The 112,500-nt window shown below is 38.3% G+C and overlaps 7 protein-coding genes and 1 long non-coding RNA gene across 18 annotated transcripts in view; 5 read left to right on the plus strand and 3 right to left on the minus strand.

Annotated features, from left to right (window-relative positions):
* SEMA4A (semaphorin 4A) overlaps nucleotides 1-1,646 on the plus strand; it is a 46,318-nt gene extending 44,672 nt beyond the window's left edge. For all 3 annotated transcript variants that reach the window (XM_067472600.1, XM_067472601.1, XM_067472602.1), the window contains one exon: nucleotides 1-1,646. This exon is cut by the window's left edge and continues 925 nt beyond it. The gene's annotated coding sequence lies outside the window, so the exon portion shown is untranslated.
* A 4,586-nt stretch (nucleotides 1,647-6,232) lies between these two features.
* On the plus strand, nucleotides 6,233-23,582 carry UBQLN4 (ubiquilin 4). Its single transcript, XM_067472603.1, has 11 exons — nucleotides 6,233-6,424; nucleotides 9,566-9,717; nucleotides 11,458-11,714; nucleotides 13,926-14,188; nucleotides 16,299-16,457; nucleotides 17,747-17,975; nucleotides 18,166-18,305; nucleotides 19,893-19,976; nucleotides 20,070-20,185; nucleotides 21,848-22,001; nucleotides 23,296-23,582. The coding sequence occupies exons 1-11, from the start codon at nucleotides 6,272-6,274 to the stop codon at nucleotides 23,518-23,520; spliced, it is 1,932 nt and encodes a 643-aa protein (XP_067328704.1). The 5' UTR covers nucleotides 6,233-6,271; the 3' UTR covers nucleotides 23,521-23,582.
* Nucleotides 23,583-24,478: 896 nt separating this feature from the next.
* On the plus strand, nucleotides 24,479-33,619 carry LOC132764537 (G patch domain-containing protein 4). Its single transcript, XM_060758565.2, has 7 exons — nucleotides 24,479-24,585; nucleotides 28,857-28,930; nucleotides 29,077-29,169; nucleotides 29,310-29,423; nucleotides 31,633-31,739; nucleotides 31,827-31,877; nucleotides 33,205-33,619. Exons 1-7 carry the CDS (start codon nucleotides 24,513-24,515, stop codon nucleotides 33,548-33,550), a joined length of 858 nt encoding a protein of 285 aa, XP_060614548.2. The 5' UTR covers nucleotides 24,479-24,512; the 3' UTR covers nucleotides 33,551-33,619.
* Nucleotides 33,620-35,643: 2,024 nt separating this feature from the next.
* On the minus strand, nucleotides 35,644-42,558 carry NAXE (NAD(P)HX epimerase). Its single transcript, XM_060757809.2, has 6 exons — nucleotides 42,305-42,558; nucleotides 40,214-40,322; nucleotides 39,971-40,081; nucleotides 38,087-38,200; nucleotides 37,806-37,953; nucleotides 35,644-35,982 (listed from the first exon to the last, which is right to left on the minus strand). The coding sequence occupies exons 1-6, from the start codon at nucleotides 42,541-42,543 to the stop codon at nucleotides 35,780-35,782; spliced, it is 924 nt and encodes a 307-aa protein (XP_060613792.2). The 5' UTR covers nucleotides 42,544-42,558; the 3' UTR covers nucleotides 35,644-35,779.
* Nucleotides 42,559-46,011: 3,453 nt separating this feature from the next.
* On the plus strand, nucleotides 46,012-90,093 carry LOC132764444 (T-lymphocyte surface antigen Ly-9-like). Of its 6 annotated transcripts, none has more exons than XM_067472606.1 (14): nucleotides 46,012-46,087; nucleotides 50,512-50,741; nucleotides 61,514-61,852; nucleotides 62,312-62,566; nucleotides 64,120-64,233; nucleotides 71,805-72,059; nucleotides 75,324-75,662; nucleotides 76,397-76,651; nucleotides 77,905-78,018; nucleotides 80,945-81,283; nucleotides 84,219-84,557; nucleotides 87,420-87,674; nucleotides 88,662-88,775; nucleotides 89,897-90,093. In XM_067472606.1, the coding sequence occupies exons 2-14, from the start codon at nucleotides 50,579-50,581 to the stop codon at nucleotides 89,899-89,901; spliced, it is 2,886 nt and encodes a 961-aa protein (XP_067328707.1). In that variant the 5' UTR covers nucleotides 46,012-46,087; nucleotides 50,512-50,578; the 3' UTR covers nucleotides 89,902-90,093. The 6 variants fall into 6 exon arrangements, with proteins under 6 accessions (XP_067328707.1, XP_067328705.1, XP_067328708.1 ...); XM_067472604.1 differs by lacking the exon at nucleotides 64,120-64,233 and adding an exon at nucleotides 67,107-67,445; XM_067472607.1 differs by lacking the exons at nucleotides 64,120-64,233; nucleotides 84,219-84,557 and adding an exon at nucleotides 67,107-67,445.
* Nucleotides 50,562-51,087, minus strand: LOC137097729 (uncharacterized). Its single transcript, XR_010910405.1, has 3 exons — nucleotides 50,962-51,087; nucleotides 50,760-50,867; nucleotides 50,562-50,673 (listed from the first exon to the last, which is right to left on the minus strand). It is a non-coding gene; the product is annotated as an uncharacterized lncRNA (long non-coding RNA).
* TTC24 (tetratricopeptide repeat domain 24) lies at nucleotides 51,475-56,286 on the minus strand. The gene is made up of 3 exons (XM_067472650.1): nucleotides 55,401-56,286; nucleotides 52,252-52,482; nucleotides 51,475-51,653 (listed from the first exon to the last, which is right to left on the minus strand). The coding sequence occupies exons 1-3, from the start codon at nucleotides 56,245-56,247 to the stop codon at nucleotides 51,475-51,477; spliced, it is 1,257 nt and encodes a 418-aa protein (XP_067328751.1). The 5' UTR covers nucleotides 56,248-56,286.
* Nucleotides 90,094-105,446: 15,353 nt separating the features above from the next.
* Nucleotides 105,447-112,500, plus strand: part of MEF2D (myocyte enhancer factor 2D) — a 55,112-nt gene continuing 48,058 nt past the window's right edge. For all 4 annotated transcript variants that reach the window (XM_067472610.1, XM_067472612.1, XM_067472613.1 and 1 more), the window contains exons 1-2: nucleotides 105,447-105,700; nucleotides 110,345-110,466. The gene's annotated coding sequence lies outside the window, so the exon portion shown is untranslated. The remainder of the gene's footprint in view (nucleotides 105,701-110,344; nucleotides 110,467-112,500) is intronic.

The raw sequence follows: 112,500 nt of genomic DNA on the forward strand, positions 1-112,500 counted from the left end.
GCCAGGAGAGATCAAATGGGGTTGCTTAGCAGAACAGGGTGGGTTTGGATGACCTTCAAGGGTCCCAAGCCAATTAGGTTTCCGTCCCATTGATACCGAATCGCCGTCTTTTTTAGCAGATGGTCATCTGCCAGGAGGGATCGGGTGGGGTCGCTTAGCAGAACAGGGTGGGTTTGGATGACCTTCAAGGGTCCCAAGCCAATTAGGTTTCCGTCCCATTGATACTGAATTGCCGTCTTTTTCAGCAGATGGTCATCCGCCAGGAGGGATCGGATTGTGCCCAGCATAATGGGGTTGGTTTGGATGACCTTTTGGGGGTCCCCTTCCAAGCCTCGGAAGAAAGAGAGGGGTGGGTTTCTGAGCCAATGTCCCACCCCATTGGTCTGGAGTTGCCTTCTTCGTCACTAGATGGCCATCTGCCGGGAGGGATCGAATTGTGTTGTATATGATATTGGTTTGGGCAACCTTTAGGGGCCCCTTCCAAGCCAATTAGGGTTAAATAAGGAAAGAAAAGAATGGTTTATTTAGTGTGAGATTGGGATAATTTCATCCCTTTTGGCTGGATGGCCATCTGCTAGGAGAGATTGAATTGTGTTGTATCTTGTATTGAGTTGGATCGTTTTAGGGGTCCCTTCCAAGCCAATTCGGGTTAAATAAGGAAAGAAAATAATGGGCTTTTTATGATAAGAGACTGAGCCAATTTCCCATCTCTTTTGACTGAATGGCCATCTGCTGGGAGGGATCGGATTGTGTTCAATATTGTATTGGTTTGGATGACCTTTGGGGGTCCCTTCCAAGCCAATTAGGATTAAATAAGGAAAGAAAAGAATGAGTTTTCATGGGCGAGATTGAGCTACATTTAATTCCTTTTGGCTGGATGGCCATCTGCTAGGAGAGATCCAATTATGTTGTATCTCGTATCGGGTTGGATGACCTTTGGGGGTCCCTTCCAAGCCAATTAGGGTTAAATAAGGAAGGACAATAATGGGCTTTTATGATAGAGACTGAGCCAATTTCCCACCACCTTTGGCAGGATGGCCATCTGCTGGGAGAGATCGGATTGTCTAGTAGTGTAGTGAGTTGGATGACCTTTAGGAGTCCCTTCCAAGCCAATTAGGGTTAAAGAAGGAAAGAAAAGAATGGGTTTTCATGGGCGAGATTGAGCTACATTTAATTCCTTTTGGCGGGATGGCCATCTGCTAGGAGAGATCGAATTGTGTTGTATATCTTATTGGATTGGATGACCTTTGCGGCCCCCTCAATGGGTTGTCAATGGGAGGAAGAGCCCTTGGTGTGTCCGAGAAAAGGATGTCCGGTGCGTCGATTGCCCTTGACCCTTCCGAGTGACCCTCAGGACTGACCGGCCTTACATAACACAATATATTCTAGAGTATTTTTTGCTATTTTCTTCCATTTTGCTGCAGAAATCAATACGTTTTTCTATGCAAAGAGCCCTTAAACAAGCACATTGGAACCCCAAAACAGGCCTTGGCTTCGCTGCCCCACATTCAACCCTCTTGCGTCCGCACCGTAGAGTTAACCCACTTTAACCACTCAATGCTCTGACTGCCTGGGAAAGTTAAGTTTGTTCTCCTTTGAGCAGAGAAAGCTTCCGAGGATCGCAGCCCACTGCCTTTGCTCTGGCTTTAAAGTGGTTTCAAACTGGGTTAATTCCACCGTGTGGACGCAAATTGCGTCCACACGGTGGAATTAACCCAGTTTGAAACCACTTTAAAGCCAGAGCAAAGGCAGTGGGCCGCGATCCTCGGAAGCCTATGAACAAACTCAGTGCCTGCATGGATTTCTAATTATTTTTCCCCCCAAAATAATCTTGTTTCTTATGTCTATTAATATGAAAAATAATGTTAATGAATGTTAATTAATGTTAAATGTGTGTTTGGGTTGGAGAGAAGGTTTCGGGATTTGCATGCGTGTTTTGCAAAAGACATTCCATTGAAAAAGCCCCCCCAAAAAATAATAATAATTAAAAATAAAAACAAAGGTATTAAATTAATAAAAATAACAAGAAAGGTATTACATTAAAAGCCTATTGTTTGGAAAGGAAATAATAATAATATAATATTATTATTAATAATGATATATTATTATATATAATATAATATAATTAATATAATTAATAATACAATATATAATCTAAAGCCTATTGTTTGGCTAAGAAATAATAATAATATATCATTATTATTATTATTATCAATATTATATTATATATAATATATAACAATATATAATAATATAATATAATAATTATATTATTGATAATATATAATCTAAAGCCTATTGTTTGGTTAGGAAGTAATAATAATATAATATTATTATTAATAATAATATAATATTATTATTAATAATAATATATTATATATTATATAATATATAATTATGTAATATAATTATTATATTATTAATAATATATTATATAATCTAAAGCCTATTTGGATAGGAAATAATAATATAATTTATTATTAATAATAATTTATTATATATAATATAATATATTATAAAATTAAATATAATTATAATTATTATATTATTAATAATATATGATCTAAAGCCTATTGTTCGGATAGGAAATAATAATATAATATAACAATTATTATTAATAATATATTGTTATATATAATATAATATGTAATATAATTATATAATATAATATAATAATTATATTATCAAGAACATATATAATCTAAAGCCTATTGTTTGGATAGGAAATAATAATATAACAATTATTAATAATATATTATGATTATATATTATATAATATATTATATAATTATATATAATTATATAATATAATAACTATATTATTAATAATATATAATCTAAAGCTTATTGTTCGGATAGGAAATAATAATAATAATATATTATTATTATTATTAATAATAATAATATATTATTATTAATAATAATAATATATTATTATTATTATTATTATTATATAATATATTATATAATTATATATAATTATGTAATATAATATAATTACTATATTATTTATAATATATTATTATTATATATTATATAATCATATATATATATATATATATAAATATTAAATCTCCTTTCCACACTGGACAGTTATACCACTTTGATTCCGGTTTAACTCCCAATTGGGATGGGTTGTCTTTGGAGTAGCGATTGTGCTGATGATGCTTCAAAATGGTGATTGTTGGCTGTTTGGTTGTTGATAGCACGGTTGTTTCGTTTTGTTTTGATATTCAGAAGGTGTAAATCCATTGTGTTGTTTATACAGACTATTTTTATTTAAAAGTGTCATGTCTCTTTAAATAATTGCGCCATTTCCATTTTTGCTCCTGGCACTGCGCCTGCGCAGTCGGGCTCCAAGAAGTCCTGGCTGCCTTATGCCGGGCATAGGCTTTCCCTCCATCTTGGTCCCTGGCGTTGCGCATGCGCAGTTGGGCAGTAGGGAGGCGATGAAGCCAGGCGCAGAATGGGATGCTGTGCTTGGGCTTTCTCTCCATCTTTGTTCCTGGCACTGCGCACGCGTAGTTCGATACCAAGAAGCCGGGACGTGTGCCTTCCATCTTTGTCACTGGCATTTCGCACAGGAAGCCCTGGCTGGGTTATAGGCTCCATCTTTGTCTCTGGCTCCACGCAGGCGCAGTTAGGCACCAGGAAGTGCTCCTTCCATCTTTGTCCCTGGCATTAGAAGATGCCGGTTTCATCCTATATAAATATATACAGACTGTTTTGATTTATTATTTTCTTTATTGAGAACATGTCTGCATAACATAAAGTACAATTAGCATACATTAGAACAGGAATATACATTAAAACAGTTTAGTTTAAAGTTTTAATTGGATTTAATTATATATCAGAACTTTTATAGAACTTTTACACATTGGACATACAGATACAGATTTTCTGCAACTACATTGGATTCACAACTACTTACAGTTACATCGGCTAACAAACAGACAAAGAAAGGGAAATTACATCTTGACCAATATGCCGATGATAACGTAGTCTGTGCGCATTCAGAAGAAGACCTACAAAGTCTGTTATGGAACTCCAATATGCTGATGATAACGTATTATATTATACGATAATATAATATAATACAATATTATGATATGATATGATATGTAATTCTATTATATATATTTATTATAATCCAATATAATAATAATAGAATCCTAATAATAGGATCCATCTAGTCCACAGCGCCATATTGCACTGTATTATATTATAATATAATATGATACAATATGATAATATATTTATATGATATGATATATAATTCTATTATAATTCTATTATATATAATTCTATTATAATTCTATTATATATATTTATTATTATCTGAAGGGGCCATTCTAGTCCACGGTGCCATATTGTATTGTATTGTATTATATTATATTATACGATAATATAATATAATACAATATTATAATATATGATATATAATTATATTATATATATTTATTATAATAATAATAGAATCCTAATAATAGGATCCATCTAGTCCACAGCACCATATTGCACTGTATTATATTATAATATAATATGATACAATATGATAATATATTTATATGATATGATATATAATTATATTATAATTATATTATATTTAATTCTATTATATATATTTATTATTATCTGAAGGGGCCATTCTAGTCCATGGTGCCATATTGTATTGTATTATATTATATTATACTATAATATAATATAATACAATATTATAATATGATATATAATATGATATAATATGATATATTATTATAATATGATATATTATTATCTGAAGGGGCCATATGTAGTCCATTGTGCCATATTGTACTGTATTCTATTCTATTATACTATACTATAATACAATACAATATTATAATATATGACATATAATTATAATTATATTATATATCTATTATAATCTAATAAAATTTATTATAAAAATGACATCTCTACACAAACACACAAATATATATACAGACACACAAATAGACAGATATATCTCTACACACCAAGCAGATATACCTTATTATTATTATTATTATAATCCACAACCTGTTCTATCTTGTGTGCCATTATTATTATTATTATTATTATTATTGATATGTATCCATTATTATCATTCTCTACAATAAATAATAATAATAATAATAATAATAATAATACAACCTATTATGACCTCTTCTTATCATAATCTATATTCATTATTCGACAATACATATATACCTTATTATTATTATTAATTATTATTATAATCCACAACCTGTTCTATCTTGTGTGCCATTATTATTATTATTATTATTGATATGTATCCATTATTATCATTCTCTACAATAAATAATAATAATACAACCTATTCTGACCTCTTCTTATCATAATCTGTGCTCATTCTTACCTATTTATAATGATACTAATAATACAGCATATAATGGCCAGACAGTGCTTGGAGCAAACAATCAGGCACATCTAATCACCTCTCAACAAAAGATTCCCCCAGGCACTGCCAGGCCATCCAATGCTAATCAAGGTGGTCAGTGGAAACATTCCCACCAAGCTCCAGCAGACAAGAGTCCTTAGTCCCACCCTGGTCATTATTCCACAGATATATCAACCCATTTTCCTACTTCCAACAGACCTCACTACCTCTGAGGATGCTTGCCACAGATGCAGGCGAAATGTCAGGAAAGAATGCCTCTAGAAGATGGCCATATAGCCCGAAAAAACCTACAACAACTCAGACATCTAATCACCTCTCAAGAGAAGATTGCCCCAGGCACTGCCAGGCCATGCAATGCTAATCAAGGTGGTCAGTTGAAACATTCCCACCCAGCTCCAGCAGACAAGAGTCCTTAGTCCCACCCTGGTCATTATTCCACAGATATATAAACCGTTTTTCCTATTTCCAACAGACCTCACTCCCTCTGAGGATGCTTGCCACAGATGCAGGCAAAACGTCAGAAGAGAATGCCTATAGAACATGGCCATATGGCCCGACAAAAACCTACAACAAGGACACCTAATCACCTCTCAACAAAAGATTGCCCCAGGCACTGCCAGGCCATCCAATGCTAATCAAGTTGGTCAGTTGAAACATTCCCCCCTAGCTCCAGCAGGCAAGAGTCCTTTGCCCCACCCTGGTCATCATTCCACAGAGATATTCCCTCTTCTTCTTCTTTTGGGGGAAGCGGAGGGGAGGGGCGTGGCTTCGGCGTGGCCCCGCCCCCTCTGCGCCTCTCTCCGCCGGAAGTGTGCCTGGGGGCGGCCGGAAGTGGGCCAGTGCGCGGGGATGGCGGAGCTGAGGGGCGTCGCGGGGGCTGCCGGGGAGGGAGGGGCGCCGGAGGGGGCGCAGGAGGGTCGCCCCGCGCTGATCCGGGTGACGGTGAAGACCCCCAAGGACAAGGAGGAGCTCCTCGCCCCGGAGACACTCTCCGTCAGGGAGGTGAGACCGGGGGCGGGGCATCGAGCACAAGGATTTGCATTCGGGGGCGGGGCTTAGAGCCAGCCTATTACTATGCAGGGAGGAGGCGTGGCCTGGAAAGGGGCGGGGCCCGGAGAAGAATAACCCTTGAGAAGGATTTGAATTGGGGGGCGGGGTTTGAAGAGAGTGGGCGGGGCCATTTACTAGACTCAACTTATTAGCATTCAGTGAAGGGGCGGGGCCTGGAAAGGGGCGGGGCCAGGAGAAGAATAACCCTTGAGAAGGAGTTGTATTCGGGGGCGGGGCTAGGAAGAGGGGCGGGGCCATTTCCTATTACTATTAAGGGAGGAGGAGGGGCCTGTAAAGGGGCGGGGATTTGTAGAGAGGGGGCGGGGCCATTTCCTAGTATTCAGTGAAGGGGCGGGGCCAGGAGAAGGATTTGCATGCAGGGGCGGGGCTTAAGGCCACCCTATTAGTATTCAGGGGGCGGGGCCTGTAAAGGGGCGGGACAAAAAGTTTTAAAATGCCTTTCCTACTATTCAGGGGGCGGGGTTTAAAGAAAAGGGGCGGTGCCAGGAAGGGGGCGGGGCCATTCCCTAGAATCAACTTATTAGTATTCAGTGAGGGGCGGGGCCATGTCCTAGACTCAACCTATTACTTATTCAGGGAGGTGAGCAGGGGGCGGGGCGGAGCCACGAGCAGATTTGCGTTTAGGGGGCGGGGCTTAGAGCCAGCCTATTAGTATTCAGGGAGGAAGCGGGGCCTGGAAAGGGGCGGGGCCAGGAGAAGAATAAGCCTTTCCTGGAGAAGGATTTGCATTCAGAGGGCGGGGTTTGTAGAAAGGGGTGGGGCTAGCAAGTGGGCGGGGCCATTCCCTAGAATCAACCTATTATTATTCAGGGAGGGGCGGGGCCTGGAAAGGGGCGGGGCCAGGAGAAGAATAAGCCTTTCCTGGAGAAGGATTTGCATTCAGGGGGCGGGGTTTGTAGAGAGGGGCGGGGCCATTTCCAAGAGTCCACTTATTAGTATTCAGGAGGCGGGGCCTGGAGAGGGGCGTGGCTAGAAGTCTGAAAAAACCTTTCCTTGAGAAGGATTTGGATTCGGGGGGCGGGGCTTAGAGCCAACCTATTAGGGAGGGGCAGAGTCTGGAAAGGGGCGGGGCCAGGAGAAGAATAAGCCTTTCTTTGAGAGGGATTTGCTTACAGGGCGGGGTTTGAAGAGAGGGGCGGGGCCATTTCCTAGAGTCAACCTATTACAATTCAGGGAGGAGGCGGGGTCTGGAAAGGGGCGGGGCTAGAGGTTTTGAAAAACCTTTCCTGGAGAAGGATTTGTACTCAGGGGGCGGGGCTAGGAAGAGGGGCGGGGCCATTTCCTAGAGTCAGCCTATTACTATTTAGTGAGGAGGAGGAGGGGTCTGTTAAGGGGCGGGGATTTGTATACAGGGGGTGGGGTTTTAGAGAGGGGGCGGGGACATTTCCTAGTTTCTTAGTATTCACGAAGGGGGCGGGGCTGTAAGTTTTTAGAAGCCTTTCCTGGAGAAGGATTTGCATTCAGGGGGCGGGGCCAGGAAGGGGCAGGGCCATTTCATAGAGTCAACCTATTAGTATTCAGGGAGGGGGCGGGGCCTGGAAAGGGGTGGGGCCAGAAGCAGAATAAGCCTTTCCTTGAGAACTATTTGTATTCAGGAGGCGGGGTTTCTAGGGAGGGGGCGGGGCCATTTCCTAGAGTGACCTTATTAATATTCAAGTAGTGGGTGGAGCCTGTAAAGGGGTGGGGCCAGAAGTTTTAAAAAGCCTTTCCTCAAGAAGGATTTGCATCCAGGGGGCGGGGTTTGTAGAGAGGGTGGGGCCATTTCCAAGTGTCAACCTATTAGAATTCAGGGAAGGGCGGGGCCAGAGGTTTTTAAAAGCCTTTCCTTGAGAAGGATTTATATTGAGGGGATGGGGCCAAGAGGGAAGGGCGGGGCTAGGAAGAGGGGCGGGGCCAGAAGCAGAATAAGCCTCTTCTTGAGAAGGATTTGTATCCAGGGGGCGGGGTTTGTAGAGAGGGGGCGGGGCCTTTTCCTAAACTTATTAGTATTCCGGTTGGGGGAGGGGCCAGAAGGAGAATAAGCCTTTCCTTGAGAAGGATTTGTATTCATGGGCGGGGCTAGGAAGAGGGGCGGGGCTCAGAGCCAACCTATGAGTATTCAAGGGGGTGGGGCTTAGGAAGGGGCAGGGCCAGGAGTAGAAAGCTTTATTCTATTCGTCTCCAGGGGCCGGGCTTGGAGTGATCTAGAACCTCACGGCCCCAAGTTTGGGCAGAAGAAGGGGGCTTGGGTGTTCTAGAACCTCACAGTCCTACGTTTGGGCAGAAGAAGGGGGCTTGGGGTGATCTAGAACCTCACAGCCCTAAGTTTGGGCAGAAGAAGGGGGCTTGGGGTGATCTAGAACCTCACAGTCCCAAGTTTGGGCATAAGAAGGGGGCTTGGTGTGATCTAGAACCTCATGGTCCTAAGTTTGGGCGGGGGAAGGGGGTCTTGGTGTGATCTAGAACCTCATGGTCCTACGTTTGGGCAGAAGAAGGGGCTTGGGGTGATCTAGAACCTCATGGCCCCAAGTTTGGGCAGAAGAAGGGGGCTTGGGGTGATCTAGAACCTCGTGGTCGTAAGTTTGGGCAGAAGAAGGGAGCTTGGTGTGATCTAGAACCTCATGGTCCTAAGTTTGAGTGGAGGAAGGGGCTTGGGTGATCCTAAGTTTGGGTGATCCTCATGGTCCTAAGTTTGAGTGGAGGAAGGGGCTTGGGTGATCTAGAACCTCATGGCCCCAAGTTTGGGCAGAAGAAGGGGGCTTGGGGTGATCTAGAACCCCATGCCCCCAAGTTTGGGCAGAAGAAGGGGCTTTGGGGTGATCTAGAACCTCGCAGCCCTACGTTTGGGTGGAGGAAGGGGCTTTGGGGTGATCTATAACCTCGTGGGCCTACGTTTGGGCATGGGAAGGGGGGGCCTTGGGGTGATCTAGAACCTCACGGTGCTAGGGTTGGGCAGGGGGAAGGAGGCCTCTAAGCACCCACCAGCCCAGCCGCCTCCTTCCGGCCAGGCACCCCCGAAGCCCTCCTGACAGACGGCCCCCCCCCCCCCCTAACGGTATCCCCTCTTCCTTCTTTCCTTCCTTCCTTCCTCAGTTCAAGGAGGAGATCTCTGGGCGGTTCAAGGCGCGCCAGGAGCAGCTGGTGCTGATCTTTGCCGGGAAGATCCTGAAGGACGGGGACTCCCTCCAGCAGCACGGCATCAAGGACGGGCTCACCGTCCACCTCGTCATCAAGACCCCCCAAAAGTAAGGGGGCAGAATCATCACAATAATAATAATAATAGATATGGCTGCAGCATCGCCAGCACTATATAGGATAATAGAGATTCCACCTGAACATGAGGAAGAACTTCCTGACTGGGAGAGCCGTTCAACAGTGGAACTCTCTGCCTCAGAGTGTGGTGGAGGCTCCTTCTATGGAAGCTTTTAAACAGAGGCTGAATGGCCATCTGTCAGGGGTGCTTTGGATGCAATGTTCCTGCTTCTTGGCAGCACTGGATGGATTCTAGGATTCTAGGATTGTATAAAGAAGAGTATAATAAAGTAATAAAATAAAATATATTGTATATACAGATAATATTTATAATATTATAATATTTATATTGTATAATATTTATAATATTATAATGTAATGCAATATAATACTAATAATAAGATATTATAATAATATATTTTATGTTACATGTAATATTACTAATAATAATACAATATAATGGTATTGTACAATATCTAAATCTATAATACTGATATTGTGCTAGGCTAATAATATAATACATTGTATATACATATATTTATAATATTATAAGGTAATGCAATACTACTAATAATATGATATTATAATTATGTATTTTATGTTACATGTAATATTACTCATAATATTACAATATAATTGTATTGCACAATATAGTAATATATAATGCTGATATTGTACTATGCTATTAATCTAATATATTGTATATAAATACAATATTTATAATACTATAATGTAATACAATATAATACTACAACTAATAATATGATGTTGTAATTATATATTTTATATTATTACAATATAAAAGTATAGTACAATATCATAATATATAATATTGTTATTATGCTATGCTATTAATATTATATATAGTATATACATATAATATTTATAATGTAATGTCATGCAATATAATACTAATAATATGATATTTTATATTACATGTAATATTACTAATAATGTTACAATATAATAGTATTGTACAATATAGTAATTTATAATGCTGATATTGTACTATGCTAATAATATAATATATTGTAAATACATATAATATTTATAATACTATAACATAATACAATATAATACTACTACTAATAATAATATGATATTATAATTATCTATTTTATATTACATGTAATATTACTAATAATATTACAATATATATAATACTGATATTGTACTATGCTAATAATATATTGTATATACATATAATATTATAATGTAATGCAATATAATACTAATAATATAATTATATATTTTATATTACATGTAATATTACTAATATTACAATAAAACGGTATATTGCAATATAATAATATATAATACTGATATTGTACTATGCTATTAATATAATATATTGTAAATACATATAATATTTATAATATTATGTAATACAATATAATACTAATAATAAGATATTATAATTATATATTTTATGTTACATGTAATATTGCTAATAATAATACAATATAATGGTATTGTACACTATGGTAATATATAATACTGATATTGTACCATGCTATTAATATAATATATACAGATAATATTTATAATAATAGATATAATAATAGATATCTATAGCAGAGTGAAGCATAATTAAATATGAGATGATAATAATAATAATAATAATAATAGATACCTATCGCAGAGTAGAGTGCTGCATAACCATTGCGATAATGGTAAGTGTGATGTGCCATTGTTGACGTGTCTCAAAGCCTGCCTGCCTTTCCTCCTCCCAGGTCTCAGGACCCCGCTTTGGCCTCTGTTGGCCCCTCCCCCTCTGTGGCCCCTCCTCCCACTGCTGACTCCGCCCCCGCAGCCCCGCCTCCCGCCCACCCCTCCCCTCCCGGCCCCCAGCCCCCCCAAGAGGCCCCCGGGAGCCAAGGGAGGAGGGGCAGCGGAGGAGGAGGAGGAGGAGGAGGATCGGGCCCCGCCCCAGGAGGCCACGCCCCTGCAGAGGAAGCAGTGCCCGGAAGTTCCACCCCCTCCATTTTGGGTAAGTAAAGGGGGGGGGGAGGCCAGAGCGGTTCCAGAAGGATTCTTCTTAACACTATATGTTCTTTAGAGGCCTCTTCCAACTGTAGGATGCTATGGTTCTATTATTATTATTATTATTATTATATTATCATTATTATGATTACTATTCTTAAGAGCTGGGGTGGATGGCCTTTGGTGATCCCTTCCGGCTCTAGCATCCTATAGATCTCATTATTATTATTATTTAACTATCATTATGATTACTATTCTTTAGAGTTGGGCTGGATGGCCTTTGGTGATCCCTTCCAGCTCTAGCATTCTATGGTTCTGTTGTTGTTGTTGTTATTACTGTTTTAAAGAGTTGGACTAGATGTCCTTTCAAGGCCTCTTCCAGCTCTAGGAGCCTATGGTTCTATTATTATTATTATTATTACTATTCTTAAGAGTTGGGCTGGATGGCCTTTGGTTCTATTATTATTGTTGTTATTATTATTATTATTATTATTATTATTATTATTACTATTATTAAGAGTTGGTCTGAATGGCCTTTGGGGGTCCTTTCCAGCTCTAGCATCCTATGGTTCTATTATTATTATTATTATTATTATTATTATTATTATTATTATTGTTTTTAAAACAACAACAACAACAATAATAATAATATTTGAACTAGATGTCCTTTCAAGGCCTCTTCCAGCTCTAAGATCCTATTGTTCTCTTATAATTATAATTATATATTATTATTATTATTATTAATATTATTGCTATTCTTAAGAGTTGGGCTGGATGGCTTTTGTGGGTCCCTTCCAGCTCTAGCATCCTATGGTTCTTCTTCTTCTTCTTCTTCTTCTTCTTATTATTATTATTATTACTGTTTTAAAGAGTTGGACTGGATGACCTTTAGAGGCCTCTTCCAGCTTCAGGATCCTATGTTTTATTATTAATATTCTTAAGAGTTGGGCTGGATGGCCTTTGGGGGTCCCTTCCAGCTCTAGAATCCTATGGTTCTGTTGTTGTTCTTGTTGTTGTTGTTACTACTGTTTAAAGACTTGGACTAGATGTCCTTTCGAGGCCTCTTCCAGCTCTAGCATCCTATAATTCTATTATTATTATTATTATTATTATTATTATTATTATTATTATCATCATCATCATTATTATGATTGCTGTTCTTAAGAACTGGGCTGGATGGCTTTTGGGGGTCCCTTCCATCTCTAACATCCTATGGTTCTATTATTACTATTATTATTATTATTATTATTACTGTTTTAAAGAGTTGGACTAGATGTCCTTTCGAGGCCTCTTCCAGCTCTAGCATCCTATAATTCTATTATTATTATTATTATTATTATTATTATACATTATTATAATTATTATTATTGTTATTCTTAAGAGTTGGGCTGGATGGCCTTTGGTGATCCCTTCCAACTCTGCATCCTATGGTTCTTCTTCTTCTTCTTCCCGTTTTAAAGAATTGGATTAGATGTCCTTTCGAGGCCTCTTCCAGCTCTAGGAGCCTATGGTTCTATTATTATTATTATTATTATTACTATTATTATTATTATTATTATTATTATTGTTTTAAAGAGTTGGACTAAATGTCCTTTTGAGGCCTCTTCCAGCTCTAGGAGCCTATGGTTCTCTTATTAGTATTACTCTTGGTATTATTATGTATTATTATCATTATTATGATTACTATTTGTAAGAGTTGGGCTGGATGGCCTTTGGGGGTCCCTTCCTGCTCTAGCATCCTATAATTCTATTAATATTATTATTATTATTATATATTATTCTTATCATTATTATGATTGCTATTCTTAAGAGCTGGGCTGGGTGGCCTTTGGTGATCCCTTCCAGCTCTAGCATACTATATATAATAATAATAATAATAATATAATATATATAATATATAATATATAATAATATTATACTTATATAATAATAATAATAATAATAATAATAATAATAATAATTGGACTAGATGTCCTTTCGAGGCCTCTTCCAGCTCTAGGAGCCTATGGTTCTCTTATTAGTATTACTATTGGTAGTATTATGTATTATTATTATCATTATTATTACTGTTCTAAAGAGTTGGGCTGGATGGCCTTTGGGGGTCCCTTCTAGCTCTAGGGTCCTATGATTCTCTCATTGTTGTTGTTGTTGTTGTTAGTTCTCCCATTGTTGTTGTTGTTGTTGTGATATGTCAATGCCTCCTTTCCTTGCTTGCCAGCGGGCTTTGGGGGCCTCCCGGGTCTGGGCCGGCTGGGCCTGGGCTCGGCCAACTTCCTGGAGCTGCAGCAGACGATGCAGCGTCAGCTGATGTCGAGCCCGGAGCTGCTCTCGCAGATAGTGGAGAACCCGCTGGTGCAGAGCCTGATGGCGCAGCCCGAGGCCATGCGCACCCTCATCCTGGCCAACCCCCAGATGCAGGCCCTCATGCAGCGCAACCCCGAGATCAGCCACATGCTCAACAACCCCGAGCTCATGCGACAGGTGCGGCGGTGGCGTCGGCGGGAGTGGCCGGGAGGGGGTCGTGGGTTGGGCTGGGTGGCCTTGAGGGGCCCCTTCCCACTCTGGGATTCTATCTCTCTGCTTGTTCATTCACCCCGAAGTTCTATCTCAACTCTGAGCAATAATTCAATGCCACAACAAACGTAAACACACCCATACAGTACGCATTATGCATGAAAATCAATTAAAAATAGTAAAAACCATAACATATCAAATACAAACATGGCACAAAGACCCGAAATCATAATCCAGGAGACATTCCAGTCTTATGACCATCACTTCATCGCTGCCTCTTGGGCTGGACTGCTCTCTAAATGTTCTCCAAACACTCTCTATCTATTAATCAGATAGATTGAAAGGACACCCAGCAATAGATAGATAGAAAGATAGACAGCCTGTCTATCTATCTTTCTACCTTTCTATCCATCCATCTATCAATCCATCCATCTATCCATTTATTTATCCATCCATCCATCTACTCATCCATCCATCTATCTATTTATCCATCTATCCATCCATCCATCTATCTGTCTATCCATCCATCCATCCATCCATCTATCTGTCTGTCCGTCCGTCCATCCATCCACTTATCCATCTATCCATCTGTCTGTCTGTCCGTCTGTCTATCTATCTACCCACCCATTCATCCCTCCATCCATCTATCAATCCATGTATGTATCTATTTGTCCATCTATCCATCCATCCCTCCCTCCCTCCATCCATTTATCTATCCATCCATCCATCCATCCATCCATTTCTCCATCCATTTCTCTATCTATCTATTTATCCATCTGTCTGTCTGTCTATCTATCTATCTATCTATCTATCTATCTACCCATCCATTCATCCCTCCATCCATCTATCCATGTATGTATCTATTTGTCCATCTATCCATCCATCCCTCCCTCCCTCCCTCCATTTATCTATCCATCCATTCATCCATCCATCCATCCATCCATTTCTCTATCTATCTATCTATCTATCTATCTATCTATCTATCTATCTATCCGTTCATCTATCCATCCATCTATCCATCTATTTATCTATCTATCCATCTATCCACCGATCCATCCATTCATCTATCCATCCATTCCTCTATCTATCCATCTATCTGTCCATCTATTTATCTATCCATCCATCCATCCATCCATCCATCCATCCATGCATCTATGCATCTGTCCATCCATCCATCTGTTTGTTCATCCATCCATCCATGCATCTGTCCATTCATCCATTGATCCATCCATCTATCTATCTATCTATCTATCTATCTATCTATCTATCTATCTATCCATCTATCCATCCATCCATCCAGTGATCCATCTGTCTGTCTATCCATCCATCAATCCATCCATCGATCCATCCACCCATCCATCCATCCATCCATCCATCCATCCATCCATCCATCCATCGATCCATCCACCCATCCACCCATCCATCCATCCATCCATCCATTCCTCTATCTATCCATCTATCTGTCCATCTATTTATCTATCTATCCATCCATCTATCCACCCCCCCCACCCACCCAGTTACCCATCGTTCTATCCCTCCCTCCCTCTATCGATCCATCTCTCTGTGTCTCTCGACCTTCCAAATGCCTCCAACCCCTCAATGCAGTTCCTCCTGTGGTGCTGACCCCCAACCACAACATCATTTCCGTTGCCACTTCCATCACTCTAGTTTTGCTCCTCTTATGAATCGGAATGTAAATATCGGATGTGGAGGACGCATTTTCATTCACTGGACCACATTGGGCACAAATACACTTGGGAGTTGGAGTTGCTGGGATTTATAGTTCACCTACAATTAAGGAGCAATCTGAATCCCACCAAGGATAGAATTGGGCCAAACTCCCCACACAGAACCTCCATGACCAACAGAAAATACGGTGTTTCCTGATGGTCTTTGGTGACCCCCTCGCAACCCCCACAAGGGTCCTGACCCCCGTGTTGCACTAAATGACCCTCTTTGGGGCCCCCTTCTGACTCTATGATCTGTCTATCCCTGCCTGTGCCTTGTCTTGATGTCTGGGTGGCCATCTGTGGGGAGGGATCGGGTTGTGCTGACGCTCCCTCCCTGCCTCGCGCAGACCATGGAGCTGGCCCGGAACCCGGCCATGATGCAGGAGATGATGCGCCACCAGGACCGGGCCCTGAGCAACCTGGAGAGCGTCCCCGGCGGGTACAGCGCCCTGCGCCGCATGTACACCGACATCCAGGAGCCCCTCTTCAGCGCTGCCAGAGAACAGGTGGGCACCGCGCAAGGACACGCAACACACAACAATCGCGTGCTTGAGTATGAATAATAATAATAATAATAATAGTAGATACATAGCCACTAGCGGATGCAAAGCTGAGAAGAAATCCTTTCCTGGCCGCTTGGGATATAGAGTAGAGTAGGGGATCAAAGTGTCAAGTACAGAATCTGTAGCCAGACGAAGCAATGTTGGAATTGAGTCAAGAGAGTCGTCTCAGGTCCCTGGAAGTCTGAGTCTCCTTTGGAAGAGAGAAAGTGGAATATAAGTAAATAATAGTAATAATAATAATAATAATAATAATAGATACATAGCCACTAGCGGATTCAAGGCTGAGAAGAAATTATTTCCTGGCTGCTTGGGATATAGAGTTGACAAGGGGATCAAAGTGTCAAGTACAGAATCTGTAGCCAGACGAAGCAATGTTGGAATTGAGCCAAGACAGTCGTCTCAGGTCCCTGGAAGTCTGAGTCTCCTTTGGAAGAGAGAAAGTGGAATATAAATAAATAAAAGTAGTAGTAATAATAATAATAATAATAATAATAGAGACATAGCCACTGAGTGTCCTTTGGGAGAGAGAAAGTGGAATATAAATAAATAAAAGTAATAATAATAATAATAATAATAATAATAATAATTGATACAAGAATCTGTCCAAGCCAAGACTTCCAGGGACCTGAGACGACTGTCTTGACTCAATTCCAACATTGCTTCGTCTGGCTTCAAATTCTGTACTTGACACTTTGATCCCCTAGTCTACTCTATATCCCAAGTGGCCAGGAAAGGATTTCTTCTCAGCCTTGGATCCGCTACCAGTCTCTCCTGCAATCTGGCAGAGCACCTGAGAGCCTGGTTTGTTTTCCTTTGCTGACTGAAAGCGCTTCTGCTGTCTACTGGCTCATTAATTTCTGGAAGTCTGAGTCTCCTTTGGAAGAGAGAAAGTGGAATATAAATAAATAAAAGTAATAATAATAATAATAATAATAATAATAATAATTGATACAAGAATCTGTCCAAGCCAAGACTTCCAGGGACCTGAGACAACTATCTTGACTTAATTCCAACATTGCTTCGTCTGGCTACAGATTCTGTACTTGACACTTTTATCCCCTAGGAAAGGATTTCTTCCCAGCCTTGGATCCGCTATCAGTCTCTCCTGCAATCTGGCAGAGCGCCTGAGAGCCTGGTTTGTTTTCCTTTGCTGACTGAAAGCGCTTCTGCTATCTCTTGGCTCATTAATTTCCGCAGCTGGCCCAACAATATCTTCTTCTTTTCTTTCCCAGTTTGCGGGGACCCCTTTCCCGGGGTCGGCGGGCCCCAACACAGAGACCCCGAACGCCCAGCCGATGCAGACGGAGAACCGGGACCCGCTGCCCAACCCTTGGAGCCCCCCTTCTTCCTCTTCTACTTCCTCTTCCACTTCCTCTTCGCAGGCTCAAGGGGCCCCTCCTGGCCACGCCACGCCCACCGTCTCCAACCCCCTGGGGCTCAACACGGCCACCCTGGGGTCAGGTACGTCTCACGCAACACACCTTTCCTCAATAGCCGGGGAAAGTTGCACCTGCAGGCATCTTGCCTCCCTCCATGCTCACAGGAGAGAGAGAGAGGGCATGGAGAGACTCAACAGAGGCATTTGAATAAAAAGGGGTGTGTCCCTGGGGGGATTTGCATAAAAGGGGCGTGTGCTTTGTGTCCTCCGCAGGTGTGTTCAGCAGTGGGGAGATGCAGGGGCTGCTGGGCCAGATCTCGGGGCGCCCGCAGCTGATGCAGAGCCTGGTCTCGGCCCCCTACCTGCGCCCCATGCTGCAGGCCCTCGCCCAGGACCCACACCTGGCCGCACAGGTGAGCGGCACCTCTTCGCGGTTGTGGCGGAGGTTGTGGTTGTGGTTATTTTGGCTGTGGTTTGAGGTGCTGTGGTTGTGACTATCGTTTTGGTGGTGGTGGTAGTTGTCATTGTTATTATGGCTGTAGTTGTGTTGGTTGCGGTTGTTATTGTTATGGCTGTGATTGTGATTGTTATGGCTGTGATTGTGGCTGTTGTGGTTATAATTGCTGTGGTTGTGGCTGTGGTTGTTGTGATTGGTGTTGTGGTTGTTTACGTATTTATATTTATTTATACGTCACTTTCTCCCTTATACTCCACTTTCTCTCTCCTGAAGAAGACTCAAAGTGGCTATGCATTATTATTATTATTATTATTATTATTATTATTTATACTCCACTTTCTCTCTCCTGAAGGAGACTCAAAGTTGCTATGTATTATTATTATTATTATTATTATTATTATTACTACTATTATTTATTTATACACTTTCTCTCTCCCCAAGGAGACTCGAGCAGCTATTTATTATTACTATTACTATTATTATTATTTTATTTACAACCCACTTTCTCTCTCCCAAAGGAGAATCAAAGCAGCTATGTATCTATTATTATTATTATTATTACTATTATTATTTATTTGTACCCCACTTTCTCACTCCCAAAGGAGACTCAAAGCAGCTATGTATCTATTATTATTATTATTATTATTATTATTATTATTACTATTACTACTACATTATTCGTTATTTATACTCCATGTTCTATGCATTATGTGGCTATGCATTATTATTATTATTATTATTATTATTATTATTATTATTTATACCCCACTTTAACTCTCCCAAAGGAGACTCAAAACAGCTATGTATTATAATTACTATTATTATTATTATTATTATTATTATTATTATTTATACCCCACTTTCACTCTCCCAAAGCAGATTCAAAGCAGCTATGTATTATTATTATTACTATTACTACTACATTATTAGTTATTTATACTCCACGTTCTGTCTGCTGAAGGAGACTCAAAAGTGGCTATGTATTATTATTATTATTATTATTATTATTTATATTCCACTATCTCTCTCCTGAAGGAGACTCAAAGTAGCTATGTATTATTATTATTATTATTATTATTATTATTATTATTATTTATATTCCACTATCTCTCTCCCGAAGGAGACTCAAAGCAGCTATGTATTATTATTATTATTATTATTATTATTATTTATATTCCACTATCTCTCTCCCGAAGGAGACTCAAAGCAGCTATGTATTACTATTATTATTACTATTAGTACTACATTATTAGTTATTTATACTCCACGTTCTGTCTCCTGAAGGAGACTCACAGTAGCTATGTATTATTATTGTTGTTATTATTATTATTACTATTATTATTATTTATACTCCACTTTCTCTCTCCCGAAGGAGACTCAAAGCAGCTATGTATCTATGATGATGATGACAATAATAATAATAATAATAATAATTAGATCCAGGATCTGGATCTCTCCTTGTGCCACTCAGTTGAGAGTATCGCCTTGTTTGTTGTTGTTGTTGTTGTTGTTGTTGTGACAATGCCCTTCCTTCCCTGCGCAGATGATGGTGAATGCGCCCGTCCTCGCGGGCAACGCCTCCCTCCAGGAGCAGCTCCGCCTCCAGCTCCCGGCCTTCCTGCAGCAGGTGAGGGGGCGGGGCGAGGGGCGGGGCTTGGCACTTCCTGTCCCTGCAGGCCACGCCCCCTTGTTGACTTCCTTCCTTCCTTCCTTCCCGCAGATGCAGAACCCGGAGTCTCTCTCGGTGCTGACCAACCCGCGGGCCTTGCAGGCTTTGCTCCAGATCCAGCAAGGGATACACACCCTCCAGGCAGAGGCACCCGGGCTCGTGCCCAGGTAAGTTCAGGCAACACACACGCACACACACACACACGCCATCGTCATATGAATTAATTAATCCATATAAATAAAAAGGGCATGTCCGTTTGTGGGATTAACAGAACTCAAAAATCTTGGTAGGAATTGACACCAAATTTGGACACAAGGCCAACGAGTGACCATCACATTATTATTATTATTATTATTATTATTACAAATCCATAATAATGGTGTATTTTGATTATTATTACACATATGCAATAATACATTCATCATTATCATTATCATTATTATAAATATATATGATTATCATTGTTATATGAGAATATATTCCTTATTACAAATGTATAATCATAATATTCATTACTATTATTACAAATACATAAGAATATATTTATTGATATCATTGTTACGTGATAATATATTCCTTATTATTACAAATGTATAATAATAATATATCTTTACTATTATTACAAATATATAAGAATATATTTATTATTGTCATTATTACATGATAATATATTCCTTATTATTACAAATTTATTATTATTATTATTATTAATAATATATTTATTGTTACATGATAATAAATTATTTATTATTATTACATTATTTATTATTATTACAAATGTATGATAATAATATATTCATTACTATTATTGCAAATACATAAGAATATATTTATTGTTATCATTGTTACATGATAATATATTCCTTATTATTATTACATATGTATAATAATAATAATATATTCATTATAATAATTACAAATACATACGAATATATTTATTGTTATTGTTACATGATAATATATTCCTTATTATTATTACAAGTGTATAATAATAATATATTCATTACTATTATTACAAATATATATTTATTATTATTGCATGATAATATATTCCTTATTATTATTACAAATGATAATAATAATCATTACAATTATTATGAATACATAAAAATATATTTATTGTTCATTGTTGCATGATCATATATTTCTTATTATTACAAATGTATAATAATAATATATTCATTACTTTTATTACAAATACATAATAATATATTTATTATTATCATTGTTACATGATAATATATTCCTTATTATTATTATTACAAAAGTATAATAATATATTCATTACTATTATTGCAAATACATAATAATATATTTATTGTTATCATTGCTACATGATAATATATTCCTTATTATTACAAATGTATAATAATAATAATAATATATTCATCATCATTATTATAATAAATATTTATTATTATCATTGTTATATGATAATATATTCCTTATTATTATTACAAATGTATAATAATGATAATAATCATCATTACAATTATTACGAATACATAAAATTATTATGTAATTATTATGTAATATTATTATATAATATTATTACAATTGTATACTATATTCATTACTATTATTGCAAATATATAAGAATATATTTATTATTACCATTATTATTATTATTACCATTATTATTATTATTATAAATAGATAATAATATATTTGTAGTATTCATGACTATTATTACAAATACAAAAGAATATATTTATTATTATTATTATTATTATTATTATTATTATAAATAGGTAATAACAATATATTTGTTATTATTGTTAGTAAAAAATTATAATGATACTAATTATGTTCGTTACTGTGTCTTGCAGCCTGGGCTCGTTTGGGGCCCCGCCCCCTCCTCCCGCTTCCTCTTCCTCGGGAAGCAGCGCTGCCCCTGAAGCCCCGCCCACTCCCGCCATGGCCACGCCCACTCCGCAGCTCATGCAGCAGATGCTCCAGATGCTCTCTGGCCCCAACGCACAGGTGAGTGGACGGAGAGGAAGGCACAGTCCGATCCCTCCCGACAGAGGGCCAGCCAGCCATAAAGACAGTGGGCAGATAGAGACTTAGATATGTCATAGAGTCCGAAAGAAGGCCATCCAGTCCAACCCTCTTCTGCCATAGAGGAAGGCACAATTCGATCCGTCCCAACAGAGGGCCACCCAGCCTTGAATGCAATGGAATGACAGATATAATATATATATAGTTATATTATAGAATATAGAGCTGGAAGTTGGCCATACAGTCCAACCCTATTCTGTCATAGAGGCACAATTCGATCCCTCCCAACAGAGGGCCACCCAGCCATGAATGCAATGGAATGATAGATATAATATATATATAGGTATATTATAGAATATAGAGCTGGAAGTTGGGTCACCCAAAGAGGGCCACCCAGTCCAAACCTATTCTGCCACCCCCCCCCGGCACAATCCGATCCCTCCCGACAGAGGGCCACCCAGCCATGAATGCAATGGAATGACAGATATAATATATATATAGGTATATTATAGAATATAGAGCTGGAACTTGGGTCACCCAAAGAGGGCCACCTAGTCCAACCCTCTTCTGCCGTTCCCCGACACAATCCGATCCCTCCCGACAGAGGGCCACCCAGCCATGAATGCAATGGAATGACAGATGTAGATGTAGATTGATCATCAATTCCTAGAAGGGACCCCAAAGAGGGTCCTCCAGTCCAACCTTATTCTTTTCCTTCTCTTCCTTCCTTTCCATCCATCCTTTCTTTCTTTCTTCCTCCCTTCCCAATTTCTTCCTTCTTTCCTTCTCTCCCTCCCTCCCTTCTCTTCCTTCTTTCCTTTCCATCCATCCCTTCCTTCCTCCCTTTCCCTCTTTCTTTCCTTCTCTCTTTTCTTTCTTTTCCTGACACTTCCCTTTCCATCCTTTCTTCTTCCTTCCTTCCTCTCTCTGTCTCTCTTCTCTTTCTCATCCTTTATTGTATTCCTCCCCTTCTCTTTCTTTCTCTCCCTCTTTTTCTTTTCTTCCCTTCCTCCCCTCCTTCTGTCTTCCTTTCTCTCCTTCCCTTCCCTTCTGTCCTCTTTTCCTTCCTTCTCTCTCCCATCCATCCCTTCCTTCCTTTCCTTCTTCCTTCCTTTCCTTTTTCCCTTTCTTTCCTCAACCTCTTTCTTCCCCTTCTCTATTCCTTCCTTTTCCCTTTCCATCCTTCCTTTTCTTATTTTATCTCCTCTCCTCCCTTCTTTCTTCCTCTCTTCTCCTCCTTTCTCTCCTCCTCTTCCTCCTTGGTTTCTTGTTTCAGGCGCAGACCCCCCCATCCGCGGCCCCTTCCTCCTCTTCTCCGTCTCCTTCGTCTTCTCCTCCTTCGGGGGAGTCCTCCTCCCGCCTGGTGGTGCAGTTGGAGCAGCTGAGGGGCATGGGCTTCATTGACGGGGAGGCCAACCTTCAGGCCCTGCTGGCCGCCGGCGGGGACCTCAACGCCGCCATCGAGGCCCTCCTCCTCCTCCCCACGCGCACCTCCGCATGACACCCCCCCACCCCCAACACCCCCCCTCCCCCCCCCAGGAAATAAAAGGCGTGCAATGCTCACTCTCGGCCTCCCCGCCTTATTTATTTGTTTACTGCATTTGTATGTTTACAGTTGGCAGCGATTCGATGCCATAAGAAATATCAAAATACACTTAAAGCATTTCTCAAAACCATTCAATATTTAAGTCGTAACATAAAAAAGCAGATATATCTGTCGAAACAAGATCCTCAACATCTCATTACTAAACTCATTGTCCAGTTGCATCGTCCGTCATTTCAGACATTCCTTTCCATTTGAGGATGATGGGATATGCAGTTGGCGCTCTCCCAAAAGAGGAACGGAACATGATTTCATTCCAACAGAAATGAGAGGAAGAGCAAGCATTTCACATAATAATAATAATAATATATAATAATAATAATAATAACTTTATTTATATCTCTTCCCTATTAATAATATACATAGCTGATTTGAGTGTCCTTCAGGAGAGAGAAAGCGGGGGAAAAATAAATATAATACTAATCTATCAATGATATAATATGTAATAATAATAATAATAATAATAATAATAGAAGATACATAGCTGCTTAGATACATACACACAAACCCAAAATGAACACATAAAGCATAATCCTCAATCTCAAAACCTAACAGACATCACACAGCCAGTTTTCTCCTTTGGGACTACATCTCCCAGGCTCCTCCTCTATGCCTTTCTTCCCGAGGGCATGCCGGGAGATGTAGTCCGCACAGAAGGGGATTCCTATTGGCGGGTGAGGAGAGGGGGCATGCCTCTTGTGGCTCCTCCCCTAAACCAGGCGGGGCTTTGTCAACAGAGTCGTTCCTATTGGCGGGTGAGGAGAGGGGGCGTGCCTCCTGGTGGCTCCGCCCCCAAAGCAGGCATGGCTTTGTCAACAGTAGCGGCTCCGCCCCGGAAGTAGGCGGGGCTTCCGAGGGGGAGGCTTCATTTCCGGCGCGGCCTTTTCAAGATGGCGGCGGAAGTGAGGAGCCGTGGTTTGTCCTTCGCCGAGAAAGAGATGCGGCGCCTCGGGTGGGAGAAAGGTTAGGGTTTTATTCCTTTAATCATCATCATAATAATATTTATTTACTTAATTACTATCTTTATGCCCCGCCCTCTCATTAAAAATGCTCTGGGGAACAATCCCCATGAGGAGCGGCTTAAAGAGCTGGGCGTGTTTACTTCATTATTATCCTAAGGCAGAGGAGCGTCCTGTTCAAAGCACTCCCAACAGATGGCCAGCCAGCCTCTGCTTCAAAGCCTCCATAGGAGGAGCCTCCACCATACTCTCTCCGGGGCAGGGAGTTCCACTGCTGAACAGTTCTCCCTCACAGTCAGGTTCTTCCTCATGTTTAGGTGGAATCTCCTTTGTTGTTGTTTGAAGTCAAGAAGCAGGAAAATCACCTTCAAAGCCCCCTCGACACATGGCCACCCAGCCCCTGCTTCAAAGCCTCCATAGAGGGAGCCTCCACCACACTCCCGAGGCAGAGAGTTCCACTGTTGAACAGCTCTCACAGTCATAGAATCCTAGAGTTGGGAAAGACCTGGAGGGCCATTATCCAGTCCAACCCCGTTCTGCCAAGAAGCAGGAATATTGCATTCAAAGCACCCCTGACAGATGGCCATCCAGCCTCTGTTTCAAAGCTTCCAAAGAAGGAGCCTCCACCACACTCCCGAGGCAGAGAGTTCCACTGTTGAACAACTCACATAGAATCCTGGAGTTGGCAGAGATCTCATGGGCCATCATCCAGTCCAACCCCATTCTGACAAGAAGCAGGAAAACTGCATTCAAAGCACTCCCAAGAGATGGCCACCCAGCCTCTGTTTAAAGGCCTCCACCACACTCCGGGGCAGGGAGTTCCACTGCTGAACAGCTCTCACATTGAATCCTGGAGTTGGAAGAGACCTGGTAGTCCATCTAGTCCAACCCCATTGCATTCAAAGCACTCCTGAGAGATGGCCACCCAGCCTCTGCTTAAAGGCCTCCACCACACTCAGGGGCAGGGAGTTCCACTGCTGAACAGTTCTCTCTCACACGCGGGAAGTTCTTCCTCGGGTTCAGGTGGAATCTCCTTTCCTGCTATGGACGAACACAGGATCCAAGCCCTCCTGAGAGATGGCCATCCAGCCTCTGCTTCAAAGCCTCCAAAGAAGGAGCCTCCACCACACTCCTGAGGCAGGGAGTTCCACTGTTGAACAGCTCTCGCATAGAATCCTGGAGTTGGAAGAGACCTGGTGGGCCATCATCCAGTCCAACCCCATTCTGCCAAGAAGCAGGAAAACTGCATTCAAAGCACTCCCGAGAGATGGCCACCCAGCCTCTGTTTAAAGGCCTCCACCACACTCCGGGGCAGGGAGTTCCACTGCTGAACAGCTCTCACATTGAATCCTGGAGTTGGAAGAGACCTGGTAGTCCATCTAGTCCAACCCCATTGCATTCAAAGCACTCCTGAGAGATGGCCACCCAGCCTCTGCTTAAAGGCCTCCACCACACTCAGGGGCAGGGAGTTCCACTGCTGAACAGTTCTCTCTCACACGTGGGAAGTTCTTCCTCGGGTTCAGGTGGAATCTCCTTTCCTGCTATGGACGAACACAGGATCCAAGCCCTCCTGAGTGATGGCCATCCAGCCTCTGCTTCAAAGCCTCCAAAGAAGGAGCCTCCACCACACTCCTGAGGCAGGGAGTTCCACTGTTGAACAGCTCTCGCATAGAATCCTGGAGTTGGAAGAGACCTGGTGGGCCATCATCCAGTCCAACCCCATTCTGCCAAGAAGCAGGAAAACTGCATTCAAAGCACTCCCGAGAGAAGGCCACCCAGCCTCTGTTTAAAGGCCTCCACCACACTCCGGGGCAGGGAGTTCCACTGTTTAACAGCTCTCTCTCACAGTCAGGAAGTTCTTCCTCGGGTTCAGGTGGAATCTCCTTTCCTGCTATGGAGGGACACAGGGTCCAAGCCCTCCTGAGAGATGGCCACCCAGCCTCTGTTTAAAGGCCTCCACCACACTCCCGAGGCAGGGAGTTCCACTGTTGGAACAGCTCTCACATAGAATCCAAGAGTTGGAAGAGACCTCCTGGGCCATTATCCAGTCCAACTCCATTCTGCCAAGAAGCAGGAACATTGCATTCAAAGCACCCCTGACAGATGGCCACCCAGCCTCTGTTTAAAGGCATCCACCGCACTTTGAGGCAGGGAGTTCCACTGCTGAACAGCTCTCTCTCACAGTCAAGAAGTTCTTCCTCATGTTCAGGTGGAATCTCCTTTCCTGCTATGGAGGGACACAGGATCCGAGCCCTCCTGAGAGATGGCCATCCAGCTTTTGTTTCAAAGCTCCCAAAGAAAGAGCCTCTACCACATTCAGGGGCAGAGAGTTCCACTGCTGAACGGCTCTCACAGTCAGGAGGTTCTTCCTCATGTCCAGGTGCTTTCCTGTAATTTGAAGCCATTGTCCCATTGCATCCTATTCTCCAGGGCCCAGCTCTTTAAGCCACTCCTCATAGGGCTTGTTCTCCAGACCTTTTATCATTTGAGTCGCCCTCGTTCTCTGGACACAGCATCCCAGCTTAGAGTCAGCCTCTCCCTTCAGTTGTGCTGCCCAGAACTGGACACAGCGTGGTTCCAGATAATGTGGTCTGACGAAGGCAGGAGAGAGCTAATCAAGCTGGCCAATTGCAATATTCACACTTGCCTCCAACAGACAAGAGTTCTTTCTCCCACCCTGGACATTATTCCACAGATATAGAAACCTCACCTGCCTAGTTTCCAACTGACCTCAGAACCTCTGAGGATGCCTGGCATAGATGTGGGAGAAACGTCAGAAGAGAATGCTTCTGAAACATGGCCAGATAGCCCAGAAAACTCAGCAACCCAACAATAAATCTTTGTTTATATTCCACTTTTCTCCCACGAAGGAAGCTACCAAAACAGCTTGCATGTTTTCAAACTTCTAGGTTGGCAGAAGCTGGGGCTAACAGCGGGAGCTCGCACCGTTCCCCAGATTCTTATATGGCTGATAATAATGTTCAAATGGATTTTAACCGAATGTTTTCATCCCTCTCCTCCTTCCTTCCTTCCTTCCTCTTTCCTTCTCTTCCTCACCTACTTCCTTTCTCCTTTCCTCCCTGTCTTTTCTTTCTTCCTTCCTGTCTCCTTTCTCTTCTCTCTCCTTCCTTCCTTCCTTCCTTCCTTCCTTCCTTCCTTCCTTCCTTCCTTCCTTCCTCTCTTTCCTTCTCTTTTTTCCCTACTTCCTTCCTTTCTCCTTTCCTCCCTGTCTTTTTCCTTGCTTCCTTCCTTCTTCCTCTCTCTCTCCTTTCTCTTCCCTCCCTCCTTCTCTCCATTTCTTCCTCTTTCCTTTCTCTTCTTTCCTTTCTTTCCTTCTCTTCCTCCCCTACTTCCTTCCTTTCCCATTTATTTATTTATTTATTTATTTATTTAAAATAAATAACTCCTTTCCTCCCTTTCTTTTCCTTGCTTCCTTCTTCCTTTCTCTCTCTCTTTCCTCTTCCCTTCCTTCCTTCCTTCCTTCCTTCCTTCCTTCCTTCTCTTCCCTACTTCCTTTCTCCTTTCCTCCCTATTTTTTCTTGCTTCCTTCCTTCTTCCTTCCTTCCTCTCCTTTCACTTCCCTCCCTCCCTTCCTTCCTTCCTTCTTTCCTTTCTCCTTCCTTCGCTTCCTCCCCTACTTCCTTTCTCCTTTCCTCCCTATTTTTCCTTGCTTCCTTCCTTCTTCCTTTCTCTCTCTCCTTTCTCCTTCCTTCCTTCCTTCCTTCCTTCCTTCCTTCCTTTCTCTTTCCTTCTCTTCCTACCCTACTTCCTTCTTTCCTCTTTTCCTCCTTGTCTTTTCCTTCCTTCCTTCCTTCCTTCCTTCCTTCCTTCCTCCCTCTCTCTCTCTTCCCTCCCTTCCTTCCTCTCTCCTTTCTCTTCCTTCTTTCCTTTCTCTTTCCTTCTCTTCCTCCCCTACTTCCTTCCTCCCTCCTTTCTCTCCTGTCTTTTTCTTTCCTTCCATCCTTCTTTCCTCTCTTTCTCTTCCCTTCCTCCCTCCCTCCCTCCCTCCCCTGTCTTTTTCCTTCCTACTTTCCTCTCCTTTCTTTCCTTTCCTTCCCTTCCTCTCCTTCCTTCCTTTCTCCTTTCTTCCTTGTCTTTTTCCTTCCTTCTTTCCTCTCCTTTCTCTTCCCTTCCTCTCTTCTTCTTTCCTCCCTCCCTCCTTTCTCTCCTGTCTTTTTCTTTCCTTCCTTCCTTCCTTCTTTCCTCTCCTTTCTCTTCCCCTCCTTCCTTCCTTCCTTCCTTCCTTCCTTCTCTTCCTTCTCTTCCTTCCTTCAGGGAAAGGGCTGGGGAAGCGTGAGACGGGCATCTCGGAGGCCATCCGGGTCAAGGTCAAGTGCGACTCGGCCGGGGTGAGCACACTCTGCCTTTCTCTCTCTCTGTAGTAGTAGTAATAATAATAATAATAATAATAATAATAATAATAACTGTAATAATAATAATGTGATAATAGTAAGAAAATACTTCCTCCTTTACTTCCGTCTCTCTTTCCCGGCAGGTGGGCCACGATCCGGGGGAGGCCTTCTCCTTCCACTGGTGGGACCACCTCTTCAACGCTTCCGCTGCCAAGATCTCCGTCCAGCCAGGACAGGTGAGGGAGACCCACCAAAGGGAGGGAGGGAGCAAGGGAGGGGCCCCCAGAGGCCATCTAGTCCAACCTGGCTTTCTCTGGGCCTCCATGCAGGGAAAGCCAGCTCCAGGTTGAGTTTGCAAACGAATGCTTCCCCCCAGAATGGCGTCCAAGTGGGAAAGGTCTCCGAGGACGAGGAAGAGCCCCCTGCCCGCAATAAAAAGCCCCGGAAAGCCCTCAAGCGCAAGGACATGCTCTACGGGCGCTTCGTCAAGGTCAGTGTCATGATGATTCCCCAGATTATTATTATTATTATTATTATTATTATTATTATGTGTCATAATTATAGTTATTTTTATTATTGTATTTATAGTTCAATATTATGTGTCATATTGTATTATTATATTTATTGTATTATTATTGTCACATTTATGATCATTGTTATATTTATCATATTATTATAAGTATCATATTTAATATTATAGTTACCTTATTTTTATTATCATATTTATATTCATTATTATATGTATCCTATTGTATTATATTGTATTATTATAACCATATTTATGATCATTGTTATATTTATCATATTGTATTATTATATTTATTATATTACAATTGTATATTTATGATCATTATATTTATCACATTATTAAAGGTATCATATTTAATATTATAGTTATCTTATTTTAATTATATTTATATTTACATTCATTATTATATTTATCATATTATAGGTATCATATATATTATAGTTATTTTATTTTTATTATCATATTTATATTTATATTCATTATTGTATTTATCATTATATTTATTATATTATGATTGCCATATTTATGATCATTATTTTTACCATATTTATATTCATTATTGTATTTATCATATTGTATTATTATATTTATTATATTATAATTGCCATATTTATATTATATTAAAATATATTATTATAGATATATTTAGTATTATACTTATTTTTATTATCATATTTATATTTATTATTATATTTATCATATTGTATTGTTATATTTATCATATTATAATTGCCACATTTATGATCGTTATATTTATCATATTAATATAGATACCATGTTTAATATTATACTTATTTTTATTATCATATTTATATTTAGATTCATTATTATATTTATCATATTGTATTAGTATATTTATTATATTATAATTGCCATACTTATGATCATTATTATATTTATCACATTATTATAGGTATATTTAATATTATAGTTATCTTATTATTATATGTATATTTATATTCATTATTATATTTATCATATTGTATTATGTATTATATTATAATTGCCATATTTATTATCGTTATATTTATATTATAGATATCATATTTAATATTCTTATTTTATTATCATATTTTATATTCTTTATTGTATTCATCATATAGTATATTTATTATATTATAATTGCCGTATTTATCATTTTGATATTGATTATCATATTTATATTTATATTCATTATTATATTTATCATATTGCATTGTTATATTTATTATTATTGCCATATTTATTATCATTGTTATATCTAGATTCATTATTGTATTTATCATATTTAATATTATTTTTTATATTTATATTCATTATTGTAGTTATCATATCGTGTTAGTTATTTATTATATTATAATTGACATATTTATGATCATTGTTATATTTATATTATTATAGATATATTTAATATTATATTTATTATCATATTTATATTCATTATTGTATGTAGCATATAGTATTGTTATACTTATTATATTATAATTGCCGTATTTATTATCATGATTATATTATCATATTTATATTTATATTCATTATTATATTTATCATATTGCATTGTTATATTTATTATATTATAATTGCCATATTTATGATCATTCTTGTATTTATCATATTATTATAGGTATCATATTTAATATTAGTTACCTTATTTTTATTACATTTATAATCATTATTATATGTATCATTGTATTATATTTATTATAGTTACCATATTTATGATCATTGTTATATTTATATTATTATAGATATCATATTTAATAGTATACTTAATTTTATTATTTATATTTATGTTCATTATTATATTTATCATATTGTATTGTTATATTTATTATGTTTATTATAATTGCCATATTTATTATTGTTATAGTTATCTTATTAATATTATTATTATTATTATTATTATTATTATTATTATTATTATTCTAGGTAACCGATTATTATATTATTATATTTATTATCGCAATCAATGGGTTAACGTCGTCCCTCCCGGTGTTTTGGACTTCAACTCCCACAATTCCTGACAGCCTACCAATATCTATTGTTAATATTAGAATGTATTATTATTAATAATAATATTAATATTATCATTATTCATGTTTTCTTACCCCCGTTTTTTCTCTCCCCCGAGTTGACCCCTATCTTTCCGCATGTGTTTAACCTTGATGATCTTTGGGGGGTCTTTTCCCAGGCGTCCACCTTGACGTCCAGAGGGGAGGAGCCCTTGAACCCGGCCCACCCTTCGGACAGCAGCAGCGAGGAAGAAGAGGCCAAACTGGACCTGTCCTCCGCCAAAAGGTCAGTCTGCCCAGCAGTGCCTGCTTGACCCTTTGGGGGCCTTCTGTGCCGAGGCCAAGCCCACCTTTGCGCCCTTTCTCTCCGCAGACTGACCGACGAGGAGCTGGTCAAGGCCTGCGGGGGACGCACTGCCCACAAGTGAGTGAGGGAGTGGGGAAGATGCATTTGGGGGTGATCGTAGTAATCATAATAATAATAAGTAAAAGTAAATAAAAATAATAGTAATGATTGTCATAATAATAAAATTAACAGTAAAACTAATGATAATTAAAAGTAATTTTAAATAAAAATAATAGTAATAATAAAAATAATAGCAATGATTGTCTTAATGATAGTTGATACTGTAATAATAAAAGATAACAAAACTAATAATTTTAATAATGATAATAAATAATAATAGTAAAAATAAGGATCACTGATTGCAGTAACAAATAAAAATATTCATTAAAATAATAAATGATCGTAATAATAATAGAAAAAATAAGGATCAGTGATTGTAATAATACATAGAAATATTCATTAAAATAATAAATTATCATAATGATAATAAATAATAGTAAAAATAATATAGTAAAAAAATAGTAAAAATAATAAGTGATTGTAATAATAAATAAAAATATTCATGGAAATAAATGAATGTAATAATGATAATAAACAACAGTAAAAATAATATTTCAATAATAAATAAAAATATTCATGGAAATAATAAATGATCATAATAATGATAATAAATAATAATAGTAAAAATAATTATAAGTGGTTGTAATAATAAATAAAAATATTCATGGAAATAACAAATGAATGTAATAATGATAATAAATAATAGTAAAAATAATATTTTAATAATAAATAAAAATATTCATGGAAATAATAAATGATTTTAATAATGATAATAAATAATAATAGCCAAAAAATGATCAGTAATTGTAATAAATAAAAATATTCTTGGAAATAAGTGAACGCAATAATGATAATAAATAATAATAGTAAAAATAAGGATCAGTGATTGCAGTAATAAATAAAAATATTCCTTAAAATAATAAATGATCGTAATAATAATAGAAAAAAATTGGATCAGTGATTGTAATAATACATAGAAATATTCATTAAAATAATAAATTATCATAATGATAATAAATAATAGTAAAAATAATAAGTGATTGTAATAATAAATAAAAAATATTCATGGAAATAAATGATTGAAATAATGATAATAAATAATAGTAAAAATAATATTTTAATAATAAATAAAAATATTCATGGAAATAATAAATGATCGTAATTATGATAATAAATAATAGTAAAAATAATGATCAGTGATTGTAATAATAAATTTGCCTAGAAGTATTGACTCCTATTGTGTGCAGTGGAGTTTTGCCCAATGCATGGCAATGCGGTGTTTGGTCTAGATGACCTCTGGGGCCCCCCTCCACCTCTCTCTCTCTCTGTTCCTTCCTCTTCCTAGAGGGGCGAGGCACGGCTGCACCATGAGTGCCAAACTGGCCCGGCTGGAGGAGCAGGAGGCGGCCTTCCTGGCCAAATCCCTCCTCCAGAAAGACCCCCATTCGGAGCAGAAGGGGGAGAGAAAGGCGAAAAGGCGGAAGGAAGGCGCCCTCGAGAACACGGAAGAAGAAGAACGAGAAGGAGGAGGAGAAGAAAGGCCCAAAAAGAAGAAGAAAAAGAAAAGGAAAAGGAAGGAGGAGGAAGAAGAGGAGGAGGAAAACGTGGTCGAGGAGCCAAGCCAAGGGCGGAAGAAGAAGGCCAAGAGGAAAAGGAAAGGACATCATGCCAATCATTCGGGGTCCAAATAACTCTTTGGGGGGCTGGTCATAATTCGCCGTCTTTGAGATCGGAATAATAAACGGAGGCTGGAATCAGAAGGCGGGTCTGCTTCTCCTTCGGAATTGATCCGAATGTTTACATTGGTTAGAAAGGAGGGTCAAGGCCTCGTAGAGGAGAGCGGTGAGTATTTAATAACTATTATATCATTATTTATTTCATTATTTAAAAATATAGGGGCCTCAGAGGGGGGAGCGGGGGGTCATAGAGACAATTAATACATTATTAATAATAATGAATAATAATATATTGTATATTAATCAATATATTATTAGTATCAGAGATACAATTAATATATTATTAATAATTAATAATATATTGTATGTTAATCAATATATTATTAGTATCAGAGATACAATTTATTTTATTTATTTATTTGTCGTGTCAGGACAACCAGTCAGATACAATTAATGCATTATTAATAATAATAACATTAATATATTGTATATTAATATATTATTAGTATCATAGATACAATTTATTTATTTATTTATTTATTTAATTAATTTATTTGTCATGTCAGGACAACCAGTCAGATACAATTCATTATTATTATTAATAATTAATAACATTAATATATTGTATGTTAATCAATATATTATTAGTATCATAGATACAATTAAACATTATTAATCATAACATTAATATATTGTATATTAATATATTATTAGTATCATAGATACAATTAATATATTATTAGTATTATTAAAAGGAATATAGGGGCCACATGGATGGAAGCGGTGGGTAATCAATAACATTTATTATCTTATTATTTATTTACGATATTTGTATGCCACCCTTCTCATTCCAAAGGGAACTCAGAGAGGCTTACAAGGTATATATACATACAATATATTATATTATTAGCATAGTAAAATATCAGTATTAAATATTATTATATTGTACTATATACCATTATATTGTAATATAAAATATATAATTATAATATCATGTTATTATTAGTATTATATTGTAATAAACTATATTATAAATATATTATTAGCATAGAACAATATCAGTATTAAATATTACTATATTGTACTATACCATTATATTGTAATATTATTTGTAATATTACATGTAACATAAAATATATAATTATGTTATTATTAGTAGTGTATTATGTTATAATATTATAAATATATGTATATACAATGTATTATATTAATAGCATAGTACAATATCAGCATTATATATTTTTATATCATTATATACCATTATATACTATACCATTATATTGTAATATTATTAGTAATATTACATATAATATAAAATATATAATTATAATTATTAGTAGTAATATTACATGTAATATAAATATATAATATATTATTATTATTAGTAGTAGTATTATATTGCATTACATTATAATATTATAAATAATACATGTATATACATTATATTAATACATTATATTATATTATAGATTCAGGTTGAATATACCTTATTCAAAATGCTGCGATAAGAAGTATCTTAATAGTATTAGTCATATTTATTATTTAGTTACTAAACATGAAGGTGGCAGGTGATTAAACAATGCATGATTAATTTCATTATTGAAAAGGGAGCCTATGAGAGAGAAGTGGTGGGAAATAAAATAATTCAATTAATAATTAATATTAATAATGTATTGTTTATTTATAATTTAATTATTAATTATTATTTTTCCCATTGTTCTTGATATAATTAATAATTAATGATAATTATTTAATTATTATTTATTAATAGTTTAATTATTTATTAATTATTTTTCTATTATTATTATTATTGAGAGGCAATCTATACACGAGATTGACTGTGATATTTCTCTTATGTTGTGTAAGTCGCAAAAGCAGGTATGGTTCATTGACTGGCGCAATAATAGTGCGACTGGGAATGGATGAGTTCGATCGGGAACTAAATGCCTGCGATACGTCTTGTATTGGGGGTCTGTTTTGAGAACCGGGTCCAAGGGAAGAGTCACCCGTGGGGAGGTCTAGATGGCCTCTGGTGCCCCTCAGGACATAATATATACTATTCTCCCGTGGTCCGGCAATAAGGAGGAACGCTCCATGGAAACCAAATAATTGCAAAATCTCTTTTATTGAGCACCTGAGTTTCCATCTCTTTGGGACATTGTGAAGACCAAACCTGGAGAAACCAATCTTGTGACCCATCTGCGGGGAGGTCGAGGTGTCCCCTGCCCCCCCCCCCCCCGCCCCTCAGGAAAGGCGCAGGACGCAGTCGGTCTCCGGGTAGGGGGGCAGTCGGAGGCCGTACTTCTCCTCCAGGGCCTTGGGCACAAAGCGGCCCCCCAGGAAGTGGTAGCGGCCCCCAAAGTGCTTGGCCGCCATCTTGGGGGCCGTCAGCGAGATCAGGAGGTCCGGCTGGATGCCCTCCGGGTGCCCCTTCTCCACGTCCCAGCCTGAAAAACACAGGGCGCATCGTTAGTACTGGTATGAGTCCTGCATCTCCCAATGACAGTCTACATTATTATTATTATTGTTATTATTTATTTATTTATTTATTTATTTATTTATTTACAGCGCTTATATGCCACCCTTCTCACCCCGAAGGGGACTCAGAGCGGCTTACAAAATATATTTTCATACAATATATTATATTATTAGCATAGTACAATATCAGTATATATTACTATATTGCACTATACAATTATATTGTAATATTATTAGTAATATTACATGTAATTAAATATATAATTATAATTATAATATTGAATTATTATTACTAGTATTATTGTAGTCATAGAGATGAGGAGGTCTGGCTGAATGACCTCCGGAGGCCCTTTCTCCATGTTCCTGCCTGCAAACCACAGGATAAATTAGTATTATTAGTATTGCTATTATTGTCATTTTTATTATTGTTATGGAGTTTACATTATAACTATAATTGAGTCCACATTATTATTATTATTATTATTATTATTACTATTACTATTATTATTATTATTATTATTATTATTATTATGGAGTTTACATTATAACTATAATTGGGTCTACATTACTATTATTATTATTATTATTATTATTATGGAGTTTACATTATAACTATAATTTCATCTACATTATTGTTGTTGTTCTGCTATCTTTTCAATGCCAATGGGAACCATGGGTATATTAAGAAATTATTATTATTATTGCCTGCATTATTATTATTATTCCTGCATCTCTCAAGCCCAATTACTAATATTATTATTATTATTGTAATCAGCAAGATGAGGTCTGGCTGGATGCTCTTTCTCCAGGTCCCAGCCTGCAAAGCACTATTATTAGCATTGTTATTATTATTGTCATTATTACTATTATGGAGTTACAAGTATAACTATAATTGAGTCTACATTATTATTGTTGTTATTATTATTATTATTATTAATCTGCTATCTCCCAATCCCAATGGGAACCATGTGTTTACTAAGGGTCTATATTATTATTATTATTATTATTATTATTATTATTATTATTATTCCAATCCCAATGGGGGCCATAGGTTCACTCAGCTTCTATATTATTATTATTATTATTATTATTATTACAAAAGCTGAGTGCACCTGTGTCCCTCTTTGGGATTGGAAGACTGTAGACTCAATAATAGTAGTAGTAGTAGTAGTAGTAGTAATAATAATAATAATAATAATCTCCTTAGTAAACCCAAAATAATAATAAAGTAATCTTTAGTAAACCCATAATAATGATAATATAACAGACCCTTAGTAAATACATAATAATAATAATAATAATAATATATGGCTACCATTGGGAATGGAAGACTGTAGACTCAATAATAATAATACCCTCAGTAAACCCATAATAATAATAGTAATAATAATAAAGTAATAAATCTTTAGTAAACCCATAATAATGATAATAATATAATAGACCCTTAGTAAATGCATAATAATAATAATAATAATAATAATAATAATAATGATGATAATATCATACAGAACACTCCCATGGATATACTATAGTAAACCCAAAATAATAACATAATAGACCCTTAGTAAACCCATTATTATTATTATTATTATTACTACTACTATTACTATTAAGCCTCCCTCTCCCAATCCCATTGGGCACCCTAGGTTCACTGAGTGTCCTTATTATTACTAGTACTACTACTACTACTGTTATTATTATTCCTGCCCCTCCCCACCCAAGGGGGGCCTCGGGTTGACCGAGCGCCTACTGTGCGTGACCCGTATGCGAATGACACAGGAGACGGGCTGACCGGAGGGGATGTCGATGCTGGCGATGGGGAGGGTGACCTTCTCCAGGACGCCGAGGATGCCCGCAAAGGGCTCTCGGACGGCCCCCTGGAAGCTGAAGCCAAAGATGGCGTCCACCACCAGCCCGTACAGCTCGTCTATGAGCCCCGCCTGCAAAGGGAGAGAGAGAGGGAGAGGGAGACAGATAGGGGGTCCCCCAAATCCCAACCCAACCCAACCCCTTCCCCTCTGCTCCATTCGATCCCCCCCAGCAGAGGGCCAGCCGGCCGCCTTCCTTCCTCACCTCGGGGGGGAACTCGGGCAGGAAGGGGATGTCCATCTTCTGGCACTGAGTGACCAGCCCTTCGAAAAGGGCCTTGGAGGGACGCTTCGGGTAATGCACCGTCGGCTCATAGCCCTGCAAAGCGAGACAACAACAACAACAACAATAACAATAATAATATAAGGACCCCACCGTGGCCCAGCATTTCCTACCAGAAACATCCCAGTGTTCCTTCCTCTCTCCCCATGGGTGTGGAATTTGCATGATCCCGCCCACTGCCTCCCCCATAACCCTTTGGGAGGAGGGTGGACCATGGATGATGGGACTTGCAGTACCTTGACTCACTTCACTTCCTGAGGCAGTGATATTAAAATAACACTAAAAATAATGATTGTAACGATAATAGTAATAACTAATAATAAATAGCAAAAATAATAGTGATAATGATCGTAATAAAGACAATACATAAAAATAATGACTGCAATAATGCCATTAAAATAATACTAAAATAATACTAAAATAAAATAATACTAAAATAATAAATACTAAATAAAATAAATAAATAAATACTAAAATAAATAAATAAATACTAAAATAAAATAATACTAAATAATAGTAAACATAATAGTAAATATAATAGTAAATATAATGAATTATAAATAAGAGCAAAAATAATAGTAATAATTATAAATAGGAGCAAAAATAATAGTGATAATGAACATAATGATAATACATAAAAATAATGACTACATTAATGATATAAAAATAATACTAAAATAATAGTAAAAACAATGATCTTAACGATAAATAAGAGCAAAAATAGTGATAATGAATGTAATAAAGGTAATACATAAAAATAATGACTGCAATAATGATATTAAAATAATCCTAAAATAATAGTAAATATAATGATCGTAACGATAATAGTAATAATTATAAATAATAGCAAAAAATAATAGTGATAATGATTGTAGTGATAATGAACGTAATAATGATAATACATAAAAATAATAATGACTACAATAATGATATTAAAATAATACTAAAATAATGATCTTAATAGTAATAATAATTGTAATAATGATAAATAAGAGCAAAAATAATAATAGTGATAATGATCGTAATAATAATATATAGAAATAATAATGACTGCAGTAATGATATTAAGTTAAAATAATAGTAAATATAATAATTGTAATGATAATAGTAATAATTGTAATAATGATAAATAAGAGCAAAAATAATAATAGTGATAATGATCGTAATAATAATAGTACACAAAAATAATAATGACTGCAATAATGATATTAAATAAAAATAATAATAAAAATAATAATTGTAATGATAATAGTAATAATAATTGTAATAATGATAAATAAGAGGAAAAATAATAGTGATAATGAACATAATAAAGATAAAACAAAATAATGACTGCAATGATATTAAAATAATAGTAAAAATAATGATCATAACGATAATAGTAATAACTGTATTAATAATAGCAAAAATAAGTAATGAATGTAATAATACATAAAAATAATGACTACAATAATGATATTAAAATAATCCTAAAATAACAGTAAATATAATGATCATAATAATAGTAATAATTGTAGTAATTATAAATAATAGCAAAAATAATAGTGATAATGATTGTAATAAAAACAATACATAAAAATAATAATGACTACAATAATGATATTAAAATAATACTAAAATAATTGTAATAATAATTGTAATAATGATAAATAATCGCAAAAATAATAATAATGATAATTTAAAATAAAATAATAGTAAAAATAATTATCATAATAATAATAGTAATAATGATAAATAATAGTGATAATGATCATAATAATGATAATATTGATGATAATAGTAATAGTACTAATAAGGGGGACTCACAAACATCTTGAGGTGTCGTGCGCAGACCAGCCCGTCTCCTCCGTTGTTTCCGGGGCCGCAGACGACCAGAACGGCCGGAGGGCTGGACGCAAAGGAGCCCACCGGGTAGGCCTGCAAGGAAGGGGAGGAAAGGAAAGGGGCTCAGTGGGCATGGAGGTCATATAAGGACCGCCCCTTCCTTCCTCCCTCCCTCCTTTCCTGCAGCAGGGAGTTCCGCAGGTAGCCCCCCCCCTCCAGCCTGACCATGGCGATGGCGGTGGCGCAGCTGAGTCCGGCCAGCTCCATCAACTGGTCCACGCTGAACTTGTAGGACTCAAAGAGCTCCTGGTCCAGCGCCTGCGCCTCCTTCTGCCTGCCGTCCAACAACAACAACAACAACAACACAACCGTCAGCATCCTCGGAAATAATCACAACGTAAAGGTAAAGGTTTCCCCCCCACATTACCTCCAGTCGTGCCCAAGCATTTCGAGAAATAGAGGATATAATTTACATTAAAATAAAAAGACACAGCAATGAGTTATTAATAAAAATGAAATAAATAATATAAAATAATAATCTATAAAGAATAAAATAAATAACAAAATTAATAATCTATAATGAATAATAAGTAATAATCTATAAGAAATTATAAAATAAATATAATCTACACTGAACAATGCAAATAAATAATATATAATCTATAATGAAAATAAAATAAATAAATGATATAAAAATAATAATAATCTACAATGAATAATAAAATATACGTAATCTACAATGGATAACAAAATAAATAAATGTAAAATAAATAGTAATCTGTAATTAATAACTAAATAAATAAATAATATGGAATAAATATAATAATCTACAGTGAATAATAGAATAAATAATACAAAATTAATGTATCATGAACAATAATATAAAATAATAATTAAATAATATATAGTCTATAATGATTCAAAAATATAAAATAAATATAATTATAATTAATAATAATAATAAATAAATAATGTAAAATAAATAGTAATCTTTAACTAATAATAAAATAAATGATATGAAATAACAATGAATAATGAAATAAATAATATAAAACAATAATTATAATGAACAATAAAATTAATATAAATAAAATAAGTAATATAAAGTAATGAATAATAAATAATGTGAAATAAAAAGTAATTTTTAAGATAAAATAAATAATATGAAATAAATATATTCTACGGTGAATAATGAAATAAATAATATAAAACAATAAAAGCAATACAAATTAAATAAATAATATACAAACTGCAATTAATAATTAAATAATATAAAATAAATAATCTACAATGAATAATAACATAAATAATATGAAATAGATAGAAAATATTAGAAATAATATAAAATTAATAATCTATCATGAATAAAATAAATGATATAAAACAAATAATTATAATGAACAATAAAATTAATACAAATGAAACAATATAAAATAATCTATAATGAATAATAAAAGAAATAAATAATATGGAATAAATACAATATTCTACACTGAATAATGAAATAAATAATATAAAAAATAATTAGAATGAAAAATAAAATAAATAATATAAAATAATCTATGATGAGTAATAAATTAATATGAAGTAAATATAATATTCTACACTGAATAATGAAATACATAATATAAAATGAATAATTATAATGAACAATAAAATTAATATAAATAAAATAAATAATATAAAATAGTCTTTAATGAAAATAAATAAATAATGTAAAATAATAAATAATAAAATAAATAACATGAAGTAAATATAATATTTTATAGTGAATCATGAAATAAATAATATAAGACAAATACCGGTAATTATAATGAACAATAAAATTAATACAAATAAATAATATAAAATAAATAATAATCTATAACGAATAATAAAATAAATAATGTAAAATAATCACCTACAATGAATAATAAATAAAATGAAATAAATATAGAAAATATTAGAAATAATAGAAATTAATAATGAAATAAATAATATAAAACAAACAATAAAATTAATACAAATAAAATAAATAATATAAAATAATCTGTAATTAATAATTTAATAAATAATGTAAAATAAATAATCTACAGTGAATAATAAAATAAATAAATAATATGAAATATAGAAAATATTAGAAATAATAGAAAATTAATAATCTATCATGAACAATAAAGTAAATAATATAAAATAAATATAGTTATAATGAGTCATAAAATAAATAAAACGAATAATAATCTAAACGAACGACAAATCAGTAAAAAGCAGGAGATTGATGCTAGGCCTGCCTGCCTAGTCTGCGCATGCGCAGTGCCCTCTCCCTCGCTCGCTCACCCGAGCAACTTGGGCCCGGCCATAGAGGAGACGGTGGCGGCGGCGGGAGCGGCCCGGCAGGAGGGTGCCGGAAGTGTCTTGGCCCAGGGGCCCCTCTTTCCGGAGCAGCGCTGCGCCCAGCCAGGCCCCCTGTGGGCGAGGAGGAGGCCCAGGCCCAGCAGCCGCGCCCCGCCGCCCAACCACATCCGGGGATCCTCCTCTTTGCTTCCGCCTTCCGGACTTCCCTCGGAGGGGCGCATGCGCAAGCAGGAGCGAGGCTTCGTCCACACCCAAGGCATCCTGGGAGATGTAGTCTTTCCGCCTTCCCCACGGAGGAACGCATGCGCAAACTAGAACGAGGCGTAGGCCACACACAGGCGCCTCCCAAAGCATCCTGGGAGGTGTAGTCTGCGGCAGGCGCCGGCCCGCTTTGCGCACAGCGGGAGGGAGGCCTCGCGGGACTACAACTCCCAGGGCGCTCAGGAAAAGGAAAAAGGAACTCCTGCAACCAGAAGGAAGCCAACCCGCCTCAGTTTAAAAACCTCCATTCTAGTATTACAACTATTATCCCAGGTCATTAAGACTAATTAATGTTATTATACTTTATACTGTCACATTTCCTATGTTTTATTATTCTATATTATTTTACATAAGTATTTTACGTCATTTTATATTATTATATTATTTTATATTAATTTTATTATGTTTCAATAATTTTATTCTGTTTTATTCTAATTTATACCATTTTATGAATACAATATATTATGTTTATATTATTATCTTTTATATCATTCTATATTTTATTTTATTATATTAATTGCATTTTATATTATTATATTATTTTATATTTATTAAATTATGTTCCATTATATTATATAATTTTATTAATTTTATTTTGTTTTATTCTGTTATACCGTTTTATTATTATGTTTATATTACTCTTTATATTATCCATTTTATATTATTTTATTATTTTATTATATTATGTTTCACTATTTTATATTAATTGTATTCTGCTTTTTTCTATTTTATACCATTTTATTATTACAATATATTTATATTACTCTTATTTTATATTATCTTTTATATCATTTTATTATTTTATTTTATTAAATTAATTGTAGTTTATTTTATCTTATTATTTTATCATATTATTTTATATTTATTTTGTTTTATTATATTTCATTATATTATATTAATTTTATTCTGCTTTATTCTATATTATATTATTTTATTTTATACCATTTTATTATTACAATATATGTTTATATTACTCTTATTTTATATTTATATTATCTTTTACCTGATTTTATATAATTTGTATTAATTTTATTTTATTATATTTTACTATATTAATTTTATTCTGTTTTATTCTATATTATATTATTATAATATTTCCTATTCTATGTTATTATTTTATATCATTTAATTTATATTATATATTTTATGTTAATATAATATTATATCTTATAATAATATGATTATTATTAATATAATAATATTGTTATATTTACTATTCTATATTCTTATTTTAAATAAATTTAGTATTTTATATTATGTGAAAATTTTATATTGATTTATGCAATCCTTTTGATACGTAATCAATCAATCAATAAATATCAATATTATTTTATATTAATATAATAATAATAATAATAATAATAATAATAATAATAGTAAAACTTTATATGTTACCCAGGGAAACTCAGGGCAGTTTCCAACAAAGGATGGCAAACATTCAATGCCATAATAAACAAGAGAAGCAAAACAAGCTAAATCAAAACAGTAAACAAACACATCAATACAAACGTACAGTCACTTGCCAAAAAAGTAAATAATTAAATAGATGTCGTAGATCTAAATCAATCATGCTTACAGCAAAATAAAAATCTAATCCACTAAAATGCATTAAAATGAATGATTTACAGCCGTCAACAGAGTCAGGTTGAGTCGCCTGTTTCCATATTATTCTATATTTTATATTATATTTTATTACTATATCGTTTGCAGGCCGTCTTCAAGGGCCGCCCCACGTCGAGTGCATTGCAGTAATCCAATCTGGATGTAACCAAGGTGTGGACCATCATGGTCAAGTCAGGCTTTGCGAGGCACGGTTGCAGCTGGCACACCAGTTTGAACTGGGCAGAGAAGGCCCTCCTGGTCACCGACCACACCTGAGCATGGATGTCCACTGCTGAGTCCCGGAGGAGCCCAGGCCGCGGAGGGGGACCCCTTCCGTCCAGCACAGGCTGTCACCCGAGGCCCCCGATCGGCCTCCCAATTGACCAGGAGGACCTCTGTCCTGTCTGGACTGACCCTCAGCTTGTTGGCCCTCCAGGACATCCCAGTGGCCAGGTGAGATTCTGGAGACCAGTTCCCAACTCTGGTCTTTTGGCGCTTAATTGGTAATAGGGTTTCCAACACACACACACACACACAACCCCAGTGGAACAGACTTAAAAAAAACCCAAAACACACAATATATATATATATATACACACACTCATATACATATACACATGCACACATTCATACACACACACACATATACATATAGAAAAGCACACACATATACACAATATGCATGTACACATATAAACATGCAAATATATACACACTTCTATATATACATACATACACATGCACAGACATATACACATACATACACACAAACATGCATATAGACAAGTACACACATATACACAATATGCATGTACAAACATAAACACACAAATACACAAATATATACACACACATATACATACATACACATGCACAGACATATACATATACACAATATGCATGTACACATATAAACACACAAATACACGCATACATATATACACACACACATATATACACACACACATATATACACCCCCCACATACATTTATACACAAATATATATATATATACACAAACACACATATATGCACAAATATATACACACACAAAACACATATATACAGACTGGGCCACAGCAACGCGTGGCAGGGGACGGCTAGTGTATATGTATATATGTTCATGTCAAGAGCGACTTGAGAAACTGCCAAGTTGCTTCTGGTGTGAGAGAATTGGCCGTCTGCAAGGATATTGCCCGGATGTTTTGATGTTTTTCCCATCCTTGTGGGAGGCTTCTCTCACGTCCCCTTTGCATGGGAAGCTGGAGCTGACAGAGGGAGCTCATCCGCACTCTCCCCAGATTCGAACCTCCAACCTGTCGGTCTTCAGTCTTGCCGGCACAGGGGTTGGACCACTGGAGGCACTTTATTTTAGATCAAAATTCATATTTTATATTATTATAAAATATATTATATGTTATATAAAATACTATAAAATATATATTTTTATATTATTGTTATATATTATTATATTTGGATTACTGTTGTTTTATTTTATTATTTTACATATATTTAGAGGTGGGAGCCCATTAGAGACCATCCAGTCCAATGCATTCATCCTGCCAGGCAGGAGGATCACCACTTGATCCCTCCCAACAGATGGCCATCCAGCCTCAGCTACCATAATGATGATAATTATTAGAAACTTTTTCCGGAAGATACAGGGTTTTATTGATTCCGCATCCCTGTTTTTGTCCTCCAGCATCCGGTGCCTCGGATCCGCTCCGGGTTTTAATCCGAACAGGATTGGCTAGGATCCGTAAGGGAGGCCGATCTGATGGACAGCTGACTGCAAGGCCCGCCTCCTTCCTTCTCGAGAAGGTCATGACCTTTCTTTGGGTCACATGACAGCGCAGACGGCGGATCTCAGCCCCTCTCGCCAGTTCCTTGGGGTCAAAACAGGTAATAATAATAATAGTAATAATAATAATAATGGAATAACAATGTAATAATAATAACAACAACAATAACAATAATAATGTAATAATAATGTAATAACAATGTAATAATAATCATAATGTAAAAGCAATGTAATAATAATAATAACAATAATAATGTAATAATCTAATAGTAATAATAATAACAATAATAATAATGTAGTAATAATAATATCACTATATTATTATAATAATGTAATAATGTATATTAATAATAATGTAGCTAATAACAATGTAATAATAATAATTATAATGCCAATGATAATAATAATAATAATGTAATGATACCAATAATAGTTATAATGTAATAATAGTAATATCAGTACATTATTATAATAATGTAATAATGTATATTAATAATAATGTAGCTAATAACAATGTAATAGTAATAACAATTATAATGCCAATGATAATAATAATAATAATAACGTAATGATACCAATAATAGTAATAATGTAATAATAATAATAATAATATCACTATATTATAATAATAATAATGTAATAATGTATATTAATAATAATGTAATAACAATGTAATAATAATAACAATTATAATGCCAATGATAATAATAATAATATCATAATGATACCAATAATAGTAATAATGTAATTATAATAATATCAGTACATTATTATAATAATGTAACAATGTATATTAATAATAATGTAGCTAATAACAATGTAATAGTAATAACAATTATAATGCCAATGATGATAATAATAATAATAACGTAATGATACCAATAATAGTAATAATGTAATAATAATAATATCAGTACATTTTTATAATAATGTCATAATGTATATTAATAATAATGTAGCAATAATATAATAATTACAATGTAATGATACCAACAATAGTAATAATGTAATAATAACATCATTGTATTATTATGTAATAAAGTATAATTATAATGTAACAATATAATAATAATGATGTAATATACCAATAATAATGTAATAATAATAATGTAATAGTAATAATGTAATAATAGCAATACCAATAATAATGTAAATACAAATGCTAATAACAGAATAATAATATTAATAATATAATAAAATAATAATTACAATATAATAATACCATTAATAATAATAATAATAATAATGCAATGAACCAATCGTTTTACCAATAATAATACTGTAATGATACCAACAATAGTAATAATGTAATAATAACATCATTGTGTCATTATGTAATAAAGTATAATTATAATGTAACAATATAATAATAATAATAATGTACCAATAATGTATTAATAATGTAATAGTAATAATGTAATAATAACATCATTGTGTCATTATGTAATAAAGTATAATTATAATGTAACAATATAATAATAATAATAATAATAATGTACCAATAATGTATTAATAATGTAATAGTAATAATGTAATAATAACATCATTGTGTCATTATGTAATAAAGTATAATTATAATGTAACAATATAATAATAATAATAATAATAATAATAATAATGTACCAATAATGTATTAATAATGTAATAGTAATAATGTAATAATAACATCATTGTATCATTATGTAATAAAGTATAATGTAACAATATAATAATAATGTAATATGTCAATTTATTTATTTTTATTTTATTTAAATAAAATAAAATAAATGCCAATAATAATGTAATAGTAATAATGTAATAATAGCAATACCAATGGTAATAATGTAAATACAAATGCTAATAATTGAATAATAGTATTAATAATATAATAAAGCAGGAAAGGCCTGCAAGGTTCCCCCTCCCTGGGGCCCGGACTAGATGACCTCAGGGAGCCCCTTTCCCATTTGTGGGCAGCAAATGACCCTCTCTTTCCCTCCTCTTCCCATCGTCCACAGGGCTCCTCACCTGCCCCACCTTGGGCTCCGTCCGAGGGTCTCGTCTCTGGCCGGAATGGCCTCTCCGTTGGGGACCCCATTTGGCCCTTGACCTGAAGGGAAACGAGGGAAGGGAGGGGCCATGAACCATCACCACCTTCCCAGGTCCCCTTCAACCTCTTAGGGTCCCCCCTGCCAAGTTCGGACTAGAACCCAAAGCGGATCGTCTCACCTGAGGCTCTGTGTCCGCACTGGTGGGGCCTCAGGCCCACGCCATCCTTCCGGGCTGCTCCCCTCCATTGTGGGGCCCAGTGGGGCATCCCGGAGCACCTAGACCCAAGAAACAGCATCCCCATTACTATTGTTTATTTGTTTGTTTGTTTGTTTATTTTTCTCCCGCTTTTCTCCCACGGGTCGGATGCAAAGCAGGGGGGGCATGGCTGAAAGCAAAAATAAAAATATAATATATTCTTATGGTTATTATTATTATTGTTTTACATATTTTGTTATTTTATATCATTATTTTCTATTATATTTATATTATTAATATATCATACATTACTAGTCGGATTGTGTTTTACATTATTTTACATATTCTGTTATTTTATATCGTTATTTTTTTATTATATTTATCTTATTAATATATCAATATAATATATATTACTAGTTGGATCATGTTTTACGTTATTTTACATATTTTGTTATTTTATATCGTTATTTTCTATTATATTTATCTTATTAATATATCAATATAATATATATTACTCGCCGAATCATGTTTACATTATTTTACATATTTTCTATTACATTTATATTATTACTATATCAATATAATATATATTACTAGCCGGATCGTGTTTTACATTATTTTACATATTTTACAATATTAATTCTTAAAATTTCTTTTTCCTGTAGGAGAGAATAAATTAATAATATAATAATAATAATTTCTTACCATTTTTCTTTTGGAAGTAAATGATATTAATAACAATAGTAATTCTTACAATTTCTCTTTCTTTTAGGAGAGAATAAATTCATATAATAAATATAGCATTTAATTAAGTGCTATAACAATGTGGTAAAGATGACTGGAATGGAACAAGGAATATGAGATTGGTTATGATTCCACTATGAGACGAAGCGGATTATTTAGTGTAACTTTATAATTGTTGTATTGTTAATATATTGTTCTGTAATTCCCTTTTGTAAATTGCCTTTTTATGTATGTTGTACACCGCCATGAGTCGCCCTAAAGGGCTGAGAATGGCGGTTAACAAATGCACCAAATAAATAAATAAATAAATATAATAATAATAATAATAATTTCTTACCATTTTTCTTTTAGAAGTAAATAATACATAAATGATATCTAATATTTTATTAATAACAATAGTAATTCATAACATTTTCCTTTTAAGAGAGAGAATATATTATTATTATTATTATTATTATAATATAATAATAATAATAATAATAATAATAATAATAATAATAATAATAATGGTGTTGGCAGAAAGGCCATTCTAATTTGGTTTTTGGATTATGTGAATCCCAGAAACGAACATTACATTTTTATTTCTATAGATATATAGATTATACATTAATATACGATATATATTATTTATTTATTTATTATATTATTATGTTATATTATGTTATATTTATTTATTATATTATTATGTTTTATTATCTATCCTGTTATATTCATTTTTTTCAAATATATTTTTATTGGTTTTCTTAGAATACATCAATACTTTCAATACTCTTATATTTCATTCTTAATTCATTACATCAACTATAAGTGTATATATATCTTATATAAATATAATATATATGTGAAAAATAAAAAATATGAAATATCCTGTTCTATTCATTATCATTATTTTATATTATGTTCATTATTATTCTTATCTTTATATTTTTTTATTTATTGTGTGTATAAATATAATAGTTATAATAATAATGCTAGTAATTCTTCCCCTTTCTTTTAAGAGAGAATAAATTAATAATAATATTATAATAATAATTTCTTACCATTTTTCTTTTCGAAGTAAATAATACATAAATGATATCTAGTATTTTATAAATAATAATAGTAATTCCTAAAATTTTCCTTTTAAGAGAGAGAATATATTATTATTATTATTATATAATAATAATAATAATGAATATAAAATAATGATAACAAACATTACATTTTTATTTCTATAGATATATAGATTATACATTAATATATCATACGATATATATTATATTATTATGTTGTACTATCTATTCTGTTCTATTCTTTTTTTTCAAATATATTTTTATTGGTTTTCTTAGAATACATCAATACTTTCAATACTCTTATATTTCATCCTTAATTCATTACATCAACTATAAGTGTATATATATCTTATATAAATAAAAAATAAAAAATATTAAATATCCTGTTATATTCATCATTATTATTTTATATTGTTCATTATTATTATTATTATTATTATTATTATTATTATTATCTGTATCATTATTTTATATTATGTTCATTATTATTATTCTTATCTGGGCAGAGACCGCTCGGTTCCTCTTCCGAGGTGACCCTTCCCTGGAACTGACCCTTGGCTCGCATGGGGTGCGATGGGCAGGAAGCCCTTCTTGTTCCGCTGCGGCGACGAAGGCGATGCTGATGAGGCGTCTAAGCGGGCCAGGCTGGCGGTCATTGGGGAGCGATGCTGGAAAGAAGAGATGAACGAAAGCACGAATCGGTGGGAGACAAGACAGAAAGGTCACAGAAACAAAGGTACGGTCCATCACTCACTTGGGGGTCAGTGGGCAGGGTGTGATTGGGAGTGGTCATCGAAAGCTTGGCTTGGAGGGCCTCCGTCAACCGGCCCACGATCCGCTCCTGCTCCGCCCCCGAAGCGTCCTGAAAGGTAAACGACGACAACAACAACAGACATGTTTGTGGTGGAAGCTCTCTTTCTTGTGTGTCCTGCGCCCCGTTATCTTGTGCTGCTGACCTGGGTCTTGGCAAGCAGGGCTAGGGCTTGTTGGTAGGCAGCGGTAGCTCGTTGGGGGTCCCCCAGGAGGAGGCGCGTGGACCCCAGACCCTCGCAGGAGCGGACCTGGCCACGCAGGTCGCCTAGTGGAGGTGGGGGGGGGGGTAGAGAGAGAGGTTGGGAGAGAGGGGGGCATCATCCGGAGGGGCTCTCAGGGCCGGACCCCCCCCCCTCACATACCTCCCTTCTCCAGGGAGGCCCCTCACCTGCATCCCGGAAGGCCTGCAGGGCGTGCAGGTAGGCCTCCCCGGTCTCCTCGTGGGGGAGAGAGAGAAGTTGGGAGAGAGGGGGGGCATCATCCGGAGGGGCTCCTAGGGCCCGATCCCCCTCCACATACCTCCCCCCCCCCCAGGGAGGCCCCATACCTGCGCCCCGGAAGGCCTGCAGGGTGTGCAGGTAGGCCTTCCCGGTCTCCTCGTGGGGGGGGGAGATAGAGAGGTTGGGAGAGAGGAGGGGCATCATCTGGAGGGGCTTTCAGGGCCCGACCCCCCCCCACATCCCCCCCCCCCCGGGAGGCCCCTCACCTGCATCCCGGAAGGCCTGCAGGGCGTGCAGGTAGGCCTCCCCGGCTTCCTCGTGGGCCCCCAAGGCCGACAGCGCCTGGCCCAGGTTGGCAAAGCACTGGCCCTGACCACCACGCTCCCCCAGCGCACCTGCACAAAGGGGTTCCCACACCATTATTTTCCCACCAATGTTTTGCAAACAACTAGATCACATTTCCCACCAATATTTTCAAATTATCCCCCGCCCCTAATATTTTGTACATAATTATTCCCCCCCAATATTTTGCAAATATTTTCCCCAAAATACTGCAAGTCATCAAATTATATTATTTTGCAAATAATTCCAATGATGGGACTATGCCCCCCCCCCCCCAATATTTTGCAAATAATCAAATAATATTTCCCATCAATATTTTCAAATTATTCCCCCTCCTCGCCAATATCCCCCCCAATTATTTGACAAACAATTCCAATGATAGGACCATGTTTCTCACCAATATTTTGCAAACAACCAGATCATATTTCCTATCAATATTTTCAAATAATTTCCCTCACCCAATATTTTGCAAATAATTATTTTCCACCAATATTTTGCAAATAATATTTCTACCAATATTTTGCAAATATTTCCCCCCAATATTTTGCAAATAATCCTCTTTTTCACCAATATCCCCCCCCCCCGATATTTTGCAAGTGATCCAATCCCGCATTTCTCCCCGCGGGGGGGGGGGGGGGTGTCCCTACTGACTGTGGAGGTCGGCAGCCTTGCGGTGGAGCCCGAGGGCGGAGTGGTATCTCTGGAGGGCGTTGTGGGCGGCCCCCAGGTTCTGCAGGGCGGAGGCCTCCAAGGCCCGGGCCCCTCCGCCGGCCCCATCTCCCTCCGCTTGCAGGAAGGAGAGCGCCTTCGCAAAGCTCTCGGCCGCCAAGGAGAAGATGCGCAGCTGGGAGAAGCCCAGGCCGATCTCCAGGTGGAGCTTCCCTGCAAAAGGGGAAACACAACAGATACACGTCAACATCGGACCCGGTCGGTTTGGACCTCTCGATTGCGGCGGAATGAAATTCACGCGCAGTTCACATTTTACCAGTCTTGCCGGAGAAAGAAAATATGCCACACAGACGATCAATAAAGAACAAGCAACATATATACAATCATGTCAACAGTTGCATTGACTCAAAGTGGTCTTCATGTGTCCACGTGGAAGATCTCTTTCCTGCAACTCATGAAGCAAGAACTCAAGCTCGGTCTCTCTTCTAGATCCTGCGAAATTCACGGTTTGCCAGTCTTGCCGGAGAAAGAAAATATGCCACACAGACGATCAATAAAGAACAAGCAACATATATACAATCATGTCAACAGTTGCATTGACTCAAAATGGTCTTCATGTGTCCACGTGGAAGATCTCTTTCCTGCAACTCATGAAGAAGAACTCAAGCTCGTTCTCTCTTCTAGATCCTGCACAGCTCAAACCTAAAAATGTAACTGTTCCCAAAACTCCCAGGCTCGGCTAGCTCCCCAGGCTTAGCCCAACCAAGCAGCTTTGTGCTTTGCATTTTTCGGTTAACACACTCACCAACTGATTTTTTACATGCCCTAACATAGATTAGCCCGGTGTTCCTGCCTTCCTCTTATTTATTTATTTATTTATTTGTTTGTTTGTTTGTTTGTTTACTTCACTTGTATACTGCTTTTCCGCCAGTGACGAGGGACTCAGAGCGGTTTCCATATTATATTGTATTATATTATTATTATTAGGTTTATCATATTGCTATAATATAATATAACATTATATTATAATATTATAATAGTATATCCATGGGAGACTTCTGTATAATGTTATATTATTGAATTTATTATTTTATTGCTATATTATATTATAATATTATATTATATTATAATAGTATATCCATGAGAGACTTCTGTATAATATAATATTATATTATTAGATTTATTATTATATCGCTATAATATTGTATAATAATAATATAATAGTATATCCATGGGAGACTTCTGTATAATATTATATTATTAGATTTATTATTATATCGCTATAATGTAATATTATATAATAATGTTATAATAGTATATCCATGGGAGACTTCTGTATAATATAATATTATATTATTAGATTTATTATTATATCGTTATAATATAATATTGTATAATAATATTATAATAGTATATCCATGGTAGACTTCTATATAATATAATATAATTAGATTTATTATAATATCACTATAATATAATATTATATAATATTGTAATAGTATATCCATGGGAGTCTTCTGTATTATATTATATTATATTATTAGATTTATTATTATATCGCTATAATATAATATTATATAATAATATTGTAATAGTATGTCCATGGGAGACTTCTGTATAATGTTCTATTATTAGATTTATCATTATATCGCTATAACATAATATAATAATATTATAATAGTATATCCATGGGAGACTAATATTATATTATTATATTTATTGATATATTGCTATATTATAATATAATATAATATTATAATAGTATATTCATGGGAGTCATCTGTATAATATTATATTATATTATTAGATTTATTATTATATTGCTATAATATAATATTATATAATAATATTATAATAGTATATCCATGGGAGACTAATATTATATTATTAGATTTATTATTATATCGCTGTAATATAATATTATATAATATTCTAATAGTATATCCATGGGAGTCTTCTGTATAATATTATATTATATGATTAGATTTATTATTATATCGCTATAATATAATATTGTATAATAATATTGTAATAGTATATCCAAAGGGAGACTTCTGTATAATATTATATTATTAGATTTATTATTATATCACTATAACATAATATTATATAATAATATTATAATAGTATATCCATGGGAGTCTTCTGTATAATATAATATAATATAATATAATATAATATAATATAATATAATATAATATATTTAGGTTTATTATTAAATCGCTATAATATAATATTGTATAATAATATTATAATAATACATCCATGGGAGACTAATATAATATTACTAGATTTATTATTATATCGCTATAAAATAATATTATATAATAATATTCTAATAGTATACCCATGGGAGACTTCTGTATAATATTATATTATATTATTAGATTTATTATTATATCACTATACTATAATATTATATAATATTCTAATAGTATATCCATGGGAGATTAATATTATATTATTAGATTTATTATTATATTGCTATAATATAAAATTATAGAATAATATTAGAATAGTATATCCATGGGAGTCTTCTGTTTAATATAAAATTATTAGGTTTATCATTATATTGCTATAATATTATATTATATTATATTATAATGGTAAAATAGTATATCCATGGGAGACTTCTGTATGTTATATTATTAGATTTATTATTATATTGCTATGTTATATTATAATATAATATAATATTATAATAGTATATTCATGGGAGTCTTCTGTATAATATTATATTATATTATTAAATTTATTATTATATCGCTATAATATAATATTATATAGTAATATTATAATAATACCCACGGGATACTTCTTTATAATATTATATTATTAGATTTATTATTATATCGCTAAACTATAATAGTATAATAATATATCCATGGGAAACTTCTGAAATATGATATCTTAATATATTATAGCAATATAATAATAAATCTAATAATATTATAGTATTAGATTTATTATATTGGTATAATGTATTACAATAACATATTTCATTATAATATATTAGTATATCCATGGGAAACTTCTGTATAATTTAATGTTCTTATACTATGTGATTATGTTAGGTTATTATACTTATTATAAGTCTATCCAAGTATAATATTAAACTAGGGCAAGCCTACCCCGCAGGGCCTTGTTCCGGATGGCCTCGCACAGCTGCCGCCCCTCGTGCAACACGCCCGCCACTTCGCCCTCCTCCTCCTCCTCCTCCTTGCGCAACACGAGCCGGATGGCTTCTCCGAGGGCCGCGGCCACTTCCTCCTCCGGCCCCCCGGCCATTGAGACGGCCTTTGCAGCCTCCAGGAAACACCGGGCGGCGGGGGTCTCGTCACCCATGGCCGCGAGGCACTGTCCCATCTTGACCCCGGCTCCGGCCTCGCTCTGGGCTCGGACGCGGCGGTATTGGGCCTGGGCTTCCCGGAAGGCGTCCAGGGCTTGACCGAAGTGGCCTAAGCCTTGTTGGGCCACCCCGATGTTGAAGAAGAGGTCGCCCGAAGGGTCGTCGGTCATCGCCCGGGCCTCGAGGAGCAGGGGCAGGCCTTTACCCGGCTTCCCGGCCTGGACGTAAGCCGCCCCGAGGTTGAGGGTGCACGTCCGTCGGACCGAGAGGTTGCCCGTGTCGGAAGAAAGGGATAACGCTTTCCTGAAGCAGGACAAGGCCTTCCTGTTGTGGCCGGACATCAAGGCTCGGTGGCCGGATGCCGTCAGGGTCTCCACCTCGACCTCGGGTGGCTCCCCTTCGGCCGGACGTTCGTTTTGGGCCTTCTTCCGGACCGGCTTCTCCTTGCCGTTCTGCTGGGAAGTTTCCTCCAAAGCCATCCGCCTGAGAAGGAAGAGTTCAATGGAGCCCGTATAGGAATAGGATACTAATAATAGTAATAATAGTAATAATAATAATAATAATAATAATAATAATAATAAATAATTTGTAATCTCTCTGAGCATCCCATAGCATTGAGCCACAGCCATTCAATGATACTAATAACATCAATCATAACAATTAATAATAATAATAATAATAAGGAAGAGTGCAACGGAGCCCGTATAGGAATAGGATATTAATAATAGTAATAATAATGACAATAATAAATGATTTGTAATCTCTCTCACAACTCCCAGCATCCCATAGCACTGAGCCACAGCCATTCAATGATACTAATAACATCAATCATAACAGTAATAATAATAATAATAATAATAATAATAAGGAAGAGTGCAACGGAGCCCGTATAGGAATAGGATATTAATAATTGTAATAATAGTAATAATTCTTTGTAATCTCTTCAAATTCTATGAGTAACTCTAATAATAATAATAATAATAATAATAATAATTGTAGCCTAATAATAATAATAATTCTTTGTCATCTCTTCCAACTCTATAGTCTGTAACTCTAATAATGATAGAAATAGTAATAATTGTAGCCTAATAATAATAATAGTAATAATAATAATAATAATAATTCTTTGTCATCTCTTCCAACTCCATAATAGTAATAATAATAGTAATAGTAATAATTGTAGCCTAATAATAATAATAATAATAATTCTTTGTCATCTCTTCCAACTCTGAGTCCATAATAATAATAATAATAATAGTAATAGTAATAATTGTAGCCTAATAATAATAATAATAATAATAATTCTTTGTCATCTCTTCCAACTCTATGAGTCCATAATAATAATAATAATAATAATAATAATAGTAATCATTGTAGCCTAATAATAATAATAGTAATAATAATAATAATAATTCTTTGTCATCTCTTCCAACTCTATGAGTCCATAATAATAATAATAATAGTAATAGTAATCATTGTAGCCTAATAATAATAATTATTATTATTATTATTTGTCATCTCTTCCAACTCTATGAGTCCATAATAATAATAATAATAGTAATCATTGCAGCCTTATTGTAGCCTTCTTCTTCTTATTATTATTATTATTTGTAGTCTCTTCCAACTCTTATGAGTCTAGTAACAACAACAACAACAATAATAGAGGACTCACCCGGAGAGATCCTTCCCTAAATCCCTTGGAGAATTAGCCACGCTCTGATGTGTCCAGGCTCTCTTTGCCGCTCTTCCCAAGTTTCCCGGGACCTTTCCCAAACCGGTGCCTTTTAGTATTCCCAACCCTTTTGCAGAGGGTCCAGCTTGCCTGGCATTTCAAGTCACCTATATTTAATGCAAGGAGGAGGAGGAGGAAGGCATGTTTTGCTCCCAATTCCCGGGGAAAGAAGGAAGGAAGGAAGGATGATGGCCAGGGGGGATCGGTTTCCCATCTCCATGGCAACCAGGTAGGCGTCCTCTCCTCTCCGGTGGGTCTCGGGTTGCGCTTCTGAAGGAAAGGTGACTCTTTGCCGAATCAAATCCTCAAACCACATTTTCCATCAATATTTTGCAGTTTTTCAAAACATATTTTCCCCTAATATTTTCCCCAATATTTTGCAAATAATCAACTTATATTTTCAACTATTATTTTGCAAATAAATCATATTGTGCAAATAATCAAATCATATTTTCCCCTTCCCCAAATATTTTGCAATTTTCCAAGTCATATTTTCCTCTAATATTTCTCCCAATATTTTGCAGATAATCAAATCATATTTTCCCCTCCCCCCAATATTTTGCAATTTTCCAAATCATATTCTCCTCTAATATTTCCCCCAATATTTTGCAAATAATCAAATTATATTTGCCACTATTACACTGCAAATAAATCATATTTTTCCCCGCAATATTGTGCAAATAATCCAATTATATTTTCCACTATTATTTTGCAAATAAATCATTCTCACATCACAGTGTCAAAACTATCTTCAAGATCTTCTGTATAGTCTCACCAACTTCTCTCTCTTCAGCTTCTGTTAGGTCGCTGCCATCTTTGTTTTTAAGACCCATCCAACCTCACTCCTCAGGACGTCTGGTTCTAATTCCCTCACCACAACGTCAAAACTATCCTCGATATTATTATGATTCCTATAGAGATCTTCTGTATAGTCTCGCCATCTTCTCTTGATCTCTTCAGCTTCTGTTAGGTCGCCGCCATCTTTGTTTTTAAAACCCATCCAACCTCACTCCTCAGGATGTCTGGTTCTAATTCACTCACCACGCTATCCTCGGTACTATTCTCCTTCCTATCTTTGTTTCTTATGCCAATTTTCGCCTGAAATTTACCTCCGATGTTTCTAATTTTCTGGAAAAGGTCTTTTGTCCTTCCAAATTGTTCGATAGGAAGTTCTGGATCTGAACTACAGTCAGGCCCAGGTCTTGTTTTGAAGCTCCAGCAGAGCAACCAGGTAACGATTCTTTGCAAACAATCAAATTACATTGGATATACTTTCCTTAAAAATTGTACTTGGGAATGTATTCGTGCAAAATAGGATGGGATGATTTGCAAAATCCCAAATGAGGCTCAGAGAGAGGAAGATAAGAGACTCGAAGCGAAAGCAAAACCAATTTCTGAGCGCTTGAGAGATGCCTTAACGAGGAGATAAAAGTCTCAAGGACAGGATATGTAGTCAGATGAAGCATCAGTTGGAATCAAGTCAAGTTCTCGTCCTTGTTTCTTGGAAGCTTTGCTTGGAAAGATTCATGCCTTTGTCTCACGGTTTTGATTCTTGGATTCTATGATTTATATTCATGCCTTGGATTCATGTTTCCTAGTTTCTTGGATTTGATTGGAGAAGTTTTTGCCTTTGTTTTTCATGGACTTTAATGGACTATTACGCTAGACGAATTTGTTCCTGCTTATCTTCCTACCTAATTGGATTTACCTATTCCATTAAAGTGCTGTTTTACTTTACCTCTTTTTAATTATCTTCAATAAAGTCAAGTTCTCGTCCTTGTTTCTTGGAAGCTTTGCTTGGAAAGATTCATGCCTTTGTCTCAATGTTTTGGTTCTTGGCTTCTGTTTCCTGGTTTCTTGGATTTGATTGGAGAAGATTTCGCCTTTGTTTTTCATGGACTTTGATGGACTAATTCCCTGGACTAATTTGTTCCTGCTTATCTTCCTACCTCATTGGATTTACCTATTCCTTTAAAGTGCTTTTTTACTTTACTGCTTTTTAATTATCTTCAGTAAAGGGATTGTTGGTGCAAAATAGGATGGGATGCTCTGCAAAATCCCAAATGAGAGAAGAATGTTCTTTGAGGAGGACATATCATAAAGGGAAGTGGGGCAGACATCACTCCTCCTCCTTTTGGGGACGAGCTATATACAGTTTTGGTTTCTCGATCTGAGGTCTGAATAGGAAGCGGCTGCACAATGGGGCCTTTCCTGCTTGCCTTGGTGGCTCTGCTTGCAGGTAAGCCTCCGCTCCTTTGAGAGAATGCATCACCTTGAAAGATAGGGCAGGAAGGGGTCCCCCAAAGGCCATCTAGTCCAGCCCCGGAGGGCAAGAGAACCCTGCAATGGGGCAATGTGTTTGTTGCTACTTAATAACAACAACAACAACAACAACAACAACAACAACAACAATAATAATAATAATATATTCTAATAATAATCCTACATTCTCTTCCTGAACTTCCTGAATCATAATATAATTATTATTTAGTATTATTACACTATTGTTTTGGGCTTGGCCTCATGTTAACCGCCCCGAGTCCCCTTTGGGGAGATGGTGGCGGGCTATTATTATTGCTATTATTATTATTTTATATTATTGTGGGTTATTATTATTGCTATTATTATTATTATATTATAATATGATTTCCTGATTATAATATAATAATGGATATATTATTGCAGTTTTGCTAACATTATGATTATATTGGAGATCAGAACCGCCCCTTCTATCCTGACATTCAGGAAGCAGGTGAAGACGTGGTTATGGAGACAGGCATTCGACGAGTGAGCCAACACCCTGAGATATGGATGGAAGATGATGATGAGCAACGATTTTAGTGTGACGACTGACCATTGTAGTTTTGAATATATTTGCTGTTTTAATGTTTTACTGTAATATGTATTATGATGTTTTATTGATCGTATGCGATATTATGGTTGGAAACCAGTCTGAGTCCCTCAAGAGAGGTGAGAAGGCCGGGATACAAAACTTTTAAATAAATAAATAAATAAATAAATATAATATAAGTTCAACTAATTATATTATATTATATTATTGCAGGTTATTTTTATTGCTATTATTATAATTATAATTATATTATAATATGATTTCCTGGTTATAATGAATATATTATTGCAGTATTGCTAACATCATGATTATCTATCTATATAAAAATGCTCTGTGCGTCATGAGTACCTTAAAAACAAAAGAACCAATGAACGAAATCACACCCAATTTGGCAACAAAATGTCTCACAACACAAGGAGTGACCATCACTCAAAAAATTAAGATTTTGTCATTTGGGAGTTGTAGTTGCTGGGATTTATAGTTCACCTATAATCAGAGAGCATTCTGAACTCCACCAATGATGGAATTGAACCAAACTTGGCACACGGAACTCCCATGACCAATAGAAAACACTAGAAGGTTTTGGTGGGCATTGACCTTGAGTTTGGGAGTTGTAGTTCACCTCCATCCAGAGAGCACTGTGGACTCAAACAATGATGGATCTGGACCAAACTTGGCATGAATATTCCATATGACCAAATATGAACACAGATGGAGTTTGGGGGAAATAGAATCTTGACATTTGAGAGTTGTAGTTACTGGGATTTATAGTTCACCTACAATCAAAGAGCATTCTGAACCCCACCAACGACAGAATCGGGGCAAACTTCCCACACAGAACCCATCATAACAACAATACTTAAGGCCATCCAATCCAACTCCCTTCACCAGGGCAAGAAAACGTTATCAAAGTCCTCCTGACAAAGAGCCATCCAGCCATAGATATAGATAGATAGATAGAGAGATAGAGAGATAGAGAGATATATATATGATTCACACACAGAGAGATATAATATCACAGATTAGAAAGGGACCCCTAAAGAAGGACTATGATATGTTGCATGTTCCAGAGTAGGCAAACCAGACACTCTCCACATCAACAATGACAAAGAAACAACAAGGAATACTGTTGACCCACAAGCAGAAAGACATCACATACATTAGAAACCAACACTTTATTTTCCAGATCACCAGACTGGGCCACAGCAACGCCTGGCAGGGGACAGCTAGTATTATAATAATATAATATATTTACCTAATTATAATATAATAATTATTGAAATGATTCTCTCCATTCTTTTTGAACATACAGGATCTTTTGGAGACAATGACGAAAATGCAAAAACCGTGACCGGGATTGTTGGGGAGTCGGTCGCTTTCCAGCTGATGTTTTCCTCACCATTTGAAACTATTACTTGGCTGAGAACGAAGGGAAAGGGTGTTGATACTGTTGGCATCTTGAAGCAGGGAGAGAAATGTTTATCCATCATAAGCCTCATAAGCTTGCAAGGGCGACTGAATGTCTCTGAAGACTGCAAGACGATTGAAATCCTCCACCTGCAAGAAGAGGACTCAGCCACTTTCAGGGCTCAGGTCCAAATCCCTGAAAAGAAAGAGTTATTAAATTTCCTCTTCCGCCTCCAAGTCTTCAGTGAGTATTGGGACCCTTGCCTTGTCCATGGGTCTCCCTTTCCTTCTTAAAGGCCATCAAATAATACGGTTACTTGCCTGCCTCCACAGCTAGCCTTCAGGTCCCGGGGCTTCCCCTGTTTTGCACTCATTGTATTAAACTCCAGAAATGTTGTCTTTGCGGGAGGGAGGGAGGGAGGGAGGGAGGGAGGGACATCATCCCACTATAACACATTTGGCTCCAGTTTGGCAATGAGTTGCTCATTGTTGAGTCTCAACCCATTCAACATTGTGTTAGCCACAAAAACAAAGTTTCTGGAGTAGAATGACAACTGTCGAAGTAAGGACCACACAATTAAACAGGAAACAACACTTTCCAACCAGGAACGGAACAGGAATGGCCTCCACTACTGTCGAGCCTTCAGGTCCCGGTGCTTCTCCTGTTTTGGACTCATTCTCTCTCTTCTGAATGTTCTTCCAGGGCATTTGCTCGATTCAGATGTGCAAATCCATTGCAAAGCGATTGGGAATGAGACTTGGCGGCTGAACTGCTATGCGGGAGAGTTGGAGGAAGGGGTCACATTCCAGATGGTCACCAATGGGCAAAAGGAACATTCTGGAAGGACCCTGGATGTCTACAATGGCAGAGGGAAGGGAGAGAACCTGACTATCTCTTGCACAGCCAGGAATCCCATCAGCACCGCCTCCAGCACACAGCCCTTGTGGGATCTCTGTGGTGAGTTATACAGAATATGATGGAATGAGATAATGACGCTTTGGGGGACGGAATCCTGGGTCAGTTGCTTTGATCACTGTATCAGTTGCTTTGCAGTGAATGAAGGCCTAATTGTTGGAGCTCAGCCTGTGATTGTGTTTCAGGACAAGGGCGCTTTGGATGTGGGGAGTGATGACAATGAGTTTCAAGATGGCAATGGTCTGGTCAATGATACTGAGGCAGAGAAGGACCAGGAGATCCTTGTTCAAAGTGTACTTTCTCATGAGAATGTCCCAGAGGGGTGCGGGGATGATGGTGTGCTCCCTGAATCGCTACCAGAGAATTCCCATCATTTGGAGCTTGAAAAAAGCTCGGCACCTGGCCCAGGTGCAGAAATTAATGAGCAAATAGATAGACGGGAGGAGATTAGTCAAAACAGAAGAGCTGAACAGCGGTTTTGGCGTTCTGCCAGGCTCAGAGAGAGAAAGATAAGAGACTCGAAGCTAAAGCAAAACCAATTTCTGAGCACTTGAGACATACCTTAACAAGGAGATAAAAGTCTCAAGTACAGGATATGTAGTCAGATGAAGCATCGTTTGGAATCAAGCCAAATTCTCGTCCTTGTTTCTTGGAAGCTTTGCTTGGAAAGATTCATGCCTTTGTCTCACGGTTTTGATTCTTGAATTCTATTATTTATATCCATGCCTTGGATTCATGTTTCCTGGTTTCTTGGATTTGATTGGAGAAGTTTTTGCCTTTGTTTTTCATGGACTTTGATGGACTATTACGCTAGACCAATTTGTTCCTGCTTATCTTCCTACCTAATTGGAATTACCTATTCCTTTAAAGTGCTTTTTTACTCTACTGTTTTTTTTAATTATCTTCAATAAAGTCAAGTTCTCGTCCTTGTTTCTTGGAAGCTTTGCTTGGAAAGATTCATGCCTTTGTCTCACGGTTTTGATTCTTGAATTCTATTATTTATATCCATGCCTTGGATTCATGTTTCCTGGTTTCTTGGATTTGATTGGAGAAGTTTTTGCCTTTGTTTTTCATGGACTTTGATGGACTATTACGCTAGACCAATTTGTTCCTGCTTATCTTCCTACCTAATTGGAATTACCTATTCCTTTAAAGTGCTTTTTTACTCTACTGTTTTTTTTAATTATCTTCAATAAAGTCAAGTTCTCGTCCTTGTTTCTTGGAAGCTTTGCTTGGAAAGATTCTCGCCTTTGTTTCATGATTTTGATTCTTGGGATTCTATTATTTATATTCATGCCTTGGATTCATGTTTCCTGGTTTCTTGGATTTGATTGGAGAAGCTTTTGCCTTTGTTTTTCATGGACTTTGATGGACTATTACGCTAGATAAGGGAATTTGTTCCTGCTTATCTTCCTCCCTAATTGGATTTACCTATTCCTTTAAAGTGCTTTTTTACTTTACTGCTTTTTAATTATCTTCAATGAAGGGATTGTTTTCCTACTCAACTGTGTGGTGTTTAAAGTCCTGTCCTGGAGTGCAACACTAATGATGTTACCATTCCCGGCCCTTGCTCTGTTGTTGTTCTCTTTTTCCAGAGGAAGAACCCAGTTGCGGGGCCCCTTCGTGGATGATGGTCGCCCGTTTTGTGGCCGGGGCCATGGTCGCCCTCCTCTGCGCAGCCCTTTTGGTTTGGCACAACACGGGCACAGGTAGGCCCTGCGCATGAACCCCAACAGCTCTGTTGGCCACCATTTTGTTCTGAGCCTATCTTGTGTTTTATGCCTGTTGGCCGCGATTTTATATTATGGACCTAGCAGCCTCCATTTTGTTTTAGTTCTATTGGCTGCTATTTTGTTTTAGCTCCGTTGGCCATCATTTTGTGTTGCAAGCCTATCAACCGCCATTATTTTTCTAGGCCAAGCAGCCTCCATTTTGTGTTCTCGGCCTAGCAGCTGTAAGACTGTAGGATCTCTATGGCAATATTAAATAACTACTCACAAGCCGGTTCTGCTGTGAAATGGATATATTGCTTGTATCTCTGCAGGAAAGAAAGACACGACTGACTTTTTCCCACCACCACTTCCTTTTAGACACCTTTCCTGCCCATCTGCATTTTATTTTCAGTCAACTGGCCACCATTTTATTTTCTGGGCCTAGCAGCCACCATTTTCTTTCAGGCCTGTTGGCTGCCATTTTGTTTTGTAGGCCAAGCAGCCTCCATTTTGTTTTAGCTCTGTCGGCCACCATTTTGTGTGGCAAGACTATCAACCGCCATTTTGTTTTTCTAGGCCTAGCAGCCTCCATTTGGCTTCACATCTGCCCGCCACCATTTTGTTTTGTAAGCCTGGCAGCCTCCACATTTTGTTTCAGGCCTCTCAGCATCTGCTTGGTTTTAGGCCAGTTGGCCGCCATTTTGGTTTCTCGGCCTAGCAGCCTCCATTTTCTTTTCCGTCAACTCGCCGCCATTTTATTTTCTGGGCCTAGCAGCCACCATTTTACTTTCCATTTTGCTTCTGTTAGGTCACTCCCATCTTTGTTTCTTGTGCCAATTTTCACCTGAAATTTACCTTCGATGTTTCTAATTTTCTGGAAAAGGTCTTTTGTCCTTCCAAATTGTTCAATAGGAAGTTCTGGATCTGAACTGCAGTCAGGCCCAGGTCTTGTTTTGAAGCTCCAGCAGCGCGACCTGGTAACAATTCTTTGCAAACAATCAAATTACATTGGATATACTATCCTTAAAAATTATACTTGGGAATGCATTGGAGCAAAATGGGATGGGATAATTGCAAAATCCCAAATGAGGCTCAGAGAGAGGAAGATAAGAGACTTGAAGCGAAAGCGAAACTAATTTCTGAGTACTTGAACAAGGGGATAAAAGTCCCAAGTACAGGATATGTAGTCAGATGAAGCATCAGTTGGAATCAAGTCAAGTTCTTGTCCTTGTTTCTTGGAAGCTTTGCTTGGAAAGATTTATGCCTTTCTTTCATGGTTTTGATTTTTGGATTCTATGATTTATATCCATGCCTTGGATTCATGTTTCCTGGTTTCTTGGATTTTATTGGAGAGGTTTTTGCCTTTGTTTTTCATGGACTTTGATGGACTATCGCCCTGGAGTATTTTGTTCCTGCTTATCTTCCTACCTAATTGGATATACCTATTCCTTTAAAGTGCTTTTTTACTCTACTGTTTTTTTTAATAATCTTTAATAAAGTCAAGTTCTCATCCTTGTTTCTTGGAAGCTTTGCTTAGAAAGATTCATGCCTTTGTCTCAACGTTTCGGTTCTTGGCTTCTGTTTCCTGGTTTCTTGGATTTGATTGGAGAAGTGTTTGCCTTTGTTTTTCATGGACTTTGATGGACTATTGCCCTGGACTAATTTGTTCCTGCTTATCTTCCTACCTCATTGGATCTACCTATTCCTTTAAAGTGCTTTTTTACTTGACTGCTTTATAGTTATCTTCAATAGAGGGATTGTTGGTGCAAAATAGGATGGGATGCTCTGCAAAATCCCAAATGAGAGAAGAATGCTCTTTGAGGAGGACATATCATAAAGGGAAGTGGGCAGACATCACTCCTCCTCCTCCTTTTGGGGAAGAACTATATACAGTTTTGGTTTCTCGATCTGAGGTCTGAAGAGGAAGCGGCTGCACAATGGGTCCTTTCCTGCTTGCCCTGGTGGCTCTGCTTGCAGGTAAGCCTCCGCTCCTTTAAGAGAATCCTACTGAAAGATAGCGCTGGAAGGGGTCCCCCAAAGCCCATCTAGTCCAGCCCCAGAGGGCAAGGGATACCTGCATTGGGGCAATGTGCTTGTTGCTACTTTAATAATAATAATAATAATAATAATAATAATAATAATAATACATTCTAGTAATAATCCTACATTCTGTTCCTGAACTTCCTGAATCATAATATAATTATTATTTAGTATTATTACAGCATTGTTTTGGGCTTGGCCTCATGTTAGCCGTCCCAAGTCCCCTTTGGGGAGATGGTGGTGGATTATTATTATTATTATTGGTATTATTATTATTATTATTATATTATTATTATTGCGGGTTATTATTATTGCTATTATTATTATATTATAATATAATTTCCTAATTATAATAATGAATATATTATTGCAGTATTGCTATTATTATATTAGGTAAAGTTGTCCCCTGACATTAAGTCCAGTCATGTCTGGCTCTGGGGTGTGGTGCTCATCTCCATTTCTAAGCCGAAGAGCCGGCGTTGTCCATAGACACCTCCACGGTCATTTGGCCAGCATGACCGCATGGAGCGCCGTTACCTTCCCGCCGGAGCGGTACCTATTGATCTACTCACATTTGCATGTTTCGAACTGCTAGGTTGGCAGGAGCTGGGACTGACAGCGGAAGCTCACGCCGCTCCCTGGAAACGAACCTGCGACCTTTTGGTCAACAAGCTCAGCAGCTCAGTGCTTTTACCCACTGTGCCACTGCCCCCCCCCCATTATATTATAATAATCTAATTTCCTGATTATAATATAATAATATAATATAATAGTTCAACTAATTATAATATAATAATATTATATTCCCTCCATTCTTTTTTAACTTATAGGAACTTTTGGAGAAGAAGACGAAAATGCAGAAAACGTGACCGGGACTCTTGGAGAGTCGGTCGCTTTCCAGCTGAAGTTTTCCTCACCATTTGAAATAATTGCTTGGCAGAGAATGAAGGGAAAGGATGTTGATACCGTTGGCGTCTTGAAGCCGGGAGAGAAATGTTTATCCATCATAAGCCTCATAAGCTTGCAAGGGCGATTGAACGTCTCTGAAGACTGCAAGAAGATCGAAATCCTCCGCCTGCAACAAGAGGACTCGGCCACATTCAGGGCTCAGGTTCCAATCCCTCAAAAGAAAAAGTTATTAATTTTCCTCTTCCACCTTCAGGTCTTCAGTGAGTATCCACGGGTCTTGTCCATGGGTCTCCCTTTCCTTAGAATCATAGAATCATAGAATCATAGAATCAAAGAGTTGGAAGAGACCTCATGGGCCATCCCGTCCAACCCCATTCTGCCAAGAAGCAGGAATATTGCATTCAAAGCACCCCCGACAGATGGCCATCCAGCCTCTGTTTAAAAGCCTCCAAAGAAGAGCCTCCACCACACTCCGGGGCAGAGAGTTCCACTGCTGAACGGCTCTCACATTCAGGAAGTTCTTAGAATCATAGAATCCTAGAATCAAAGAGTTGGAAGAGACCTCCTGGGCCATCATCCAGCCCAACCCCATTCTGCCAAGAAGCAGGAATATTGCATTCAAAGCACCCCTGACAGATGGCCATCCAGCCTCTGTTTCAAAGCTTCCAAAGAAGGAGCCTCCACCACACTCCGGGGCAGAGAGTTCCACTGCTGAACGGCTCTCACAGTCAGGAAGTTCTTCCTCATGTTCAGATGGAATCTCCTCTCTTGGAGTTTGAAGCCATTGTTCCGCATCCTAGTCTCCAAGGAAGCAGAAAACAAGCTTGCTCCCTCCTCCTCCCTGTGGCTTCCTCTCACATATTTATACATGGCTATCATATCTCCTCTCAGCCTTCTCTTCTTCAGGCTAAACATGCCCAGTTCCCTAAGCCGCTCCTCATAGGGCTTGTTCTCCAGACCCTTGATCATTTGAGTCGCCCTCCTCTGGACACATTCCAGCTTGTCAATATCTCTCTTGAATTGTGGCGCCCAGAATTGGACACAATATTCCAGGTGTGGGATAACCAAAGCGGAATAGAGCATGGGGAGCATGACTTCCTTAGATCTAGACACTATGCTCCTCTTGATGCCTGAGGCCAAAATCCCATTGGCTTTTTTTGCCGCCACGTCACATTCCTGGCTCATGTTTAACTTGTTGTCCACGAGGACTCCAAGATCTTTTTCACACGTACTGCTCTCGAGCCAGGCATCACCCATTCTGTATCTTTGCATTTCGTTTTTTCTGCCAAAGTGGAGTATCTTGCATTTGTCACTGTTGAACTTCATTTTGTTAGTTTTGGCCCATCTCTCTAATCTGTCAAGATCGTTTTGAATTCTGCTCCTGTCCTCTGGACTATTGGCTATCCCTCCCAATTTGGTGTCGTCTGCAAACTTGATGATCATGCCTTCTAGCCCTTCATCTAAGTCATGAATGAAGATGTTGAACAGGACCGGACCCAGGACGGAACCCTGCTTGTGGCACTCCACTTGTCACTTCTTTCCAAGATGAAGAGGAAGCATTAGTGAGCACTCTCTGTGTTCGTCCACTTAACCAATTACAGATCCACCTCACCGTAGTTTTGCCTCGCCCACATTGGACTAGTTTCCTTGCCAGAAGGTCATGGGGGACCTTGTCGAAGGCCTTACTGAAATCCAGGTACGCTCCATCCACGGCATTCCCCGCATCTACCCAGCTTGTAGCTCTATCGAAGAAAGAGATCAGATGAGTCTGGCATGACTTGTTTTTGATAAATCCATGTTGACTATTAGCGATGACTGCATTTGTTTCTAAGTGTTTGCAGACCACTTCCTTAACAATCTTTTCCAGAATCTTGCCCGGTATCGACGTGAGGCTGACCGGACGGTAGTTGTTTGGGTCATCCTTTTTTCCCTTCTTGAAGATTGGGACCACATTGGCCCTCCTCCAATCTGCTGGAACTTCTCCCGTTCTCCAAGAACTCTCAAAGATGGTTGCCAATGGTTCCGAAATGACTTCCGCTAGTTCCTTCAATACTCTGGGGTGTAGTTGATCTGGCCCTGAAAGGGGACTTGAACTCATTAAGAGCGGCCAGGTATTCCTGAACGACTTCTTTCCCAATTTGGGGTTGGATGTCCTCCAAACCCTCATCCACTCCATCTTGCTGAGGTTGAAGACTCTCTTTTTGTGAGAAGACCGAGGCAAAGAAGGCATTAAGTAGTTCTGCCTTTTCCCTATCCCCTGTCAGCATTGCCCCATCTTCTCCTCGAAGAGGTCCTATCGCCTCCTTGTTTTTCCTTTTTCTGCTGACATAAGAATAGAAGCCCTTTTTATTGTTTTTAATGTCCCTGGCAAGTCTGAGCTCGTTTTTTGCTTTAGCCTTGCGGACCTTTTCCCTACAGGTGTTGGCTATTTGTTTGAATTCTTCTTTGGTGATTTCTCCCTTTTTCCACTTCTTGTGCATGTCTCTTTTGTGTCTTAGCACAGTTAGAAGTTCTTTGGACATCCATTCTGGCTTCTTTGCACTTGTCCTATTTTTTCTCTTTGTCCTTCCTAAAGGCCATCAAATAATACGGTTATTTGCCTTCCTCCATGGCTTGCCTTCAGGTCCCGGGGCTTCCCCTGTTTTGCACTCATTGTATTAAACTCCAGAAATTTTGTCTTTGTGGGGGAGAGGGAGGGACATCATCTCGCTAGAGCACATTTGGCTCCAGTTTGGAAATAAATTGCTCATTGCTGAGTCTCAACCCAATCAAAATTGTGTTAGCCACAAAAACAAAGTTTCTGGAGTAGAACGGCAACTGTCGAAGTAAGGACTGCACAATTAAAGAGGAAATAACGCTTTTCAACCAGGAACAGAAAAGGAATGGCCTCCATGCCTGTCAAGCCTTCAGGTTCCAGTGCTTCTCCTGTTTTGGACTCATTGTATTAAACTGCAGAAATTTTGTGTTTGTGGGAGGGAGGGACATAGAATCCTAGAATCAAAGAGTTGGAAGAGCCCTCCTGGGCCATCCTCCAGTCCAACCCCATTCTGCCAAGAAGCAGGAATATTGCATTCAAATCACCCCTGACAGATGGCCATCCAGCCTCTGTTTAAAAGCTTCCAAAGAAGGACCCTCCACCACACTCCCTCCGGGGCAGAGAGTTCCACTGCTGAACAGCTCTCACAGTCAGGAAGTTCTTCCTCATGTTCAGATCCCGCTAGAGCACATTTGGCTCCAGTTTGGCAATGAATCTCTCATTGTCGAGTTTCAAGGCATTCAACATTGTGTTGGTTTAATGACTGTTATGATAATTTGGTTATATATTTGGGAGGGAGGGACATCATCCTGCTAAGGCACATTTGGCTCCAGTTTGGCAATGAATCTCTCATCATCAAGTCTCAACCCATGCAACATTGTGTAGAAATAAAGTTTCTAGAGAAGAACGACAACTTTCAAAGTAAGGACCGCACAATTCAACAGGAAACAACGCTTTCCAATCAGGAACAGACAAGGAATGGCCTCCCTGCCTGTCGAGCCTTTGGGTCCCGGTGCTTCCCCTCTTTTGGACTCATTGTATTAAACTCCAGAAATTTTGTCTTTGTGGGAGGGAGGGACATCATCCCACTATAGCACATTTGCCTCCAGTTTGGCAATGAATCTCTCATCGTCGAGTCTCAACCCATTCAACATTGTGTTGGTTTAATGACTGTTATGATAATTTGGTTATAATTAATTCCTATTGTTTTAACTCTGTATGTATTTATGGTATTATACTGTGATATTGATTTGTGGCATCGAATTGCTGCCTTTGTTAGCTGCTCTGAGTCCACCACCCCACCTCACCGAGGTTGAGAAGAGTGGGGTAGAAATGCTGTAAATAATAATAATAATAATAATAATAATAATAAACCACAAAAATAAAGTTTCTAGAGTAGAACGACAACTGTTGAAGTAAGGACCGCACAATTAAAAAGTAAATAACACTTTCCAACCAGGAACAGAAAAGGAATGGCTCCGTGCCTGTCGAGCCTTCAGGTCTCGGTGCTTCCCCTGTTTTATACTCATTGTATTAAACTGCAGAAATGTTGTATTGTCGAAGGCTTTCATGTTCGGAATCACTGGGTTGTTGTAGGTTTTTCCAGAACTTTTGTCTTTGTGGGAGGGAGGGACATCATCCTTCTAAGGCACATTTGGCTCCACTTTGGCTATGAATCTCTCATCATCAAGTCTCAACTCATGCAACATTGTGTTAACCACAAAAATAAAGTTTCTAGAGACAAACGACAACTTTCAAAGTAAGGACCGCACAATTAAACAGGAAATGCCGTTTCCCAAGCAGGAACAGAAAAGGAATGGCCTCCACGCCTGTCGAGCCTTCAGGTCCCGGTGCTTCCCCTCTTTTGGACTCATTGCATTAAACTCCAAAAATTTTGTGTTTGTGGGAGGGAGGGACATCATCCTGCTAAGGCACATTTGGCAATAGGACCACACAATTAAACAGGAAATAACACTTTCCAACCAGGAACGGAAAAGGAATGGCCTCCATGCCTGTCGAGCCTTCAGGTCCCGGTGCTTCTCCTGTATTGGACTCATTCTCTCTCTTCTGAATGTTCTTCCAGGGCATTTGCTCAATTCAGACGTGCAAATCCATTGCAAAGCCATCGGGAATGAGACTTGGCGGCTGGACTGCTCAGCGGGAGAGTCGGAGGAAGGCGTCACGTTCCAGATGGTTGCCAATGGGCAAAAGGAACATTCTGGAAGGACCCTGGATGTCCACGATGGCAGAGGGAAGGGAGAGAACCTGAATATCTCTTGCACAGCCAGGAATCCCATCAGCACCGCCTCCAGCACACGGCCCTTGCGGGATCTCTGTGGTGAGTTATACAGAATACGATAGAATGAGATAACGACGCTTTGGGGGACGGAATCCTGGGTCAGTTGCTTTGATCACTGTATCAGTTGCATTGCAGTGAATGAAGGCCTAATTGTTGGAGCTCAGCCTGTGATTGTGTTTAAGGACAAGGGTGCGTTGGATGTGGGGAATGATAACAATGAGTTTCAAGATGGCAATGGTCTGGTCAGTGATCTTGATGCAGAGAATGACCAGGAGATCCTTGTTCAAAGTGTAGTTTCTCATGAGAATGTCCTTGAGGGGTGTGGGGATGGTGGTGTGCTCCCTGAATCGCTACCAGAGAATTCCCATCATTTGGAGCTTGAAAACAACTCGGCACCTGGCCCAGATGCAGAAATTGATGAGCAAATAGATAGACGGGAGGAGATTAGTCAAAACAGAAGAGCTTAACAGTGGCTTTGGCGTTCTGCCAGGCTCAGAGAGAGAAAGATAAGAGACTCGAAGCTAAAGCCAAACCAATTTCTGAGCACTTGAGACATACCTTAACGAGGAGATAAAAGTACAGGATATGTAGTCAGATGAAGCATCGTTTGGAATCAAGTCAAGTTTTCGTCCTTGTTTCTTGATCTGACCGACAGTCAGGCCCAGGTCTTGTTTTGAAGCTCCAACAGCGCAACCAGGTAACGATTCTTTGCAAACAATCAAATTACATTGGATATACTTTCCTTATTTATTATTTATTTATTTACCTTACTTATATAATGCTGTTCTCAGCCTGAAGGCGACTCACAGCGGTTCACAACAAATACGAACAGCAAAAATTCAGTGCTACAGTATAAAAAACAGTTAATAACCTAACACGTTACATAATTAATAACAATTACTACAATAAACATTCATTATCGTCTCATCATCAAAAACATGTTCCAGATTCGTCATCCATTGTTCCATTCCAGTGTTCATTAACCAATCATTGCACTCATTATTCGAACTCCTGCTCTTCACCTTTTTGCGGAATACCATTAGAGATGGTGCTAGTCTAATGTCCGTAGGAAGGGCGTTCCACAGCCGAGGAGCCACCACCGAGAAGGCCCTCTCTCTCGTCCCCGCCAGCCGAGCTTGAGAAGCAGGCGGGATCGAGAGCAGGGTCTCCCCGGAAGATCTCAAAGTCCTGGTGGGTTCATAGGCAGAGATGCGGTCAGATAGGTAGCTTGGCCCGGAACCGTTTAGGGCTTTAAAGGCCAACGCCAGCACTTTGAATTCAGCCCGGTAGCAGATCGGTAGCCAGTGGAGTTGGCGCAACAGGGGGGTTGTATGCTCCCTGCACTCCGCTCCTGTTAAAATCATGGCTGCCGCACGTTGGACTAGTTGGAGCTTCCGAGCTGTCTTCAAAGGCAACCCCACGTAGAGAGCGTTGCAGTAGTCTAGGCGGGATGTGACCAGAGCGTGGACTACCGTGGCCAAGTCAGACTTCCCAAGGTACGGTCGCAGTTGGCGCACGAGTCTTAACTGTGCAAATGGTCCCCCGGTCACCGCCGAAACCTGGGGTTCCAGGCTCAGCAATGAGTCCAGGGTCACACCCAAACTGCGAACCTGCGTCTTCAGGGGGAGTGCGACCCCGTCTAACACAGGCTGTCACCCTATCCCCTGTTCGGCCTTGCGACTGACCAGGAGGACCTCTGTCTTGTCTGGATTCAGTTTCAATCCAGTCCGATACAGCGGCCAAGCACCTGTTCAGGACCTGGAGAGCCTCCTTAGTAGCGGGTGGAAAGGAGTGACAGAGTTGGACATCATCCGCGTACAGATGACACCGCACCCCGAAACTCCGGATGATCTCCCCCAGCGGCTTCATGTAGATGTTAAACAACATGGGAGACAGTATTGAGCCCTGAGGAACCCCACAAGACAAAGGTTGTGGGGTTGAACAGGAGTCCCCCCAGTAACACCTTCTGGGACCGGCCCTCGAGGAATGACCGGAGCCACTGCAAAACAGTCCCTCCAAGACCCATCCCCGCGAGGCGTCCCAGAAGGAGACCGTGGTCGACGATATCGAAGGCCGCTGAGAGGTCCAGCAGCACCAACAGGGACACAAAATGTACCTGGGAATGTATTGGTGCAAAATAGGATGGGGTGATTTGCAAAATCCCAAATGAGAGAAGAATGCTCTTTGAGGAGGACATATCATAAAGGGAAGTGGGGCAGACATCACTCCTCCTCCTTTTGGGGACGAACTATATACAGTTTTGGTTTCTTGATCTGAGGTCTGAATAGGAAGCGGCTGCACAATGGGGCCTTTCCTGCTTGCCCTGGTGGCTCTGCTTGCAGGTAAGCCTCCGCTCCTTTAAGAGAATGCATCACCTTGAAAGATAGGGCTGGAAGGGGTCCCCCAAAAGCCATCTAGTCCAGCCCCAGAGGGCAAGGGATCCCTGCATTGGGGCAATGTGCTTGTTGCTACTTAACAACTTAACAACAACAATAATACACTCTAATAATAATCATACATTCTCTTATTGAACTTCCTGGATCCTAATATAATTATTATTTAGTATTATTACACTATTGTTTTGGGCTTGGCCTCATGTTAGCTGCCCCGAGTCCCCTTTGGGGAGATGGTGGTGGGCTATTATTATTGCTATTATTATTATATTATATTATTGCAGGTTATTGGGTTGTTGTAGGTTTTTTTGGGCTATATGGCCATGATCTAGAGCAGTGACGGGCAACCTTTTGAGCTTGGTGTGTCAAAATTTCCCAAAAACCTGAGCATAACTTAGGTGGGGTGTCAACTTTGAGAGAAAAAAAACCATAATTTTGCAATATTCATAGTTTAAGTAAGACAAATGTCTATTCCATGCTGAGTTACAGAGTGTACAATGCTCAAACGTGCAAATGTTAAGTCTGTAGAACCTTTTACAAATTTAAGGATGGAATTAGGTTGGCTCTTATAAGCTGTACTTCTCCGTATGCATGTGGCCGCCTGTCATCAAAAATAGCCATGCGTGTCAGTGCTGACGCGCATGTCATAGGTTCGCCATCACGGGTCTAGAGGCATTCTCTCCTGATGTTTCGCCTGCATCTATGGCAAGCATCCTCAGAGGTAGTGAGGTCATTGCGGGTTATTATTATTGCTATTATTATATTATAATATAATTCCTGATTATAATATAATAATGAATATATTATTGCAGTATTGCTAATATCATGATTGTATTATAATAATATAATATAGTCAAACTAATTATAATATAATAATATTATATTCCATCCATTCTTCTTGAACTTATAGGATCTTTTGGAGAAGAAGACAAAAATGTAGAAAATGTGATCGGGATTCTTGGGGAGTCGGTCGCTTTCCAGCTGAAGTTGTCCTCACCATTTGAAACTATTACTTGGCAGAAAACGAATAAAAAGGATTTTGATACCGTTGGCGTCTTGAAGCCAGGAGAGAAATGTTTAACCATCATAACCCTCATAAGCTTGCAAGGGCGATTGAACGTCTCTGAAGACTGCAAGAAGATCGAAATCCTCCGCTTGCAACAAGAGGACTCGGCCACATTCAGGGCTCAGGTTCCAATCCCTCAAAAGAAAAAGTTATTAATTTTCCTCTTCCACCTTCAGGTCTTCAGTGAGTATCCACGGGTCTTGTCCATGGGTCTCCCTTTCCTTCTTAAAGGCCATCAAATAATACGGTTATTTGCCTTCCTCCACGGCTAGCCGTCAGGTCCCGGTGCTTCCCCTGTTTTGGACTCATTGTATTACACTCCAGAAATTTTGTCTTTGTGGGAGGGAGGGACATCATCCCGCTAGAGCACATTTGGCTCCAGTTTGGCAATGAATCTCTCATTGTTGTGTCTCAACCCATTCAACATTGTGTTAGCCACAAAAATAAAGTTTCTAGAGTAGAACAGCAACTGTCGAAGTAAGGACCGCACAGTTAAACAGGAAATAACACTTTCCAATCAGGAACAGAAAAAGAATGGCCTCCGTGCCTGTCGAGCCTTCAGGTCCCGGTGCTTCCCCTGTTTTGGACTCATTGTATTAAACTCCAGAACTTTTGTGTTTGTGGAAGGGAGGGAGGGAGGGAGAGAGGGAGGAAGGGAGATGATCCCGCTATAGCACATTTGTCTCCAGTTTGGCAATGAATCTCTCATCGTCGAGTCTCAACCCATTCAACATTGTGTTAGCCACAAAAACAAAGTTTCTGCAGTAGAATGACAACATTCAAAGTAAGGACCACACAGAAAATAACGCTTTCCAAGCAGGAACAGAAAAGGAATGGCCTCCGTGCCTGTCGAGCCTTCAGGTCCCGGTGCTTCTCCTGTTTTGGACTCATTCTCTCTCTTCTGAATGTTCTTCCAGGGCATTTGCTCGATTCAGATGTGCAAATCCATTGCAAAGCGATCGGGAATGAGACTTGGCGGCTGAACTGCTCAGCGGGAGAGTCGGAGGAAGGAGTCACGTTCCAGATGGTCGCCAATGGGCAAAAGGAACATTCTGGAAGGACCCTGGATGTCTACGATGGCAGAGGGAAGGGAGAGAACCTGAATATCTCTTGCACAGCCAGGAATCCCATCAGCACCGCCTCCAGCACACGGCCCTTGCGGGATCTCTGTGGTGAGTTATACAGAACACGATAGAATGAGATAACGACGCTTTGGGGGACGGAATCCTGGGTCAGTCGCTTTGATCACTGTATCAGTTGCTTTGCAGTGAATGAAGGCCTAATTGTTGGGGCTCAGCCTGTGATTGTGTTTCAGGATCAGAGCGCTTTGGATGTGGGGAGTGATGACAATGAGTTCCAAGATGGCAATGGTCTGGTCAGTGATCTTGATGCAGAGAATGACCAGGACATCCCTGTTCAAAGTGTAGTTTCTCACGAGAATGTCCCTGAGGGGTGCGGGGATGATGGTGTGCTCCCTGAATCGCTACCAGAGAATTCCCATCATTTGGAGCTTGAAAACAGCTCGGCACCTGGCCCAGATGCAGAAATTAATGAGCAAATAGATAGATGGGAGGAGATTAGTCAAAACAGAAGAGCTGAACAGTGGCTTCGGCGTTCTGCCAGGCTCAGAGAGAGAAAGATAAGAGACTCGAACCTAAAGCAAAACCAATTTCTGAGCACTTGAGACATACCTTAACGAGGAGATAAAAGTCTCAAGTACAGGATATGTAGTCAGACGAAGCATCATTTGGAATCAAGTCAAGTTCTCGTCCTTGTTTCTTGGAAGCTTTGCTTGGAAAGATTCATGCCTTTGTTTCATGGTTTTGATTCTTGGATTCTAGGATTTATATTCATGCCTTGGATTCATGTTTCTTGGATGTTATTGGAGAAGTTTTTGCCTTTGTTTTTCATGGACTTTGATGGACTATTACCCTGGACTGTTTTGTTCCAGCTTATCTTCCTACCTAATTGGATTTACCTATTCCTTTAAGCTGCTTTTTTACTCTACTGTTTTTTAATTATCTTCAATAAAGTCAAGTTCTCGTCCTTGTTTCTTGAAAGCTTTGCTTGGAAGGATTCATGCCTTTGTCTCACGGTTTTGATTCTTGAATTCTATTATTTATATTCATGCCTTGGATTCATGTTTTCTACTTTCTTGGATTTGATTGGAGAAGCTTTTGCCTTTGTTTTTCATGCACTTTGATGGACTATATCCCTGGACTAATTTGTTCCTGCTTATCTTCCTACCTAATTGGATTGACCTATTCCTTTAAAGTGCTTTTTTACTTTACTGCTTTTTAATTATCTTCAATGAAGGGATTGTTTTCCTACTCAACTGTGTGGTGTTTAAAGTCCTGTCCTGGAGTGCAACAGTAATGATGTTTCCATTCCCGGCCCTTGCTCTGTTGTTGTTCTCTTTTTCCAGAGGAAGAACCCAGTTCCGGGGCCCCTTCGTGGATGATGGTCACCCGTTTTGTGGCCGGGGCCGTGGTCGCTCTCCTCTGCGCAGCCCTTTTGGTTTGGCACAACACGGGCACAGGTAGGCCCTGCGCATGAACCCCAACCGCCATTCGGTTTCAGCTCTGTTGGCCACCATTTTGTTCTGAGCCTACCTTGTGCTTTAGGCCTGTCAGCTGCGATTTTATATTGTAGACCTAGCAGCCTCCATTTTCTTTTACTTCTATTGGCTGCCATTTTGTTTTAGCTGTGTCGGCCATCAGTTTGGTGTTGCAAGCCTATCAACCGCCATTTTTTTTCTAGGCCAAGCAGCCTCCATTTTGTTTTCTCGGCCTAGCAGCTGTAAGACTGTAGGATCTATGTAGCAATATTAAATAACCACTCACAAGCCGGTTCTGCTGTGAAATGGATATATTGCTTGTATCTCTGCAGCAAAGAAAGACACTACTGACTTCTTCCCACCACCACTTCCTTTTAGACACCTTTCCTGCCCATCCCCATTTTATTTTCAGTCAACTGGCCACCATTTTATTTTCTTGGCCTAGCAGCCACCATTTTCTTTCAGGCCTGTTGGCTGCCATTTTGTTTTGTAGGCCAAGCAGCCTCCATTTTGTTTTAGCTCTGTCGGCCACCATTTTGTGTGGCAAGACTATCAACCGCCATTTTGTTTTTCTAGGCCTAGCAGCCTCCATTTGGCTTCACATCTGCCCGCCACCATTTTGTTTTGTAAGCCTGGCAGCCTCCACATTTTGTTTCAGGCCTCTCAGCATCTGCTTGGTTTTAGGCCAGTTGGCCGCCATTTTGGTTTCTCGGCCTAGCAGCCTCCATTTTCTTTTCCGTCAACTCGCCGCCATTTTATTTTCTGGGCCTAGCAGCCACCATTTTACTTTCCATTTTGCTTCTGTTAGGTCACTCCCATCTTTGTTTCTTGTGCCAATTTTCACCTGAAATTTACCTTCGATGTTTCTAATTTTCTGGAAAAGGTCTTTTGTCCTTCCAAATTGTTCAATAGGAAGTTCTGGATCTGAACTGCAGTCAGGCCCAGGTCTTGTTTTGAAGCTCCAGCAGCGCGACCTGGTAACAATTCTTTGCAAACAATCAAATTACATTGGATATACTATCCTTAAAAATTATACTTGGGAATGCATTGGAGCAAAATGGGATGGGATAATTGCAAAATCCCAAATGAGGCTCAGAGAGAGGAAGATAAGAGACTTGAAGCGAAAGCGAAACTAATTTCTGAGTACTTGAACAAGGGGATAAAAGTCCAAAGTACAGGATATGTAGTCAGATGAAGCATCAGTTGGAATCAAGTCAAGTTCTTGTCCTTGTTTCTTGGAAGCTTTGCTTGGAAAGATTTATGCCTTTCTTTCATGGTTTTGATTTTTGGATTCTATGATTTATATCCATGCCTTGGATTCATGTTTCCTGGTTTCTTGGATTTTATTGGAGAAGTTTTTGCCTTTGTTTTTCATGGACTTTGATGGACTATCGCCCTGGAGTATTTTGTTCCTGCTTATCTTCCTACCTAATTGGATATACCTATTCCTTTAAAGTGCTTTTTTACTCTACTGTTTTTTTTAATAATCTTTAATAAAGTCAAGTTCTCATCCTTGTTTCTTGGAAGCTTTGCTTAGAAAGATTCATGCCTTTGTCTCAACGTTTCGGTTCTTGGCTTCTGTTTCCTGGTTTCTTGGATTTGATTGGAGAAGTGTTTGCCTTTGTTTTTCATGGACTTTGATGGACTATTGCCCTGGACTAATTTGTTCCTGCTTATTTTCCTACCTCATTGGATCTACCTATTCCTTTAAAGTGCTTTTTTACTTGACTGCTTTATAGTTATCTTCAATAGAGGGATTGTTGGTGCAAAATAGGATGGGATGCTCTGCAAAATCCCAAATGAGAGAAGAATGCTCTTTGAGGAGGACATATCATAAAGGGAAGTGGGCAGACATCACTCCTCCTACTTTTTGGAGACTAAATACAGTTTTGGTTTCTCGATCTGAGGTCTGAATAGGAAGTGGCTGCAAAATGGGGCCTTTCCTGCTTGCCCTGGTGGCTCTGCTTGCAGGTAAGCCTCCGCTCCTTTAAGAGAATCCTACCAAAAGATAGCGCTGGAGGGGGTCCCCCAAAGCCCATCTAGTCCAGCCCCAGAGGGCAAGGGATCCCTGCATTGGGGCAATGTGCTTGTCGCTACTTTAATAATAATAATAATAATAATAATAATAATAATAATACATTCTAGTAATAATCCTACATTCTGTTCCTGAACTTCCTGAATCATAATATAATTATTATTTAGTATTATTACAGCATTGTTTTGGGCTTGGCCTCATGTTAGCCGTCCCAAGTCCCCTTTGGGGAGATGGTGGTGGATTATTATTATTATTATTGGTATTATTATTATTATTATTATTATTATATTATTATTGCGGGTTATTATTATTGCTATTATTATTATATTATAATATAATTTCCTAATTATAATAATGAATATATTATTGCAGTATTGCTATTATTATATTAGGTAAAGTTGTCCCCTGACATTAAGTCCAGTCATGTCTGGCTCTGGGGTGTGGTGCTCATCTCCATTTCTAAGCCGAAGAGCCGGCGTTGTCCATAGACACCTCCATGGTCATGTGGCCAGCATGACCGCATGGAGCGCCGTTACCTTCCCGCCGGAGCGGTACCTATTGATCTACCCACATTTGCATGTTTCGAACTGCTAGGTTGGCAGAAGCTAGGGCTGACAGCGGAAGCTCACGCCGCTCCCTGGAATCGAACCAGCGACCTTTTGGTCAACAAGCTCAGCAGCTCAGCGCTTTAACCCACTGTGCCACCGGGGCCCCCCATTATATTATAATAATCTAATTTCCTGATTATAATATAATAATGAATATATTATTGCAGTATTGCTAATATCATGATTGTATTATAATAATATAATCTAGTTAAACTAATTATAATATAATAATATTATATTCCCTCCATTCTTTTTGAACTTATAGGAACTTTTGGAGAAGAAGACGAAAATGTAGAAAATGTGATAGGGATTCTTGGGGAGTCGGTCGCTTTCCAGCTGAAGTTTTCCTCACCGTTTGAAATAATTACTTGGCAGAGAACGAAGGGAAAGGATGTTGATACCGTTGGCGTCTTGAAGCCGGGAGAGAAATGTTTATCCATCATAAGCCTCCCAAGCTTGCACAGGCGACTGAACGTCTCTGAAGACTGCAAGACGATCGAAATCCTTCGCCTGAAACAAGAGGACTCGGCCACATTCAAGGCTCAGATTCAACTCCCTAAAAAGAAAGAGCTATTAATTTTCCTCTTCCGCCTCCAAGTCTTCAGTGAGTATCCACGGATCTTGTCCACGAGTCTCCCTTTCCTTCTTAAAGGCCATCAAATAATACGGTGATTTGCCTTCCTCCACGGCTAGCCTTCAGGTCCCGGGGCTTCCCCTGTTTTGCACTCATTGTATTACACTCCAGAAGTTTTGTCTTTGTGAGAGGGAGGGAGGGACATCATCTTGCTAAGGCACATTTAGAATAATAGAATCCAAGAGTTGGAAGAGACCTGGTGGGCCATCATCCAGCCCAACCCCATTCTGCCAAGAAACAGGAATATTGCATTCAAATCACCCCTGACAGATGGCCATCCAGCCTCTGTTTCAAAGCCTCCAAAGAAGGAGCTTCCACCACACTCCCTCCGGGGCAGAGAGTTCCACTGCTGAACGGCTCTCACAGTCAGGAAGTTCTTCCTCGTGTTCAGATGGAATCTCCTCTCTTGTAGTTTGAAGCCATTGCTCCATTGCGTCCTAGTCTCCAGGGAAGCAGAAAAGAAGCTTGCTCCCTCCTCCTCCCTGTGGCTTCCTCTCACATATTTATACATGGCTATCATATCTCCTCTCAGCCTTCTCTTCTTCAGGCTAAACATGCCCAGCTCCTTAAGCCGCTCCTCATAGGGCTTGCTCTCCAGACCCTTGATCTGCTCCCTCCTCTCTGTGGCTTCCTCTCACATATTTATTATACATGGCTATCATGTCTCCTCTCGGCCTTCTCTTCTTCAGGCTAAACATGCCCAGCTCCTTAAGCCGCTCCTCATAGGGCTCGTTCTCCAGACCCTTGATCATTTTAGTCGCCCTCCTCTGGACACATTCCAGCTTGTCAACATCTCTCTTGAATTGTGGCTCTAGTTTGGCAACGAATCTCTCATTGTTGAGTCTCAAAACATTCAACATTGTGTTAGCCACAAAAACAAAGTTTCTGGAGTAGAACAGCAACTGTCAAAGTAAGGACTGCACAATTAAACAGGAAATAAGACTTTCCAACCAGGAACAGAAAAGGAATGGCCTCTGTGCATGTCGAGCCTTCAGGTCCCGGTCCTTCTCCTGTTTTGGACTCATTGTATTAAACTCCAGAAATTTTGTCTTTGTGGGAGGGAGGGAGGGACATCATCCCACTATAGCACATTCTCTAGTTTTCCAATGAATCTCTCATCGTCGAGTCTCAATCCATTCAGCATTGTGTTAACCAAAAAAATAAAGTTTCTGGAGTAGAATGACAACGTTCAAATAAGGACCGCAGAATTGGAAATAACGCTTTCCAAGCAGGAACAGAAAAGGAACGGCCTCCACGCCTGTCGAGCCTTCAGGTCCCGGTGCTTCCCCTGCTTTGGACTCATTGGATTAAACTCCAGAAATTTTGTCTTTGTGGGAGGGAGGGAGGGACATCATCCCACTATAGCACATTCTCTAGTTTTCCAATGAATCTCTCATCGTCGAGTCTCAATCCATTCAGCATTGTGTTAACCAAAAAAATAAAGTTTCTGGAGTAGAATGACAACGTTCAAATAAGGACCGCAGAATTGGAAATAACGCTTTCCAACCAGGAACAGAAAAGGAATGGCCTCCACGCCTGTCGAGCCTTCAGGTCCCGGTGCTTCCCCTGCTTTGGACTCATTGGATTAAACTCCAGAAATTTTGTCTTTGTGGGAGGGAGGGAGGGAGGGAGGGAGGGAGGGAGGGAAGGAGGGAGGGAGGGAGGGAGGGAGGGACATCACCCTGCTATAGTACATTTGGCTCTGGTTTAGCAATGAATCTCTGATCATCGAGTCTCAACTCATTGAACATTGTGTTTGTTACAAAAGCAAAGTTTCTGGAGTAGAACGACAACGTTCAAAATAAGGACCACACAATTAAACAGGAAAGAACACTTTCCAACCAGGAACAAAAAAGGAATGGCCTCCATGCCTGTCGACCCTTCAGGTCCCGGGGCTTCCCCTGTTTTGGACTCATTGCACTAAACTCCAAAAATTCTGTGTTTGTGGGAGAGAGGGACATCATCCTGCAAAATAGGATGGGATGCTTCGCAAAATCCCAAATGAGAGAAGAATGCTCTTTGAGGAGGACATATCATAGAGGGAAGTGGGCAGACATCACTCCTCCTCCTTTTGAGGACGAACTATATACAGTTTGGTTTCTCGATCTGAGGTCTGAATAGGAAGCGGCTGCAAAATGGGGCCTTTCCTGCTTGCCCTGGTGGCTCTGCTTGCAGGTAAGCCTCCGCTCCTTTAAGAGAATGCATCACCTTGAAAGATAGGGCTGGAAGGGTCCTCCAATGGCCATCTAGTCCAACCCCAGAGGGCAAGGGAACCCTGCATTGGGGCAATGTGCTTGTTGCTACTTAATAACAACAATAATAACAGTAATAATAATAATAATAATAATAATAATAATAATAATAATACATTATAATAATCATACATTCTCTTCCTGAACTTCCTGAATCATAATATAATTATTATTTAGTATTATTACAGTATTCTTTTGAGCTTGGCCTCATGTTAACCGCCCTGAGTCCCCTTTGGGGAAATGGTGGTGGGCTATTATTATTGCTATTATTATTATATTATATTATTGCGGGTTATTATTGCTATTATTATATTATATTATTGCGGGTTATTATTATTGCTATTATTATTATATTATAATATAATTTCCTGATTGTAATATAATAATGAATATATTATTGTAGTATTGCTAACATTATGATTGTATTATAATATAATATAGTTCAACTAATTATATTATATTATTGCAGGTTATTATTATTGCTATTATTATTATTATTATTATATTATAATATAATTTCCCGATTATAATATAATAATGAATATATTATTGCAGTATTGCTAATATCATGATTGTATTATAATAATATAATATAGTTCAACGAATTATAATATAATAAAATTATATTCCATCCATTCGTTTTGAACTTATAGGATCTTTTGGAGAAGAAGACGAAAATGCACAAAATGTGCCGGGGATTCTTGGGGAGTCGGTCACTTTCCAGCTGAAGTTTTCCTCACAATTTGAAACTATTACTTGGCAGAGAAGGAATAAAAAGGATTTTGATGGTGTTGCCGTCTCGAAGCCAGGAGAGAAATGTTTATCCATCATAACCCTCAGGAGCTTGCAAGGGCGATTGAACGTCTCTGAAGACTGCAAGAAGATCGAAATCCTCCGCCTGAAACAAGAGGATTCGGCCACATTCAGGGCTCAGGTCCAAATCCCTGAAAAGGAAATTCCATTAAATTTCTTCTTCCATCTTCAGGTTTTCAGTGAGTATCCACGGATCTTGTCCATGGGCCTCCCTTTCCTTCTTAAAGGTAAAGGTAAAGGTTGTCCCCTGACGTTAAGTCCAGTCATGTCTGACTCTGGGGTGTGGTGCTCATCTCCATTTCTAAGCCGAAGAGCCAGCGTTGTCCGTAGACATCTCCAAGGTCATGTGGCCGGCATGACTGCATGGAGCGCTGTTACCTTCCCTCCGGAGCGGACCTATTGATCTACTCACATTTGCATGTTTTTGAACTGCTAGGTTGGCAGAAGCTAGGGCTGTCAGCGGAAGTTCACGCCGCTCCCCGGAATCGAACCTGCGACTTTTCGATCAACAAGCTCAGCAGCTCAGCGCTTTAACCCACTGCACCACCGGGGGCTCCTCCTTTCCTTCTTAAAGGCCATCAAATAATACGGTTATTTGCCTTCCTCCACGGATAGCCTTCAGGTCCCGGGGCTTCCCCTGTTTTGGACTCATTGTATTAAACTCCAGAAATTTTGTCTTTGCGAGAGAGAGGGACATCATCCTGCTAAGGCACATTTGGCTCCAGTTTGGAAATGAATTGCTCATTGTTGAGTCTCAACCCATTCAACATTGTGTTAGCCACAAAAATAAAGTTTCTGGAGTAGAACGGCAACATTCAGAGTAAGGACCACACAATTAAACAGGAAACAACACTTTCCAAGCAGGAACAGAAAAGGAATGGCCTCCGTGCCTGTCGAGCCTTCAGGTCCCAGTGTTTCCCCTGTTTTGCAATCATTGTATTAAATTTCAGAAATGTTGTCTTTGTGGGAAGGAGGGAGGGAGGGACATCATCATGCTAAGGCACATTCTTTAGTTTTGCAATGAATCTCTCATCATAAAGTCTCAACCCATTCAACGTTGTGTTAGCCACAAAAACCAAGTTTCTGCAGCAGAGCGACAACCTTCAAAGTAAGGACCACACAATTATACAGGAAACAACGCTTTCCAACCAGGAACAGAAAAGGAATGGCCTCCACGCCTGTCGATCCTTCAGGTCCCGGTGTTTCCTCTGTTTTGGACTCATTGTATTAAACTGCAGAAATGTTGTGAAGAGGTAGTTAAACTGCTGCCACCAATTGTAAAGAAGACTGTTTCAATGCCACCGAATGCCACCAAATGTGAAGGTGCGAGTGGTAAAACACCCGCTGCCACCTAATCTATGAGGGAAGCCGGGCAACGATCAATATCAGCCTAGGAACTATTTTATAAAAGGGACTGTTTCGGGCTGACCTTATTATTGCAGGCTGTTCAACTTAGAAGAAACTGTATCAGGCAAGACTTGAGGAGAACAGTAACAAGTTTATTTTAACAGCAGTATAATAAGTTTAACTGTTTCTTCAAAAGAGGCACAAATTTTGGTGGTTACAATAGTAATGTTTCATGAGTAATCTCAGGCACAGTCTTCAAGAAGTTTCTTTAAGCAGATGTAACTCTTCTGGACAACTGCCCTAATATAACAACTAAGCTAAAAGGCTTATTTTCACAGAATTCCCTATAGCACACTGGCTACAGACACATTCCCTGAATCTCCACCTAGAGACCCAGTGTTCTCTCAGTAGCTCTCCGGTCACTGACTAATTCCCTGTTTCTCCCACTAGAGAAATCAGGCCCTTCCTGTAGCTCACCGGCTTACAACTACATTCCCTGAATCTCCACCTAGAGACTCAGTGTTCTCTCAGTAGCTCTCCGGCCACTGACTGACTTTTTAAAACACAGCTGCCTCCTGAAGAGGCGGTTGGCCCCGCCCCTGTTGCTATGGCAACTCAGCTAACACCAAGCCACCCTCTCCCACAAAACATAATCTCCCATACTTACTATCCCTAAACCACTGTCCAAACTACACACAACCAAAGAAATAAAACCTACACATTGTCACAGTTGCCTTTGTGGGAGGGAGGGACATCATCCCGCTAGAGCACATTTGGCTCCAGTTTGGAAATGAATTGCTCATTGTTGAGTCTCAACTCATTCAACATTGTATTAGCCCAAAAACAACGTTTCTGGAGGGTTTTTTTTATTGTGTCAGGCAAGCGAACAGTTGTATTACATTTTTGACAGAACAAACTAACAGACATACAAAAGACACAGAGTTTGCAAGCTTGGTAGTTGATTAAATGTCCTTTGACCAGTCTCTGGCCACTCGGAGTGCCTCTGGTGTTATTCAGGGATATTCAGGGAGAGAACCTGAATATCTCTTGCACAGCCAGGAATCCCATCCGTTTCTGGAGTAGAATGACAACATTCAAAGTAAGGACCACACAAAAATAACACACACAAAAATAACAAGCAGGAACAGAAAAGGAATGGCCTCCACACCTGTCGAGCCTTCAGGTCCCGGGGCTTCCCCTGTTTTGGTTATTTATTTATTTTATTTACTTTCTTTGTATACCGCTCTTCTTTCTCAGCCCTTAGGCGACTCAGAACGGTTTACAACAATTTAGGTATACACAATACAAAATCATTGAGCGTTTAAAAGCAATAGCATCACAAATCATTCAACATCAGCATCAATACATCACTACATCAATATAACAAATCCATCAGGTCTCATCCATGAAATCAGAATCCAGACTCGTTATCCGATATTCCGTGTTCCGATAGTCAGTCAATCAATCACACTGCTTAGTCAAACAGCCAGGTCTTTACTTTCCTCCGGAATGCCAGCAAGGAGGGGGCCGATCTAATATCTGCAGGAAGGGTGTTCCACAGCTGAGGGGCCACCACTGAGAAGGCCTTGTCTCTCGTCCCCGCCAGGCGTCCTTGTGAAGCCGGCGTGATTGAGAGCAGGGCCTCCCCAGACGATCTTTTGGACTCATTCTCTCTCTTTTGAATGTTCTTCCAGGGCATTTGCGGGATTCAGACGTGCAAATCCATTGCAAAGCGATCGGGAATGAGACTTGGCGGCTGAACTGCTCCGCGGGAGAGTCGGAGGAAGGCGTCACGCTCCAGATGGGTGCCAATGGGCGGGAGGAACATTTTGGAAGGCTCCTGGATGTCCAAGATGGCAGAGGGAAGGGAGAGAACCTGACTATCTCTTGCACAGCCAGGAATCCCATCAGCACCGCCTCCAGCGCATGGCCCTTGCGAGATCTCTGTGGTGAGTTATACAGAATACGATAGAATGAGATAACGACGCTTTGGGGGACGGAAACCTGGGTCAGTTGCTTTGATCACTGTATCAGTTGCTTTGCAGTGAATGAAGGCCTAATTGTTGGAGCTCAGCCTGTGATTGTGTTTCAGGACCAGGGTGCGTTGGATGTGGGGAGTGATGACAATGAGTTCCAAGATGGCAATGGTCTGGTCAATGATATTGATGCAGAGAATGACCAGAAGATCCCTGTTCAAAGTGTAGTTTCTCATGAGGATGTCCCTGAGGGGTGTGGGGATGGTGGTGTGCTCAGAGAATTCCCATCATTTGGAGCTTGAAAACAGCTCGGCACCTGGCCCAGATGCAGAAATTAATGAGCAAATAGATAGACGGGAGGAGATTAGTCAAAACAGAAGAGCTGAACAGTGGCTTAGGCGTTCTGCCAGGCTCAGAGAGAGAAAGATTAGAGACTTGAAGCTAAAGTAAAACCAATTTCTGAGCACTTGAGACATACCTTAACGAGGAGATAAAAGTTCCAAGTACAGGATATGTAGTCAGATGAAGCATCAGTTGGAATCAAGTCAAAATCTCAATCTTGTTTCATGGAAGCTTTGCTTGGAAAGATTCATGCCTTTGTCTCACGGTTTTGATTCTTGAATTCTATTATTTATATCCATGCCTTGGATTCATGTTTCCTGGTTTCTTGGATTTTATTGGAGAAGTTTTTGCTTTTGTTTTTCATGCACTTTGATGGACTATTACGCTAGACGAATTTGTTCCTGCTTATCTTCCTCCCTAATTGGATTTACCTATTCCTTTTAAGTGCTTTTTTACTTTACTGTTTTTTAATTATCTTCAATGAAGGGAATGTTTTCCTTCTCAACTGTGTGGTGTTTAAAGTCAGAGGGCTTTTCCTGTCCTGGAGTGCAACACTAATGATGTTTCCATTCCTGGTCCAAATGACAGCCTCGCTCTGTTGTTGTTATCTTTTTCCAGAGGAAGAACCCAGTTGTGGGGTCCCTTCGTGGATGATGGTCGCCCGTTTTGTGGCCGGGGCCGTGGTTGCACTCCTCTGCGCAGCCCTTTTGGTTTGGCACAACACGGGCACAGGTAGGCCCTGCACATAAACCCTAACCTCCATTCGGTTTCAGCTCTGTTGACCACCATTTTGTTTTGAGCCTACCTTGTGTTTTATGCCTGTCGGCCACGATTTTATATTGTAGACCTAGGAGCCGCCATTTTGTTTTAGCTCTATTGGCTGCTATTTTGTTTTAGCTCTGTCGGCCATCATTTTGTGTTGCAATTGCCATTTTTTTCTAGGCCAAGCAGCTGTAAGACTGTAGGATCTCTATGGCAATATTAAATAAGCACTCACAAGCCGGTTCTGCTGTGAAATGGATATATTGCTTGTATCTCTGCAGCAAAGAAAGACACTACGGACTTTTTCCCACCACCACTTCCTTTTAGACACTTTTCCTGCCCATCAACTGGCCACCATTTTATTTTCTGGGCCTAGCAGCTACCATTTTCTTTCAGGCCTGTTGGCTGCCATTTTGTTTTGTAGGCGAAGCAGCCTCCATTTTGTTTTAGCTCTATTGGCTGCCATTTCGTTTTAGCTTTGTCGGCAAGCCTATCAACAGCCATTTTGTTTTTCTAGGCCTAGCAGCCTTCATTTAGTTTCAAATCTGCCCGCCATTTTGTTTTGTAGGCCTGGCAGCCTCCACATTTTGTTTCAGGCCTCTCCGCCTCTACTTTGTTTTAGGCCAGTTGGCCGCCATTTTGTTCTGTGGGCCTAGCAGTCTCGATTCAGTTTTGGGTCTGTTGGCCACCGTTTCGTTTTCTCGACCTAGCAGCCTCCATTTTTCTTTTCAGTCAACTGGCTGCTATTTTATTTTCTGGGCCTAGCAGCCACTATTTTCTTTCAGGCCTGTTGATGGCCATTTTGTTTTGTAGGCCAGGCAGCCGCCATTTTGTTTTCCGTCCCTGTTAGCCACCATTTTGTTCTGTGAGGCTACAGCCTCTATTTTCTTTTCAGTCTACTGGCTGCCATATTGTTTTGTAGGCCTCGCAGCCTCTGTTTGCGTGTTGTCTTATTCTTCTGAATAGTCTGACCTGTTACTGAAAGGGACCCCCCAAAGGACATCTAGTCTGACCTATTACCTTTGCTGGCTTTTCCAAAGGGCCGTCTGCAAACGATCAGTCCCTTGAATGTGTTTGCTTTTCTTTGGCAGGATGAAGATGAGGTGGAGTAGTGCGAAGCCATTCATGGAGACTCAGAATGCATTTGGACTCCATCTCCCAGAATCTCCTTCTTTTGGCTCAGGTTCCTGGGAGAGAGAGAGTCCGGAACCAGTTTTATTCTGCTATCATGTCCCTTCCCTCAAAGTCAAGGTTTGCTTTTTTTGGAAAATATATATCACTGTATATATTTCAAGGCATGGATTGTTGAATATTTGGCTGCAAAATCTGTGGATGTTGAATGTGTGTGTGTGCTGTTCTTTGTACAGCAGAGCTACAGTGAATTAGAGGCTTGGATATTGTCTAGAGTCCTAGGCCTAGCAATCCAAAACAGGCATTCTTAGCCAGCCTAAGCTTCACAGGAGAGAAGATTAAGACAGTTTATAGGCATCTGCTGCATTCAGTGATATTATACCAGCAGTCCAAAGGACAACAGAAGCTTTTGGCCAGCCTAAGCTTCACAGGAGAGAAGATTAAGACAGTTTATAGGCATCTGCTGCATTCAGTAATACTATACCAGCCGTCCAAAGGACAACAGAAGCTTTTGGCCAGCCTAAGCTTCACAGGAGAGAAGATTAAGACAGTTTATAGGCATCTGCTGCATTCAGTAGTATTATACCCGCAGTCCAGAGGACAACAGAAGCTTTTGGCCAGCCTAAGCTTCACAGGAGAGAAGATTAAGACAGTTTATAGGCATCTGCTGCATTCAGTAATATTATACCAGCCGTCCAAAGGACAACAGAAGCTTTTGGCCAGCCTAAGCTTCACAGGAGAGAAGATTAAGACGGTTTGTAGGCATCTGCTGCATTCAGTGATATTATACCTGCAGTCCAAAGGTCAACAGAAGCTTTTGGCCAGCCTAAGCTTCACAGGAGAGAAGATTAAGACAGTTTATAGGCATCTGCTGCATTCAGTAGTATTATACCCGCAGTCCAAAGGACAACAGAAGCTTTTGGCCAGCCTAAGCTTCACAGGAGAGAAGATTAAGACAGTTTATAGGCATTTGCTGCATTCAGTAATATTATACCAGCAGACTGTGGCCAGGAAATCAGAAAACGCTTCCTTCTTGGGAGGAGAGCAATGTCCAATCTCGATAAAATAGTAAAGAGTAGAGACATCAGACTGGCAACCAAGATCCATTGCCTAGTCCAAGCCATGGTCTTCCCTGTAGTCACCTACGGATGTGAGAGCTGGACCTTCGGGAAGGCTGAGCCAAGGAAGAGAGATGCTTTTGAACTGTGGTGTTGGAGGAAAGTGCTGAGAGTGCCTTGGACTGCGAGAAGACCCAACCAGTCCATCCTCCAGGAAATAAAGCCCGACTGCTCATTGGAGGGAAGGAGACGAGAGGCCAAGATGAAGTCCTTTGGCCACATCATGAGGAGACAGCAAAGCCTGGAGAAGACAATGATGCTGGGGAAAGTGGAAGGCAAAAGGAAGAGGGGCCGACCAAGGGCAAGATGGATGGATGGCATCCTTGAAGTGACTGGACTGACCTTGAAGGAGCTGGGGGTGGTGACGGCCAACAGGGAGCTCTGGCGTGGGCTGGTCCATGAGGTCACGAAGAGTCGGAGATGACTGAATGAATGAACAACAACATACCAGCAGTCCAAAGGACAACAGAAGCTTTTGCCCAGCCTCAGCTTCATAGGAGAGAGGATAAGACAGTTTATAGGCAACAACTTGCAAACCATCGCTTTGCACCAGAGGCAGAAGATTCCAGAGAGATGACCACAAGCAGCAAATTCTCCTTTTGTAAAGGTAGATATAGATAAAACTTTATGTTTACCCCATTCAGCTTTGCCTAAGGAAACTACACTTCCCAGGAGCCTTTGCGTTGCCCAAGAGGAAGGGGCAAGATGAGAATAATAATAGCAATAATAATAATCTAGACACATAATAAAAGTGAAAAATGTGTATGTGTGTATGTGGCAGAGATGTCTACTTACACAGACAGTGCTGGGGAGCCACCCAAAGGCTCTCCCTCCAAGGACGTTGCAGGTTACAGCGGACGCCATGAACATGTCTCCACATACGTGCCAATGTCCTCCCCAAATACCATACTGCCCGCCACTCAAGGAATGCTTTTATTGGGGGACCATTTCATCCTAGATGTTCTGTTTCCCCTCCAGAACGGATATTATTATTATTATTATTATTATTATTATTATTATTATTAAAGATAAAGGTTTCCTCTTGACCTTAAGTGTAGTCGTATATCCAACTCTAGGACTCACCTCCATTCCCAATCCGAAAATGAGCAAAAAAGCTCAAAATGGCCACAAGGAGGCAGCATCTTCCCAGGAAAAAACACAACAACATTGGTTGCGATTCCTCCTTGTCTTCTTTTGGAGGTCAAATGGGCATCGCTTGGAGAGGCAGAAAATGGGAGGATGATGAAGATGATGATGATGATCCCTGTACGCTGCTCGGGAAGCTTCCGAACAGTCTTCAAAGGCAGCCCATGTAGAGCATGTTGCAGTAGTCTATACCAGATGTAACGTGAACCAATGTGGCCAAGTCAGACTTCCCAAGGTACGGGTGCATATGGCGCACAAGCTTTAATTGTGCAAATGCTCCCCTGGTCACCGCCAAGACCAAGGGCATCTAGCCTGGCCTGTTACCGAAAGTGACCCCCCAAAGGGTATCTAGTCTGACCTGTTACCGAAAGAGACCCCCCAAAGGGCATCTAGTCTGACCTATTACCAAAAGAGACCCCCAAAGGACATCTAGTCTGACCTATTACTAAAGGGACCCCCCAAAGGGCCCCTAGTCTGACCTGTTACCAAAAGGGACCCCCCAAAGGACCTATAGTCTGACCTATTACCAAAAGGGATCCCCCAAAGGGCATCTAGTCTGACCTATTACCGAAAGGGACCCCCCCAAAGGGCATCTAGTCTGACCTATTACTGAACGGGCCCCCCAAAGGGTATCTAGTCTGACCTGTTACCGAAAGGAACCCCCCAAAGGGCATCTAGTCTGACCTATTACTGAACAGGACCCCCCAAAGAACATCTAGTCTGAGCTATTACTGAAAGGGATCATCCAAAGGGCAACTAGTATTAGGCCTAGATGACCTTTGGGGGGGGGATTCCCTTTCAGAAAGAGGTCAGACTAGATGGCCTTTGGGGGACCCCCGATTGAATAGAGACTCTGCCCTTCATTTCTCCTTTGTGCTCCTTCTTCTGCGGCATTCCCCCCCCCCCCCCCCCAAATCCTCCCCTTTCCCTCCGTCTCCGCTTGGCCTAGTTTTCCCTCTCGGCTTCGGCAACTGGGGCACGAGATGCTGCAACCGCTCCCTTTGCAAATTATACATTATGGATATATATATATAGGGAAGGAGGGGACGGGTTCACCATCATCATCATCATCATCATCATCATCATCATTATTATTATGGGAATAACCAAAAACCAAACCCTTCCAGGAGGTCGACCAATGGCATTGCTTTCAATGGGACAGGGATCGGATTCGGGGCCCAGGTGGCAAAAATCGGTCCCCAAATTAATAAGGTTGCCACAGCGACAGCTGCGTCGCCCCGGCAACCGCAGGAATGCATCCACTAAGCAAAGAGTTGCATCCAGGGTGAGAAAGGGAGGAAGGAGATTATTATTAGTATTAATATTGGGTTGTTGTAGGTTTTTTCGGGCTATATGGCCATGTTCTAGAGGCATTTTCTCCTGACGTTTCGCCTGCATGTATGGCAAGCATCATCGGAGGGAGTGAGGTCTGTTGGAACTAGGAAAAAGGGTTTATATACCTGTGGAATGACTGGGGTGGGACAAAGGACTCTTGTCTGCTGGAGCTAGGTGGGAATGTTTCAACTGACCACCTTGATGAGCATTTGATGGCCTGGCAGAGCCTGGAGCAAACAACAATACAATCCCCTCCCTCTTTCTCTCCTTTCTTCCTTCTCTTCTTCTTTCCTTCCGTCCTTCTCTCTTTGCTTCCATGCTTCCTTATCCCTTTCCTTCTTTCTCTATCCCTTTCTCTGTCTTTCTTTTTCTTTCTTTCTTTTCCTCCCCTTCCCTCCCTCTTTCTCTACATCTTCCCCCTTCCTTCGCTACCTCTTTCTTTCATTCTTTTCCTTTTTTCTTTCCTTCTCTAGTTTCCTTCTCTTACTTTTCTTCCTCTCCCCTTTTTCTTTCCCTCCCTCCCTCCCTCCCTCCCTCCCTCCCTCCCTCCCTCCCTCCCTTTCTTTCTTTCTTTCTTTCTTTCTTTCTTTTTCCCCCTTCCCTCCCTCTTTCTCTACATCTTCCCCTTTCCTTCGCTCCCTCTTTCCTTCCTTCTTTCCCTTTTTTTCTTTCCTTCTCCCCTTCCTTCCTTCTCTAACTTTCCTTCCTTTCCCCTTTTTCTTTCCCTCCCTCTTTCTCTCCTTTCTTCCTTCTCTACCTCTTTCTTGATTTCCTTCTTTCTTTCCTTCCGTCCTTCCTTCCTTCCTTCCTTCCTTCTCTCTTTGCTTCCATGCATTCTTCTCCCTTTCCTTCCTCTTTCTTTTCTCCCCTTCCCTTCCTCTTTCTTCCCTTTTTTCTGTATCGTGGTTTAGTTTTTCATCATTTAGCTTTTTGGGGCATTTTAAGTCCCTTCTGGTGTGTTTTTCAGTGTTTTCATGAGTGATGGTCACTCGTTGGCCTGAGAGGTGTCTTGTGTCCAAATTTGGCGTCCATTTGTCCAGTGGTTTTTTAGTTATGTCAGTCCCACAAACTATCATTACATTTTTATTTATATAGACTAGAAATACCAGCAACTACAACTCCCAAATGACAATATCAATTTTTTTGAGTGATGGTCACTTGTTGGCCTGAGAGGTGCCTTGTGTCCAAATTTGGTGTCCATTCGTCCAGTGGTTTTTGCATTATGTTAATCCCACAAACGAACATGACATTTTTATTTATATAGATGATGATGATGACGATGATGATGATTACTGCAGCACCTCTTTCTACCCTGGGGGGATGGGGTTCGTGTAGATGACCACTGGGGACCCCTGCTTGCCCCTCTGGGTGACTCCTGCTGCGGCCGCCTGTCCCCATCTTCCCCTCCGCTGCTGCTGCTGCCGCTGCCGCTGATGCTGGTGATGCTTCTGCCGCCTCTGCCACCGTTAAAGAGCTTAGCGCATTACATAACCTTCTTTCCTTCCTTCCTTCCTTCTTCCCTTCGTTGGGTGGATGGAAGGAAGGAAGGCCTGGCTCGCGGCCAGCGCTTGAGAGGCATTAAAGCCACCAGGCCGACAAGAAGGGATTCCATGGGATCAGGATCACACGGCCGCTTCGGCCAAAGGGTTGAACGAGGGAGGGAGGGAAACAGAGAGAGAGAGAGAGAGAGAGTGACTGACAGATAGATCAACAAGACGCATACATACATATATGGATTTACTAATAAAGAGGGATTGGATTGATTCTCCTTTGTGGCAGAAGTGGGGTTGGTCTGGATGACCTTTGGAGAATCCCTTCCAATCGTATGAGCATTTGAGAGGCTGGATGGCCATCTGTCAAGAGGGATCGGATTGTATCCTCCTTTGTGGCAGCAGTGAGGTTGGTCTGGATGACCTTGGGAGAATCCCTTCCAATCGTATGAGCATTTGAGAGGCTGGATGGCCATCTGTCAAGAGGGATCGGATTGTATCCTCCTTTGTGGCAGCAGTGAGGTTGGTCTGGATGACCTTTGGAGAATCCCTTCCAATCATGAGTTTGAGAAGCTGGGTGGCCATCTCTCAAGAGGGATCAGATTGTGTACTTGTTAGTGGCAGAAATGGGGTTGGTCTGGATGACCTTCGGAGAATCCCTTCCAATCGTATGAGCATTTGAGAGGCTGGGTGGCCATTTGTCAAGAGGGATCGGATTGTGTCCTCGTTAGTGGCAGAAATGGGGCTGGTCTGGATGACCTTTGGAGAATCCCTTCCAATTGTATGAGCATTTGAGAGGCTGGGTGGCCATCTGTCAAGAGGGATCAGATTGTGTCCTCGTTAGTGGCAGAAATGGGGTTGGTCTGGATGACCTTCGGAGAATCCCTTCCAATTGTATGAGCATTTGAGAGGCTGGGTGGCCATCTGTCGAGAAGGATTGGCTTACATGAGGTCAAGCCCAGCAGTACAACAATGCAAATGTACAACATAAGAATACAACAGCAATATATATATATATAAAATACAATACAAGAAACATTATAAATACACACATCAAATCATATAAAATCACAATATTTGATACTAATGAAAAACAAATGCAGAAACTTCCAAGGTAAAATCCCAAAACTTCAATCATGAATCAAAAGGGTGCTTAACACACGAATCTATCCAAGGCAAGGCTTCCAGGGAACAGGGAAGGCGTCTTGACTCAATTCCAAACGTTGCTTCGTCTGACTACAGATTCTACACTTGGCACGTTTATCCTCTAATCTACTCGATGTCCCAAGCGGCCAGGAACGGATTTCGTTTCAGCCTTGACTCTGTTATCAATCTCTCTCTCAACCTGGCAGAACACCTGAGAGATTGGTTTGTTTTCCTGTGCTGACTAAAAACATGCCTTCTGTCTACTGCCTCATTCATTTCTGCAACTGGCCCAGGTGTCGAGCTATTCTCAGGCTCCAAGTCACGGGAATTATCTGGTAGCTGAGCTTGCTGACCGAATGGTCGCAGGTTCGAATCCAGGGAGCAGCGTGAGCTTCCACTGTCAGCCCCAGCTCCTGCCAACCTAGCAGTTTGAAAACATGCCAATGTGAGTAGATCAATAGGTACTGCTCCAGCGGGAAGGTAACAGCGCTCCGTCCAATCATGCAAGTGGCCACATGACCTTGGAGGTGTCTATGGACAACGCCGGTTCTTCGGCTTAGAAATGGAGTCCCAGAGTTGGACATGACTGGACTTAATGTCAGGGGAAAATCTTACCTATTATTATTATTATTATTATTATTATTATTATTATTAGTCCCTGACCCCTTCCACAACCTTTATTTATCCAACACAACTTCAGATATACAATAATAAAACAATATTATCCTCTATTATTATTACTATTATTATTATTATTATTATTATTATTATTATTATTATTTGGAGCCCCGAGTGGCGCAGTGGGTTCAACCCTTGTGCTGGCAGGACTGTAGACCGACAAGTCGCAGGTTTGGATCTGGGGAGAGTGTGGATGAGCTCCCTCTGTCAGCTCCAGCTCCCCATGCTGGGACATGAGAGAAGCTTCTCGGATCTGGGAAAAGCACGGGTGAGCTCCCTCTGTCAGCTCCAGCTCCCTATGCTGGGACATGAGAGAAGGATGGTCAAACATCAAAAACATCCGGGCATCCTTTGGGCAACGTCCTTGCAGATGGCCAATTGTCTTACACCAGAAGCGACTTGGAGTTTCTCAAGTTGCTCCTGACATGAAATTATTATTATTATTATTATTATTATTATTATTATTATTATTAGGAAAGTTGCAGGGGTCACGGAGGGGGGATGTCAGAGGGGTTACCAAAGACCACCAGGAAACACAGCATTTCCTGTTGGTCCTGGGGGTTTCTGTGCGGGAAGTTTGGCCCAATTCTATCCATTCTGGGTGGGGTTCAGAATTCTCTGATTGTAGGTGAACTATAAATCCCAGCAACTACAACTCCCAAATGTCAAGGTCTGTTTCCCCCAAAGTCCACCAGTTTTCACATTTTACCATATTGAATATTCATACCAAGTTTGGTCCAGATTCATCATTGTTTGAGACCATGGTGCTCTCTGGATGTAGGTGAACTACAACTCCCAAACTCAAGGTCAATGCCCACCAAACCATTCCAGTATTTTCTGTTGGCCGTGGGAGTTCTGTGTGCCAAGTTTGGTTCAATTCCATTGTTGGTGGAGTTCACAATGCTCTTTGATTGTAGGTGAACTATAAATCCCAGCAACTACAACTCCCAAAGGTCAAGGTCTATTTTCCCCAAACTCCACCACTGTTCGCATTTGGGCATATTGAGTATTCGTGCCAAGTTTGGTCCAGATCCATCATTGTTTGAGTCCACGGTGCTCTCTGGATGAAGGTGAACTACAACTCCTAAAATCAAGGTATTTATTTATTGGGTCAGGAGCAATGCCCACCAAACCCTCCCAGTATTTTCTATTGCTTATGGGGGTTCTGAGTGGGAAGTTTGACCCAATTCTACTGTTGATGGGGTTGCGAATGCTCCTTGATTGTAGGTGAACTATACATCCCAGCAACTACAACTCCCAAATGACGTCTATTTTCCCCAAATTCCACCAGTGTTCACATTTGGGCATATTGAGTATCCATGCCAAGTTTTGGTCCAGATCTATCCTTGTTTGAGTTTACAGTGTTCTCTGGATGCAGGTGAACTACAACTCCCAAACTCAACGTCAATGCCCACCAAACCCTTCTAGTGTTGTCTCTTGGTCATGGGAGTTCTGTGTGCCAAGTTTGGTTCAATTCCATTGCTTGGTGGAGTTCAGAATGCTCTTTGATTGTAGGCGAACTATAAATCCCATATATTATAGGTGAACTACAACTCCCAAACTCAAGATCAATGCCCACCAAATCCTTCCAGTGTTTTCTCTTGGTCATGGGAGTTCTGTGTGCCAAGTTTGGTTCAATTCCATCATTGGTGGAGTTCAGCATGCTCTTTGATTGTAGGCGAACTATAAATCCCAGCAACTACAACTCCCAAATGTCAAGATCTATTTTCTGCAAACTCCACCAGTGCTTACATTTGGGCATGTGGAGTATTTGTGCCAAGTTTGGTCCAGATCCATCATTGCTTGAGTCCACAGTGCTCTCTGGATGTAGGTGAACTACAACTCCCAAACTCAAGGTCAAGGCCCATCAATCCCTTCCAGTGTTTTCTCTTGGTCATGGGAGTTCTCTGTGCCAAGTTTGGTTCAATTCCATCATTGGTGGAGTTCATAATGCTCTTTGATTGTAGGTGAACTATAAATCCCAGCAACTACAACTGGGATTGACAGTTAATACATAAATATGTAAATAGAATTGGTAGTTAATAAATAAATATGTAAATAGGATTGATAGTTAATAAATAAATCAATGTTTTTGCAGCAGCAGCAGCATCAGAAAAGCGCGCCTGTCCCTTTAAATCCCCCCCTCCCACGTGCCGTCTGGTTGTGCTGGAGACGGTGACGCACGCGTGACGTCAATGGGCGCTGGGGCAGAATTTAGACTCCGGGAGGGGAGGGGGAGGGAGAGTGACGTCACCTGATTTGCATTTAAAGGGACACGCTCCTATATTTTTTTATTAAAAAAACAAAAAAATTGTGTTTTTTGTGTTTCTCATTGTGGAAAATAAAGAAAAAGTCTGGAAAATCTATATCAAGTGTTGTCTTTGGATGCCTGAGTTTGGGAAAAGGTCTGGATTTCCTGCCATTGGGAATAATAATAGTAAACATGGTGTCCTTCCGCCAAAAGAGAGTCAAAGAATCCCTGGGAAAAAAAGGGGGAGTCACGTGACCCAGTGACATTGGCGTGGGAAAAAAATAATCCAAATAAATAAATAATTAATAATAATAAAATACAATAAGTAATAAAAATATAATAATAAGCACAGTCATAAATAATAAAAAATAGACCATAATAAATACAATTAGAAAATAAAGAATAACTGGGAATGATATTGATAATAACAATAATATATAAATAAATATTATGAAATAATAATAAATATTAATAAGTAATAATAATAATAATAAAAATGAAATACAATAATTAATAAAAGTAAATAATAAGTAATGTCATAAATAATCAAAAAATAGCACATAATAAATGCAAGAAAAAAAGAAAAGGAAGAATAATAATTAATAATAATTAATAAAATACAATAATAAAAATAAATAATAAGCACAGTCATAAATAATCAAAAAACAGCACATGATAAATGCAAGAAAATAAAGAATAACTGGGAATGATATTGATAACAACAATACATAAATAAAGAAATAATACAAAATAAATGCAATTGAAGTTGAAGGAAGAGAAATAATTAATAATAACTAAATATTAAGTAATAATAATAAATAAAAGACCATAAGTAATAAAAATAAATAACAAGTACAGTCATAAATAATAAAAAATAGCACATAATAAATGCAAGAAAAAAAGAAAAGGAAGAGGAATAATTAATAATTAATAAAATACAATAAGTAATAAAAGTAAATAATAAGCACAGTCATAAATAAAAAATAGAACATAATAAATGCAATTAGAAAATAAAGAATAACTGGGAATGATATTGATAATAACAATAAATAAATACTAATACGAAATAAATTAAATACAATTGAAGTTCTAAATAATAAAAATAATATACAATAAATACAATGAAATGAGGAAATTAATAATCCCAGATATGTAACAGACAATATATGGCTGAGAACAAATAAGAATAATAATATATATAATATATGTAACATACAATATATGGTTGGGAATAAATAATAATAGATATAATCTCTATATAATCTTTATGTAATATACAATATATAAATAATAGTATTAATATATATAATCTATATTTGATATAATATATATGTAAAATACAATATATGGCTGAGAATAAATAATAAAATATATAATCTATATATAATGTAATATATATGTAGCATACAATATGTGGTTGGGAATAAATAATAATAATATATATAATATATACATAACATACAATACATGGCTGGGAATAATATATACATACATATATATATATATAATATACAATATATGTCTGGGAATAAAAATATTAATATATATAATCTATATATAATAGAATCTATATGTAACATACAATATAGGGCTGGAAATAAATAATAATAATAATAATAATAATAAAAATAATAATAATAAAATCTATATATTATATATATTGTCGAAGGCTTTCATGGCCGGAATCACTCAGTTCTTGTGGGTTTTTTCGGGCTATATGGCCATGTTCTAGAGGCATTTCTCCTGACGTTTCGCCTGCATCTATGGCAGGCATCCTCAGAGGGTGAGGTCTGGAGCTGGGAAAAAGGGGGTTTATATATCTGTGGAAAGACCAGGGTGAGACAAAAGGCTACTGTAAGATGGGCTAGGTGTGAATCTTTTCAATTGACCACCTTGATTAGCATACAATGGGCTGACTGTGCCTGGAGCAAACTCTTAATGAAAGGTGATTAGATGTCCCTGCCTGTTTTTCTCTCTGTTGTTTTAATTTTAGAATTTTTTAAAACTGGTAGCCAAATTTTGTTCATTTTCATGGTTTCTTCCTTTCTGTTGAAATTGTCCACATGTTTGTGGATTTCAATGGCTTCTCTGTGTAGCCTGACATGGTGGTTGTGAGAGTGGTCCAGCATTTTTGTGTTCTCAAATAGAATGCTGTGTCCAGGTTGGTTCCTCAGGTGCTCTGCTATGGCTGATTTCTCTGGTTGGAGTAGTCTGCAGTGCCTTTCATGTTCCTTGATGCGTGTCTGGGCGCTGCGTTTGGTGGTCCCTATGTAGACTTGTCCACAGCTGCATGGTACACGGTAGACTCCTGCAGAGGTGAGAGGATCCCTCTTGTCCTTTGCTGAACGTAGCATTTGTTGAATTTTCTTGGTGGGTTTGTAGATTGTTTGTATGTTGTGTTTCCTCATCAGCTTCCCTATGCGGTCAGTGGTTCCCTTGATGTATGGCAGGGACACTTTTCCTCTGGGTGGATCTTCATCTTTATTCTTGTGGCTTGTTCTTGGTCTTGCAGCTCTTCTGATGTCTGAGGTGGAGTATCCATTGGCCTGTAGAGCCCAGTTGAGGTGGTTCAGTTCATCTTGGAGGAGGTGGGGTTCACAGATTCTTTTTGCACGGTCTGCCAAGGCTTTGATGGGGCTTCTTTTTTGACTTGGGTGATGGTTGGAGTTTTTATGTAGATATCTATCTGTGTGTGTGGGTTTTCTGTAGACGGTGTGACCCAATTGTTGATCTGGTTTGCGGATGACTAGGACATCTAGAAAAGGCAGTCTTCCTTCCTTTTCTATTTCCATAGTGAACTGGATGTTAGGGTGGATGCTGTTAAGGTGTTCCAGGAACCTGTTGAGTTTTTCTTCTCCATGGCTCCAAATGGTGAAAGTGTCATCCACATATCTGAACCATATAGTGGGCTTTTTGGTTGCTGTTTCAAGAGCTTGTTTTTCAAATTGTTCCATGTAGAAGTTAGCTATGACTGGGCTGAGAGGGCTCCCCATAGCTACTCCATCTTTCTGTTCGTAGAATTCATTGTCCCACTGAAAATAGCTGGTGGTGAGGCAATGGTGAAACAGCGCCGTGATGTCTTCTGGGAACCTCTGGTTGATGAGTGCCATGGTGTCTGCAACTGGGACCATGGTAAATAGAGACACCACATCGAAGCTGATCAGTTTATTATTTATTATTTATTTATTTATTTATTATTTGCATTTATTTACCGCCACTCTCAGCCCGAAGGCGACTCGTGGCGGTGTACAAAACATAGAACATAAAGACAACAATTACAATAAATTCAGGGTCATAACACACATTTAACTAACACACAGTTAAAAATCCGCTTCGTCTTGTTTGGGTCACAGTCAGTCTCGTAGTCAAGGTCCATTCCAGTGGTCGTTCCAAAGCATAGCACTTAATTGAAGGCCTTTTCAAAAAGCCAGGTTTTCAGGCCCTTGCGGAAGGCCAGGAGGGAAGGCGCCTGTCTAATTTCAGCGGGGAGGGAGTTCCAGAGCCGGGGGGCCACCACCGAGAAGGCCCGCTCTCTAGTCCCCGCCAAGCGTGCCTGTGAGGCAGGCGGGACCGAGAGAAGGGCCTCCCCGGATGATCTCAAGGTCCTCGTGGGCTCGTAGGCCGAGATGCGGTACTCAAGGTATTTTGGGCCGGAACCGTTTAGGGCTGTTCCATGTATCATTTGTATTTAGCTTGAGATTGCTGATTTTTTCAATGAAGTGGGCTGAGTCCTTGATGTAGTGTGTTGTGAGCCCAATGTGGCTTTGTAACTGTGCAGCAAGAAATTTGGCTAGGTCATATGTGGGGGACCCAATGGCACTCACGATTGGTCTGAGTGGGGTGGAGTCCTTATGGATTTTGGGGAGTCCATAAAGCCTGGGTGGAAGGGCTTCCGATTTACATAGCTGCTGTCGTATGTCGAAGTTGATGGAGGAGTTTTTAATTAGAGTGTTGGTTTTTCTGGTTATTTTGGAAGTTGGGTCTTGCTTAAGCTTTCTGTATATGGTAGGGTCCAGGAGTTTTCTGATCTTCTCCTTGTATTGCTCTGTATGCATGATGACTGTGGCATTCCCCTTGTCTGCTGGCAGAATGAGGATATCAGGATCTGAATTTAGGTCTCGAATGGCTTCTCTTTCCTTCCTAGTAATGTTACTGGAGGGGAGTTTTGCCTTTTTCAGGATCCTTGCTGCTTCCGCTCGTACTTCTTCTGCTTCTTCCTCTGGTAGGCGGTAAATTGCTGATTCGACATTGGCAATGATGTTTTCTACTGGGATCCTGGTGGGGGTTACAGCAAAGTTTCCTCCTTTCGCTAGTATGGATACTTGGTCTTCAGAGAGTTGTCTGTCTGTCAGGTTGATGATGGTCCGTGATGTATCCAGTTCTGGTTTCGGCTGTTGCTTTTGTCGTTTGTGGAATTTTTGTTTTTGTCTGTTGGTGTGGACAACCATATTCTTCTCCATTTTCCTGTAAGTGAGATTGTCTATTTTGTCCCAGTCCTGGGAATTCATCTTCTGGCTGATATTGATATGCAGATGCAGCAGTTCCTTGTCTGTGTTTGCGAGTTCTTTGCGGATGGTGTGGATTCTCTCTCTTAAGAGGTTGCGTTCCAGGCGGTCATAGATCCGGTGAGCCTGTGGTGTTTTGAAAGTCCTTTTGGCTGCGAGGAATTGTGGGATGGTATCTGTGTCTCTGCAGCGTAGAAGGAAAGTCAGGGAGCACAGTAGATGTGCTTTCCTGGTCCTTAGTTTCTCCAATTTCCGTGTGTCTTGGAACAGTTTCTCCCCGTAGAGATGTTCAATGTATTGTCGAAGGCTTTCATGGCCGGAATCACTCAGTTCTTGTGGGTTTTTTCGGGCTATATGGCCATGTTCTAGAGGCATTTCTCCTGACGTTTCGCCTGCATCTATGGCAGGCATCCTCAGAGGGTGAGGTCTGGAGCTGGGAAAAAGGGGTTCATATATCTGTGGAAAGACCAGGGTGAGACAAAAGGCTACTGTAAGATGGGCTGGGTGTGAATCTTTTCAACTGACCACCTTGATTAGCATACAATGGGCTGACTGTGCCTGGAGCAAACTCTTAATGAAAGGTGATTAGATGTCCCTGCCTGTTTTTCTCTCTGTTGTTTTAATTTTAGAATTTTTTAAAACTGGTAGCCAAATTTTGTTCATTTTCATGGTTTCTTCCTTTCTGTTGAAATTGTCCACATGTTTGTGGATTTCAATGGCTTCTCTGTGTAGCCTGACATGGTGGTTGTGAGAGTGGTCCAGCATTTTTGTGTTCTCAAATAGAATGCTGTGTCCAGGTTGGTTCCTCAGGTGCTCTGCTATGGCTGATTTCTCTGGTTGGAGTAGTCTGCAGTGCCTTTCATGTTCCTTGATGCGTGTCTGGGCGCTGCGTATATATATAATGTACAATATATGGCTGGGAATAAATAATAATATATAATATAATCTATATGTAATCTATATGTAACATACAATATATGGCTGGGCATAAATATTACATATAATAATGCAAAAATAAGAATGCAAAATAATAATAATAATAATAATAATAATAATACATGCCTAAACATAACTAAAAATAATATAGTCTTTTCTCGTTTTTCTGCTCCATTAGATTATATATATATATATATATATATGTAACATACAATATGTACACACACAACCCTCCCATGGATGTGATCCCCTGTTCTGTGTGTGTGTGGTGTGTGTGTGTGTGGGTGTGTGGGTATGTGTGTATGTGGTGTGTGTGTGGTGTGTGTGGTGTGTGTGGTGTGTGTGTGTGTGTGTGGTGTGTGTGGTGTGTGTGTGTGGTGTGTGTGGTGTATGTGGTGTGTGTGGTGTGTGTGTGGTGTGTGTGGTGTGTGTGTGTGGTGTGTGTGTGTGGTGTGTGTGTGTGTGTGTGTGTGGGTATGTGGTGTGTGTGTGGTGTGTGTGTGGGTATGTGTGTATGTGGTGTGTGTGTGGTGTGTGTGTGTGTGTATGTGTGTATGTGGTGTGTGTGTGGTGTGTGTGTGGTGTATGTGTGTGTGGTGTGTGTGTGTGGTGTGTGTGTGGTGTGTGGGTATGTGTGGTGTGTGTGTGTGTTGTGTTGTGTGTGTGTGGTGTGTGTGTGTGGTGTGTGGTATGTGGTGTGTGTGTGTGTGTGTGTCAACCCATGTGTGTGACCCCCTGTTCTGTGTGCGCGGCCCCTTTAAGGCTCCCCAGGCGCGGAAGGATCCGCAGAGCGACGCAACGTCCCCTTGATGGATGTGTGGGTGGGCGGGGCGTGCCTTGGCCCCGCCCCGCGTCCCTTCTGCGCCTCCTGATTGGCCTCCCTTCCCGTCCCTCCCCCAGGAAGCCCCGCCCTCCGCAGCCAGAAGCAGCAGCAGTAGCTTGGCTGGCAGGGCTCGGCGTCTCCCTTTCCCTCCCTTTGGGTTTCCAATTAACAGGCTGGGCTAATTAATTAAGAGGAAGGGGCGCCCGAGCCAGTCCGGAAGGGGGAACAAGGGGGGCTGTGTTGTGGACCAGAGGGGGGGGGGCCCACTTGGGGGCTCTTAAAGAGACAGAGACCTCTTTTGGAGTCCGAGCCCCCTTTAAGAAGCCAGAGCCCAAGGTAAGCCAGGAAAACACCTCTGGGTTGGATTGTTTGCTTGCCTTGTTTACTTGTTTGTTGAGACGTTTAGCCTTTATCATTATTATTTTGCATTCTTATTGTTTTGCATTCTTATTTTTTGCATTGCCATTATTTTGCATTATTATTTTTCATTATTATTATTATTATTATTATGCATTCCTATTTTTGCATTATTATTATTATTATTATTATTCTGCACTATTATTTTGCATTATTATTTTGCATCATTATTTTTCATTATTATTATTATTATTATTATGCATTCCTATTTTTGCATTATTTTGCATTGTTATTATTTTGTATTATTATTTTGCATTACTATTTTTGCATTGTTATTATTTTGCATCATTACTTTTCATTATTATTATTATTATTTTGCATTAGTATTTTTGCATTATTTTGCATTGTTATTATTTTGTATTATTATTTTGCATGACTATTTTTGCATTGTTATTATTTTGCATCATTATTTTTCATTATTATTATTATTATTATTTTGCATTAGTATTTTTGCATTATTTTGCATTGTTATTATTTTGTATTATTATTTTGCATGACTATTTTTGCATTGTTATTATTTTGCATCATTACTTTTCATTATTATTATTATTATTATTATTTTGCATTAGTATTTTTGCATTATTTTGCATTGTTATTATTTTGTATTATTATTTTTGCATGACTATTTTTGCATTGTTATTATTTTGCATCATTACTTTTCATTATTATTATTATTATTATTATTATTATTTTGCATTAGTATTTTTGCATTATTTTGCATTGTTATTATTTTGTATTATTATTTTGCATGACTATTTTTGCATTGTTATTATTTTGCATCATTACTTTTCATTATTATTATTATTATTATTATTTTGCATTACTATTTTTGCATTATTTTGCATTGTTATTATTTTGGGAATTATTATTGTATTATTAATATTGTATTATTATTTTGCATTACTATTTTTGCATTGTTATTATTTTGCATCATTACTTTTCATCATCATTATTATTATTATTTTGCATTACTATTTTTGCATTGTTATTATTTTGCACTATTATTTTTGCATTATTGTTTCGCCTTATTATTTTTGCATTATTATTTTGCATTATTGTTTACATTCTTGTTATCATTGCTGTGTTTGCATTACTCCTATTTTGCATTGTTATAATTTTGCATTATTATTTTGTATTATTTTTGCATTGTTATTACTTTGCATTATTGTTTGCGTTCTTGTAATCATTGCATTAGTATTATTTTGCATTATAATTTTCATTATTATTTTGCATTATTATTTTTGCATTGTTATTACTTTGCATTATTGTTTAAATTCTTGTAATCATTGCATTAGTATTATTTTGCATTATTATAATTATCTTTCGTTATTTTGCACTATTATTTTACTTTATTATGTTTGCATTGTTATTACTTTGCATTATTGTTTGCATTCTTGTAGTCATTGTTTTTGCATTAGTATTATTTTGCATTATTATATTTTTCATTATTATTTATTATTATTATTTTTGCATTGTTATTATTTTGCATTATTATTTGCATTCTTGTAATTATTATTTTTTGCAGTATTATTTTTCATTATCATTTTTCATTATTATTTTTGCATTGTTATTACTTTGCATTATTATTTGCATTCTTGTAATTATTATATTTGCATTATTATTTTGCATTATTATTTGCATTCTTGTAATTATTATTTTTTGCAGTATTATTTTTCATTATCATTTTTCATTATTATTTTTGCATTGTTCTTATTTTGCATTGTTATTTGCATTCTTGTAATTATTATATTTGCATTATTATTATTTTGCATTATACTATAGTATTCTTATTATATTCTGACCATTACTATATTATTGTTGAAGGATTCCTATGTTATTATTGTTATATTCTTGCTATAGTCTTACTATTACTATATTATTCCTACTATGTTATCATTACATTCCTACTATTACTATATTATTATTACTATATTTTTCTTTATTATTGTTATATTATTATTATAATTATTATGTTCTTGCTATTTCTATATTATAATTATATTTTATTTTTCCTATATTATTATTATTATTATTATTATTATTATTATTATTATTATTATTATGTTCTTACTATTTCTATATTATAATTATATTTTATTTTTCCTATATTATTATTATTATTAATAATAATAATAATAATAAGTGCTAATTAATATTGGATGCAATTAGAGTTGCGAGGAGGCAAATAAATAAACCAAGGTTATGACGAGGTACGTTTCCTGAGCAGAATAAAATAATAATAATAATAATAATGTTAATTAAATAATTATGTAATAATAATAATAATAATAATAATAATAAGTGATACGAATGATACAAAATCCAGCATATATATCACGTTTGCTGTAACATACTATGGTTTTGTGTCAGTAAAATAATAATAATAATAAAGTAATAATAATATAATATATTATTGAAAGATTTTAATAGCGATTGAGAAGAGATATCATCATCATCATCATTATTGGATATTTAAAATATCCTAAAGAGAAATAGGGAAATGGACAAGAAACTCAAGCTTATTATTATTATAATTATTATATTTGTTTATGGCCCGATTTTTCTCTCCACAACTTCTGTTTACGAAACATCTGGCGGAATAATATTATATTTGTATTTATTGTTGTTGTTGTTATTATTATTATTATTATTATTATTATGGTTACGCCCTGCTTTTTCTCTCCACAACTTCAGTTTATGAACATCTGGCGGAATTAATATTATATTTATAATAATAATTATTATTATTATTATTATATTTGTTTATGCCCCGTTTTTTTCTCTCCACAACTTCTGTATACGAAACATCTGGCGGAATAATATTATATTTGTATTTATTATTGTTATTATTATTATTATTATTATTATTATTATATTTGTTTATGCCCTGCTTTTTCTCTCGACAACTTCAGTTTACGAAACATCTGGCAAAATTAATATTATATTTATTATTATTATTATTATATTTGTTTATGCCCCATTTTTTTCTCTCCACAACTTCTGTTTACGAAACATCTGGCAGAATAATATTACTTTTATATTTATATTTATTATTATTATTATATTTGTTTATGCCCCGTTTTTTCTCTCCACAAATTCTGTATACTAAACATCTGGCGGAATAATAATAATGATTTATTATTATTATTATTATTATTATTATTATTATTATATAAACAACACCTAGTAGAAGAGGACCATAGGTTCCTTGTGTTTCCCTCTCCTAGCCAATTGCGGTACCTATTGATCTACTCACACTTGCATGTTTTTGAACTGTTAGGTTGGTAGAAGCTGGGGCTGACAGCGGGAGCTCACCCCGCCCTGCGGATTTGAACTGCCGACCTTCCAGTCAGCAGGTTCTGGAGCTCAGCGGTATCACCTGCTGTGCTACCACGGCCCCCATAAATTATATTATTTTATTTAATATTATAATGGAATACAATATAATAATAATAATACACTATTATAGTTATATATTTTATATTACATGTAATATTACTAATAATATTACAATATAGTGGTGTAGTACAATATAATAATATATAATACCGATATTGTACTATGCTAATAATATAATATATTGTATGTATATCTCTTGTAAGTTGCCTTCGGGGTGAGAAGGGCGGCATAGAAATATCGTAAATAAATAATAATAATAATTCTATTATTATTATCTATTATTACTATTAGATTAATATGATACATTATTGTTATTTTATTGTTATGCGGTGAGAAGGGCAGCATATAAATATCGTAAATAAATAATAATAATAATAATTTTAATCTATTATTATTATCTATTACTATACTAATATGATATGCTAATATTATTATATGATATACTAATATGATATTATTATACTAATATGAAACATTATTACTTTATTGTCATGCGGTGAGAAGGGCGGCATATAAATATCGTAAATAAATAATAATAATAATAATAATAATATTCTATTACTATCTATTATTACTATTATACTAATATGATACATTATTATTTTATTGTTATGCGGTGAGAAGGGCGGCATATAAATATCGTAAATAATAATAATTTTATTCTATTATTATCTATTATTACTATTAGATTAATATGATACATTATTGTTATTTTATTGTTTTGCGGTGAGAAGGGTGGCATATAATCTAATAGTAATAATAATAATAGAGAATAATAGAATAAAATAATAATAATTTATTTATTTATATTTCTAATCATAAATAAATAAATTATTATTATTATTTTATTCTATTATTATTATCTATTAGTACTGTTATATTAATATGATACATTATTATTATGTTATTGTTATTTTATTCTTTTATATCAAGATATATTTCTTGTCTGTCCACCTGTGATATCTTTCATGCCTGTGGCTGGATGTCCATCTGTCGGGAGGGATTGGATTGTGCCTTCCTGGCAGGAACGAGGCAGGTCTAGATGGCCTTTGGGGCCCCGTCTGTGTTTTTAATGGGAGGCTTATTTCTGGGTGTATATTATTATTATTGTTGTTGTTCCGAATATGATTCATCTCGACGGGGCTTCTCTTCCCTTTTTTACAGGCTGCAAAATGTCCCCGGGGCAGAAGGCGGGCGAGTCCAGCCGCGGCCACAGCAACGGCCAGAGGGTCCCCTTCGGACACTGCAAGGAGAAGCCTTCTTCAGCCTGAAGGCCAAGCCTCACGGTCAGTGGCCGGGGATTGCGTCCGTATTTTGGGGAGGTTATAGGCACGGTTTGGGGGTACCACCACGGAGCCCAGTAATGGAGGACCAACCCATGCTTCCGAGGGGGGAATTGATACTAGCATTCGCATTATCATCCTATATTAAATGTTATGTTGTTGTTTGTTTATTTATTTACTTACTTATGACATTTATATGCTGCCCTCTCTCAGAGTGGCTTACAAGGCATAATAATAATACTAATAATAATAATATTTATTATTATTAAATAATTATATAATATACCCATACTTCCGAGGGGGGTATTGATATTAGCATTCGCATTAGCATCCTATATTATATGTTACGTTGTTGTTTATTTGTTTATTTATTTACAACATTTATATGCCGCCCTCCCTCAGAGCGGCTTACCAGTAATATGTAAATACAATATATTTTATTATTACTATAATATAGTAATATATAATATATTATTACTATAATATAGTAATATATAATATATTATTATATATTACTATATTATCTATACTATATTATTATATATTACTATATTATCCTATTCCACTATACTGTAATATTATTAATAATATTACATGTAATATGAAATATATAATTATAATATACTATTATTGTTAGTAGAATTATATTGTATTGCGTTGTAATATTATCAATACCATATGTATACACAATATATTATATTATTAGCACAGTTGTTATTACCATACATAATTTATTTTATTTTTTTATTTATTACAGTTATATATTTTATTATAATTATTATTTGGACACTGTTTGGGAGTAGCATGGAGCCTGAAAATGGAGGTCTCACCCTACCGAGGGGGATATTAATATTATTATTATCATCATATATTATATGTTGTCGTTATTACATCCATTATTTATTTTATTTTTTATTTATTACAGTAATATATTTTATGATAATTATTACTTGCACACTGTTTGGGAGTACCGTGGAGCCTGATAATGGAGGTCTCACCCTACTGAGGGGGGTTATTAATATTATTATCATTATATATTATATATTACATTTTTATTGTTATTATTATTGCCATCCATTATTTATTTAATTTTTATTTATTACAGTTATATATTTTATTATAATTATTATTTGGATGAAATAGCCTGATTATGGTGGGTCTCCTCCCACTAGGGGATATAATAATAATAATAATAATAATAATAATAATAATAATAATAATAATAGCAATATAATAATAATAATATCAATGTGTCAACTCAGGTCCTCCCTCTGTAAAGATTTCAGCAGGGATCCCATCAGGTCCGCTGGCTTTGTTATTTTTTGTTGGCTGATGACATTGCTGATTGCTATTATTATGTCATCAGCCACCAAAAAATAACAAAGCCAGCGGACCTGATGGGATCCCTGCTGAAATCTTTACAGAGGGAGCTGTACACCAGCTCATTGAAAAAGTGTAGGTGACCGAGAAAATCCCAGCAGATTTCAAGAATGCCGCCATCATCACCCTTTTCAAAAATGGGGAAAGAAAAGAATAGCACTATTATTATTAATAATATTAATAATAATAATAATAGCAGTAGCAATTTTATTATTATTATTAGTAATAGTAATAATAGCAGTAGCAATTGTTGTTGTTGTTGTTGTTCATTCGTTCAGTCGTCTCCGACTTTTTGTGACCTCATGGACCAGCCCACGCCAGAGCTCCCTGTCGGCCGTCACCACCCCAATTGTTGTAGTAGTAGTAGTAATAACAACCCCTACTGCATTCAAGCTAATAATACTACTATTATTGCTGTGATAGTATAATAATGAAATAATAGTATTGAAATAATTATTATTTGGAACACAACAAGATGAGTACGCGGCAAACAAGGTCACTCTGCTGGATTTTGTATCGGATGACACGTCGAACACTTCCCAAGCGTCTCGGACTCTGTGATGTATTTTTGTCGACGCCGATTGTTTTTAAGTGCAGGCCAAGGTCCTTAGGCACTGCACCCAGTAATAGTATTATTATTACTATTATTATTTTTGG

This window comes from Anolis sagrei, chromosome 12 (genome assembly GCF_037176765.1).
Source record: "Anolis sagrei isolate rAnoSag1 chromosome 12, rAnoSag1.mat, whole genome shotgun sequence".
In the NCBI taxonomy this organism is placed as follows: Eukaryota; Metazoa; Chordata; class Lepidosauria; order Squamata; family Dactyloidae; genus Anolis; species Anolis sagrei.

Bases quoted from the DNA above. Each gene is read 5' to 3' on its own strand.
- UBQLN4 (XM_067472603.1), top strand. From the start codon at position 6,272: ATGGCGGAGCTGAGGGGCGTCGCGGGGGCTGCCGGGGAGGGAGGGGCG. The intron at 6,425-9,565 runs GTGAGACCGGGG...TTCCTTCCTCAG, and splicing joins AGACACTCTCCGTCAGGGAG to TTCAAGGAGGAGATCTCTGG. The intron at 11,715-13,925 runs GTAAGTAAAGGG...CTTGCTTGCCAG, and splicing joins TTCCACCCCCTCCATTTTGG to CGGGCTTTGGGGGCCTCCCG.
- LOC132764537 (XM_060758565.2), top strand. From the start codon at position 24,513: ATGGCGGCGGAAGTGAGGAGCCGTGGTTTGTCCTTCGCCGAGAAAGAG. The intron at 24,586-28,856 runs GTTAGGGTTTTA...TCCTTCCTTCAG, and splicing joins GCGCCTCGGGTGGGAGAAAG to GGAAAGGGCTGGGGAAGCGT. The intron at 29,170-29,309 runs GTGAGGGAGACC...GCTTCCCCCCAG, and splicing joins TCTCCGTCCAGCCAGGACAG to AATGGCGTCCAAGTGGGAAA.
- NAXE (XM_060757809.2), bottom strand. From the start codon at position 42,543: ATGCGCCCCTCCGAGGGAAGTCCGGAAGGCGGAAGCAAAGAGGAGGAT. The intron at 37,954-38,086 runs GTGAGGAAGGAA...CTCCCTTTGCAG, and splicing joins TGCCCGAGTTCCCCCCCGAG to GCGGGGCTCATAGACGAGCT. The intron at 35,983-37,805 runs GTCAGCCCGTCT...TGTGTTTTTCAG, and splicing joins CAGCATCGACATCCCCTCCG to GCTGGGACGTGGAGAAGGGG.
- LOC132764444 (XM_067472604.1), top strand. From the start codon at position 50,579: ATGGGCAGGAAGCCCTTCTTGTTCCGCTGCGGCGACGAAGGCGATGCT. The intron at 76,652-77,904 runs GTGAGTTATACA...CTCTTTTTCCAG, and splicing joins GCCCTTGCGGGATCTCTGTG to AGGAAGAACCCAGTTCCGGG. The intron at 84,558-87,419 runs GTGAGTATCCAC...ATGTTCTTCCAG, and splicing joins CTTCCATCTTCAGGTTTTCA to GGCATTTGCGGGATTCAGAC.
- TTC24 (XM_067472650.1), bottom strand. From the start codon at position 56,247: ATGGCTGTGGCTCAATGCTATGGGATGCTCAGAGAGATTACAAATTAT. The intron at 52,483-55,400 runs GTAGGCTTGCCC...CCCCTTTTGCAG, and splicing joins CCGGAACAAGGCCCTGCGGG to GGAAGCTCCACCTGGAGATC. The intron at 51,654-52,251 runs GTCAGTAGGGAC...CCCTTTGTGCAG, and splicing joins CAAGGCTGCCGACCTCCACA to GTGCGCTGGGGGAGCGTGGT.